Source organism: Anticarsia gemmatalis, chromosome 12 (assembly GCF_050436995.1).
Source record: "Anticarsia gemmatalis isolate Benzon Research Colony breed Stoneville strain chromosome 12, ilAntGemm2 primary, whole genome shotgun sequence".
In the NCBI taxonomy this organism is placed as follows: Eukaryota; Metazoa; Arthropoda; class Insecta; order Lepidoptera; family Erebidae; genus Anticarsia; species Anticarsia gemmatalis.
Genome location: NC_134756.1, coordinates 6,406,496 through 6,528,391, shown reverse-complemented (window position 1 = coordinate 6,528,391; position 121,896 = coordinate 6,406,496). Strand labels below are relative to the sequence as shown.

The window sequence follows — 121,896 nt, the reverse complement described above, 5'->3', positions numbered from 1 at the left end:
TTACTAAACAAGGATCTATTTCAAACACCTTTGGGTATACACGTGGTAAACAAGTCATGTTACAAATAAGAATACAGTCATTAATACAATTTACCAAATTCATGCAACGAAATGAAAACACATTTTGACTACAGCGTAGCTTCAGTAAAAATCGAATCCGATAATGCGGGTCAAGGAAATTTTAGCGCTAATGTATTTTGTCCTTGGCGAATAACGAATTGTGTAACTAGCATAGCGAAGCCGTATTATTACAGATCATTGAAGTTTATATTATCGGCATATAAAACGGGTTACATACAATTTTTGTTTCGCATGATCATCTGTAGTTTGGAAGATAGGCAAACAACGGCTACATATTGATGGAAGTTTATTACATTATTTTTATGCTTTCCGGCCTTTAAAGCTTTAAACTTAGTATCACCAGTCAATATGAATGCAAAAATGTATAATTTAGAGAAGTATAAATTGAGTTTTGTTGTCTACCAATGTAGTGTAGGTACATACAGAATGGAACAAATTTTCATGGTATGGTATTTTTTATGCGACCTTTACGTTGATATTGGCAGATATGCCTAACAAAATTAAGGATTGCTTGAATTAAGACTAAGTGTAAACGGTAGGCTTTTTTTTCATATAACTGTCATGATTACGTGGGTATAATTTGTAAAATGAGTTTTAGGAAAATAGGTTATTTTCTAAGTCTGTTTCAATCAAAACACATGAAATATGTACAGTTGATAAGTATTTTAATAATGCGAAACAATATAAACAAACATTATTATAAACAAAATATTCAGGTATTTGTTCAAACGATATTGCGTATTGCGACATCATAGGAAGAGAATATCACAGTAAACATAATTTTATATATTTGATAGCCCTGTAGGTTTAAAAGTAAAGCCATTTAAGGCAACTTTGAACGGCTACGGTTAAAGTTTACATTTTAATTTAAATAAAACTTCAGTTAAGACCATTGAAAGTTACCTAAAGTGACAGTTTGAATTAACAACATTAAAACACGTTAAGTTAGTAGGTTAAACAAAGGGTCAAATTTATTTTGTCCATCTATACGACTAAGCGTAAGGTACATTTTTACTAATAACGATAACTCCAGAATATTTATTGTTATTATCAATTTCAGAAATGTAATAAATTGTTGCTTTAATTAACTTTGTTTAAATTTTCTTTTTCTTGCAGGTTCATTCATGAAATATTTTATTCATTGACTTTGGTTGCTGACTGTACCCACTAACAACAATATTGCAATTTTGACAGACGCAGTTCAATAATGGTAAAAGGGCTTTTATGAACCATACACCTCAATTTGCATTTTTCTTTCCAATCTTACGAAAATATTCTTTCTATAGGTACCCTTGAATTTTTGTAGTCATAAACTTTAAAATATAATAACATGCATTAAATGTCACGACCCACAGGATCAAAAGTATATTGCTTAGGTGTCAAGACGTTGCCTTGACACCTAAGCAATATACTTTTGATGCTTTTTTCTTCAATAAAGCTAGCACACGCGTGTCTTGTTTCCAAATACGTGTTTGGGTAACACGCAAGAACCCTAGATTATTCAGTCAATGAAATTTATATCTGGAATTGAATCGTGGGCGTCGAATAAGACATAATTGTAACCTTGGTAGTTAAAACAAACCGTGTCGCGGCAATAAATAACTAGGGGTGCGTGCGTGATCGCTCTCGGTGGGGTGTCACTACCATCACGCACCAACAATATATAACCTTTTTAGTGCACGGATGGCTGTTTATCACGAGAATGCTTTGTCAAATGTTTTACATACGTTGATATATCGCTTTTAAGAATACAGGCAGCTTTGTATACGACTTTTGCGTGTTGTTTATCGGTTCATTGAAATCTACATTTATTAGACACTTTTTAAACTTCGCTGCTGACTAAAATTGCGATATTTTTGTTGTTCATTTCGTTTAAATCTTCATGTTTATGTTATACCGTTCTAAGCAAAAATGTACCTTTGACGTAGTCGTATTATAAAACCAGTACAAGTAACTATTTAATAAGTATAAGGAACTATTTTATTTACACATCTGAACAACTGTAATGGAAAAATACACTACTATGTTATATCGGAACAACATGTAAAAATAATATTTGGAACATTATGTTCTTAATTTTATAAACTCCATATTATGATGTGATCCCAATAATAGTATTGCTACATTGTCATAAAGCACATTTCTATAAAAAAGTAAGTGATAGTAATCGAGACTAAACACAAAGAGTTGTGTTCTAAAAACATCAGTCTCTTTTTAAAGTCTGGCAAGACTTAAGACAGTCGCTCTCAGAACACTTATAGGTTTAGCAACACTGGCAACTTTTTGTTGCTCACTGATTGCTCGATTGATCTTTCAACACATAGCCAACTTCAGAATTCGATACCCCCTGTAGCACGAAGGTATTATTGAAATTCGGTGACTTTAATTCGCTAATTGGAAATTACAATAGCATAAAACTCTCTAATGGTTATCAGAACTAAATCTGCTAATGTGAAAAGATACAATCTTACAATCTCTGCAACTAAAAGCACAGTAGTAAGAAAACAATTGTGCATCAGTCAACTTTATTTCATCTTGAATCCGTCTGCATATCACATTGAGGTCTATTATCGAATGGCAATAAATATATAAAGCAGACGTTTTGTGTGGGATAAGAGGCACAAAGTGACTTTCTTACAACTGCTGTGTATTGAGCTTCACCTAACTGATAACATTTATAAGCGTGTTCTATAAGTTGGTATAAAATGGAACACATCTCTTTATGGAATATTTTTCTTAAATACTCTACGTAATTTGCTACTACACCATATCACATAAAACTACAAAAATGCATAGTTTTATGCAAATTTTTAAATATTCGAAATAACCACAAACGTATTTATATACCAATGTTTATATAATAATTTATGCGCAAGAATCTACGGCAAGTTTAAACTTGTATGATAAATCTTAATTTATATATTGTCAATAAGACAATTCGTCCATTTGCTTGTGCAAGGCAGACACAGTACAATTTTATTAATTTAAATTTTAAATAAGAAGTACAGTAAGCGGTCAGAACCATTTAAATTATTCAGGTTCTGGAAATTTAATATTTTTGTTTTGCACTATTCATTTCCTTAAAACCTGCCAAATTCGAGTCAAATAAAATAATTTAGAAATAACCAAACACAAGACCACACGAATATCGCTGACCATAAAGGTAGCTGCCAAGAATATGTATTACTAAAACATCTGGTTAAATTGGAAGCCGCAAATCTATGATAAAATTGTGACATACGCCTTTATACCCATCGCATATCGATACAATTTACTACTCCACAGAAAATAGCTAAACTTAGTTAGTTTTAGAAACTATGCAAGACATTTTTTTATTAAACGTAACGGCAAAATATGTGTAAAGATGTGACACAACAGTAACAATACTAACTCTACACAGCAAGATTGCTTAATTTGATATGATTAATGATTATCACCATTACCTGCCTGGTTAATACTAAGCCATTCCACTAAAATAAATGTATTATTCACTACAAAAATACTTTAAAATTTATCACTTTGCCATAAAAAATCAAATCAAATCCATCTCCATAACATAAGATTGCATTTCATGAAATTATAAATATAAAAAAGGAAGCAGAAAATTGCTTTGAAGGGGTGCAAATAATTAGTTAATGTTTACTTCAACGACAATACAAAACTTAATAAGGCCGGTTCTAACATCGCAACAAATAAACTGTACTAAACATTAATGAATTAGCCTACATAGAAATAACAATAAAAAATAATGTACACATTTTAATATCTCCACTAATTTTACCTAAACACGGAACGTGTAGCTTAGCCCTAATATCAAACTTAACAATCGTTTAATATTGCTTCATTATGTTTATTAGAAGCCTGATATTTACATAAGACAGATAACTACCGAGTGAACACACATTTCAGCACTTAAAAAGCTACTTAACACATCAATCTGGCATATCTATACTCGTAATAGGCACTACTGGCTTCATAGTTTCATTTTTCTTTTGATTTTTCTGTGATTTCTTGCTTTCTTTAACTTTTTTGTGTGTCTCTTCGTCTCTGTATGGTTCCTGGTTGACGGGCTGCTCGTTCGGTATCACATTTGAGCCTCTGTTTACATTGTTATTGTATGCGATGTTTGCATACTCTTGTAATAGCGGGAACACTGATAAAAGGAATTGGCAAAAATCTTTCCTTATACCAAACCACCCTGAAAATAAAAAAATATTTTTAATTCTTATCTTCAACTGTGTCAATATCTTATTTTGGTCGGAATTAAAAAAAAGTAATTATTTCTACTATGTACTGATACGGTTTTCATTAAGTCCTGCTTAATACTTGAAATTGATGTTGAACCGGTGAGTTTATTAACAACTAGAAGCCGTCCGCGACTTCGTCCGCGCGGAAACCCTTCCGTGTAAATCCCGATCACTCGGGAACTCTGGGATAAAAAGCCTAGCCTTTGTGTTATTCTGGGTCTTCAGCTACCTACATACCAAATTTCATCGTATTCGGTTCAGTAGTATTTGCGTGAAAGAGATACATCCATACTCACAAACTTTTACATTTATAATATTAGCAGGATACTAGGATGATCATGTAGTTGTAAGTATTAAGTACTTACACTTATTGCCACCTTTAGAACTGAACGACATGATGATGAGAGTCGCATAGCTGACGAACAACGGGCTCACGACCACTGTGTATGAGAGCGGCAGTCCATCATCTAATCTGTTTGTTAGTAGCACCTGGAGAAAAAAACAATATTGTAAAACAATTTATCGACTTGCTTTTTTAGGACTTTACCTTCCTGGAAACTTCGGGTCATACCCTGATGGTAAGGTATTGAATTGGAACCAAACATAATTTATAAACCCTGCTATTAATGATATAGATACGATGATAGTAATGTTTAACGGATTGAATATTTTTTTAAGTCTCATTCTCTAAATAAGTACGCTGAATTGCAGATATTAATCTATGTCGCTGTTTAATGATACTCAAGTAATCGTTGTAAATGAATTGAATAGTTGTTTGCTATCGATTAATTAAATACATTATGTACATAAATCGGCATATAGTTAAATCCAATCTGCATCGTCTGTGCTATGACTACTACACCAAAAGGTAATTTAAATTATATCCGCATGTTTTTACATGCCTCACTTAAAGGTCTGCTTATGCATAATACATAAGCCAGTTTGTTATCAAATAATATTGTATTACAAAGTTTATGTTTATTATTGTATGAATAATAAGTATAGTTATCGCGAGACTAATTCAGATAAACCTTTTTAAAATACATTCTTTACTTTACTGTTTTTAAAAACAAAGTCACGGCGAGCTATAGGATGATAGGATATATAGTCGTCATATAGCATTGTACAAAGTGAACATATACTTATAGCGATATTATTCAATTCGTCACATTGAATACGATAAAGTAACAAGCGAGAATATTACGCAGTCAAATTAGAATGGTGAAGGAAAACGCATGCACATTGATTGCTATAAATAAATGTGACGTAAACATATAATGCTCGACACACGTGAGATCTTGCAGCAATTTCAATGATCGATCAATTTAGATAAATTTCTGTATTTAGTTCTTTAATGGTCGCTAATTGACGATAAGAGACCTTTAAGGCTTTGATAGTTAGTTAAAAAAAGTAAAGCCAAAGATGGGTTACCAAATTGTTGATATTAATTAATTCAGGGCCTTATCTTCAGAATCAATTGGGCAACAATATCATGGATATTGAAACACAAATATTGTTTCATAGTAAGTGGTAGTAAGGTATTCTAATATCTCAGAATAATATTGAAAAATACAAGTATAATTAATAAATATAATAAAAAAATTTGTGTATAGTACCTGAAACACCAATATAGGTATAACTGTGAAGGTGTAAGCTAATGCTGAGTTGAAACTAGTTCGGCGCTGTTGTACGTTGACCTCGGGCGTTCGTAGCAGGATCCCCGCAAATATTATACTGTATAGGACCCCTGGGAAATACAACGTAATGGTTAAGTAATAACTAACATACAAATCGCTATTATGGGGTTCAATTACATTATGGAGGCTTATACAGCTATAAATAGTGGTATTGACTGGCTCTGTACAAAATATGTATGTAGGTATATTGCTTATAGAAGATCCATATTATATGGCTGAAATACAGAATAATTTTGTAATTTCCGATCTGTATATTTATATACAGAGCCGAAATTATTTGTTTATGACCAATAAATAGCAAAAAATACCTGCATAATGTTAGTTTTTTTTTATTATTTATGAAACATCTTTTTCGACAATATTTTAAGTTTTGCCTTGAACATTTGGATCTGCTCTAGTGACCCTACTAAGTGATATCAGATAAGCATGATACCTATTGCAAAATATCTACTATTATATGTCCGTATTTATGCAAAATGGAACCACACGACAATTTTTCAATTTTTATTTTTTAGCGGAATACTAATATAGAAATGGTCTAAAACCTTATACAAAAAAGAACGACGTAATTTTCGCCTCAGAAATAGGGTTTATTAAAAGCAGAACAGAACCAACTACAACTGATAGACCTGCACATGTTTTTGTAAAACCTTTGATATCTCAAAAGTACGTATTTGCTGTGTGGTTCCTTTTTGCATAAATATGGACATATCTAGGTTATTATGTCAATTCTTAAAACTGTTGAACAAAGGCAATTTAAGTTACTTTTATTTCTATTTTACAAATATAAATAGCTTTAATTTAAATAAATACTCAATAATTTTTCTACATAATAATTAGGCAATAAAGTATTTAACCCTGGTTTACTTTTTTATTAATGAATTATATTATATGCATAGAAAAGCCAGATAGGTACATAATTATAGAACAAAAGAAGTATGAGTATATATAATTATGTAATCAGATACAAGGACAATCTATAGTCTGTCCCTACCCATGGGACCATTCAAGACAAATGACAATGTTTATAGTCTCTACTTCCCTCACCCCCAGTTTCTGAGGTACATTTAGCTGTAGTTTATCTATTCAATAGTGTTGAAACTCATACAAAAAAACGCTTTAGAAACCGGGTTAAGGGAGCTAATTGACATATAAAGTTAATAATGTAAAGAAATACATACACTCACCTACTAAACTGAGGCACATCAATATCCAAAGAGGAACAAACACAACCTCCCAGCTCCAACTAATAAAACCATCCAGTTTCAATGCCAGGAATATGAACTGGAGTATATTTACAGCACAAAATAATTCCAACTGAAATTAAAGAAAATTCAATATTAATTTAAATGCCATTGAATACTTTATTTGTTGTTAAAGAACTTATGAATCTGTTTATTTGAAAATCTATAATATAATTATTTGAAAGATTTTGCATTGTTGCATAATTACAATTTTACCTTTTCAACTCAAACTGGTTGTATTAATTTCACTCTTTTAGGAGCAAACTCTGCCAGAAATGATTATTAATTTTCACATTTCACTATTATCTTCATGAGCCAGTAATCACTGTGCAAATGATGCTACTATGAGATTCTAGTAAATGTGTTGGCATGACAACCAGACTAATGATCTAACAACCTATGAGCCAGGGTGGGGTTTAATATACCATAAACTTATTTTATGGCTTTATTTGTTAGGTAAAATTTAGACAGAGGCTACATCATTTTTTGGTCCTAAGTATGAAAAGTAAAAAATAGGATTTAATTAGTACTTGCAGTACCTATTTAATATATTTATGAGATAAAGTTACATTAATTGTCAACTCAGAAAAAAAATACTACATAGACTTAGCATTTTTAGGAATTAAATAAGGTTTTATTCTACTTTTAAGGCTTTCAATTAAAATAATAATCTCTATAAAAGGAATACATACCTCATAGCTGCGATCATGTTTCACCGACCATATACAGATGGCAATAGAAACTATGCTTATAAAAATAAGTGGTATAAACACCAGTATCCATACATGGCGCCGTGTTGTGAGCTGGTCACACACCAACAACTCAAACATGAGAAGAATAAGATGTATGGCAAGACTTATCAACATAGCTTTGTAATGGATGTATGCTTCACCCTCCAACCTGCAATGAATAAAAAAACATACATAGATACCTTCATACTTAAAATCATGCCTGATCCCATAGAGGTAGGCGGAGACCAGAGAACAGTAATAAATAAAAAAAAAACATTAAAAACTTCAATTAAAATCTAAAAATATAAAGTATTAATTAGTATGTATTGTTAGTAAGTCAAGGTAAAATAAATATTAAATTTAAGGAGTAGGCATTCAAAACGTTTGAATAGAGAAACTAGTAGAAGGTGACTTCCAAGTTCCAAATGCTTTTTTTACAAACTTTCATATATGGTTTACAGGTTGTTGTCATTTTCATTGCAATTCAAGGGGTTGACAGACTGAAGGTCAGTGAAATTCTTTAAAATATACATGTGAAAAGGTAAGAGAGGTAAGATAGAGATAGCAATGGAAAGTTGAGTTCAAAGGAAAGTTAATGCACTTACCTGAAGTGAGGGTACTGCCACCAAACATATGTGCCAACTGTGGCACCAATAACTACAAGGAACTTCCACACCCATATTGGTGTAAAAACTGCCCAGTACGACCATGTTATGGAGTTATCTAACTTTAAAGCTAATAATGCCGTAAAAATTAGCAAACAACTGTGCACGACAAATTTGCTGTAAATAACAAAAACAATATATCAATCATCATCACCTACGAAGTAGCTCAAAACATTTACCGAAATAATTACCTAGGATTAAAATCCTGAAATAAAGTTTGTAAATTCATTTCCATACACATTCGTCTGGTAATATGGTCTTAACATTTCACTTTAAAATCTAGTCTTGAAGACTTTTCTTATCTAAATTTATAGATAATCTCACAAATCACAACACAAGATCCATTCCATAACAGCTGCAAAGCTACAGATAAATATTTTATTTTTTATGTCAAACTCAAAACTATGCCCTGCTTTATGGATTTGGAGTGATCTTGTGCTTGGGCAACTTTATTCTGGAACATGCCTGGTTATTTTTTGGATTCCAGCATATTAATTATGGGATTTATTTTCTAGATAAATAAGTTTGAATGTAGTTTTTAACGATAAAATACTATACGGGGTCAAAGTAAATTTAAAGATATAGTTTATTTTGTGTCGGACAAACTTAGTGTGTTAGCTAGCCTTCAGTCAGTGAAAAATCGTGAGTGTATTATAATTAGGGCATTTATTTCAAAAAAATATTGGTTTTATTACACATTATTTTTTTTCAACCTGATCAAGGACTAAGCATGAAACGGAATATTCTCATTGATCAATGTCAGTTACCTACTTTACTGGTTGTCATTTTTGTCGCTCTTGTCAAATGTCAGCTTGATAAATGTCAATGCGATGAAAACGGTCTATTTAGGTTTTCATACTTTAATTGAAAATATTGATCGTATACAATACGATTCTTCGTGAATAAGTGGCGTGTTTAATAAGATAATAAAAATACTTCAATAAACTCTCTATTATGGCATCACCCTCACCAAAATCTCCAGAACAAAGCGAAAAGACAAAGCAGTATGACCGGCAACTTCGTCTGTGGGGAGATCATGGTCAATCGGCTTTGGAACATGGACATATATGTCTTATTAACGCTACTGCTTTAGGCACTGAAGTCCTCAAGTCTATAGTACTTCCTGGAGTTGGGACTATTACCATCGTCGATGATAAAATTGTAAGTGATGAAGATATTGGTAGCAACTTTTTCTTGGAGTGTTCAAGCAAAGGATTGAATAGAGGATCTGAAGCTTTGAGATTATTATTAGAGTTGAATCCAGCTGTGCAAGGACATTCAGTTCAAGAACCTCCAGATCAAATTCTTAAGGAAAATCCTGATTTTTTCAAATCTTTCAGTGTTGTTATAGCTACTAGTCTTGGTGAAAAAACGATTCAAGATTTGGCTCAGCACTTGTGGGATGTAAATGTTCCATTAATTTTATGCCGTTCAGTTGGATTTTTAGGATCATTCAGAATTCAAATGAAGGAACATGCTGTAATTGAAACTCATCCTGATAATGAACAAACTGATTTACGCTTGGATGTTCCATTTCAAGCTTTGTCTGACTACTTAGATAGTTTTAACATTGATGCAATTGATTTGAAAGATCATGGTCACATTCCATGGATTGTTATTATTTACAAAGCTGTACAAAAGTGGCAAACTAACAATGGTAGTAGCTGGCCTATGAGCAGGAAGGAGAAAAATGAGATCAAAAGTATTATCCAAGAATTTATCAGAAAGGATGAGAATGATATTCCTATTAATGAGGAAAACTTTGAGGAAGCTATTAGAGCAGTGAATACTGCCTTGGTTCCAACTTACTTACCTGTTAAAATAGAGGAACTTTTATATTGTTCTGCTGCAACTAATTTGACAAAAGACAGTGCTCTATTTTGGATTATGTGTGCTGCACTTAGAGGATTTGTTGAAGGCGAAGGCAAAGGGAAGCTGCCTGTTAAAGGTGTGCTGCCAGATATGACTGCCTCAACAGACCATTACATCAAATTGCAAAATTTGTACAGAACTCAAGCTGCTATGGATGCAGAAATAGTATACAGAAAAGTGCAACAGATTGTTGCACAGTTGCACTGTGATAGTATTAGTGAATCTGATGTTAAACTGTTTTGTAGACATGCTCATGATTTGCATTTGATTAGTGGATCGAGTATAGTTAATGAATACCAACTTAGTAGTTCTGTGGCTTCCTACATAGCTAGACATTTAGAAGAGCCAGATGTAATGATGGTACATTATGTTCTGTTAAGAGCTGCAGAGATGTTCCAATCAGAACACTGCAGGGCCCCAGGTGATTGGGAACCTGAAGGCGATATAAGTAAGTTGAAAGTATGTGTTACCAAGCTTCTTAGTGATGTGTCATGTTCACCATTTCCTAAAGATGATCATATCCATGAAATGTGTCGTTATGGAGGTGCCGAAATTCATAGTGTTTCAGCTTTTCTTGGTGGTTGTGTGGCACATGAAGCAATCAAAATTGTCACCAAGCAATACAAACCAGTGAACAACACATTCATATATGATGCTGCCTCAACCAACACTGCTACTTTCACATTTTGAGTATGCTTGATTGATACTTTAATAAATTATTAGAAAACAATGTTGATTTTCTTTGGTTTCCTAAGATTCCTAAATATAAATTTTAACATTGGATTCAATATTCCTCCTTAATCAAAACTTTTCATTTACAAAAGCCAGCAGTTTATTGCAATACATATTGTTATAGATGAGATAATATATAATATCTATAAATATAATAAATAAATAATAAGACAGGGATATAAAAAAATAAAATCTAAGTATTTCTATTAAATACTTTACTATGAATTCAAGGATTTCATAAAGTTGTTTATTTTAACAGTACATAAAAATCAAGTAGATACAAATGTCTACTTTGTCAAGTTAGTAAGAAAAAGGTATAATGAGGTTTATTTAATGTGATAATAATCAACATTTCATCAGGGTGACAATTATAAATAAATAAACAGTGACTACAGTATAATTCTTCAAAGTTGTGTATTTAGTTTGGATATTTAACCACTTAAAATCTTACAGTCAAAATATAAAAGAATTGGCGAAAATATTTTCATTAACAATTTTTAACACATAAATTAGATAAACATATTATCACATGACTAAAAATAATTGAAACAAACTATACATTTGGCTAAATCCTCATGGATGGCAATAGAAGGTTACACCATATTAACAACAGTTATCCACTTGTAAATACACTTGAGACAGCATAGCCTCCAGAAGTATGAAACACAACGTTGAGAATTTCTCTTTAGATACCTACATATTTCACCTAAGCCATAACTTCAATCGCAATGCATCTACACCATTAAGGTAATATCGAAATAAGCGTTTATCCCGCACAAAGCCCAGGTTTTCATATAGCTTCAGTGCTGGTTTATTTGTGATTTCAGTTTCTAACACTACTTCATCAGCATTATCATTAATCATTGCCTGAAACAGAGATACATTTATGTTAGAATATAAAAGGAACTAGTTAGAATCAAATATGGAAATACAAGTTAGTTACACTATCATTGCAAACATGCTATAGCTAACTGGGTCAAATCCATGTATGTAGTGAAATTATCTATTTACGACTTTGGGATGGAATTATTTTATATTCTATCATAAGATTTAAAACATTTTAAAGATAAACAGTATATCCTAATCACCCTGAACACCCTCCGCTACACTCCAACCTAGCTGGTTAATATACTATACTATTTGATTCTGATAAGTAGTATGAAGTACTAAATTAATTAATAAAAAGTACCTGTATTGCTTTCCGAACCAGCCTAGAACCAATCCCTTTCTTCCTATATTTCTCATCAACAGCTAACATAGCAATGTAGCCACGTTTCACCACATTCCGATGCATATCTAACTTACAAACGATGGCACCAATGTACTTCCCTTCATAGGTTGCCAAGAAGCAAAGCTTAGGCCAGTTGTGTATAAAATATCTATAAGTATAGATGGAGTAGGGTTCAGACAAATCTTTTTGAATAAGTCTCATGATCTCTGGCATCTGAAGCTCAGATTCGTACGAAATAATTTCTGCATCTTGAGGTTCTTGCTCCTCGTTGCTTTTAGTAATCTCGAGGTTTTGTAAAGCATCGTCTAAGATACACCGGTCAGTATGCTGGTCAGACTTCTCTTTACATTCTCGTTTACTTGTTGCATCACTACACTGTACACTATTTACATCTTTCGCGACCTCGCTCGGAGTGTCATCTTGTGCTCCCGATTTATCCTTCAAACCTTCGAGACTCCCGTTTGAATGATCGCTAGTCCCATTCGTTAAATTGCTATTGATGTTATTTATATGAAGAGTATTAGCTAACGTCTCGCTTAAATTCTCCTGATTAGATATACTTATTTCATCCGGATTTTCAGAGGAATCTTTGGCCTTTTTACTTTTGTTTCTTACATTCGTGCTTATCGGACTGCACTTGATATTCTGAACATTGTCGTCCGATAGTTGATTCATTTTGACGATATTCTAGCTATAATTATTTACACATTCAAACGATTATAAGCTCATATAAATTCCACATAAGCTTTTATGACGATACATACATCTTTTTCTTGTCAAAATTGTAGAAGAGTATCACCGACATCTTGGTAAGTATAAAAAGCAACAGTTTCCAAAAAAATCTTGACCTGACAGTATCGTGTGCGTTCTTTGATTATATTAGATATATATTATTAAAATAATGAGATAGTAAATAAGAATTCTGAAAATACTTCTTCAAATTGATGGAAATTTGTAATATAAGTCCAATGCCTTCCTCAATCACATTGCAAAAAAAAATATTTGTGGCGTTGCAGCACCTCACTTTGGTAAAAGGTTATAAAGATGTCGTTTGACTAATCTTATCAGAAAACTATAGGAAAAAACAAAGACAGAGCTAACGTTATGCTAAAAATGTCTAAAATTTTTTCTGAACTTTGAACAATGTTACCATCGCGAACGAGGATTGAAATTTAATGTTGTCATCTACAAAATAGCACAAAACAACGTTTCATTATACATAATGTGTGCTTTCAATATTATTGAAAAAAGCCAGAAGAGTGAGTTATTATTGTAAGATAAATTCTTTAATTTATTTCCCAGAAAAGGGGCTATTTTGGAAACAAGAATAAAGATTCTAGCTACATTTCAAATTTTATGTCGCTTCCGCGCAGTACAGCCGTGGGTTTTATGTGCAATAATAATATGTTTGATATACCAAATCAATCGCTAATATGAGTTATGAGTAAATAGTATCAAATTTGTAGGAGGTATTGAGCACCGGTTAAAGAATACATATAAATTAAATACCGAGCTCTGCGGTACACAATACACATCGGACAGTTTACGCACCTACATTTAATAAAAACCTTCTGCTTGTAACGTTTAGCCTTAATCCCAGGAAACAGCATTACAGTTTAGTTGCACTATGATTATTTATTTATTTTGTTATTTGAATACGATGTTATACACTTCCAGGCGTAGACCGCTCTCATTTTATTCTATTTGATTGTACTCTTGTCGAAGAATATGTCTAGGTATTCTATATTTTTTTAATTTCCTAAATATATGAGCCTCTATACCTACGAAGTCAATACTCGTAGGTACTTCTCTGAAGGAACTGAAGTCTGTTGTCGATGTATTTGGATAAAACAGGATCGTCATTTTAATAATTATGTGTACCTACACTTCTGTCGTATTACGTTATACATAAAAAATACATATGCGTGAAGTCTGTACTTATATTATGTAGTGGGATTTAGCAGCGAGCGCCTTGTTGACGTCATGAAGAGAATCAACATGGCTGGCAGGCAGGCGACTGAAAGCGCGCGCGTGTACCGCCGCGGTAGGTGGTGTGCTTCGTTCTACGAGTACTCGACTCGATCGACTCGAGTTCAGTACCCGGTTGACAGCCGGTGAGGCGGCGGCGTGACGTGGTGCTCCGAGCGTACAATACGCGCACGCCGCCTCTGCGCGATTTTCTAACGTTGTAAATAAATTTTATACACAAAATATCTAACGTGCTAATTAGGAACCTGAACTAATATAGTGTGTGCTTGAGCTGTTTTTAAAACAATCTGAAATGTTAACGATTGTGTTGTTTATTTATACGGAACACGTAATATAGGTAGTGTCTTTATACGTTACACTAAACGAGGGAGTAACAAATCGCGTACTATTCGCAATCAAAACATAATACAATAATTATTGAATGACGTATATAAAGGATTTTACATGCGTTAATGTTGTGTGCTTGTTAACTTGCTCTAATTAAATGTGCGTTAATGACTGTCTCCGATGGATATAAACAAAAGAGTGTTACGGATGATTATGTATAAATCCTCGAGTTACATAGTGTTTGAAAGTCCAATTGGAATTTAATATAATCAACAATGGCGGACCGTGAACGTCCTGCGAAAACCCCCATTAGGGTGGGATTTTATGACATCGAGAGGACCATTGGCAAGGGAAATTTTGCCGTCGTTAAGTTAGCACGACATCGAATAACGAAGACTGAGGTAAGGGATAACGCAATCAATAATATGAATATTATAAACTAAGCATTTCAGGATGGTCTCTCCTTTTAAGTATTTGATAGGAAGAAACACTTTGAATCTTCATTACACTGAGAACTTACCTACTACCTACTACTAGCTATCATAATTTCTTCGGGGTAACCCTGATAATTCAACAAGCATCATTAATGAATGAGCAATAAGTACAATCGCGTACACTGATACTGGTAATTAAGTAGTAATATAGGTCAATTAATAAATTGTTATTTTTATGTGGTCAGTGGTAGGTCGTTACAGCCGTTCAAAGGTTTATCGGACTTAAGAATGTTTCATAATGGATGTATGATCGAGATTGATAGTATTTATAACTGAGCGTAGTATACGTGCAATACCAACGATCCTTGTCTCTAACTATAGTCACTAGTACTTATATGAAAAATCCTTCTGCAAATCCGTCATTTTGTATTAATTAAACAAATGCTCACTATTGACACAGGGCAACTTAATAACAAACCGCATTTATATATATTTCTAACATAACATTATGTTACACAAAACGATTACACATTAATCATAAAGTACGAGAATTGTATACTTTGTAATTATCCTGTATGCAATAGTTGGCTGGTTAGTTTCGTTGCAATTAACTTTTTAGTACGTGATTATCATGCGTAACTGGCGAAAGGAGAAATTACACTACCTACACCTAATCGTATGCACTAGTAATACAGCTTATCACATGACCAAAATTATCATAATTACAGGCAGTGATGTCTTAAGTCGAAAAACATTAATTGCTGATTAAACTACGAATTTTTATGTAGGAAAAGTAGAGAAAAAATGTCTACTGGGTTTTAAGGTAGGACAAAGAATGAAGCATCAATTGAAATAACCGTACACATTTTGTAAAGCTGATATTTTGTACCTACACTAAAGCAAAAATATTGACTCTGCATGGTGGTAGAGTCATCATGTTTCAAGGTATGCAACTTTACAGGGATGCAGCAAGGTATTATAATTATCACCATCAGTAGTATGTCACCGTGATCAAAAGATACTTAATTAAAGGGTTAACCTGAAAAAAGGCCATCCTTGATTGCTGCACACGTTACTCAGGTCAAGGCGAGTTTAACGACGGAATAAAGATCTGGCACCTGGCAAAAAACTTAACCAAAATCCTGCATTTACTACTGATTAATTCTTACCATCGATGAAGTCACATGATGTTCATTCATAAAGTAATACTTATATCTAACCTGAAACATTCGAATTAGCTGTAATACAATAATAACATTGCAAAAACTTTTAAATGAATATTCATTAAAAGCTCCCCACAGGAAGGGTTGTTTGAACAAAGTTAAAAAAGGACATACCAACAACGTATATATGACGTATTTTGTATACCTTTTTCCCCTCTCCTGTTACTCGGTTTACGTCACGATACCTCGGGACTTGTGGTCCGGTGCTAATTAAATCTCTTTACGTGATTTCCTAATTCAGTACTAACGCATAATGAAGTCTGATTGATAAATAACTGTTAAACATAAGTATCTTATCTCAAAGAAACAAAATTATACGTTGTAAGTTTCTTACACGAATTTACGTGAAGTACCCATACATATATGTGTCACGTTATAATAGCATAAATATGAGTAGGTATATAGTGTTTACACGAGACTGTATTTTGTTGGTCAAAACTGTTATTAATAAGCAGTGAAGCTTGCAAGGGACTATTGTTTTAGTTTTGAAGCGGAATTGAAACTGACTAACTTTAGTTTCAAGTACGAAGTTAAGATCCATGTGACCATTTCATGTGGGGTTTCCCGTCAGGAATAGAAACTCACAAAGTTTTCCCGTGAGTGTGCAAGTTCGTGAATAAAGGCATTTTCTCGAAACAGACCCGGTTCGTGATTGTACGAAGCTTACGTAATAATTCTTCTGTTATAGTACCTATATTTATATTTTATTTTAACTTAATACATTACATTGAGGTAGAATATACAGATTAAGATTAAAAGATCTTCTGATAACATCTTCCTACAGAAAATGTATAAACCAATTATTAGCAGAAAGGTTTGCACTGTATTAATTATTTTAGATCAGAATTATTCAATTGAAGTCTATTTGATCTAGATTGCACACACAGAACGTGACTTATGAAAAAGCATTACTAGAAAAAGTCCCTTGGTTGTTATGTGAAGTCAAACAGAGCTCTACATCAAAACCGTAAATAAATTTATAGTGACAACAAATGTATTACTTACTCTTAAAAATGTTCCTACATTACATATTTTTGCAAACCGATATGTAAACATAAAGACACTTTACATGTTTAAAGAGCCTAATGTATTTATTATAATCATATTTAATTAACAAGGTATGCGGAAAAAACAGAGTCGAGACAAACAGGTATTTGTGCAAAAACCATTGCGAAATATTAACTTTATATTTAAAGAAGCAATGCAACTCGAAAAGTAATTTTGTTCAAGAGCGATAGGAGCAAAATGTCGTTGCAAAGGTCATTTTCTATTTGTACACTTCAACCTGAAGTATATTTGCAGCAGATACGGTGAACACAGATTGCATTTTACATGTACACTTATTGAGTTGAGGCACTCTCTCGGATACAAATGTATTTATTAAGTTACGTAATAAAATGTGCTTTCTTCAAAATATAAATAAGGCTACTAATATATTAAACTTGTCAGATTTTATCGACAGTAATTAATGATACGTCATAATAACACGTCACAAAAAACGTGCAACATATTATATGTACTTATGTAGTACGTTATCTTTTTGTAATAATATCTTTTTATTTACTTATTCAAGCACGTGCTCATTAATATGAATAAAACGATGTCTAAGACAAGAGGGAAACAGATGGCACCAAGTGTTAAGAAAAATAAAATTCTTAAGAAATGCAATAAGGAGACTTGCTTGTAGTAAAATGCAATCAGAAAAGATAAAATACTGTAGAGCAGAAACCACTCAAGTCTCAATATCTCATTTAATCTGAGGAAATTACTTTTTCAATAGCTACCTGGTATAAAAGGCTGGTTCAATCATTTAATGTAGTGCGAGTCTATGGCACCGAAGTGGGTCATTGGCCGAATACTGTACATCGTGAATGACTCACGTCGCGCGTTTGTACGAACGACTTTTTAACAGGCGATTACATCAATTTCAGGGTTTCTGCTAATATAACACTGAATACACAAAGAGTTTTGTTTAGAATTCTTGATGAAGATGACGCATCACAGAAAGTGACTTACGAGGACGCGACGTTGAATGAATGCACCGAAATAACAGAACGGACGCCCTCGGCCTTCGCTACTGTTTTATTGTGTCTGTGTGTGTGTTTTTGATACGTAGTACTTCTTTACCAGTCTAATAAACACAAATCCGGTTTAATTTTTTACACAAACTAAGGCTCCTGTTAAGATTTATCGCATTAATTCTGGTAGAGATTTTGTGTTACTAGGTAGAGCTGTAAACATTATGGAAATTTCATTGATTAGTTAAACATTTTTTTACGCATCCTGCGGTCACCTTTTGACCACAAGTTGAATTCTTCAATGCTAATATTGGACCATCATTGTGTCAGTAAGTCAGTACCTACCTAGTTACTGCCTATTTGAAACCGTGACGGCTTTAGAAAATAAATTGTATTTTAATATTTCTTCTATTTTCAGCCACTTGATAAAACTAACATAGACGTAAATATAAACAAACGAAAAAAAGAAACTAAAATGTTGGCGAAATATTTCGTTTCGTGGAACGTAGCTATCAATCAGTGATTCAGCGTAGTCGGTTGGATGAGGTCGAAACGAGCGCCGGCGGCGAGCTGCCGCGTCCAGAAATACCACGGCATCGACCTTGCCTCTGGTGCACGCATCGCGTTGTTTTTATTATTTTACTTTTTTCACGCTGAGCCGTTAACACCAAGGTGACGGCCAGTCGTTCTACGCACTAAGCGTGCACTCAATTTTCGGTTCACATGAGAAACGCTTCATTTAGATAACGTCGCGATTAGAGGAACTGATATAGTTTGACCTTAACACACCCCAATCGCCTTTGTAAATCATCTAGTGTGAACAGATACTTATATACATCATGTATGTAAAGCCTCTGACGTCGTTACGACATGACTGTAGTTAACGCAAATGCCACACAAACAATCCATCGTAGAGTAAAATTGATAAACGATGTGCCTAGACAGTTTGAATCATTGCGTTGCGCTTGGTAAAATAAAGAAAGCGTGATCAGGTAGGAGATGCGTGATCGGCACATGTAAGTCTGGCAAATATTTTGCCAGGAAATCATATAGTATGGCACGCGCTCCGTTTACACTGCTTGAAAAATGTGCGCTTGACGCAAATGCGTTATCTATTTTCGAGCTCTGCGTCACTAGCTGGTTGTTATCTACATTTTGCAGTCTGGCGGTCACCCTCAACTTCTTCTCCGTCTTAGTTTGGAAACTTTCTCTTACTACTACTATACTCGGCATTAAAAATAAATTCAATTCAAATCATACAGCTGGAAGTACTAGCAACTAGGATGCGTTTATCTAGAGATAATTCAACCTGATAACATCGAGACACGCGTGTTTGTTTGCTCCCGATAAGTACTTATCTCCTGTCATGACGTCAATTGTTCATTTGGAATTGAAATTGGTTGTAATCAAATTTTATGTAACTTTACGAATCTTAGAAATAATTATTATGTATTGTATTGTAGAGCGTTATCAAACATAACCTTCGTTAGTGCTGTTTTTAAACTTTTCGGATATAGCTGATATGTAACAAACCACTGAAAACTGTATTTTAAATACTGTAAAGGACTTTTTGTAACGCATTCTTCACTAAATGCATCTTTTTTTTTTTATTATTTTCTAACCTCTTTCTTAAGAAAAAAATAAACGGCGGACGTTGTGCAAAAGCAACAAGACAGCTACAAAAGCTGACAAATTGAATGCTTCGTGTGATGTGTCCCGTTTTTATCCTTGAAAAAGTTGTCTGTAGTGTTCCAGACGAGGCATGATGGAAGGGGGGCACTAGAATGGAGGGTACTACGACGACGCTTCCCCGACGTCGCTTCGTACTACATTTACTAGAAGTTGCCTACTCTTGCATGTCTATTGTTTTTAAATGCGTAGGAGAACAAAGCTTTAAGGGAACAGCTTTTCTGCTCTAAATGTATTGATGTACCTACGTATAGGTGCACAGCAACACAATGGGTCCATGTTACGTAATAGCACAATGTAGGGTGCAAAATCAAGATATAAGGCAAATACATAGGACTAAATAGTCTTACTAACACTGTGTCAATTACCAACTACGGTTTACCTAATTTAATTAAGTACCTAGCAGAATTTCCGTTTCAATTTTATGTGATTGAATTTATTAGTAAAAAACCACGACACATATTCCAATTAAAAGCTCTGAAAAATCTGGGGACCTCCCGTCAGATCGTCAAAGGATACTTATTACACAGCAGTTTCTGTAAATTTCCCCACCCCCAAGGATTGCAAAAGAGAAAAATGAATATACATCTATCTTCTTCTCATGTATGCCATCTCGCTTTCGCGAGTATATTGATCGTCGTCTAGACTTGTTGATTGTGGCTGAAGGGCTTAACGTCCCTGAATTCGGTCGTAGCTTGAGCGTCTAGTTTCGGAAACTGTAAAATTTGGTTTTTATATAAGTAGTTAACGGAATTATATACGTATTTTTATCACATGACTCACATGATTATTCCTGTACCGGAAAAAATCCGGGAACAGGCTTTGTTCTATGGAAGGTTATTACTTTCAGAATTTTTTAATTCAGTACTTACTCTAAATACAAACTGCTTTTAGATAAATTTAGAATGAATACCGATAAAACTATTTTAAACATTTTCGAGGAAAAATAATTTAAAATCGAAAAGCTGATCAAGAATTGCGTAAATATAAGCTGATTGCCAAAGATATCATCTAATAGTGTACTTTGAACTTGATTTTTTGTATCGCACAATCTAATTAGTTACAGTAACAGCTATCAAATGCATCAAAGTCATATCTACTGTCGTCATAAGCCTTTGTTAATAGGTTGGCGTTATTCAGCGTGGAATATGGCCAATTATGACGGTAAACTAGATTTCCATTGTGAAAATTATCATCACAAAGCGATAAAAAAATCATTTTGTCATGATAAATCATTGCAAAACAAATGGTTATTACACGAATAATAAATTACTTAAATGATTAATTCTGTCATTGATTAAAATGCATTGTTCTGATTACCTATTAATAAAACATTTCGTTCCCAAGGAATGTTGGTTTTCCTTTATAAATAACTTTTACCCTTTTAGACAAAATTAGGTCGGTTATAAATTGACCGAGCGCGTGTCGGAAGTTCATTATTGGAAATTTTTGACTTATTTTTATGCTCATTCAATACTGGGTTCTTTGTCAAGAAGTTTCCTTCTAAAATACCCAAGATTTTACGTTATATATTAAATAATACATATTTATTACATTTGAAAAACTTACAATGAAGGGGAATACCGATGTTAGATACACGAATATATAAATCATTAGAATACGATATTTTAAAACTTTTAAGGGGCTGTTGATTGACACTATAAAGTAAGTAATTGACCCGTGAGGCAACAAAAATACTATACTGAGCATTTTGAATAGTATGCGAATTGTAAATGTTAGTTCACGGTATTTGATATTGATTAGTTTCATTTGTGTATTGATCGACGTAGATGGAGTGCTCCATTACTTGTCTAAAGACCACTGAACACACGATACCATCGTGTTAGTTTTGTTACGTCTTTGTCCTTAATGGAGTGAATGAGATGACTCCATACAATGAGCGCTCGTCCGACAATAACATCTGAACAAACATTGAATGTCATAATATTATAAAGTTTTAAGAGTTATACATATTTTAATAATAAACATTAGGTAGCAATTCCTATTGAATTTCATGTAAATGGAGATTCATGAGAGTCGCGACAACCGGACAGCCGTGTTACTTATACTTATACCTACTAGATCTTAGGTAGTTAGCAACACTGTGTGAATCATACGAGCCGTTTTCTCACCTTATTAGAATACTGGTGATAATTTATCATTGGTCCACTAATTACATTTATTAACTTCGGAGTTGTCGCGAAGGCAAACCGACGTCATGCAAACATTGTGACTTGTAAAGTTAATCAGAAAGCAAATAAACGACTCCTATGAGGACATGATGTTCTCTGTAACAAATCGTTACATCATGAGAGCGAAGGTACAACATATTTATTTGAAAAGGAAAATTTTAACTTTGAAAATAAGTACTTAGATAAACAGCTGCTCTGGTTGCAATATAAATAAGGTGGGGGACTATAAATCTTACCGTGTTCAGTAGAATTGCAAGTAAAAGTGGAATAGTAAAACAAAATAAATTTTTATTTCGTCTGCTATGAGTTGTTACTCTACCGAAGAATTCTACGTTTTCAATATGAAACAAAATAGGTTAGTCAGTCTCGACTACAAATATTAGGCTCTTCAATATGTGGTCATGCAATAATTCTGCGTTTTATATCTATGCTTTTATGGAAATAACACAACAGGAAAGTATCCACAGAAGGAAAAATGATTATTGATAACGCAATCATCAGATGATACCATCACATAGGTACATAGGGATAATTTTGTTGATGTTAACAAAATGTTTACATTCGTTAAATACAAGACTGACAAAAGCTCTTTCTTTTTCTATTAGCATTCACTTTTATTTTATACTTCGTTGGACCTTTCATAATCTTGGATAGTAGTCTGATCAGTATACAAGGCCCTCTATAAAAAGGTGATAAGTCTCAAACGCCCGCTCCATAAAGTTGAACAGCTTGGAAATGGAGATGCTGTAGGTAATTCTGTTCTAAACGATCCTTCGTTTGGATTTTATTTGCTTGCTAGATAATCTCGTAAAACAAAGCCTCCTCTATTTTTGTTTTAAGAATGATAACGTATTCTAAATGAAAAAGTACTCACTTTTCAAGTGCTGGAAATGTTTTGCGGATTACGAATCATGTTACTTAAATAATAAAACAATAGAACTCATATTTAACACATTTGTCAACCGCAAACATAACACGTATGATAATGCTATTTAGAATATTTATGACAGCAATAAATTACTACCAAATCGCGGTTTAACTATTAAATTGGTACAACAATACACAAAGCATTTTCAAAATGACTTATGGGAATATTTCTTGCAGCCAATGTTCGAAGTTAAGTGGCCAGAACCAGAGCTTAGTTAAGACAATAGGGTGAGCGATCAATGACCCCAGGTTTCCCAACCATAAAGGTTATGTCGGCGTCATGGATGAAGGTTTGAAGTGTTACTGTATCCGTCATCCGTATTGTAATACCACATCCGGGCCGCGTCCTCGGTTCATTTCGTTAGAAAAGTCTTTCCGCGTTGTGCAATCGAGATTCCGCGGCGGCCACTTACCTCTACCCACAAGCAGCCGTTGGCGTTGCTGGACATACTTCACTTCATATAGGAATCTCGATTTTTTTACAATTATAATCCGTTTGTATGATTGCCTCCATACGAGTGACATTCGATGTTTAGAATATGAATCATGAATCATGCGATGTAGTCGTGATCCGATTTATTATATGTTTAAGATTTTTCCGACTTAACGGAAAAAATGCTATATTTAACTATGGATACATTTATGCACATAGAGTAAAATCAAATTCAATATTTGTTTTAGTGATTCAATACTACTGATATTATGCTTTTACAACTAATAGCAATATTAGGTAATATTTTTTATTTTGTACATATAAACATTACAATATTGTTTATTTCAAGTAAACTCGCCAAACTTTTACGTTTGATTACGTTTTAATATATTATTATTACTTCGATACAGAGTAAAATGAATTATTTACGTCTCGGTATGTAATCGATAACATTCTAAATAGGTAGAACTGAGAAGGCTTTCCATGACGAGGGGTCTATTTATAAAATTAATCTTGGAGGAGAGGGTGTTTCCAATCTCGTGACGTAACAGCGTCGTGTGCGCAATGCTGTTATCTGGACAATGAGGTCAATGTCGGAGCAGCTGACCGCTAGTTCAGCTTCTATTGCTGCAATTACAATCATAACTGTCCCTGTGTCCCGGTCTAATATCAATAACAAACTATGTTCGTATCTCAGTTTAAATTTTGTTTCCGCGATCGAACCGAGTTTTATTGCTTAATCTTAGACCACAATGTTTGTCTTCGGATTTTCCATAAATGTATATTTGAACAATATTTCATAGTTATTGCGAGTTTCAATAGAAAGACGCAAGATTTAGATAACATTGAAAAGAACAGCTACATATTTGCGTAGTAATTGACACTGTTTTTCAAGTAGATATGATAGTTGCCATTGAGTTTTATCAGCAGATTTTGCAAGACACCTGGTTATATCTTTTGTGACGTGCAAAGCGGATAGATTCAGAATTTGATACTAAAAGACCGAGCATATCTTGTACTTACTCAATGTATTAAGATTAATCGGAATAATCGGGGCTACTTAAAATGATAATACGTCTAGAGAGTTGCAAATAGGTACCTAGTATAAAAACCCATGTGTCTGGGAATGCTTTCAGTGTTTACAACAATGACATTGTTTGTTCAATATAAAATGACACGGCGCTTTCTTTTCCTTTGCGGTCTTTTTGCGGTTCACGTTGTAACCCCGCTGCGGTGGACGGAACCGTTGGCGCAATCACGTCAATTGGTCCAATCGTTTAGAAATGACGCTCGTCTTGACGTCATCGCCCCTTTGTGACTGGAAACACACGAGGCAATAACGGTACTGTTCCGTTACGGCCCCTGAAAAACTTTATTAAAATGGCGACTGGGTAATCTAACTCTAGGTGTTAATATCGTTTAGCACTGTATTGTAAATTTAAACCCTTGCCATGCAGGATTAAGACTAATCTAATATTTTGTATTAAGATCTGTATAGATCCGTTTTCTTTCCATGACATATTCTTCAGTAATTCAGTTTGTGTCAATGAAATCTGTGTTTGTTGTACACCTTTTATATCTTTTTGTTTCTGTTGTTGCAGGTAGCAATTAAGATAATAGATAAATCGCAATTAGACGCCAGCAATCTTCAAAAAGTCTACAGAGAGGTGGACATCATGAAGAGGCTGGACCATCCTCATATAATTAAGCTTTACCAGGTGAGTTATTATATGTAATAAGTACTTTTATTTTAAATACTTTGACCTATGACAAATGCATGACCACATCCATGGAATTATACTATTACCAAGTTAATAAATGTCTGTAAAAATAAGTCACTTGCGCTAACAAGAATATTTGAAATAAACTTTCCTGCTTTGAGACATTTAAAGGACGGTTGGCAAATTGGTCCCTACTTAGACGTTATTGACCGTAGAAATGATTGATGTTCGAGTTCTTCAATGTGCGATGACCAAGCAAACCCAACGGCTCTACATGAGACGGCTTACGACTCGCACTTGACATCAATATCTGGTATATGTAAAAACACAGAAAGGCACTGTTATTGGGATCAGTATAGGTCAGTAGCGGTTGGAAAAGAGAAACTCCCGCGGTCACCGTTACCCAGTGGAACAAATTCATATGAATTAGCAGACTTACTGAATCGATGGAGCGTCTACTGGATATGCCAATTACCTTTTGCACATGACTCGCTCCGAATAATACGACAGTAATGCTATTAGCCTGACAAAATGAGGTAGCTGTACGACATGCCGTTAGTAGTTGCGACGCGTGACATTACTACGTTGGAAGCTAACGTTAGTGGAATGAGACGGTTTAGTGTACCTACTCATATGATTACTTTTAAGGTCATGTTTTGCTCATTTGGAATACTCAGCGACAAAAACGACTTGCAAACGTCGTTATGTGCCGTTTATGATAAGAAATGTTGAGTTTCTAAACGACTGTACAAAATACTTGTTGCCGCACAATCTAGTATACTTTGTCTTTCAAATGTTCTTTACGTCAGAAACTTAGTCAATGTGAATCGCTTTTACGTATGAGGCAATTTACGTCAGTAATCGCATGTTGAGTTCTCATATTTCATGAAAATTTGGTAACCTTTACATGTATCGTTAGGTTTTTTGAGTGGCTGAAAATAGGTGAACGCGTACATTTCTTATTGTGAGTAACCTCAAACTGAAATGAGGTGTTAGGCGTGAGTTTTACATCATTAAAATCATTACAAGTTAATTAGAGGCGCTATTTATGATTTATTGACCAATTACGGTGATAGGGTTATTTTATTACGTCAAGGTCTTTTTCCTACGTTAAACATTACTCACACAGTCACTGTATAGAGAGTACATGGATAATCACTACATAGTATAAAACAAAGTCGCCCATTTTGTCTGTAGTCCCTTCGTATGCATAAAACTTTAAAACTACGCAACGGATTTTGATGCGGTTTTCACTAATAGAAAGAGTATTTTCTCCGACAGGTTTTTATATATAATTGAAATACATTGAAACTATATTAGCTGAGTTATAGCGATTTATGTCCAAGAAGTCAGAAAAAAAATCTAATTGAAGATTGCATTTGTGCGTGCGCCGCTTATACCGTTGGATACAAGTAAGAACAATGTATAGCAAAAACATTGGTCTTTATTAGTTCTACAAAAAAGTCCGCGATGACATATATCCAGCTTTTTTATTTAAGTCACAAAAACTACTTTTCTGTATTAAAAAAACATTTAATTCGTTGGGTGATGTTTAACTGGTGATATAACCAATAATACATATATCCTTATCAAAATAAGTAAGTTCATCATCACGAGCATTTAATTTAGATTATTTTTGCAGTTTACAGTGTGTTATTTAGACATATAGTTTAGGAGATATCACGATATTAGTATTGCGGCACGGTACGGGCCGGCCGCGGCGGCGGGGGCAGCGTCCCTATAAGGTACTACGACTTTGATCTATACATATAAAACAAAAAAAAATCTGTACATTACTTAAATATTTTTTCCAAAAACTGATAGGGGGGGCGATCAAAGAAGAGTCACAGAAACCAAAAAACATTTTAATATTTTAAACGCGGTTAAGGGAAAGAGAAGTTATTGTGAATTGAAAATTAGTATCCAATATGTGTTGGTGCGTTGACTGTATTTGTCGAAGTAGCGGGATACACGCAAACGAAGTTGCGCGGGTCAGCTAGTATCAAATATAATAATGTAAGTATGTGGTGAGTTGATAAATATCGCTGTGGGAAATATGTTTCGTCATTGAGCCGTCAGTAACGGATGACGGTGGGTAGTGTAAGTACAGTCCGACCTCGTATAAACCCCGTCAACCTAATCGATTAGACATCCATATCTCTCATTGCTAACAAACACTTGAACGCCCCGAAATTACGGCAACTTATCTATCTGGGAACATAGCCATAAATGTAATGTAAACGTACTTAATATGCAAAAATAAGAAAAACTTAATGCAAAAAATACAGGTTTTATAAAGTAAATTCTATGCATATTGACGGTTTGATGGTACTTATGCTGCAGGATGCATTCTAAAGATTAATTAATTAAAATAAATCTATACCTATTTGATGATTTCATAACTAAAGTACAGACGTGTGTTACTTCCTGTACAATAATTTATTTAGTTTTTCCGGTAATGATTTCGTAACTTCGATTAGGTAGAGTATGTTGGTAATCCGGCATGGAAAATTTTATACAACGAATTGAACTAAATAAAGCGAAGGACATCTACGCCTACATAAGGTAGCACATTCGAAATAGAGGCGAATTGCTTATTTAAGAGAAAATATGAGTGACCTACATATAGCCCTGTAACATTAATGATGACGAGCAGCAGAAATGTTAGACTATTAATAATCTACTCGTTACATGGAGTCTCATTTTGGTATATCCGGTCTTACATAGTCATAATAATATTCGTCACGAAAGTTCACGTGGGTAGATCAGGTGATCTTATATGAGAGAAAAGTGCTTTCAAACGTGGGATGTAACATTTACTGTTATATTTTAGGAGAGAAAGCTTACGAAATCAAAATTATCTGAGTATTCATAAACGATTATGCTGACGTAATTGATAAAAGAGTAATCAATAGTACTTAATAATCATTTGAAATGATTATCGAACAATCATTGACATTGAAAGAAAAGTTACAAAAACATAAAGTGATTTCACAAAGATATTTCAAATGAATGATCTCACTAAGCCTTTGTTTATTTCTTAGAAGTCGTTACAATAAGAAATATGTAAGTAAAACATAGAGTTCAAACAATACTTTCATAGTTATAAATACCAGTGTTATTAATTACGTCATTTAATTGGATTGTTTTGTTTCTTTCTTTATATTATGTTTGTATTATTCGGTACCGGTATCTATCATTCCGTCGTGTACACTCATCGCACACGGCGCGAGTCCTCCAGATGAAACTATGCAGGCAAATAGGTTACAGCACAATACCAATTCCTGCAATTGGAACAATGCATGTTACGCAATCTAATTTCGTAGCACGTACCACATTATGAATGGATCTGATACTATTAAAAGCTTGAATGGTGTACCAGGAGGTTCCTTGTGTACAAACAATGACATCTCGAATGGCATTAACTGTTTATGCCGTGACCCTTAATCACAGGAAGAGAACATTTCCGTTTACTGAGATGTTATCGTTACACGATCAAACATTCATATCCGTTGTTTCACGTTCGTTCAAACAATTATGTAAGTATTTTGTTTATTTATAGACAATAGCGGGCGCCGATTCCATTCATTTTCATGGCATAGCGATGACTCCTGAACAGCTGTAAGTCGTTTTAAAAAGAACAGAAATAGTGATTCATGTGCGTATTTATAGTGATAACTATGAATTTAAGGCCGAGGTCACGGGCGCGGTTAATCTCGAAAATCTGTTTTATTAATAGTGGGTTGAATTTGCTCGGGGACCCTTAAGTGGTGCTGCCTTGATAAACTCAATTTATTAATACGTAGATAGATTACCTTGTATCGTGGGATTAGCACTTCAATTTGCGCCACATTTTTCATGATAACAATTGATATTGATAATGTAAACAAAATTTTAAGATATCGACTGTTATATGAAAATAAACACAAGGTTCTTTAAGTAGGTAGGTAACTATACGACGTAACAATTAAGTTAAATTAGAGCGGAACATAATGTAATATATGAATAAAAAATAATATAATACCAAAATTAGCAAAGTTTGTTGCGGAATACTAGACGGTAGTAGAGTCAGTATAATAAAACCAACATCTGCTACTAAAGCTCATGCAACAGAAGTTTTGTGGCATTGTATTGAATTCCAAGTAAGATTCAAGCAAACTTCAGAGAAAATCCGATGTTAACTGACTCTTATTGGTATTTTTCCCAAACCTAAAAAGGCAAAGAGGAAAACAGTGATTGTAACAGGAGTAATAAAATTACCGTTTATAACAGTTACTTTCTGACAAAGAATCCATTTATAGAAACTTTGGGAGTTTGGATTGGGCCTCTTTAAAAATTTCTTATTTGAAGAAAGTTAGCCGGATTTATAAACGGCTCTTACTGAATGTCGAGATACGAAGTTTTGCTTCAAAATTAATAAGTGGCGTTAAGGACGGCATTTCAAAGAAAGATTGACTTTGCTGAAATTGTGCTGAACAAATCCATTTGATGGATTAATGTTTAACAAAAACGTTTTTGTACTCATAAAATTCCAATTGAGTACATTTAATTTAAATTTTTAATTGTGTTTGCACTGCTCTACATAGCAAAACGGTCATTACTTTGGTTTTGTAATATTTCAAAATATTAACTTTTTTTTGTAATACTTGTTAGTTGGCAAACCGAATTACGAATATTAATGTAAATTATATAAATACCATAATAGGAATATCACAATTGGAGTCGTCCTAATATGGTCACTTTGAAGTTGTTTTTATACTTAGTAGGTACCTGTTTTAATTTAAAGCAAAAAGAACACAATTAAAAGGTTATCTACCCTAAGTATACTAATATGTATTAATTAACTTTGATTTCACTTTGTTTACTCTAGCCTGGCAGGCAATAAACTATTGAAACATGGGTGTTATACCTAAATGTAAATAATATACATACTAAGGCATTCTCCTTATAAATACGTAGGTACTTAAACAATTCACATGGAATAAAATTTAATTAAACCTTTAATATTATGTGGGTACATTAGGTTATATTTAGCTTTGCCGACTGAAATAATACCGAGCATTGTTAATTAGCAAACCCTTTGCGATTTTAATGAGTCATAGAGTACCTACTTGAATTAAGCGCCGTAAACTGAAAGAGACTTTACATTAGGTCCGTTACGTTTCAGATTGGTGGACCTGAAAAGTAATTATTTCAGTTTATTGAGCTTTACATATATACTATAGGTTTTAAAAACATAATATTATTGATTTATTTATCTTAAACATGACATACAATGATTTCGTCTAGAGATACGCTGGTAGAGCAAAGGCTTAAATTGTTTTGTTATAAAGGTATAATAAGTTTATTATAATGCATTTTCAGGATTGGTACAAAACTAAATAGTAAGTACGGAAATCGTGTAAACTGGTTTAGGAATACGAAAATACAATGGTTACATAATACTCAAGAAAAATCATCATTATAAATTTGCACGTTTATGAGTGAAGGTAATTTGCCCGCGGTTCGCGTTATGCTAATCTTATTCACAGAGTGTCATTAACGTGGTCTTCATTTCATTAACTGACACTCGGAAAGCCGGAACAGGGATCTGCACTTTTGAATCTAATTTGAAATCGTTCCTGGAAATTGCTGAGAGTTTTCTTCCTTCCATGATTAGAATTGAAGACTTAAAGTAACGAAATCGGTCATTCAAACTTTTTAGTGTAGGTTTGTTCATATATTATGTTTTTAATTAAGACTTTGTGTTACCTTACATAACTTTATTTTTCCTTTTGACGTGTCTTGCGAAATACCTACGTAACTAAAACGATATAATTCATGCAGTTAAATGAGTGAGAGACAACATCATAAATGAAATCGTTTTGTATTATAGCTTCATTTTTATTCGTGCACGTAAAATTGTACTGAAGCATGACGTACAACACGTTATACCGCACATTCGTTGTGGCGAACCCTAAATACATAACGAATGTACTTGCAAAGCCTGCAATAAAGTTACGTGGTCACGCCTACACACATGAATAAATAAAAACCCATTTCCATACACGCAAACTTATACCAAAATAGGCTTCATTTAGTAAAATTACGTCAAATAGTTTCGGTACTTAAAGTTTTGCGTCATAAGGCAAGCCCGACTGCCCAAAACTAAAATTTCCATTGAAAGCTGAAATTCATGTGTGAAATACTCGGTAATATCGACGTTTGAAAGGAAGATTGGTGTTGCTTATATGCCTAATGTATTTGTGTAAATGAGAACTTTAAGATAAAACCGCAGATATAACTTAAAGAAACGGTATATAATTACACAAACTAAGGCTACTATGTACATACCTATATCACATTTACAGAATATTTTCTCTCTTGTTCTAGGTCATGGAGACGAAAAACATGATCTACATAGTATCCGAATACGCAAGTAAAGGAGAAATTTTTGGTAAGTTATTTCTTTACATACTAACTTATTATTTTACTACACTCTTTCGACATTGCTTTATGACGACATTATTAAGTCGAAGATAAAATAATCTTAAAACTATTAATTAGTCTCCGCGTGTGAATAATTTTCACGATAACAAAACTAATTGTATATTATCAATCTTTGCTATCTCATTATTTTTCATACAATTACAATTAAGAATATAACAAATGGCAAGTTTACATAATAATCGGAACATTTATCTACGTTTTAATGAAACCACAAGTCGTCACTGTAGAGTGCGATACCAACATGTTAACTAAAAAGTAAACACTTTTAATCCGGATCTTGATAAGTGATGTTTACTACTGAACTGTGAATTAACCTCAGGGCACCTTTGTATATTTTCGATGCATATAAACGAAATATTTGTCTGTGACTATGAATTTATGAGCAAAACTAAAATATTCACATTTATTCATTGAAACTACTGAATTTCGTTACGAAGTACAACCAAAAATATAACGTAGTAAATAACCTCCAAATCGATTAAGGGTGTTCGGTTCGTAAGTTCGTGGCCGCTTTGTCTATGACGTAAGCAGGCCTGGCGTGACGTCATGGACAGGGTGTCGTTGACGTCGGTAGGGGTTTCGGAGGGGGAGGGAAGCAATTTCGCGCACAGCTGACTACGTTCCCCCGAAATCCTACTGTGATATCAGAGTTTCGAAGCCCAGTTCTTTTGCATGAATTTCATTAAATATGAAACTCATCAGAGATTATGATTCATATCAAAGGAGTTCTCGGCAAAAGAATACAGTGACTTCGAACTAGTTTATAATAAAATATTATATCAGAATTTCTGAACTATTGGCTAATTTGTTCTAGACGAAAACCCACGAGAGCTAAACTGTGTTATACGTTGTTTAGCCTACTTACTAATTTCATTGAATATTTCAGTGTCTGGGAAAAGTGTGCATTATTTAGAAGATCGATTGCCACCAGTTTTTAATTAAATAGGATGATATGAGAATATATATTAACATTTCGTTATTAGGCACTATTTTTGCGGACGCAATCGACTCCTTTGTAAAGGGCCATTTATTAATTTCATAGATAATAAAAGAGGGAAATGAACACTAACAAACAACTGTAGGCACAAGCCTCTACCCGTTTACAAAGTGGCTCTGTTTTTCATTTCCGTTCTTTTGTGTACAACGCTTATACAACGGCTCTACATTTTTAAAAGAATGCCAATGAGTTTAATGAAATCATTTGGAAAAACCTGTCCCGTTTACCTTTGCTTTTATATTACGCAAGCACATAATGTATACAACACTAAAGGGTTCATGGGTACAACAAAGTATATTATTTAAATTCACGTCTATATTCATAACATACTTAATGCAGTACAGTTATTAGTCAGAATGTAGGTACACGTTGTTTGACATTCTGCGTCAGGCACCTGCGTCAGGTGTTTTCATTCCAAAGCGGATGAATTCACTATTCCTGTTTCGTACACACATGCAGGTTTTATTATAAATACTCAAGGTTCGACAGTTGGAGTGTGCGATAAACTCTGACCCATTTTAATAATAAACTGAGTCGGGTTCCCTGTAGTCTCTGGACCGACGAGAACGCGAGCCGGCCCACGTTATTGTGTCAAAGAAATATCCTTATCGTTATTACGTAAATATTTCGAATACATACGCATAACACAACGTCTAATGTACTCGCAACTATGAACAGTTCACTTTCAAATACATTATATTCAAAGAAATTACTCCATTATGGAATAGTGACCTTATTTATCGCGTCTGCGAGTATAAAATGAATGTAAAACAATATCAGTATTCATATAAGACACTGTTCATGAACAGTTTCAAGAGTAGGTACATCTTACGACGTCTCCAAAGGAAAATTGTGAATTCCATGTATGTAGAAAATAAGGAATATGAGTGAACTGCGCAGTTTCCGAAATAAACAAGTAATGATTGTATTGTTCATCAATATTATCTTTGAAATGGTTTATTTTGTATACATTCGAAGATAAAAGAAGTGAGAACATAGTTTGCACTGAATATGTCCTCAGTACTAAAGTTGTAGGTATCATCGTGTTACACACACTGTCTTATTCAAACGTTCAGCATCAACTTACGAATTGCCGAATGAAAGTCTCATAGATTTATTCTCAGAAATAACAGCAGACAGATATTGTTTATCTCTTTATTTATATTCGCCCGTGATATATCACAACAATCAGATTCCGCGGGCAATTTTATGACGTACATAGCTCTAGTACTTCTACCTACTAACTTGCTCTTGGCTTTTATCTGGCAGCTCTTTCTTTACATTATTGTATCTTTGTGTTTCAATGTTCAGAAGTTCTCAATCCTTTTGTTATAATATTCTAACAATTTATACTTAATGTTGCAAATTACGAAAATGATAAAGTAGAGTCATCATGTTGCTCATTTAGGTTTTCCCAGGAACGAAAACTTCGAGAATGAGCATTTTGAGGAATTATTTATGACACCAAATAAGTTAGTAACCGGTGGATTTTTACCCTTGCAGCCCTAAACTTCTGTTGCCCGTCTGATCGTGAGTCATTTAAGGAACTTTTAGGTTCAGTTTAAATGTTTTTTGTTGTCTACAGACTACATAGCACGATATGGCCGCATGGCTGAGCAGGCAGCGCGTCGTAAGTTCTGGCAGATCCTCTCCGCCGTGGAGTACTGTCACGAGAGGCGCATCGTTCACAGAGATCTCAAGGTACGTCTCAATCACGCTAAAGGAAGGAAACTTAAATATAAACCACCTGACATACAAGCCACTTGTTTGCTTACTACGCAAAACCGTGTCAACGAATGCTAATTAATGATTAAGTTTATTTATAACTGGGAGTACATCTTTTTTCTTTTTATAATTTTTAGGTTTCCAACTAATGGTGTATCATATTATATTCTCAAAAACAATCTCATGGTATTTAAATATTCCATAAGATAGAGTAAGATTTATGTGGCCTCTAATTAAGCAACGCGTGCATTCTTTATGTGATACCTCGGAATATGTGCGTGGGCGTACCCAGAAGATACGTTAACCAGGGTCATATCCATCTAAGTTTCTGATATTGACCTCCACAGATGTTATGAGTCGACAATAGACAGATAAACTAACTGCGTTCATCAGAAACTTACAGCAGATATTGTTTTAAGAAATAGTCTCAATATATTTTTATCGTTGTCTCTATCTGTTTGAAGAATAGGCTCACTATATTGTAGAGAGTTTAAGCTCCACAATAACTTAACTGTTCTGACAGAAATTAACGAATTTAATCTCAAGTAAAACGAACGCCAACGCACTTGTCAAAATACAAAATGTTTTAGTTGCCTCCTATTTACCATTAGGAAAGTCAACATTAAAGTGAACGTTGTTTGTTATCAGCAACTTAATAGCTGTAAATTATTGCGGGACAAGTTAAGCTCGAAACCTTGGGCTCTAAGTACTAACCCATTTAGATACACAGCATTTATTGTGCCTCGCTGCGAAGAGCTTAATTAAAAAACAAAATATAATTTTAAGGCTCGGAGACGGCGTAGATTTTAATTTCACGAGAGACTTAAACCCTTGCCTATCATGAAAAATACATTACCGTCCGTGGGTGAATTTAGTTAGTGGTTAACTAAACAAAGTTGGCAACTAGACTAAAATAACAGTTTGGTTAAGCATTTTGCATAAATCTATTCCCAACTTCGCTCCGGCAGTTAGCAGAGTAGTTTGCGAGCACGCGTTTTCGCGAAGTGTTAAAATGTTGTTAGAGAGCTTTTTAGTGTCCTTCCAAAACTATATTGAAACATTTCAAGTTATCCATTTACTATTTTAATTATTGGCCGCTTTAGATACACTTTATTTCATTATCGCTATTCCGAGAAATTAATCCGGAGTTTCTTCGAAGCGCAAAGTTTTAATGTCTGTTTTAAATTACGACATTTAGGTATTCAAAGACAATGGACAATAATGTATTGCACTTTTTGTAACATTCTATTAATATAAAACAAGAAACACTTTAAAATTTTATAGCCCTCGTTCATGTCGCAATTATTAGTATTTATGATATGATAATTCATATTATAATAAATTAAAGCTGATATAACTATTATACTTATGGAAATAGGACATTAAGATCTAATAGCGGTAAAACCTTGATGCCGCAAAATGCTCTTTTCATCCCATAAAGGTAAAGATAACGCCACAATTAAGTAGGCACAGTGTTTAATTTCCTCTTCCTCAAATGAGGTCATATGTATATAAAACGATACCTGCTAATATGCAGTTAATTTTGGCGTAGGATGTCAATCTTGTGAAGTTACATGGTGTGCTTAAATGAAGTTTTCCTCGCAGGCGGAAAATTTGTTATTGGACGCGAATATGAATATCAAGATAGCAGACTTTGGATTCAGCAACTACTATGCGACTGGGGAACTGCTCGCGACTTGGTGCGGCTCTCCACCATATGCTGCCCCTGAAGTCTTTGAAGGGAAGAGATACACGGGCCCTGAAATTGACATTTGGGTAAGATAACATTCATTAAGTCCATGTTAATGGTTCGAACTATAAAATAATTTAACGACTTTTAGCCACAAAAGCTAGAAGGCGACTTGATACAATTTGATTTATCGCTAGACATTTGTAGCTACGTTAATGAAAAAATCTTTGATCTTTTATGTTTAATAGTAAGATTACTTTTAAGTTATAATTAGATGAGGTGAGACTCAATCGATTTTTTTAAGTAGGTTACGTATGCCGGTCACATGAACTTCGACTGCCTATTTATCAGTCACAGCCAACACACTAGTAATAAATTTGCCTTGTGACGTCATGGAACCAATTTACACATTTATGATTTGTGATACTATAAAAGTGTCGTTTGGAATTATGAAAAGTTTTATTAAAGCCTGGTTTAGAACTAAAATATTTTTTTCCTGTCTAATTTTGTTTTTCGAGATTATAATATGTATTTGGATTGATTATATTCGGATTGATGTGTAGCATGATTAAAACATCAATGAATATAATATGACTTTGCGCTAGCTATTCGAGACTGATATAAAATATTACTGAGGTATTTTCCTTTATCACATCACGGTCAGGCTAGCGAGTTGGCAGACAGGATTTTCTTGGGACTAATGATAATATATTTTGTTCACAGAGTCTCGGTGTAGTGTTATACGTCCTCGTGTGTGGGGCTTTGCCTTTCGACGGCTCCACTCTGCAGTCATTAAGGGACAGAGTGCTCTCCGGCAGATTTAGGATACCATATTTTATGAGCGAAGGTAAGCGACAAGAACCTCATTATGATTCCATTTTAAACTTATCTAGCGTACTATAATGTAATCATGACATGCATTAGACCGTGTCGACATAACATCCGACTATATTTAACGCTGTACATAGTTGTGAATTATAGCCTGTGTATAGAAAGAGAAAATATTGCTTCATAGTTTTACGATTCGTTATTGAGCCTCGACATTGCTTTCTTTATTGAAGAGTGTTCAAGGTTAGAAAGACTACGTCACGGCATTGTCCGACTATCGTACCGAAACTGTAAACTAAATTACCCTTGACGCTCTACAAATGGATGACGTATGTGCTTAGCGTCGTACCTGCTAATCGTTATGAGTCTGGCTAAACGTTTGTTTACGATGTTTCGCTAACATTTTGAGTTTCTACTCACGTCTGCATTCATTTAGAATACCTTTGCTGGCTAGAAATTTTGCTTGACTTTTAAGGGCGACGCAGGCGAAAACTCATTTGCTCAAAAAGGTATACAAGTAGGTAACAATGACACTTGCCTACGTTGAGTTTGAAAAGAAAACAGTTTCTGTATGAGCAAGTTCTTAAGTGTTACTGGGAGATTAAGTAGGATTCAGACGGACTGACTCGTTTCGACAAACTTTGCCAATTTTCTTTCTAATTAAGAAGATTCTTTGTTGTAAGGCTGGTTGTCTTAATGGTTCGAATGATGTAATGCCTGTTTTATGCGAAAAGCTGTGCATTACTAGTAATATTGATTAACTTTTAGTGGTCAGTTTCACATTTTAAGCCAAGTCGTCAGATCTTTACCTGCGTTGGGATTTTTTACCTAGGTATTAAAGTATCCAAGTATAACCTGTTTCTTGTGTTGCTATATCTACCTGCTCTTAAAATTGCTTCCTTAGATAAATGAGAATGTGTAGTTTTATATCGATACCTAACAATATTCAGGTACTTTACATAGACGTCACAAATTAAATTCAGTACTATTATAGAGCCCCATATACCATCTGTCAATTACGGAAAAAGAACATTCGATAAATAATATTTATGTGCAACACATTGAATTGTAAAAAACTAGCAACATCTGTATAAATATGAGGTTTTCAGTGGGTCAAATCTGCGTTGTGTATTTTTTTTAATTTCTGTTAATGGAATTAAAAAAATAACGTAACGCATAAAATCTGTTAATCGAAAAACTGGAATAAAAAACATAAACCAAATAATAGGTTACTCAAAAACATTTTACTGTCACAATATAAGCATCGAAAATCCCGGTGAAAGAATCCTTTGAGCGTATTACGTTAACAACTCCCTACTTCCCGATAAATAACGCAATGGAAACGGATTTCTGTGAAAAGAATTCTTGCACCGAAATAGCAGAGCAGTTTAGTTTAGCATTTTTCCTCAAACTCAACGAGGAAAAGGGAAAAAGAAGACTATTTACAAATAGAATACATTTTAGGAGATACTGTTTATAGCCATGTTAAGACCGGCCTTAAATAAAAACATGTTTAGGTACGTCTGAAATGAAACCGATTAACTGTAATAAGTCATTGTTAATGAATCATACACACTAGCCGAGAAACTATTGTGGACGTTGAAGATAAAAAATAATGAAATCGATAAGCGGCCTAGCACTTGCGTCATCGCTATGTTCAATCATGCATCCCGTGGACGCGCGGACGAGCGGACGGCGCGCGAACACTGACCAATAAATTATGACTGTTCAACAAACGTATTCTTGAAATAAGAAATTACTTAAATCCGTGAGACTCGTCTTTATTTTCAGATTTGTTGAAAACAATATTAGCTTTACTTATCCCACTTTTGAAGTTCTATTGAAATGTAAATCGCTTTGCAAAATATTTTTGTTTAATTTAGAAAGTTTGCAAGTGGGCCGTCTAAGTTGTATGTCTTCTAGTAGAAAGTGAAATGTCTTAAAATAATTTGCTAAAATTGGCTGAAGAAAATCTTTTATATAATTAGTTATAATTACTACTGTAACGATCTGAATATCAGTTTAGATTACAATGTTACAATGGATTAATGGAATCAATAAATCATTTATTGTTGTGAACAATAAAGTTTCCACAGTTTCCCACAAAAAAAACATCAACCTAAATGAGGATTAGGTATCAAAATAGTTGGATTAGATTGCTATGTTGTTATTATAATTTGTTACTTAAATTGACTACTCGGTGACTTTTTTGGTACTAACGTATTTAACAACTATTGCTAAGGTAATTACATTGAAAGTTGATTAACCGCTAATGTAATTATAACGATTTCTGAATACAAAGTTATAAATACTTAAGCCTTTAAAAATATTTTAAATTGTCTTTGTAGATACGCGTAGGACAGTGGAGACCTAATGAAACGCTATCAAATGTTATTTTATAACCTCAGATGCTGTCTGGATGACGAATCAAAGTCACCCTCTAATGTACTTAAAAAGGGCAACGTCTTTCGCAGCTTGTACGTCCTTTTTGGTTAATTCAATAAGCACCTTGATGCTGATGACGGGCACGATCCAGAAATAGTGAGTGCTGACGTTAGATATAGTACGTCGATACATTTCTCAGTGAAGGTTTGACGTAAGAAATGTTAATGACTTTTGATAAACACACGATATAAATTAGAAGATATTAAAATTCTTGAGAAACTTGCTTTTATCCTTTGTTATTTAATAGCTGCTTCGTGGAAAAATTTCAGAATTTTCAAGCGTCACAACTATACCGATGTGCGAAATACAAAAATGAGCAAAACTGGTACCTACTTATTTTGGACATGTATGTGACAGCTACTACATGCCCAAAGTTATTTTGCCAAAATTAGATACTATTCAGAAAAAGGGAACACGATTTAGAACTTCATCTCCTTATATTGCAAAAACGTAAATAATAGTTATTTCTTCATTTATAGTTTCGCCAGTAACTACACTTATTTTATTCAAGAGATTATTGCCGACCGCCAGGGATTCGGTCTTGTTCAGGTAATAGCTGGTAGAGGATGTTACGTGAGGCGCGTACGAATTGTTAACAGACGCATTAGACCTTATTCTACGAAGGGCAAAAAGCGAAAACGTTTGTATTGTTCAAGCCTATCGTATTTCACACATTCATATTCATTTATGAAACGGCATCCTTTCTTTCAGGGCACCTACCCACTTGCGCAAAAAATGGGTCAGTTGTCCGTAAATTTTTAATCAGTCCAGTTTGTAGTGCTTTTAAAGGACGAGTGTGGTTCCAAATGTCCTCTAGACCGTTGTCAGTCGGCTGTGGCCCTTATTACAAGCGTTGTACGCCCCTCGCCCACGAAGCACCTTGTCTGCGTCCTCATCATGAGCAGTGCTTGTAACTCTGCCGCCGGGGACGAACGTGCCCATTTCGACAAATTAAAAAAACGCAGCTCGTTCGCTTCCTCGCTATAGCACTAACGAAGGGATTATTTCCTTTTCTATGGCGCAAGGATTGAGGTCGCCTGAAGGATGTTACTTAACTTTCTCTTTAATCATCGCTTTAAACGCTACTTTTTTAATAGGTACGCTTTTATATTTAACGACTTCGCCCTCGGTTAAAAACTTTTCACCTAAATGAGGCCGTATTATATTATTTGGGTTACGAACAAGGCTCTTTATGAATAATTCAGATTTGTAATAGAAACTTCATGTGGAGGTCTTGTCTTAGGAAGTTTACGAGTTTCGATGAATTGAGAAAATCCTTTCTGAATTAAGTAGGCGACTAGTAGGTAACTCAAACAAGTTTGGTTAAATCAATTCTCAACTTGCCAGATTGGGTGACCGTAGATTTCTTACAGAAAAGTAACAGTGAAACATTTTCTACATTCCTTTCGAGTACAATGTAGGTACATATATGTCTAGAGAAAATTGAACACGAAAGTAATTGCTACACTTAATATTATATTTATGTTTTTTTTTCTTATGTTTAATTACGTAAGTATATTATAGTTAATGATGAAAATACAACAAGATTATAAGAAAAATATTAAAAATACAATGGAAAACATAACCTTTTATTCAGAGAAGAATGAAGTTTTTGAAAACAATTACTCATGCTTAGCTCTACCCAGATGTCTATCACACGTGAACATTTGAATTTGGCTCTTACGTTTCTTAATATATTATGATGTTCCATTTTGTTACCGGCTTACGACGGATCATCGATTCATGACAAATGATTTATCGTCGTTTTTGTAAAAAAATTCCTTTACATTTACATACCTTAGATATATTACCTTGTCTAGTTTTTTAATTTATCGACATTTTTTGTTTCCTCGGAAACGTGTAGTTTAAAACATTTAAGGTATCTTAAACGTTGGCAATTGTAATAATTAACTATTGCTGTTGAGTTTCTTCTTAAAAATCGATATATCTTTATTAGGAATTTGTTTGTAATAATCAAGTAAAGTAAACATAATATGAACTTATGATTTCTTAACAGTAAACCGATTTAATTAATTTATTAAACCTTCTATGTCTACACTTTGCGCCGGTGAATCCCCAAATACGTTATTAAAAGTGGCTTATTATGCGATAAAGCAATAAAAGACATTTAATATCACATTCCGGATATCACAAGCGCATTCGGTTAGCGTTCGACACGCGACTAACTGGCAGTAATGTCTCACTTTTTATACTTAATACAAAAGGCATTGCGTGTTGGTATTAACGCCTCAAATAAACTATGTGTGTTTGAGGTGCGTATAATTTACTTTTTCCCTACATGTTCGCATACGCTGACGATTTCCTTTCCGTTGCGAAATTAATCACCACTGTTGCATGTTCGTAATGTTCCATATTCACCCACTGTGTGCATTGTACTGCGCCCATAAAGATTGCGGATTGAGATTACAAAACCGGTAATCATCATATACCGCACCTAATTACTATGTGAAACCAAAAGCATTATATTTTTAATTACTTTAATGTTAGCATTTTTAATTTATTTTTTTTGATGATTCGACATCCATTCGATTTACAAAGTAAATGAGTAGGTACGTTAAAGTTTCGTAATGAAATATCGTGGTAAAAAATATAATGTTGACTTAAGCTTTTTAAAATTTGCCCATACTTTTTTTATACCCAGGTCTTGAACTTGGTAAATATCAGTCCCATATGCGAAGTTAAAAAAATCATAAGTTAAACGCATGGCCACCGAAAAAGGCATTATTACGCATGAACTGTCGTCACGTCGCTCATAACGGAGGACATTATGAAAAATGTATTTTCTTTCAGGGGCAATCGCTAGCCTCTGACGTCACCGCGCCGTAGAAGTATGTGTATGAAGTGTTTCGTGTAAATTCAACACATGCTTTACCTATAAACTGATATTTTTCTTTCTATTGCGAAATGTAGGCGAAAAATAAAACGCGTTCGTAAGGCTAACACAATTTTAACACTCATTCTCCATGCTCTGATACTTTTTGCGTGGTTTAATTCGATAAATGTGGAATATCGTCTTTGTATGAAATTGGTTTTGTTAACATTGCTACAGAATAAAGAGTAGAAACATTGCGATTATTGCGATGTTGCAAAAGTTGGCAATTTAGAAAATGTTCACGCAATTTCGGTTTGAAAAAGATGCTTTGTCGTTAGTATCATAACTAAACCAGCCTACTCAGAATTAAATTAAATGATCAACACTGAACATGATAATAGTGAATTAACGATGATGAAAACATATAATCGAATGACTCACTTATCAAGTTCTAATAAAATTATAATAATGTAGACAACTTCCGTTTGTCCTAGAATGGTTGACAGGAAGGAAGATTTGCATCGGAACTAGAGGAAATATGGCATTAATTTTTAAGCCTAGATAATGTTATGTGAGAACGTCGCGACACTGAGAACACGTGATTGCTTGACATGTTTCATCATCATAATATTAAGTTGTTGCTACCTAATTTAATCTAGACAATGTCGTTGTTAAGTAAACCAATCTTGGTAATTCCATTCTCGCGTAAGCAAACGTGGTCTGTTTTTGTTAAATGCGGACTGGCAGACTGGTTAATATTATGAGGTTTTTCCTTTAAACATTATTATTTATATTATCTAAATAAGTACTACATTGCAGCTGTTCTACAGGAAAATTGCTAAAAAGCAAATACAACTTGGCTGGTCAAGATAAATAACTATAAAAAGTTGGTCCAAAGTCAAATTAAATGACAAACATTTAAATACATATTACATTGTAGTAAAAGAAAAATATTTTGGCTCAAGTCGCGTGAAGTGTTGAAGTTTTTATATTGTTGTCGTAGTGTGCAACACAGTTGGATGTACGTCAGCTGGCTTATGGTTATGTTTACATGTGCTTTATGGGTTGTAATTGCCGGCATTAGTGGCGGGCGACGGGCCATTGGCAGCGCGAGGCGGCTCGACGCGGCTCGACGCTATGGCGGCGAGGGCTGCGGTGACGCGAGAGACTGGCGGCCGCGCGGCCCCGCGGCGTGATCGTAAAATCGCACAAGTTCACGGAGCACCAACACTCCCGTCTTCGGGGCGTCCACCCGACTTTCCACCGATTCATTAAATAACACCCGCACATTTTTCACCCGATTGCGTCAATGGTCAAGAGAAGCACGCGATATTTGCGTCTTAGCGATTATTAATAGAACCGCCTGGCAAAAAGTCGACCACTCATCGACTTTATTTTAGAAAGCAGTGAAGGAAGGTAAATAAAATAGTATCTTCGAAATTACTCTTAGTTGATGCGTGGCGTGTTTTGTTAGCGCGGATTTGGACGCGTGCGGGCTATTTTCGTCGTACGATAGCGGTTAAACGAATATTTATAATCGTATTCGTCACTCGAATCGAATCTATGTTTTGTTAATGCTAAGTAAAGAGCAAGTACGGCGAATGATATATTTACACAAGATTATTTTCGGTATTGGATTTATTTATTTCTCCACAGGCGTCATTCTCTTTCGGCACATGAAAGCAATTATTCGTATTTTCGATGGAATGACGCATGACCTGAATGTTTTTGATATATGACAATTTCTAAATATCTTTTAGTATATCTCGATGGAAATAGATTAAATAAAGTTTCATTGAAAGGTACTTACATAAAGAGAATCAACATAACGAAAATGTTACAAACGAGAAAACTTTGGCTCTACCTTTATTTAGGCTTAACCACAATAGACTGCATCGATCTATTATAGAAATAAGCTGGAAAATACGTTACTAGGTTGATTAAATAACATGAGACAAGTTGGTACAACAAATACACTTAAAATCACGTTAAAGTTTTGTGCGTGAACTCTAGGTTATATCATAAGAATCACATAAATGGTCCACGTGTCATACCTTGCGGCACTCCATTTTGAAGACTGCTATGAACCTCGGCACTTTAAGCCTCATCATTATGACCCTCGTAGACATAAAATCTACGTTCAAAGATTCAGAGAAACAGCACCTTTTCCAATTTAATTTGCTAAGCTTCACTCTTGTTAAACGTATTTCGGGAAATTCAAATTGAGTTCTTGATTGACGCGATACCGTAAACTGAGGTTAATTCGTATTGACGGATAAAACAGACGATAAATGGAAATACATTAAATACGAAAAACACTTTTTACGAGATAAAAAAGACGGCTTGATTTTAGAACAAATTCTATTAAGTTTATGTACCTACTTACTAATGGTAAAATAAGTAAAATTGTATTATTATTTTCTATATTTTTGTTGTGCTTGAGGAATGTGACAGTATGATTGATCCAAATGGCCATGGAAATGTGAATCATGTTTATGTTTATATTAATTATACGCTTAAAGTTCAGAAAACAAGCATTAGGTATGTCTCAGAATCATGCCTACAAAATAATACTTACTAGCTTTAGGTATTTACCTAGAGCATATGTTATTGAAACAGATTTATTACTCTAAATGCGACGAAATTACAATTGCTAAAGTACTCTTCATTGGATTTACCGAAACCCATTTTTCCCAGATATAAAGATACTTAGGTACATAAAGATTCGATTTCCGTTACATCAATACACCGGTATTTCCTACATCATTGATAATTATTATATCGCGGCGTTGACATCGGCTAACTGTGATCCGGCTTACTTTGATCCTGTAGCTGATGTCATTACTCCGAGTGACGCAAACTAAAGCCTTTGTAACTGAATTAACAATGTACGTACATTTGTAAAAAAGCTAATCAATCGTTGAACCATAATTAAATGTTTTGTACCACAAAAAATGTGAACTCTTGAACGTGGCTGTTACATTTTACGACACCTAGTTAGGATGTGTAGCACCTAATAATGTTATCACGCGTCTCTGACTGAGACGAAATTACCTTGGCAGTTGATGTGTGGGCCTGGCGTTAAGGAGCGTAGAACATGTTCGTCGGTGTCGGAGGTTCGAACATTTTGCAACGGATGTGACCGTCATTTGGCGCAACGACCGTATTTGCTCGGCTCGACAGACCTATGACGTCATTTTCGTTACCAAGCCACCCGCCTTGTGACCTTTCTGTGTTTTCCGAGCACCTTGCCATGCCTGCCACTTAGAGTAAAGGATGAATACATACGGTTTTATATTTCGTTATATTATATTTGCGATATGACTTCATTGTAGCTACCTGACAAGCTTTGAAAAGCTTTTAGAACGTTTAAGTAGGCAAACGGACGTTTCAAGTGCGCATAAATTGAGAATACCGAGATTTGTAGCTCTTATTATATGCACAAGAACTCATTAACAGCAAACAAATATTTTGACACATTAATACCTGTTTACACATGTAAAATCTCAACAAAGACACGTTAATCGTAGGTATTTGGTTATAATCACGTGTCCCATTATGTCTCACAATATTCTGATTGCGTGTTATTCAGGTTAATGACCGGTGCAGATAAAAACTTGAACTCTGCAGTGAGTTAATTGATGAACAACCAAACATACTAAGTGTTTTGTTACCTACCGTCTACCTCTTTACTCCGCACCTCTACGTCAAGTGATCTAATTATACGGTTTTGTACGTCACTTGATGATTACCCTTCTGTAACAAAGAGGAAAGATTTGTGACGCACATCTTTTGCTGATGGAATCATAGATCCTACGATAAAATATTAAATGTAGGTTCATATTGTAATTGACTAGCCAAAGAAATCTGACTGGCTAGGTCGGTCGTAATTACAATGCTATTTTTCTTTAGCAGGTTATAATGAATATTAAAAGAAAAACTTTATATTTAATACTCGTCTTGTGGCCGAAAGTCAGGGTATAAGACAATATGCAGACTTTGGAGTCGGTGATAACAACGTAACTTACGATAGAAATAAAAAGTGTTGCGCCATGTTAATCTACTCAAACCACAACTATTAAAAACATAATTAAGTTGTTTTTACCCAATTATATTTTCACTGTCGAATGAAATAATACGATTAATTTTGAGTCCCTAATTAACTATTATCTTTCACTGCGTTTTGTACAAACATCTTTAGGAAAAAAGAAATGAGACTAGCGTAACTTTGGTTTCAGATTGTGAGTCCCTTATCCGCAAGATGCTGGTCCTGGAGCCAATGAAGAGGTATACCATAGAGCAGATAAAGAAACACAGGTGGATGGCTGCCGAGCCTTATACCGTGCCTGTAGTGAGTGCAGACCCAGCGAGGAGTCCTGCCCACGCTCCTTCACACCAAGAACCCAATGAACAGGTGTTAAGGCTCATGCAGAGCTTGGGTATTGATCCTGTTAAAACAAAAGAGGTAACTATCGAAAATATTCACATTTATTCGCTATCGATTACAATAAATCTTTCTTGAAGATTTCAGTTTCGAAGCTATTGCTCCACGTCTGTTACATTTCTGTGTTTTGTTTTAAATACCTGTAACTATTCTATATTTACATTAGTTTAAACACTGCCATGTCTTTCGTTTACAGAGCCTTAGATCCAACAGCTACGACCATCACGCGGCAATATACCTTCTTCTGCTAGAGCGGTTACGGGCGCGAGCAGCAAGTGGTGCAAGTGTGTCAAACGTAGAAGCGCGCACCAGACCCTCGCGTCGACCCTCCTCTGTAGCTGATCAAGCTCTCGCTAAGGAAGCTCACGATGCGAGGCGAGAACATCATAATAGGTAAGTTAAGATTGTTCTTAGATCAACAAGTCTTGTGCTATGATTTGGAGAAAGACATACTTAAGCATTCCTATTTTGTGTCGCTGACCATCGCATCTTGTTTTAAATGAGTGCCTTGACGTAATTTTGACGTCTACCAGTAAAAATCAAACATTATTTAAAAAGATATTATGTACTTAATTGCAGATTACTACATGCTGGTGATTCTCAATCACGAGAGTACAGCAGAGCCACTCCGACAATATCGACTGCGCCAGCTGACGCCTCGACTGCCGAAACGCAGCGACTGTTGTCACTTGCGGGCGTCAACATGACTGAACAACGACTGCTCCAGCGAAACTCCGACCCCTCGGATACGCACCGGAGCTTTCTAGTTGGCAATCTTGATGTTATATCGAGCAGGAGCCATGAATCAGAATCCACTAGGCTTCTTTCTATGAGAAACATTGATGTCTCCCAATCTAATCAAAGGTTAGGTACCAAAGTGACTGAGCCCCCTGTACCCACTCATAGACTCCTTACATCCACTTATGAGCAACAACAAAACATTCTAAAACAATCGAGCGAAGACTGCCGACGGCTGTTGCAACAGTCGACTACCGTGGGACCTGAGACAAGCAAAAGTACCATTGATGGTACACGATTACTAACATCATCCAGCTTTGACTCCAAATGTGCTATTGATGGTGGAAGAAGTTCATCTGCAACTGAACACAACGCCATAGCAAATTTTCTCCAAAATTCGGCATCAGCGACGAATTTCAATGTCGATAACATGAAAATACCTAATTCTACAACATTCACTATGTGTTCTGAAGCGGCGAAACTTATGAATACTTTACAACAGTCCCCATTGCCTTTGAAAGGGACCGTAAATTTGAGCACTAGTCCTATTCCTCCGCAGCTTGGAGATTCTAAACTGACTAGTGTTTTGGAGCAACCAAAGCCGCTCGAGTCTACTAGACTTGTATCACAAGCGCAGCAACAAGATCTCAATCGTCTTCAAACTAGCACACCGCCTTTTAAAGATTACATGAATCATCATCTTCCTGCTTATTCGTATTTGCAAAACTCTGTCTTGCCGCCTATGTCGAGTGCTGGAGATTCGAACTTTTCTACAACCACAGCTACCAGTGATTTATTTCCGAGTACGTTGTATCGACCAGATAGTAAATTTTCTCTAAACAGATATACTACTGGTCAAACATATTCACAGAATATTCAAGGTAGCAACACAACCGAGGCGACAAAATTTCAACAGCAATATTCGTCTTCGACAGACGAAGGATGCGAGACAGACATGGAAGACGTCGCAAGTGCGCCAAGCGGAGTGCAAAACAGATTAAGTTCATATGCAAGTTCCAGTTCCAGTAGTGGTGTGGTCACGTTTTTTAACAACAAAAGTCTTAGCCAAAATCTTAGCTGTGATTCATCACAAAGTAATTTTTCTACGTTTGAAAGTCTCGACTACCAATTGTCCGATTGTTCTAGCGAGTTAGCTAGCAGTCTCCCTAGTTGTACGTCCAATGAGGATAAATTGGCCTATGAGAATAGTTCACTCGTAAATACGAGCCCAATGCACCCATGCGTTTACATATCTTCGTACAACAATAAAACTCCTGGCGTGGGGTTTATCGCAAGACATAATCCGTTGAACTATCAGTCGGCGAATAAAAATTGTACTCGAGCAATTACGCGGAGTCCAGTTGACTTCCGAGAAGGTCGTCGCGCAAGCGACGGGCTTGTAGCGCAACAAGCTGCTCAGTCTAACGATTCACAAAAGAACAGTTTGGCTTTTAACAGCCAACGCTTAAATGAAAACTGTAAAGCCAAAGGGGTGCTAGAATTGCATTTGGTGCAAAAAGAAGCCCAGAAACTTACAACTCAGTATCAATCGACAATACCAGCCGAAGAAATGACCCAAAGGCAAATTCAACACAATCAATTTGCAGCAAGTTTCAGTCCGCATTTTTTGGATACAAAGAATCCCACACCCAAACGTATCAGTCTTCCGGAAACATTCAATTACTCCAGTACTTCTCCTCCGATGCCTGCGAGTCCCAAAATGGTGGCTCAATTACAGGATCAATCGGATTTGCCACATGGGGCTTCCGTGTCACAGGTCAGCAAGCCACCTTTACAGCAGCAGCTAATGCAACACAGACTGTTTCAACAGAAACGACAGTTATTGCAGAAACAAATGACCCCGCCAAATATTCCTGCTCACGAAATGAGTATGCACACTTTGCAAGTAGGATTGAGCAGACGACAAATGTTACGACAACAAAGTTACAAGATAGCGCAGCAACAGCAAATTCTGCCTCCCTTGCCGCTGACTGAAACCGAGAATAGAGATTTGCTCGCTTTCCAGGCAATAGTGGAAGGTCCTAATAGAACACAAAAACTTAAACCGGAGGACGGTCAGGAGGACGTCTCAAAGTTTGCATATCAAGGCTCGATGGAGATTAGTATAATGAATAAGGATAGATTAGGTAACGAGAACTGGTCGAACTTACCGTCGAGCCTGCAGAGCGCTTGCCAGATATCGGAGCTGGCCGGGCGGCGCGACACCAGGGAGACGCGGGAGGCGGAGGGCGAGGGCGCGAGCCTCGCGGCCGTGGACGCGCCGCTGTGGCCGGGACAGTGGAACGCCAGCCTCTTCCAGCCGCAACCTTGCTTCCAGGTATTCCAACAGATCAATTAAGTAGAACCACGTAAAGTGTAGACTCGTAGATTTGGTAGTGCGGACATACGCAGAGTGGCAGCCGAGCTATCGGTGTCAAGTGTCCATGCATGTAAAGTGCGCTAGATGAAAGAATGGTCTCATTATGCTATGTATAAGCATTGTACTGTGAGTTTATTATTGAAACGTAGACAGTTGTAATTTCACAAAATATGAATTTACGTACCTAATTAGAGTGCATGACAATAACTAGTGCTTTAAAATATATATTACACCAATAGGTCAGTGTTTCACTACAATATAATCCAAACTGCCGTTAAGTACCTTACTATAAATTTTATAAACACAGATAATAAGTCGTGTATTGTTAGCATAATACCGGTTTTACTGATATATTATAAAATATAATTAATGCACTCAATATTTGATATATGGAAATAATTTTACTCAATTATACAAGACCTTGTTACAAAGTATTCATTCCTGTTGTTCATTACATAACATAATATATAAACAAATAATATTATCATCCTTCTAGTAATGTATAAGTTATACATATAAAGTAGCTATTCCATTTTTAAATTTTACTTGCCAAGTATTGTATTAATTTGATAGAAGTTGTATCGTAATGATTTGCATTTTGCCCACTTACTGCAACATCACAAGAATGTTCCTACATATTTATTCGTTAATTTTCTACATAGTACATTACTTTTATAGATATAAGTATCTATTTATTATAGATATTATAAGTTAAAACTATAAGTCTGTACTTTTTCTTTGTGAAAGTCTGTATAGTTTTTGTTATTATTTGCTAATAATAAATAATTTATGTAAGATGTGATAGCTTTACTTAGAGGCAAGTTTTATTTAAAATACAAGTTATTGTAAATTTATAATGATAGTTTTATTTTATCACCTTATTATTTTTTGGCAAATAGCTTTTTCGTAGATGACACAGTCGCAATGCACGTTTGCTATAGATGCGTACTATGTATTTATTTTGAGAGCTTACGTATAAGTTATTTATTATGTCTGTCATGTGTCATACCAAAAGGCTAGTTCTTTGCAAATTGCCCAGTATTATTGAGATGATCTTCAGAAGCACGCGCCACTGCTGAAAAGCAAAGTGCTGTGAAAATATGGCTAATGGTACCTAGTGCCTACAGGTCACTACTATGTTACTACGTCCCTAAATTTTTGGGTTTGTTATGACCATCTTTTTGGCAGTGGCTTCATTACCCTAATTAAAGAAGTCACGATAAAATGCATCCTATAATTATTTTATAGGAGAGAATCTGGTGAGTATGGCAAGACTAATAATCACAAAAATGAGTAAGTATTGATTGAGAACTAAAAATGTTACCACACCTTTTTACCGCTAACGGCTGATATATTATAAGCGATATATCATATGTAAGCGAAATTAGAAATCGTTATTTCTGCTTCGTCGCGTTTATTCTCCGCTGTTTGTTTCCAGTCCAACTGGCAGGGCCATAGTCTGCCGCCGACAGCGGGCATGTTACCACTCAGCGAGAGCCCCATATTGGAACTCACTGAGCAAATGGAATCCATATAGAGAAGAGGACTGTACGTTCGTTGTTATTAATTACACCGATAGCCGAATTGTGTCAGTTAATGAGGATATTGATGTATCTTATGTTAAGTTACATAATCCAGGGTTTACCGAGTTCGTTTACCTTGTTTATGAAAGAGATGAATGACAAAATTACTCAATTAGATGTTAACTTTACACACAAAAACTAACCTTTGACTCAATATGGTAAAGAACTGTAAAAAACATCCAATTTATTTTAACGTAGGTATATATGTGGGTAACAAAAACTCTTGGGTTTGTCCCAAAGCTTATGGACTCATGGGTTTGTCCTCATCAATGACACAATACGACTGTTATTCGATACGCTTGACAACATTACGATAGTATAGTCATTAATATTACGCGATTATTGTAGAACGTACCTGTACACGTGAACGTTTATAAATGTTAGTAGATATAATATGCACTATGTATTAAGTCAATAAATTGGCAAAATTTTAATCAGCGTCGTAACAATAAGCAACTGCTGTTGTAATTCATACAATTGTGGTCAGGTGTCAATGACTGGAGCGCAACAATAACAGATACCTAGATTATTCAAGGCTTTTGTATTAATATAATATGCATAGACATTTATTATTAAGTAATCACTCACTTGTGTAGAAAGTGTACTACACTACAATTCTGAATTCCTGATTCGCGGTACTAACGTAAAATCAAGGGTCTCAATTGAGAATTTTAAAATGTTGGCTGAAATCAATGTTAGTATTTTTTTTATAGTGACAGTACATTTACTAGTTGTTCCCCATTACAGGCCTCTCTTTCCATATTTTCCTGGTTGGAGTATCGCCATAGCGCGTACACAATAATAGAAATACCAACGACCTCTTGGTGTATTGTTACGTCACTGATTATAATGAATATTAAATTAATTTAGTGATAAATAACGCGACAATATCTAAATAGGTTAAGTTGTTACATGAATGCGTTTTAATTTTCTAAGCAACTTTAGAATTCTCTATCTTATGATATTCACTTAAACTTTCTTTATGATTGCTTGGACAATAAAATGCGCGTACCTACTTATGGACTCTATTTTTCAAAAGAATTTACTTTTGTATCTCTTAGATGTACTTTCTATGCAACCGAATTAAAGGGCTTAAAGGGAACTTTCTAATTGAAAAGACTCTATGGGCTGTAATACCAGTTTTGGTAAAACTGTTTTTTAAAGTTTCTCTAGAAACTTTTCTTCAATTGCTATCGTACTAGCAACTACTTTCTTACTTAATAGTTAATGTTATGTTATCGTGGCACTTATGATTGTGGTTTACGTATGAAAGTAAGCCAGGAGCAATGAAAAGACACTGTTTTACAGTAGTTGAATTAAGCGTAAATAAAATGAGTCAATAATTAGAAAACACTAATCATTTTAGTGTTGTTAGAAATATTTACACTTGTGTACTTGCATTTAACGTTAAATAATTGATAGTTTTACTTTTAAGTGTGTTTGTTTGATTTGTTCCGGTTGACAATTACATTTAGATAACAATATTCCTTGTAAATAAACTACCTCTAATTATCTTCGAATACAAGACTGAATTCAGTGTCAATTCAGACCAATGATTGTCACACGATACCATCCGAAAGTCGAAGGTTTAAGTATTTTATTTGTTAATGAAGCAATGGCAATTTAATTCAAGTAGCATGACGAGTAAGTTATTTTTATCAGTAATTCGTGTTTGTGACGAGTTTTGAAGTTAGGACATATCACAGTATGGTTAGTAGAAGTATACGTCACAGCACGTTTATATTATAGCATAATTTAGACAACGGTATTGAAAATTACATAGATACAACCGTTTTTAACGTGAATAGTACGCTAAAATGATGGTAACCGTCGCATATAAAAGCTCTAATGGTTCAATTGAATAAAACAATCTAAGCAAATGCATGTGGCAGCGTTTTTGGAAAGGTTCGTTAGAGGAGCTTAACGGTAAAATATACAATCGTATCCGAATATCTTAGATTCATGGAAATGCTGAACACGCCGCGGCGTCGGATCATTAATGAGGGAAACATGCGCAGCTGATTGCGCAGCTTGGGGGGCCACTGAAAATATCGTGTTAAGCTCTACGTTCTACCCTACCCCTCCAAAACGTGACCTATGATATCTCGAGCTTTTAACATAATGCATTGCTCTACCGACACGGCATGAATGATCCAAATGATAAAAACTGCAATGTAACCATGAATTACATCTTGCAAGGCTTGAAAGTATTCATTACTAATCATTGTCCATTTACCATCTACTAAGTAGATGAAAATTATGAAATCGTCATCAATATCATGTAATGATCAGTGCCACACTGATCACTATGAAGCTTTACCGAACCGTAACAATAACTTACATACGTAAGAATTATTTAAATATTACATTGGAACTAGTTTCAATAAGTCATTACTAAAGTAGAGAATAGTAGAATAGGTGTTTGGAGGCTTTTACACGATTAGAAAATATTGCCACTTGTATTATATTCTGACATTATCGAGCAGATTTCATGTTACTCGCAATTAAATTATTAATTAGGTTATTAGATAAGTAGACAATTTTATATAAACGAGGGTGAAGTAGACGGAAGTAGGAAACAGCAATATGTTGACCGTATTACAACACAACATGTTATGGCTTAACAGCTTCATCTAAAGAATTTTGTAGTGACGTTAACTATATATACATTTTTTTGTTGATTGTACATTTTGGGTTGTGATAACGTATTTGGCTGATTGTTAATCAATGTATAGAAGCAGTCATAATACAATAATTAATTTAAATGTGTTTTATTTCCTTAATACCTTTTATCCTTATATTTTTATTGCATCCGTTAAGTTAGGTACCTATATAAATACCGATTCAAAATAATTACACGATGTTAACCTGTACCTAGTGGTAGAGCAGTATTTTTACTAAGGTATTTTTCATGGCCTTTGAGATTTGGTCGAGTTTTACTTATTGTGAACTGTAGGTAACTACTTGCGAAATATGAATTTCAAAAGTAAGTTTAAATTTCTGAAGAACACCTGCCAACTATGGAATTTATATAATATGAAAGTAGAGTCAATTAACTTTAAAGCTGCACGTCGATCTATCAGGTACCATTTCTTTACAAGTTAAACAAGTACCTAATTATACATATAAATAAATCTTATGTATATTTAATCAATTACTACTAATCTAATCTACATTAACGTGCATTTTTAAAGTGAACGGACATTCTCTTCCTACACACCTACTTAGCAAGTTTGCACCTTCCTTAATCATACATCTGTAATAAAAATAAATACTAAAAGATATATCGAAGTAACATTGTGCAGAAATATCCGTTGTCGACCTAGTAACACCTATTTTAACACGGCCATCTATTGTACAGAAGCAATACCGCTTATCGACACTATCTCACAAGGTCAGTGCCGTCATTCACTTGTCAGTGTATGTTTTATTTACCTACTTACGAGTTGTGTATTCCTCTGATCAAATTTGTTGTAAAATGACAAAAGTAACTGAATTAATTAAATCTAAAAGACAGTTAACTTATTCATTCGAAGTGACTCCCGGTGTGACCGAAGAAGAGATAGACAAGATACAAATAGATCCTCTGTTTTACTCAGTAACATGGCATGCGAAATCTCACCGGTGTAAAGATTTGAACATAGATCCTTTACGGACAGCCAGCCTTCTGGTGGAGAAACAAAAACATGTGTTACTGCACATGTCCTGTGATATGTTGAGGGTGGAATATTTGAAGCAAATTCTGGATACGTTACAAGAAAAAAACATTTGCAACCTATTTTTAGTTTTAGGAGGTAAGTTTATGTCTATCTTCAAGTCAATCTTGTAATGTATATTCATTAGGAGATGCAGAGTAATGTAATAAAGGGACCAACCGAAATAAAGAATAAAGCGCATAAACTTTTTTAGATACAGGTGTTAAGTAATCGTAGATGTATCTTATGTTCATTTTTTTAGTCAAAGATAGATAGAAATCTTCAGGTACTGACCGAATTGAGCTGGTGAGTCAGTGAGTGATACCTTATCCTTTTACGCAAATCTTATAAATAATAATATGTACTATCGAACCAACTGAATCATGACCCATTTTGCCGATAATTCGCTTGACACCGTCAAAACAGTAAGAATTTCGTCTCTATCGTCAAAGTTGCACTTAGGACATTTTAAACATGCATACGACTGTGTTATGATGTATCTACGACTACATACAACTTTGACCTTTGTTATTACAGTGCGTAGATACGTTTTCGATAAATCACTCTTAATTTGAATGTAGAATGTAAATAGTCTAAACTCTTTTCACTACGAAAAAACCAATTTGTGTCAAATATCAAATAGCACGTCATTTAGAAATCTGTGAAACGATTAGAGTAACCATTACAGTCATTGCCCATTATACAGTGGTTGCCAATGTTAAGGAATAATACTTTTATTTTAATTTCTAAAGTAACCAGTTCAAATTAATTGCGATATATGTAATTTTTAGAATATTGGTAACATTTTTAATTTATAGAACTCATGTCCGACGTTTGTGCGACAGGCGTGTAGTTCGAAAAGAAAAAGTAAAAGTTTGTTGCAATATTTGTTAAGGACTTTTGAATTAACAGTATTATGCTAGTATTTATGGTTTTTAAGTGTTTTATATTGAATTAGTATAAAGTTATTGAAACAAAGGACTGATGTTCTTTTAGAAAGAATATTTAAGTTGCGTTTATAATAGAGTTTATGTCAATGTTTTACTAAATAAAGACACTATTGACCAAAATTGTGTATCAATTCCTTAACCGGGTAATAACTATGCTGGTTACCCTATATTATTTAATTTTTATAGTTACATTATTTCCTATAATGGCCGAATAAACCATGACCTGAGTGGGTATCGAACCCACTCCTGACGCGTCGCAGTCGTAACATCAACCCACTACGCCACGGAGCCTGTTGAAAACGGTAGCAAAGTATTATTGTATTGGCGCACAAAGATTTGTCGCAATAATGACAGATAACAAATTCATTACCAAGGAAACGAAAGGTTCAAGCCAATTTCGACCTACGCGTATATAGACGCGTTTTAGAAAATGAGCACATGGTGGGTCATGATTCAGTTTGTTCGATAGTACATACCTACCTACTAACTTACGTCATTGGCCATCAAATCAATTAAGTATGGAAGTAGAGATGATAGCTTAGGAGGTCGAAAAAGCCTCTTAACTCGATAACATTTAAAAGTACACACTTAAGTGCATCGCGTATACTGCCCAGTGTCATTTATTCCCAAAACATCTTTCAGCAAATGTCAGAACTCTAATGACGACAGTTTAATGATTTAATAACAATGTTAATTGCCAATAATTAATTATTTTCAGAGAGCTACGACCCCAAGACGTCTGATTTCACAAATACATCTCAATTAATTAAGTTCATTAGGGAGCAAACTGGGGATTACTTCTGTATTGGTATCGCCGGTTTTCCTGGATGCACAGACGAGAAATTATTGCATACTAAAGAAAAAGTCGAAAGCGGAGCGGACTTCATTATTACACAAGCATTTTTCGATATAAACACGTTCACGACATTTTCAGAACGCTGCAGAAAATTTGATATCTCTGTGCCCATTATACCTGGGGTGTTCCCCTTTGAGTCTTATAAACAATTAACCGGATTTGTCAATCTTTGTAAGATAAAAGTATCAAGCGATTTGCTGGACTCAGTAAAAAATAACGAAGACTTGAATAAACCATGCTTAGATGTAGTCAGATCGTTGATTGAAGAGTTATATAAGGAGCATCACACCACACATTTCCATTTCTATACTTTAAATAAACTGGAAAGGGTAAATACCTTTATTCAAACATTGTTAGGTAGCGACAAAAACATTTGAAAATAAAGTTGTATTTCACAATTAGTGTTTTGTCCTTATTTATTATAATGCCTTACATAATACCTAAAATACAAACAAAAAGTAGCGTACAGAAAAGGCCTATATACTCAACAGTGGGTAGATTGGGCCGAATAGATGATAAATAAATAGTGGTGAATAATAAAGCAAAGTCATAAAAACGGGTAACATATTGAACTGAATTTAGCTATTTTTGAGTTATATAATTAGTGCAGCTGCAGTCGATTACTGCGATTATTTTTGCAGTGAAAATACTATAGTACTATAATACTATATCATCAAAGCCATGTTTATAAATACCAAAAGCACAACTATGGTGATTTTTCCGTCATTATTTAAGTAAGGTAGGTAGTGTACCTATACGAAAATGCTCTATACGATTTCCTTGCAATTCAAAAACGAAATAAGAGAGGCTTTGATGGTAGTAAAGTAAGTTTAAGCAATTAATTAGTGTGGTAAAAATTTTTTTGTTCGTATTTAAATTATTTTATAATATGGCAATCAAAAACAAGTAATGTCAGAATCAACCGTCATCTGTCACAAATGTCAGTGTCAAGTTTATTATCTGTCAAAGTCGATTCGGTTCGAGAATTCCGAGAGTGAGGTTATATTGATCAAAATCAACTTTATCTTCATCAATTAAATATTGTGGTAAATACTAATTACTACGGATAATCATTACAAGTAATCATTTCTGGAGTACTCAAGCGTGAGTTACCTTATTTATCAACAACATATAAATATTGTTTACAACATGCCGCACCTATTTTATTGAGATAATGATTACATTTTAGGTTGAAAGATGTCCTTTCCTGATAGACAGCAGCGAAAATTATGTTGGGACTCCAGAGATCGTTACTGGGAATGTCTAGATAATGAAAATATTAAAGACAGTTCGATAAAGCCCAAAGCATGCGCTGAGTTGAGGAAGTTGTTTGAAACATCCTGCCCCACTCAGTGGGTCTCACATTTTGACCGCAAGCGAGACTTTAACGTGTTCAAAGAAAAAATGCAGAAAGAAGGATTCGAACCTATTAAAGATCAATAATATTGTTATAATAGATTGTTATTGTACATATAGAATGTAGTAAATTATTTTTAAAGCCATACACAGCTCTTTTATTTGTTTATCCATTACAATCAATTATAATTCCTACAGTTTATTTATATCAAAACAGAAATTTGTTATTATGTTCGATACCTCAAGTACACATGTAGGTACACTTACTTATTGAATTGCCTGGCCCTTAAATCTGGTAAATATAACAAACAATCTCATCGTTTAATTTCAGGAACGTCATAATGGAGAGAGCACAAAAAGTTTTAAGTGAAGTGGACGTTCCAACAAATGATTTAAAAGTGGAGACTATACAGGTACAGTTTACTCATATAATATTTTAATACTACTAATACTAATATGGTATTTAAAGCTTGCTAATACTGCTTATTTATACATCCAAAGATTTGCAAGCTAGCAGGTACAGTTTACTCATATAATATTTTAATACTACTAATACTAATATGGTATTTAAAGCTTGCTGATACTGCTTATTTATACATCCAAAGGTTTGCAAGCTAGATAGAGACAGGATGCCATGAAATAAGTCTGCAACCATAACTTTACTAAGATCTATGTCCTGTCTTGATCATGCTTGTAAACTGTTTCATAGGCATTACCTAAAGTCATGTAATGGTCTCATGTCTTGGCGTCCTGTCTCAGTTAACATGTAAAGCTCCAGCTCAATATTGTTATATAACTGCTAACCTTCAGCTTTAATATCCAAATTATTGCATATACAGAAGTGTAGTATTTGAAAACATTTATTAATATTTTCAGGAAATATTGGTGCTAGTGAAAGAAGACTCCAAATTCAAACTCAGCAAAGAGTTTTGGAACAAAGCAGCTGCAATACTGTGGAAACATTTAAAGGAGTGTCTTGAGAAATTGGATGACCAACTGTTATGTGCTACCTGTTTTTATTGTGTACTTCTAATGGGAGATCAACAGGATAATTACTTAGATGAATTACTTAATATTGTGGGCCCTGAACCAAATTCTGCTTCACAAGCTATAAGAAATAGTACACCAGGCTCTAAAAGATTGCCTTGGAAGACACATAATGACACAGAACATAAAAATAAAATTGTAAAATCAAACAGCAGCGAGAAAGAACAATCAACAAACACTTATCAAGTTGTCTCTTCGATGTACGGAATGTTTCAATCATCATTTCTCATACAAAAACAAATGAACAATGTTCCCAAAATAGCTGCAGTAATAAAAGAAATGTTTGATCTACTCATTCTAATGGGATATGAATACTCGCAATATACATTCCTTGCCTTCAAAATATTAAAATCTTGTAAAAAGGTATGTGGAGGACCTTTAGAAAGCTATATTTTTAATAAAGATAATCAAGAGAAACTATTGGGATTGGTAAATAATAATTGGGAGAATCCTATCACAGGAGTCAGAGATATGAACAGGTCTTTATTTCAGATAGTTGTTACAACAATAGACAGTATAACATATGAAAAGATATTAAAAGAAATTGATGGTTTCTACTGGAACAAGGCAAAGTTTTTAATGCTTTCAGAAATCATTGAGAGTTATAAAGGAGACCTTAAATCATTGGTAACAAGCAAATGGATTGATGGTCTTATTTACAGTTTACATAAACCTGGACTTGTGTCAGCTGGAGCTGATATGTATTATGCACTGCTAAAAAAGATCAATTCACAAGACTATTGGTGTGAACTATTCCTGCCTAATATTTTAAATATCCTTAGGAGTACCAACACTAAAGCTATTGAGAATTTTAGCAACTATTGGTGCATAACTACTATGAAGAAATTTGGAACAATAACAAATGTATTTATTGATGAATTAGATAGAGATGATTTAGAACAAGTTTTGTTTAGCAAATTGTTTATACTGAAGCAAGCTAATAAACTGGGTTTAGTTGATAAAAACTGGAATTCAACTGAAGAGAATACTACCATTCAAAAAGCAGTATTGACTGGAATAGAGCACTGTGATTGTCACACAAGAATGTTAGCTTTTGATATTGTCTGTGTATCTCAAGGAAAATCTATACCAAGCCTTATAGAATATGATATTATAATGAACTACTTACACAATAATGTTAACTCCGATAGCACAGTACTTAGATTAAGCATGTTCTCCAGTTTCAACTATTTCTTAACACAATTACATTTTACATTTATAAACTTCATAATTAAAAACGACCATAAAGAAGCTTTGGAAAACTTAATAGATTTTTGTAGAAGGCTGCAGGAATTTGTATTAAAGAACTTGAAATTGAATGGCAACTATCAAAGAAAGATTACAAGTGTAAAACTGTGTAACTTCATACTTACAAGTTTGAGTGAAATTCCGAAGAAGAGAAAAGACCAAACTCGCCAGGGAGCTTTAACCTTGATAAGCCTTTTAAAACAAAATAATCATTGGATATTATCGAGTGAGGAATTTATAAATCTACTAATTAGTTTTTTGAAAGACCCTGCGGACGATATAAGAGACACTGTGGTAAAGATCTTGCTAAGTCATTACAAAGAGGAGTTGCAGGACTCTTTATTAACACATATTATAAACGACGCTAAAAAGAGCATGAGTAGTAAATTTTTCTACGAAATTAGTTGCGGTCAAAGTATGTTCAAATTGATCACGAATTTACTAATAAATAAGAAAATGTTGACTAAAACAGAGTACAAAAGTGTCGAAGATATATTTGAGTTTGCATACAATGAGTTGACTACTGAACATGCAGCTAAAACAAATGTAATGAAGTCCATTGAAACAGGAAAGCAGTTACATTCCTTTATGAGTATCTTGCTAGTTGTGCTAGAGGAATGTATTGTCAATTCACACAAAATAGACATTCATAGTAAAGTAGCCAACCTGCTTGAGGTTGTAGAAGGTATATCCAATCAGTTTGCATGGGAGGAAGAAGGGAGTTCAGATTTCTCAAAGATGAATGACATGGTACAGAATATTATAGTAAGCTCTGGTTACAATCTTGCTGATGTAGGTGACCACACAAAAATATCTGGACTACAACAAATTGTATTGAACTGTCTTTGGCTAAATGTGAAGGTACCTACATGATCTGCTGTTGTAATTGCATTATACAAGGCTATATCACAAAAGCGCGAACTACGTCATATCAAAATAGTCATAAGAATGTGACTATGTGTAAGTGCGACTTACCCCCGGTTTCTGAATAGTTTTAACGGTAGTTTATCTATTCAGTAGCGTTTTTTATATGAGTTTAAACACTATTTAATAAATAAACTACTGCTAAATGTACGTCAGAAACCGAGGGTGAGTCTAATAAAATTACATTACGTATTTCGCACGTTTGTAATGAGCCGAGTAGTGTTGCCTATAGTATTTCTTTTTATAATAATATTTAACTTGTATTTTTTTATAGGCATCTTGTGACTTGGCATCAATACTAATACAGTACAGTGAGAATGATGTTAGCATGTGTGAGAAATGTTTAAATATAATAACACATGTTTTGGAGACATCTCGACATAAAGGCGCTATCGAAGCTGCAGGAGCTGCACTTGGTAGATATTATTATATTTTTGTATTCTTATTCTGCTAGATTTAAAAATGATTTTACTTTAGGTGTTTTTCAGAACCATCAGTCTATGTTGTTCAGTTTTTAAGAAGATATATTGTAGTTATAACATAATATCCAATAGTTACGAATTATGTTTTGTTTTAGGAAAGGGCATCCAATATTTAACTTCATTACCAGAAACAGCCACAAATGATGTCTCAAAAGTGCCATTTACATTACTCAAAAATAAGCTGAATGACTTAATATCTGAGACAAATAAGATGTCGTCCATCACAAGAAGGGGAGCAGGACTTTCTATAATGGTTCATAGGATAGTATCAAGTGATATGAAAAAGGGCAAGGTAAGGTGTCAGTAAATGTCTTCAAACAAATGATTGTACAATCCCGAAATAGGATTCAGGCGCGAAATAAATCTATACCTACTAATCTATACTATCTATACTAATATTATAAAGCTGAAGAGTTTGTTTGTTTGTTTGAACGCGCTAATCGCAGGAACTACGGGTCCGATTTGAACAATTCTTTCAGTGTTAGATAGCCCATTTATCGAGAAAGACTATAGGCTATATCATCACGCTAAAACCAATAGGAGCAGAGTAACAGTAAAAAAATCACAAAAACTGGGAAAATTATGATCCATTCTCTCTTATGTGACGCAAGCGAAGTCGCTCATGAGCTAGTAATTAATACACAATAGAATCTAAAAGTGTCGTGAAGCGCATGGTGCTTGTGCTTGCCGCTGTTGACAGTCCGCTAAGAAATTCTCCCTAAAAAGGTCCATTAATTTAATACGCTTAATGTTTTTTGCAGCCTCTATTCCACTATTTCATAAAGACACTCTTACAAATATGTAATACGAAGCAGGCTCCAGAAGTAAACTGTCAATCTAATGTTATTGATGACAGTGTCGAGAACCAAGTGGATTTACCTAAAGCTATCTATATACATTTTATGACACGGATTGTGACTGATAGCAGCCTAGCGACAGACATGATGTATTACTCTGTGGAATTGGCTGAACTTGCATTTGGCAATCTTACGAGTCCACATTGGCAAATCAGGTAACAGTCAAAAAGTATTTGTTTTTTGTCATAGCATAATGAATTTAAATGTTTGATATTATACTCTTAACCCGTGGTCCTGTACGACAAGATATATGGCTGTGAATGAGGCTAGGGAAGTTTGTAAGGATCGTACCAAGTGGCGGTTTTTGGTCTCTGCCTACCCCTATGGATAAAAAGGCGAGCTATTAAAATTAAAAGTATAAAGATTACCTATTTTTTTAATATTTTCAGAAATGCTGCTCTTCAACTATATGGTGCATTGATTCCTAGATTGATAGGTCAGAAAAAGGCTTCTGGTACGGACGAAGAAACAATCGCGACCGTTGCTTGTGACGAAATGCGAAACCATCTGCCGAAACTATGGAAATATATCACAAAGCAGTTGAAACAAATTTCTGGACAAGATCTAATACAAACTCATTCAAACCTCGTTCCCATATTAAACATGTTAGCAAGTAGCGCAAAACGATACAACTTTTCCATGCATTTAACAGAACAAGACGAATTTTGTGATCTATTTAATAACTTGATTTCTCTACTAAATAGTCCAATCTATACTGTAAGACGTTTAACTGCGAAAACTATATTTAACATTTACGAATTTGAATTTATTAGTGATGGGATATTAAAACAAGATAATATCACTGAAAACCAATTGCATGGATTGTTACTTTTATTGAATTTATGTTACAAATATTATACTAGAGATTCAATACCTGATAATTCTTATACAAGCCTTCAAGACAAATTTCGCAAACTATTTGAGAGTAAGAAACACTCATATCTGTGTAAGAAACTGTATGAAGATATATATGCCAATGATTTGGAGTACAAATATGTAGAAAACACAATACTGGAGATGAAGGGTAACTTGAGCCCTGGAGTACAGATTTGGGCAGAGTCTAGATTAAAAAAATACATTCATAAATGTTCATGGCATGACATTCCAAGTTTACTGCAAATAATTTTGCATCAATGTGATTATGAAAAATATTGTGAAATGATTCTTACTAAAATGGAACCAGAAAGTATTATTCCCACTGAAATCTTAATTAAAATGGCAGATACATTAAGTTACCATGAAAAAAGGTTTAACAGTAGTATTATTTGGAGTATTCTCTACGAAATATCTCTAAGAACAAGTTTGAGTATAAATATAAAAGAATTGTTGAAAGCTTTAGAAGGAGGTGTTTCATACAATTTGAGATACATGGTTCCATTGATTGCAAAAAAATTAGAGACTGCTACTATTGAGAATAAATCAAGAATAATTAATATCATAAACAACTTATGTGATTTCGAAAATTCTGATGTAGATATGAGACACATAACAGCTATTGCCAACAATGAAATTGCACACAAATTAAGTGTGTTGCCAGATTCATTAAAAGTTATATCAATTAAATGTGCAGTCTTGCTTTTACAAGATGAGGATGAAGATGTAAGGAATTTATCTGTTCAATATTATTCTAGTTTATGTAAAGAAAAAGGGCTACTTCAGCCATACATCTGTCTTAATAAAATACTAGAAGATGATTTCCTCACTACCATATTTGATGAATCTAAAAGTTCAATTGAGGATTTAAAGACACAATTATTTGATATGTCACAGTCAAATCATACAGTTGATGAATACAATCCATTTGCAAATGACTCTAAAAATATTTATTTTGAACCAGATGTACTGAAACAAGCATTGGAGAAATTAAATTTTTAATTTATTGTTGGTAAACTTATAGCTTTTATGTTTTCTAATTATAATAAAGTATTTTTTTAACTCTTTTGGTATGTTTCATTTACCTAAGTATCCAATTATTCATCTTTTAAAATTGGCTGTTAGAACCTGAACACATTACACTGATTGTTGACTGTAAATCTGAAAATGTTCTGTACACTAAATGAGCTATTAAAAAAATAACTAAGTACATCTATTATTTAAATAATGTAATGACTGAAGAAGAATTATGTACAAACTGGTATATAATAATACTACATATAACAAAGTCACTCATCATAGTAGAACTTCTGTGGAGGTGTTGTATCGTCTAACTGGATGGAGACAATGTGACGGCCGGGCACTATCACTAGACCCAACACTCTGGGCTCTTCTCCCTCATTTTCACTGCCTTTGAGATATTCTGAACATGCACCTGGAAGTACAATAAATATTATTTACAAAAATTAGCAGAGTTGAGCCTGTGTATTACATTTCATAATATATTTATAACTTCATGCACAACTTTGCTTGCGTCACATAAGGGAGAATGGGTCATAATTTTGCCCATTTTTGTAACATTTTTTACTGGTACTCTGCTCCTATTGGTCATAGCTATTATAGTGTGATGATTATATATCATCATGCTAAGACCAATAGCCTTCTTCGATACTTGGATTATCTAACACTGAAATATTTTTTCAGATCAGACCAGTAGTTTCTGAGATTAGTGCAATCAAACAAACAAAAAATCTCTTTAGCTGTATCATATTTGTATAGATGTTAGTTCCCTGTAATAGAGAGTCTATTGATGATGCTAGTTCACTGTAGTAGAGAGTCTATTGCAATAAATTGAATACCTATGTTTCCAGACTCCAAATAGGTGTAGAGCTGACATTTCATTAGAAAAGTTATGTTTAAGAATAAAGTGTACAAGATTAAAAGTATACTTTATCTACTACGTTTAAGATTATGACCTAAGTATGAATATATGGATTAAATTTTACCCAATATAACATTCGCATCGCGGTCAGTACACAGGAACACTCCAATTAGAACTCTGCCATCAGTCATTTCTATCCTGAAGTTTGTATTGAGCCATTTACTCAGTTTTGTTTTTCCATCTTCAACATTCTAAAAATATAACAAATACCTTAGTATTTCACTGGATAACTTACTAATCTAATATGCAGCTACTAATAAAAAGGGCAAAATTTGTATACCCACCTTAATTGAATCTGCATTTTTTTCTGATCCAGTAATACCACTCATGTTTTCGTCTCTCTCTATGTATTTAATTGAGAAGTTTCCGAGATATGCAGAATACTAAATGTTTTATGTTATTGTTATAATATTTATATGTTTAGGTTAAGGGTATTAAGATTCATGACGCTTTTTTGGAATCGACTGTCATTTTCCATCTGTCACATTTGTTTCTGTGTTCCGTGCATGCGATGTTTTGCACTACACTACCAGGTGCTTATTAATTTAATTAAGCATATCTAGCATTTATTTCCTGTATGTTGGAATAATATTTTTTTTATAAAAGATATGATATTACAATTTTCTGTTTTTAATATCACAATAAATATGTTTGTATAATTGGAAAGTATATGGAGTGAAAAGTAAAGGAACGTAAGGAGTAAATCAGCTGGCTGGTTGTCACTTGTCTGTCAGTCTCAGTTAACGTGATAAACAATCACAAACACGAAGTAACAAGTACTTATTTCTATTTTGATGTGTGAAAATAATGGAAGAGGATGCTAATGCGACTAGTAAAGAGGACGCGTTTATGAAACGATTTAAATATTATAAATCTAATAAACCCAAGCCGTCTTTAGAAGAAGTAATATCAGTAGAAAAACATTGCGATGATAAGGTTAGTTTTTTATTATCTTGCGAAGATAATAATATAATAACGTCGTTGATCCAAATAAATGCATAATTATATCAATTAAACTTTCAGATTACTGGCTGTCCTCCGCTTGATATAACAGACGATCCACGAACAGATCTACTGGGCCTAAGAAGTTTAAAAGAATGGCAATTATATTCATTTAAAGGACATCCAGGCTTACTTTTTATTAAAAACCCATTTACCGATTCGGGACAAAGATACTGGATAAGAAAATGTTTGGAAGAATATCCTAGAAAACCCAACAGGCTAAACATAGATATAGAAAGTAATTTACAAGATTGGTGGGCAGAGTGCTTTAGAAATAACACATGTGACAAGCAACTTTTGAAGAAACTTCGCTGGACAACATTAGGATACCATCACAACTGGGACACAAAAGTAAAATGTTATTATTACATCTTTAAGTGTGACACATTCAATTTTATACATGTGATTGTTTCATTTTAAATCTCAGTGTTGTTTCACTCTAGCTAATACTTTACTGATACTGTCAACTTATAATTTAATAGTAGTGCAACTGCAGCAGTTTTCAAATAACACTTAATTTTAGTTCAATTTCAACATTAATTGTTTCAATTAAGTTCTCATGTGTCTTTGTGATTCACCAGTGTAAAAAGAAACTTGATTCTTAGAAAAACAACATTATCCTACTGTTCTAGCTCATTCTTTTCATTTTGTCTTTCATTTTTCCAGGTGTACAGTGAAGATAATAGGACTCCATTTCCTAATGACCTTGCAGAACTATCAGATGTGTTTGCTAAATACTTAAATTACAAACATTTTAGAGCCGAGGCAGCCATTGTGAATTATTACCACATGAACTCAACCTTATCAGCTCATACAGACCATTCTGAAGTCAATTTGGAGGCACCCTTGTTTTCTTTTAGGTAAAACTATTTGATGCATTTGTATAATCAAAACAATTTAATATCTCAATTATAAGTTGGGGAGCACTTGTTGACTGTGCCACTTTTACAAATCACATTAAAATTAGAATTAAATAAATAATCCAAAAACTTGGTAGAAAGCTTTGGCAGGCATGATTTGTCTAGAGTATAATTAATTACTCCATGCAAATGAAAAATGAAAGACCACTGTGCAATTATCTTTCATGGAAATTTTTATTTAATATAGCTTTCATTGTAAAATTTTGTGTAATTTCATCATGTTGCATGCAATTCATTAATTATTTTTTTTCTATTTTGCAGTTTTGGTCAGTCAGCAATATTTATGATTGGTGGCAAAGATAAATCTGTAGAACCATCAGCTATTCTCATCAACAGTGGTGATGTTGTGATAATGTCTAAAGAAGCCCGCCTGTGTTACCATGCTGTGCCTAAAATTCTACCATCAACAGACTCTCCTTGGGAGAAACCTGAAATATGCAAGATGAATGATATGAATATTGACATATCCAATTTGAAATATTTAACTGAACCAGAGAAAATAATATCTGTGATGAAACAAAATGTAGATAATCAAGAATGGGACAGGTTCAGAAACTATATTCAGGAATCAAGAATCAATATGAATGTGAGACAGGTGCTAAATGAAAAACAGAGTAGTTTACAGTGATTTAAAATATATTTCAACAATAGATATTTATTGTGTTACGATTTTAATAAGGACAAATTATTTATTAAAACTATTTTTCCATGATGCGTTAGTATTCATTTATTGACGCTTTAATTTCTAATGGCAAAGTTCTGAAGAAGGCGGGAATTTTTAAATGGATATTGTTGCGCTCTTGGCTGTTCTGTTATGACTGCAACACAAAAAATGATAAAGTACTTTACGATACGAGAGCAATCACATACCCACAACGGCCACATCGCCCACCAGGTTTATATCTAACAAGCAAACAAGAAACCATCTACATTAGATTAGTTTCAAGAAATCAAGTCTGACAAAAATGGGCCGATTTTGCAAATGACAATGACGAATCTTTTATTTATCCGTAGGATGGTAAACAATGTAAACATAAACCAGTTCATTTTCTGTTTAAATAGAATGCATAATTTGGGCGCATGTAAAAACTCGATGATTTCAAATGTGGGTTGGTTTCTGTTAGCGTGTTAGCATAAGTAGGTCCCATTGTTATTCATCTTATATAGTCGTACATACCTACCTTGTTTAATTTTACTGGGAATCAAATTATCGTCACTTTTGTGTAGATCACATAGCCCCCAGAAACATTTGACGTAGCTTTCGGCGTAACACTCATATTCGTCTTTCGCTGCAAATAAAGCTAAACGCCTAGCTACGGGCTTGATACAGCCTTCGCACTTAAGACGAGGTTTCACAATCATAATTTTGGATTTTAAGTAATTATCGTTAATAATAAGATACTAAAAATTTTGTTACAAATCTTTCTGACAAGCTAAAAAATGATGATGAATGAAAAGGTATAAAAGACAAAATTTTGTTTTTGTATAATGAACAAAAAAGGTCTTAAATCATTATGCGTTAGCTACACCTTCTATTTTTGCTAGTAGCAGTAATTTTCAAACTGTAGTCTGTAGTTCTTAAAAATAAAATGAAATACGCAAGATAGGAACGAGAATTCGTATTTTGTTCCGACACTATTGACTCGCTACTCGAGTAAGCTTCAATATTCCGATCAGTTCTTTGTATCGGGTGTAGGTATTCATTCGTCGCTGCGATCGGCAGTTAGCTGCTCCATACGATATCGAATCCAGCCCTTTCAATCCGTAGCGAATGGCTGACGACAAAGCGGCACGGCTCTACCATTTGCTCAATGGAAATGCCATTTGGCGTTTCGATTCAAAAAAGATGATTATCCTCAAGATACTTTCTCCGTCAGTGAGATTTTACTTAAAAAGCTCTACCTGCGACTCCCTTATGTCTAAAACGGTGATTTTGAACCAGATATTATTATGCAAATCGAATCCATAACTTCCGCACAAAATTAAAACTTAGTAGGTACCTACACATCTTGTACATTTTATTAAGCATTGGTATATCAATCAAGTAAAGCACATCACTCCATTTTCAACGTATGTATAGCTTGACAAAAGCTAACCGCATGCGGTATCTATCAGCCACCCTCTACTGAAGCGATTAAGTAGGTGGTGTTCACTACAATAGGCAAATTGAGTTAGGTAGGTACAGTCTCGTAAACAAACGGTGCAATTTGCGATCGTGTCGACATGACTCTCTCGTCAACCGATTAGACTTCAACAAGTATACTGTCATACGCAACCGGGGTCTCAATCCGACTTCGACGATTTAATGGAACCTGAGTGATGCCTTGTATGACTGCAAATGTTTGCCTATGTCAGCATGTATGTAGCTGCCTATCTACTCACGTACTTTGATGTAATTAAATCTGAAGACACTATATCTGTAGATATACCAACAGGCTAGGTCGGATACACCAACGTATCTGTGCAATACACGTATAGATTCGGATGTAATTACAATACGCTTTGTATGGACGTGCAAATATTGACGTAGGTTACCGCCAGGATGATGATATTATGCTGTAACATAATTTTCCAACTAAATTGATTCCTAAATAATGTATGACTATGTTTAAGGTTTGCCCCTTTAAGAGTCCTACAATTAACGTCTTAACGGAATGCAAAGAGCTCAGGGTCCGTCTTTCCTAACTATAATCATTGACACATCACCTTTGTATGTAAAATGAGCTCGGTGACATTTTAGCGGGCCGCGAGCAAAAAGCGCGAGCTTGCGTCTTCTCTTTTATTGACATTAAATGGCCGATATAAATTCCGTTGGCGGATTACGAAATTTATTGGCTTCAAAATTAAAGGAGACCGATTTCAATGGCGATGGCTGACAGCGTTCGTTTATGGGTGAACGAAGTGGATGAAAAAAGAAGGTCTTGCTAAAACCCTCATTGAAAAACTTATCGTTTTAATGGAGCGTTATTGTGGGCTAGTAGGCTTGAGCTGTAGGCTGACGTAGAGCTTATTCAATCGATTAACTTTCTTACGGTTCCTATTGCAAGTGGATGTAAGAATAATAAAAACAGGCAGAGCCTTTGAATCTTACAAAGATTTATTGGACTTTTAATGTCACTAGTAAACGGGATTGGGATAGCCTACGGGTATCGTGGCTTTTTTCTTTATTATCTGAAAAAAATATACACGAGTAAAGTAATAACACGCCTCCTATTCACTTTTGCGATTGGTAACACATCAGTTAATACTCGTATGTTCTACTTATGAATATGATTTTACTGCATGTGTAATTGCAATCGTTTACATACCTTAGGTATCTATCTAAGGTAATTAGCTTCACACATACACTCTTGAATCTCAATACGACGATTAGAAATACGTTGTACTTATATCTACAGATAACCAGATTTTAATTAAGGTACCACCATTGTACTGAACTGCAAATTGAACTTAAATACATAAAAGATAACGATATGAATGAGAGGCGGTGCCGTCGTTACTATGCTTTCATGCAATTGCACTCACAGGATCCATAAACAAAATCATCCAATTTCAACTTTACGGCTTTGGAATAGCGAATGATATTAATTTAATGAGAATTTAATGCTGTGTCAACTTCAATTGACTTGCATGAAGGTGTATTTTTTGTGAGTGCCTATAAAATAAAAGTACGGGAATCTGCCTTAATAAGGCAAGGCGTAGTGGGAGTCATGTCATTAACGATCGGATTAAAGAGCTTTGTGTGACGGACCTCGTGGCAGATGACGACAAATATGGGTTTGTTTGAAAAACCCTGACATTGATTCCGCCGCGCCATCCTTTTAATACGGCTTACATAATTAATTCGACCTTTCTCATTGTTAGGGTTGCTTACTAGTCGACTTGCAGAAGGTTAGTCTCTTCGGTATTATTTTGTGAAATACTTTGGTGAGTCATAAGACTTACTAGTTAATATTACCATACTTTTGTATTTATGTCTTAAATAACTCAACTAGCAAGCTCGTCTGCATGAAATTGACGATTTATTTTATGTAATTTGTCTGTGCCGCGTTGTTGTAAACATTATGCGTCTATAGGCTGAATGTCACTCAGTCCAGAAGGGTTTACCCTGTCTCAAGTGGCACTCAATATTGAATCAACAAACTGATTGGCATAGAATTTATTATTATGCCTTTAGAAAAAGGGGCAGCTTCCAAAGCTTCAGCTTCTAAAACCTGCTTAGTTAATTTATTAATCTATCTTATCTATTTAGTACGTTAGTTATCTACTTTCATAAACCTATATATTCATAGTATTTGTTGAAAACACCTAGGTAGGTACTCGAAACTATACTCTTTAAACTTTGTACGAGTAAAACACTGTTAAAAGTGAATAGTATAAAACGAAGTCCATACAAAAAGCTTTTCGACAGCGCCTATACAAAATCTACGTTTTCAATAGGCACTGTCGAAAAATCACTACAACTTCACAACGCTACGTATCGACATAGCTTCAATATCACCTTTGTTCTCGGCTCAGCACTCAGGACGATTGCTCTGCAACCTAATAAAACTCTTCAAATATTCAATTCTGCGTCATCTTGTAATTGCAAAGTTTGCTCGCGTCGTCTAAACACTCTCGCAGAACAATAACAAGCGAAATACAATAAATAATAAGTCCGAACTATTTACTTAGTGAGGACGTTTATATGTATCGTATAACACAGTATAGTGAACGTTTCGTGCGCTGCACAATAACGAGTTAATTAAGAAAGTTCGGCCGGCCGACACTCGGCGGTCTCATTCACCCAATCAATTCTCCACTATGCGCGCTCAAACATTATTGCGTTTAATTACCCTTAAATATATTGCTGCTTTTACCGAAACGTGATGTTGCTATTCGACACTCATTATTTGCAGATTCCTTTGTGTGTGAGTAAATAAGTTTCGTATTGTTTATTCATCTTGAGTTTCTTCGAGGTATTATTATTTGATTGGATTAATAATTCAGAAAGTAAAAAGATCAAATAAGCAACCTTATTTAGAATAAGAAAAAACCATCAGTGAATTATTGACTGATTTAAATATCGATATAAAATTCATATGAAATAATATTGGTTTATCGTAAAGTTACAAAGCGCCTACAGACCTTTAGATCAAGGTGCAAAGAATGTTAGACTCTATTATCTAGTAACTAGAAAATTGTTTTAAAGCTTATAGGCACATAAAAGCACAACAATACAACATATTTAGCTAATACGATATGCTATTCGGAATGCTGTACATAGATGTAATCGAGTAAGTGAAGCGTAGATGTGAGCCTATATTAATTGCAAAATTTCCAGACAGTGGATGGCACACAATAGTGCAATAATGGGACAGAGGCTTGTTTGCCAGCCAACCACAAAGTACAAAGCGTGTTTGTAAACAGCCTTATTGGTCTCAAAGCGATATTAATGTACGTATTCAGGTAGGTGTGTAGGCTGGCTGCATGCTTCTATCGCCCGCAACGGATTGAGATCGATTACCTGTCCTTAACTGAAGGTGCATGAATATTGCAGCGTTTAATGAATGCAATTAAGGGTAGATACGTGATAGTGCTTCGTAAGACAACGTTATGTGGATGTACTATCATGTTTATTTAAAACCTAAAGACTAAAGGACAAAGGCCATTAAAGATATAGACTTAATCAACCAATAAAAAGGCTGTATTTCTTTGTTCATCTTTTACGAAGTAGAGTTATCATAATTAGTGATTGTTTTATACATTTCAATTATTTTAACTTATTATTTTATTACCAATTTTGTTCGACTCGACGCATATACATTCTTCAAACATAAATCCAACCCTATATTGAGCAGATTCCCATCAAACATCTACAGATTTCTATCAAAATTTTCCGCAGATTCAGATTAAGTTGGGATGTTCAGATGGATGACCCTATCCAACGGCCGTCCATTTTGTTACTCTCCACGGAGCGCGCTGACTGACGTCTACTGTCCTAATTAGAACGCGATTTCATAAATCATTATAATGACGGTTATTTGAATTTGGGGCTTTAAAAGAGAATTAAGAGCTAGAACCTTAATTTTATCAATGAAATAATGAGTAAAGCTTAATTTATTTTTTGTTATTTATTTCCGAAAATCATATTTTGTTTATTATGATATATTCCATGTCGGTAAATAGGTTATGTATACAGAACAGTATATTTTTGAAACAATAATAACGTTGTTTGTCTGATTATTGTCGTGTTCTGATGTTTTCGGAAAGCCTTAGAGGCTTTGTTATTTATTTTGCCTTTTTCTCTACAAAAATACTTCATATTGCTCCTAGGCTTTTCACTCTATTACTTACTATATACATATAAATAGAGTTGACCTAGCTGATTTATTGACATAACTCTAAAAGACTAAAGCGAGAAAAAATATTGAGCTATTTTCGTACTTCTTCAACTATTTATCCTTTGAAATTCTTGAGTACATAGCACTTAGATAAATAAAACACAGGTACAGTACGTTGGTCGATAGCCAAATTGGTGTAAAGGTTTGAAGGATAGCGAAGAGGTTTTCTAGCCCAAGTTAGTTGTTATTGCGGTTATGGGCATGTTTTCAGTGCTCGCGCCTACCGAACCGGGTGCACCGCCACTCAAACCGTACGAATTTTAATTGGAACCAATTTTGAGTGATCCACGTCTACATTTCGGGTGAAAATATAAATATGTTTGGGTGTAACGTTTATTTGCATAAAATATTATTTACTCGTAGCAACAAACTTTTTAGGCAATTAAAGTAATAAATAAATATCCATCGAAAGGGGTTAATGAACTTATGGAAGTTTCAGGCATTTATTTACTTGATTTATCTTTCTTTAACAGGATTTGGCCGTTTACTTTTGAATTAGGAGTACAAAAAAGTATCTTAAACTTCTAATACACTGTTTTATCACAGCTATCCTTCAATACCAACATAAGTCTCTATACCCACTGCATCAACTTATAAGTTACTCCTGAAGGATGAATACAAGTTGAACATAGGGAAGTATTAACTCACTTAGCGATGTATTCTATATCGCATTGTACTAGTTATATTCTAACTCAGTGTTAAGGAAGTTACCGACACGAGGTGCGTAGAGCCGTAGAGTTACGACGTGGAAACACAATTTATAGTACACTCCTTCTAAATTAAGGATGAGTAAATATGTTAATCTCATGAGATAAATAGAAAAGGGTCTAAGCTTGTTGTGTATAAACAGTAGGCACGTATAACTCACTATTGATACACTCGCTAAAATAGTGCTTTATATGTAAGTACATTCGAAAGTGTGAATAGTTTATTGTTGAAGACCATGCTGTGTAGGGAAAGAAATCTTGTGGTAAAAGAGTATCAAGGTTTCTCCATAATTATATCATTACATTTTCAGGGCATAGTTTTATAAATATAAATTACAGTAGCTTGGTTTGTAAAGCATTTAGCATTTTTTGCAATCAATGACATCATATTGTCTAGTGTAGGTATAGGGGAGGATGTCGGTACGTATCGCAATTGTCTCCATTATCACGGTGTATTGCGAACAGCAGCGAGTTCGACGAACACGTTCACAGCGAATGATTTTGTATTAGACGCATATGCGTTTAGTGAACGTGTGATGTGTTCGGATTTCCGAATAAACACGAAGCGTAACAATGTTATTCGCATGCAGATCCCATTAACGAACATTGAACCTCGGAAATACAATTTCTATAGAACTTATTAGTTCGTTTTAGATTTCCAGGCTAGTCGGAGTTTGTTCGAGTTCTCTTTGCTTTTCGTCCGACATACGATTCAAATATTCGTGACCGATGTTCGGACTCACATTGTGTGTTTTCGAACGTGCGTACACGACTTTACGTTTTATTTGAACAGAACGGCTCTCGCCCGACTATTTCTGTATTGTTAAGCTAACTGATCTTCTGAATAGAGTGTCCGTAGTAGTAAAATCTCGTTGACTTTCCGCGAAGCTTGGAAAAACGCTTCGACGAGTTCTCAAAGCAAGGTAAGCTCTCGATCCCTATTACGCTTAAACAGATATCTTCCAAGTTTGTTACTTTGTCATCAAGTTAGGTAAGGGATTTAGAACCCTCTCAGATTTACCTAGTTTATAATACGGATCGTGAGAGGTAGATAAATTAGTTGTGAATTTCCTAACTCGACGTACTCAAGGTGTTTAGTTGTAGTCTGAAACTGTATTCGTCGTGTATGAATATGGAGAGCCGCGGTTGCCGGTTGTCGCCGCTACAACCTTAATATGCATGAACTGCTAACTTATTAATTCACTACACAACTATGTCGTAGGCACGGGTATTAGGATATTCTCTCATACGGCGATCAGTTGGCGCTGAAGGTCTGCTGTTCACTGAATCGTAAACTGTTGGCTAAGAGGTATATCCCCAGTAGTTCCCCGGGATAAGAATATTGACCACTGGGAACTTTCTTACCAGTTATTGCTGGGTGGCAAAATATACCATTTTGAAGATGTTTATTAATGCTGGAATATCTCATTTTAGTTAGCAGTTCGTGTAGTACAGCCAAAGCCTTCATTTAAGTTATTAATATACGTTAATATTCAATATAAGCCTTCACTGGTGATCATAGAACTTAAGTCTTAAAACAATTACAACAGGTATCGCTGTTAACATTTCATGAAAGGAAACAGGGGTTTCAAAGAACACTAGCAAAGTCCAGAACATGTACTCGTTTAATTAAAACAGTATCAGAGCGACACAGTAAAGTTAACAGTAGCGAGTTGCGACTAATTCGTACAAGCCCTTAGCTTACTGCGTCGCGTACAGATGCCTGTGACACTGTGACGACAAGTGGGACGACTGTGCCGATGTACATATTGAGTTAAGCTAGTTCAGATAGGCACGAGATGTAACGTGATTGTGCGAGATAATTGATTTACGAGCAACACTAGTTTACTTCCTGAAAGAATATAGGAAAGTCTCTAATTCGGGTTTATAAAACATGAAAATATACAAGTATTACTAGCTAGACTTACATCATAGAAAACTTTTTCTACTTACAATACTAACGTAAAACAAATAGCTAAAGTTACCGTCGACTCAGGTGTTCCGCCGTGAACCGTAATACAGTCGGACTATGATAATATTTTTCTAAGAAGTTAACAATTGCAGAAAGAGCTGTCAACGGCGGGTGCTGTCACGAAGTTTAAATGAAATCTCGGGGCTATGTCTGTGTAATTACAAACAACTCGGCGTCGTAAGGTCGGCGTCTACCCCGTCAGCCGTGTAATGGACTTTTCAAGTATTCCTAACGTGAAAACTTTCACTTCAGCCGACTTAAACGCCTCCGACAATGTGCTTAACGATGTTTTTAACTACTTCACTCCATTCCTCGACTATTGCAGGTTAAATTAATTATTCGTCTGTCATTCTATCGTGTTTGGGTCTGAATTATTCGCGATGCAGCGTGACGGTTAAACACGCGCCTGAGATGCTTGTCTTGTTAACATGCGAGTGAACTGCGTTTATAATTACGTGATAACCATTACGCTGCCGGCTCCGAAGGGATTCCTAAAGACGGTTACGGATGCGTATGTACATAGTAAATGCAATTAGCGTATGTAGGAGCTAGGTATATTAAATTATGTTTGTATTATTGGGTGTGGATAGTGTTCTTGATTAAAAAAATTCTGCTGGACTTCAGGATCAGTGGGCTATTAGGGTCCCACTGATCTTAAAAAGCCAACTCATTGTTTAACGTATTACCTATATTATAAACTACCTCATGATTATGTTATTACTTTTCTCATATTTCGAGTCTACAAAATAATGTGTAGGAAGTTAGACAATTTGATAACATGCAAAATATTTCAGTACGAATCTCTGTAGACTTATAAATAATGTTTATTACCAAAGCAATCATACATTTCCGTGATCAAAAACCGATACAGAACTGTAGTGTTCGTAAACTTATAGAGTTGATATAAAACAGGACATTGGCAGTAGCCGATAGCCGCTTGGGACACATTAGTATGCGTGAAGCAAGTATTTGTGCCGAACCTCGTGTTTGTGACTGTTATCTTTGGCAACGATACACACGATATGCACGTTTAGAGTCGTTAAACACTGATATCGTGTGAGCAAAAGTACCATTTCATGTATTTACTGTACCATTTAACAGGTACCTGTTTATGTTTGAGCATACATTTCACAGAATTTCTACCCAGTCTGTTGACTAGGCCAGTAGTTCAGTTGAATTTTACATAGCCTGTTATATAGGTCAAAGGTCTGCTATTTTTAATCAACCTTAGAAATGCTACAAATTGCAATTTGCAGCATTCCACGTTGTTCAAAGCGATCGAAAGCAATTCACACTTTTGAAGTTTCGGTGCAATATTGAGCCATCACAATTTGCCTTTTGTGTCGGATGGATCGATTTCCTCATTAAAACACCAGTCAAACTTTCGGGGTATTCGAATCTAGATTGCAGTACTTATTTGGAAGTATACCTACCTTCTTACTTAGGTACTCTGTTTTCACAATTGATTCCTGTATGTGAATATTAAAATATTCAAATGTAAGGATGATCGCGATTGCAGACACGTTTTTGGAGAGTCGGAGCGACATCGCGTTATCACAATTACCCTCAGCCAAAAGTCCCCGGCACGTCGCCGTCGAATAAAACGCGCTGATTGCACAAAGCTCCTTCCGATCCCCTCTCATTCGTTATCGTTGCAATTGTCCTCTTCTGTATACACTTCTTAATAACAGAACACAGAAAATGATCAAATGCTCGAATGCAATTCCGAGCGCATTGTGGCGCGCCACAAAGACAACCACAACGAACGCTCCGCTGAAATAAAAACCCTCCTAATTAGCGAAATAATACTTTATATTCGCATTTTTATTTCAAAAACACGCGGTAATTTTCTTTAGACGCGTTTCCTGTATTACATTTAGGCAGCCGGGGTCGTTGAAATAAGTAATTATATTTTCCAAAAGGGTTTCTAATTAATATCGCTGTATTTTAATTAGCAACGAACAGTTTGTGCATTGCAGAGTTAATTAAAAAGAAATCATTATAATTATATGTGGGTGTATGAAAGTGTAGGGTTATATTTAGGGTTTCTTGTGTATTGATCAATTATGATAATTACAAAGTGGTGTAGAATTTAATACCGTACGAGATATTCTGAGAAAATTCTACTTATGTTATACTAGCTGACCCGCGCAGAATTTTCCATGTTTTTGTAACAATTTTTACCGTTACCTACTCTGCTCTTATTGGTCGTAGCGTGATGATATAAAATATGCTTTTTTTTCACGAAAAATATTCTCAAAATTATTTATATCTCTTAGTATAACGAAGTCGCGCTAAGGCATATCCGCCATTAAAACAGTTGCCATGGCAACGGAATTTTGTTAATTCAATGTCATTATTATATTGATTTTTCGCGACTTCGTTGAATTTTCTGAATTTTCCCGGGAAATGCGTCATTTTCCCGGGGTAAAAAGTAGCCTATGTCCTTTCTCGGGTATCAAAATATCTCCATACCAAATTTCATGCAAATTGGTTCAGTAGTTTAGACGTGATTGAGTAGCAGACAGACAGACAGACAGAGTTACTTTCGCATTTATAATATTAGTATGGATTTGGAAGTAATCAGTAATCCTATATACTGATCATAAGTTATCATTAGGTATATTTTAACAAGCTTAGATATAAGCAGTAATTATAAAATTTCACACATATAAGACTAGTTAATAACTATTTTTTTCCTGACTATTGATTTACGATACATGAAAACTAATTATTATAATATAAGTTCCTATGAAAACAGTGTAGGTAACTGATACTGCATATTATTTATTAAATTTTAGCTCAACTAGAACTCACGACTTATCGCAAATGAAAGTTATATGATTTTTAAACAAAATAATACGGTATAAGAATAACTAACAAAACAAAACGAAAAAGAATAGTGTTCTCAAAATAGATTCAAGTAAACTAAGGTAGTCCTTTCATACGTAAGTAATATCACCGGATGTGGACGTAAAAAAGAAAAAATCGGAATGAGGTTCATTTCCTCGTCATATCCGGCCAGTTAGTTATAAGGACCACAGTTTTACGGAACTTCGTGATATGATCTTTCATATCTGAGCCTTCAGAGTGAGTAATCTACTCATATATTCAGTTCATCGTGCCGGGAAGTATGGGCTAGTTCATTTTGTTTTATCTATTTATGAACCATTTTCTTTAGTGATTGTTCCACGAAGTAGAATTTATAAATGAGAGCACTATTTGTTACTAGAAATTTATAGTTTTTATTTTATCTTATATTGGAGCGGATTTATAGATGGCTGATTGTATTGGTAGACTATCTCATCTACTATGTTGATTAAACCTGATAATAAAAACGTAATGATGATGATGCAGTCTAAGCTTAATTTGATAGTCTCTTCAGAAAGTTTACCGTCGCTTACTGGACCTGTATGAAATGCATGAAAATTTGTAAAGCATTTCGTACTCTGTGTGTACTCTCATTTGGACAGTAACGTAAAGAGCTCATCTATGCGAACTCACCCTCATATCTTTGTGAATTCATAATCTTGTATCACAACGAATCAACACAGCTCATCACTACCCTGAGTATCTACTTTTCCTTTTACTATTTTTCATAAGAGAACAGGAACAAAACACAGGCGAGACTACTCTTTAAATAAATAAGCGTTTGACACTCTCATTCCTGAGCTTCTCTGCATCATGCCATTAGTAATGGAGCCACCGACACGAGTGCATGTTAGTGCATGTTACGGCTTATTACGAACACAAGTCACATGCACAAAATATCTCTGGCACACGAAAACCAACAGCTGCTGGACATATTTTGTTCCGACGGAATAGAAATGGAAAAATAATGAGACTACGCCGTATTGAATTTTACAGCGGTTTTTTTACACTGTCCTATGATGTGAGTTACAATAAAAATATAATAATGTGTACATAGTTTTAAATTAATTACACTTTTTTTTTTAAATTGTTAGATTTAATATTAAACGACTTAATTTTCACCAAAACATATAGTAAACGTGCAGAATTTCATATAAATAGGCAACAATAGCTTGTTAGCTAGCTAAAACAAAAAATCTGAGTACCTACCTAATATATAGCGGACATAAAATATATCTACTCAAGAAAGTTATAGAACGAAAGTTACCTTCATCTATTGTTACCAGTCAGCAGAGAAATAACGATACTCTCTACAAATAACGTAGGATGATCGCAACAGTTTGTGGGCAGAATTGCAAATGTATGAGGCATGGGGTGTTTCGGAGGCACACGTCATCAGACCAACTAACGAAGTGGGGTGTAGTACGTGACGATAATTCCGTCCCGCGGGACCCCTTTGTGCAATCAGTGCGGTTTCTTGGACCTCTAACATCACACTTTTATTTTGGTTAGTTATCTGAAAAAAGTCGTGGACATTCAGAGACAATTTATTAGATCCCTTACTCTATCCACACTATTTTTACTTAAGAAAATAGAGTACAAAACTTGTTTGTGAATGGTACATGAATGTTGTCTGAAGTAAACTAAAGCTACATAAGCACCTAAGTAGCCAGTAAATTGTTAGCAAAGTTGACTAGATCTACGTTCGGCATCGCATTGGTTCCCGAGCTAATATTTCAGTAGTACCGTATTGTCCTGCCTCGGACTCCGTCACATCTCGACTTTCTGAGCCTTTTTCGAAATAATAAGCCGTGTAATTGGGATTTATGTCCCTTTTACGATGATTAAATGGCGTACTCTCTCATTAAAGCTTCCCACGGCAATATAGATACATCTCTGATGAGGTTTGCAATCAAACATTAATTTTACATAAAGTCGTTTAGTTTCAAGTCAACTAATTGCTTGTCAGTGATTTTTCCTTTCCTCTGCACGTCTCAATGTACTTGAAGCCGGAGAACATGAAAAGAATTAAGTAATGTTATTCCACAATATTTCTCAGGAAGGACGCACTAAATAAGAACCATCTCATTAGCTAGCGTGGTGATTTAGGCAACAAGGTTAAGTGAGGCGAATGTGGAAATATATAACTTTCTTACCGAGGATTTTTGGGAGTAGCCGCATAAACTACTGCGAGAATATTTAATACGCCTTTTGGTCTAAGAGCTTTTACATATCTCGTGTGTTATATAAACTACACTCGTTTTTAGGATATAATGCTCACTCATATGTGCCGTAACGTACCTAGGACTGCAAAAGAAGCTTTATTTTTGGTTTAGGTGAAATAATATAAAACCGTGGCATCTCGTTAAAATGATACCTAAAACCGCAGTGATAAATTGTGGATGCACCCCTTTTCGGTACACCCTTTTCGCGCTATAGGTATATGGAGTTTAGGCGAAAATTAAAAAAAAAACGACCTAGTGTTTTTTTGGTAGGTATTCATTTTTATTATCAAATTGCATAAAGAAGACAAAATACTTAAATATTCTTACAGCTATTTTACCATGGGGCTTAAATAATATTTCGCACTGAAAAAGATCTCAGTCTCACCTGACCTTTGAGAACCGTCTTACAATCGTAACTTACGATTTCTCAGGCAACTTTCCACTACGAACTCGATAGTTAAGTTAGAACAAAGAGCGTAACATTACTTACAACACTTTTTCCAAATGAGGTAAGTGAATCAGGTCTGCAAGTCTGGCCCGGGCGGGGTGGCCGGGACTTCGTAGCCGTCAATTAGACACATGGGAGATTTATATGGCTATCTATCTTGTTCCTTGTACAGCAACCCAGACCCAAGCGGGCCAACGGAAATTGTTTTTCAAAGGATCGTTTTGAGCGCGAAGCTTTAAAAATAGACTTTGGCAAGGTAAAGCAAAATAAATGGCGTGTTTTCACAAAACAAATAACGATACAGGATGTAATGTTGTTCGTGATTTATGTCTGTGATTGTACTTTGACAACGAGTTTTCTTCTGTATTTCCGAGATTTATGAAAATTGACAATAACAAGTTACAGTGTATGTAATCTTTTAGAAGTTATCACGTAGCGTTATGTCACATATTGTTCCTGTGAGAGTAAACATATACTAAAATGGTATAAGGCACTATATTACGGCAGAATGTGTTATTGTGTTGTCAAATGTCTTGCGTTAAGGTAATTATATCAATGAAAGTTTAAATAAGTCAGAAAATGCTCCAAAATGAAATATAAGCACTTTATCGAATCGAAAAAAAATAAACCACACCTGTCTCGAATATTCTGATCAGATATTTACGTATTCGTACTTATTAAATAAAACAACCCCAAACCGGATTAATTAGGCTTAACCATATTAAAAACAGGACAAAATTAAATAGAAAGACAAAAATGTAAGCGATCAACGAAACGATTTAGTTAATGTGTAAATATAATCCTCTCGCGTTCCGTGAGGGGAATTAATAAGAAGTCGGGAGTCCCGGGAGTGTGTGCTATAGCTTGTACTAGTGTAGGCTTTAACATTGATGTCGGTTTGAAGGGGCTGCTTTGTTATTTTGAAACAAGACATAAAATGTTTAATTGCAGTTTTGGCATTGAAAAACTCAATGTTATGCACATACAATGTGTATTATACTACTGAAAATTGAACCCTGAATCTCGCGTTTCGCAGTGGTCTTACGCTGTTGTTTGGGCGATGACAACATTCACCGCCCTTGGTAGTTATTCTGATCCTTTTTCATCGAGAATAAAAGTGTTAATCGATTTAAAATAAACATTTTATGCGTATGTTAGCACCTCAATTATTTATTTAGTACGTTTATTTTACGATACGCTTAGATGTGTACTTTATACATATTCATGTACGCAACAGTAAAATTTACGATCTAAATGTTTCATCTTTCACGACTTCACATAAAGGAGAGTGACCTACGGGATGAATAAAATAGCTCGTTACAGAGCCCGTCTTAGTGATAGTGAGGCAATTTTGTAACAAATCAAGCAACTACGAGGTGTAACCTTTAGTGGAGTCGGGCGCGAACTACTTTCGTTACGTTTTATTAACGGCAATAAACTCGGCTTCATTAGATTTTTTTTATTTTCTGCGTAGTAAAACGGAGCTCTCCGCACGTACGGAGTTCATACTTCATTCAGCTCGTAAAAGGCAGGTCGGGAATTGCTCGAATTTATTCACGAACTCGCCGCGCGGCGCCGCGTGCTCGGCGTGCGAGTGTGAACTAACCTTTATGAGATGAGTCAGACGGTTTCCCTCTGAAATATTTCTACATGCAGGGCCTTCGTAAATTAAATTCACCGTAGTGGAAATGTTCGTTATAAAGTAAACGGTTTGATTATATTCGGGTAACGAATAATTTCAATACGAGTTTGTTGCACAAGCTTATTTAATTGGTATAATGGGAATTGTTTAACCTACTATTCAGTTCGATATGATGTTCTATTAACCCTTGAGTCGAAAATTTGTAGCTCAAAGCTGATATTACCAGAAAGCAAAATGTATCTATGCGTAGGCGGTAAGGAGGTGAAATGTAATAAATAAGCAATCTGTCACAATTTTATATTTTCGCTGGTTGCAAACATCGTTACGGGCTACATCGCGTCGTGCTTAATATTGCCTAACACGAAATATCGACCACATGTGAAAAAGCTGTTTAATGGAACACGAAGTTATTTATTTATAAATAGAATCCGGAGAATCTTCGCTTTTTACGTGAAAATTATAGAGATTTGCCTGGGGTTTGATGCCTTGTGTATAATCAGATCGATATGTACTGACATATCATATCTATTACCGAGAATGCACATTGATGCAATGAATAAAAAGATGGTAAATTTCGGTTAAAACTGAACTTGCCTTCTTTATTATATAATCGCGCTGTAAACGGATTTGGGTAAAATGAATAGGTTTAGTATATAGCGGCCATTGTTCATTATTGATAAATTGCTCCCAAGGGGTGTGAACCAAACCGTATTTAAAGCACAGGTAAAAACTAGCTCTAAACCTATAAATAAAAAAAATACGTAAAGGCTTCATGTTATAAGGCTAAAAGACTTTGTGAGTTTTGCATCTGCACAATTTTCGATTCTGTAAAAATACTTCTATATAGTTAAAAAGGTTTTTCAAAAACCCAACGCGGCTTTTTTTAAATAAGTTTAGCGCTTCATATTTTTATACTGGCCGGACTCTACCTCAGTATTTTTGTTGTGGACATAAAATTGTGAATAATATTACAAAAAAGCGTTGGCGATACGTTCATCTAATAAATAAAAGTGTAGCGCGATTCGACAGCTAGCGCCGGGCTGCAAATAACATCAGGGATGGCACATTGCAGGGCCGCTATCTACGCGCCATCGCGTTCCCGCGCCACATATCTACGGGTACTATTATCAAACTTACTAGATATACCTGTATCTTATATTAAAAAAGAAGAAATAGACAATTACTTATTTTGTTTTGTTAAATGAAAAAAATAGCCAATAATTTGTACCTATTGTTTTTCATCATCCTTTTTTTATTGAAAAGTAGGTATTCCAGGGCTAAAATTATCTAACTTTACAGGGGCTGTCTCCTGTAAAGTCTTGGCCACTCATGTAATAAAGCCTTTAAAGCTCTTTAAAAACTCACTATTTAGTATTAAACTACTTTATGCCGAGATAGTAATCTGTCTTCTCCATCACCGATCAAATGGTGGAGACTAAGAATTTTGTATCGCAATATTTGAATATAAAATTCTGATCGAATATTTCTATCGACTACCATATTAGAGCACTTGTTGGAGTGGGCCAAAGGAAATGCAGCGCGACGCCGTCTCACCAATTGAAGTAGGCGATGCGTTTTATATTGGCAACCCTTTCTTTACGATTTTTTCTATTTTACATACGAATGTCTGTGATTATGTTGTATCATTTTTTTGACATCCAACTTAATCTGGGGGCACGGAAGTGCCCCCGCAAGTCGAGCAAAAAAAAGCGGCACGGCCGTACCATCCTTTTCTCGAAGCAATTCGGGCTATTTTCGACCCCCCTATAATGTCGTTGTGGATGAAACAAGAAGCCTGAATTTTCAGCAACTAATTTTTCATTGTATAAACACGGTATATTTCAAATTTCAGTCAATTTGAACCAGTAGTTTAAAAATGACAACTTGTTAAAATTTTGAATTTTGTCACTCACTGATTCACTGACTCACTGACTCACCGATCATCAAAAGTCTAAGGTACTTCTAGCAGACTTAGAAGCTTAAAATTTAGAATACAAATAGGGTTTAGTGTCTTAATCATGGGAAAAATTCAATATTTTCTAATTTCGGTCCAGTTTTCTAAATACACCAACTGCAACATTAACTTTGTAATCCCATATAAATGTATAAGATTACAAGATTACATTTGCAGTTAAGAATCATTATTACTGTAGAAAATAATAAATAATAGGTGTAGATAGGTACATACTATATGAGGCATAACGGGAGGGGATATAAGGTGGGTAAGAGTGTTTAGCCCATGAAACTGAAAAACATTCCCATGGGAAAATATGTTGAATTATAAGAAAAAACGTCTTTCCATACAAATTGGACTTATGTTCGTTCTACAAAAAGAAGTGAGATGCCACCAAAAACATTCTGTAAAAACCTCAAGTCTCGCAGCTCAGTCTTTCTGGCGTAAAAAGGGGTGAGATCTATATAATACCAAGTCGATAAATCTATTCCGTCTCTACTAAAAGGACCTTCTGTCTTAAGTTATTACATAAGTTATTATCATGCCAGTATTAAAAATATTTTACGTTTAAAACAAATAGATCGACTTGGTCATCGCATGAAAACACAAATTCGCCATTAAAATTTCAGGAGCATTAACTTCTCGTCGTGCTGTGCGATGGCCAGGTCGGTCTATTTGTTTTAAACGTAAAATATTTTTAATATTGGCATGATAATAACTTATGTAATAACTTAAGACAGAAGGTCCTTTTAGTAGAGACGGAATAGATTTATCGACTTGGTATTATATAGATCTCACCCCTTTTTACGCCAGAAAGACTGAGCTGCGAGACTTGAGGTTTTTACAGAATGTTTTTGGTGGCATTAAACTTTCTTCAACCATTATTATACAAAACTTTCAACAAGCTTCAATATTATGTTTCCAAGTGCCATGAAAACGCATGTAACTTCTGAAAGGAAATCTATTGCGATCATCCTTATGATATAAAAATCCGGTAAGCAAGATAAAAACGATAAAAACAAAGAATATTCAAAGACGGAAAAACGTTTCCTTACACGTCAATATTACTGCAGGAAACATAAATATATTGTTACTCCTCTTTGATCATAATCCAATCGTCGTGTAATGAATCTATGTCTTCTTTGAACGCGCTTTATTCCTAAATACGGTTTTATTTGTGATATTTTATTGAGGGGCGATTCCGAAGAGCGCTCTTACAATATTCAAACTCGGCTTTGCTTACGATTTGCGACTTTCCTCCAACAATAGGCATCTGATTTATCGTTCGTCGATGTAACATCGCTCCTTTTTAGGAAAACGCCTACACGGGATCGATTCGATATTGAACAGCAACATATTGTCACGTAACCGAAGAAAAGTATTGTTGTCAATAAATTATACGAGTGCTTGATTGTGTTCGTGAATATGTATGAGCGCCATTGTGTTCCGCTGTGTTTTTTGGGGAGAATAGAATTGTCGTTTGTCAATGTTCGTTGTTTTTAGAATTGTCCCAGACTAGGGTACGTTTGGGGTGATATAATTTTATACAGGTGTAGCTTTGTAAAACGAATGGGTAGAAATAGTAACAAACATTTGTAGGCTGTTGTGAATCACACTACAAATGCATCAATTTGTTAACAAGGACAGAGATATGTCAAATAGAAAAATCAAAGCAGGATCAATTGAGTTATTGTTGAATATTTATGTTAGTACTTCTTCTTTATCACAATAAACTTATGCAAAAATGATGTTTGAATCTTCAAGTAGACTTTACTTTTCATTTAGTTTTTCTTATGACACACCAGTAGCATTCCAAGAAGTTTAACTTTGCATTTTATTCAAAACTGCAGCCAACACTCACACATTCTGCGCACTTTTATTAGCCGCAATAGTAGCACTATGTTCCACAAAAATGTTTGTAAGAAACATTAAAAGTCTTGCAGACAAGTGCATGCAAGTACCTCAGCATGAATAATTTAGCGGAGACGCCTCTTTATTCGTCGCGAGCAAATCTTTGAATTATAAAGCGGAGTGAGGTGGGACATTTGGGGAGCTCGATGCCATCTGGCGGCGCCTTCAGTTAACAAGTTACATTCATACATATTAACTTAGCGCCGATGTTACTCCATATTCATGCGAGAATTGCGAAACGCTTCTAAATGGAAAATTTGCGGATGATTAATGTGTTTAATATCAGAATTAGAAGCATATGAACTGCAGTTTCGTGGTCCGTGGTGTTTGTTATTCTCGTGGTAGGTTTGTCTTATTTAATTGAATTTTCCGAACATCATTTCTCTTCTAGTTACTATCATCTCGTCCTATGCCGATTTCCGACTTCAAACTGTTTCATAATGATACAATACAATATGCATTTTTTTATGTATAGATTAGGTATATTTCGTAGTATTAACATGTATGAGCTTTACAAAATCCTCAACTGCTCGTCGGTTGACATGTTAGCAAACAAAATTGGATTTTCCATAAATTATTGTTCTTTACTTCAGCAGCGGTAGCCCCATCGGAACATCAACACCCAACTCACCCGATACAAAACATGGGTACCCAATCAAAATTAATTGTTATTGGTGCTCTCAAATCAAAATATAAATAACAAATGACGACAAGTTACCGAAGGACGTAGAATAACACCTTTGAGCGGCGTTTTTTCTCGTAACAGAATAACAGAAGCTATCAATATTTAATTCCTTTGTTCAACAATGTAAACTTCATCTTAAATTCATATCAAATCTTTATCGACGAACTTGTCTTATTCATGCCACTTCTTATAGGTAGCAGTAAAGATTGAGGAGAGGTATAACATAAAATATAATGTGGCCAGATATAAAATATTTTATATCTCTTTATTTGTTTTTACATGATAGGCTATTTGGAATACTTTTATACCCTTTTCTGGTCAGCTTTGTAAAGTACAATGTATAAGTGCGTAATCTCGAAACAGAATCACAACACTGTAGAGTCATTCGGGTCAAGTGTGCGCACTTTCACCTTTGGGACCACATTATGAATTAGAACAGTGTAATCAGTAAAATAAAAGTAACATATCAAAATAAACATTTATTAGACTACAATTTGGAAGACAAACTAAATCTGTAAGTATATTAGTTTTCATTCAAACAGGCAAAAACAACTGAAAGTCGGAATGCGAACACTTGACCCGTGTTGTGGGTAAGTGTGCGCACAGCTATGGGGTAAATAGACGCACTTGGGGCAAGTGAACGCATTGGTTAATTTGACTGAAATTAATTATATTAATTTAATTATTTCACCAAAATTATCTAGCCTTTGAAGTAAATTTAATGAAAATTAACCAGAACCAAACACCTCCTTTTCAGAAAATCCAAACACAAAACCAACAAAACTACTTGAACATTCTAGGTATAAATATAAAAAAATAAATAATCAAATTAAATAATTTGTACTGTTTCTGGCTTAAACCGACCTATTGAAGATGCAGCTACGTTTAATTTAAGTCTTTTGCGAAGACATGACTCGCTTATACCAATTGCTTTACTTTTACCCTGTTCAATTAGAGCTTTTGCTTTAGCGATTTGTTGTAACAGTCGCAAGTTCAGGTTTTTTCTAATATAATTTCGAAACATACACTAAAACAAATAAGTAAATAAGAGTTTATTTGGTACTAAAATTATATAAATTTATTATTATCTTTATGAATCCGGGCAAGTGTGCGCGTGCGCCCACTTACCCGCGCACACTTTCCCGCAGACCCCAAAATTGAATATAAGAACCGCTGAGTCCAAAGTAATGAATATAACTTTATATCACGCTTAAAATTTTCAACAACAATAACCATTTAATTAAAAAATCATGACTTTCCTGGTGTTGCTTTACAATCTTGCGTGTCAGAATGTTTTCCAAACAATAAGAAAGACACAATCAAATGGCCTAAAACAGTTTTTTGCAAATAAATAAACAACAAAGTGTAGTGCGGCGCACTGACATGTCGGGACTAGTTCGCGGCGCTTGCAGCTATGATTGACCAAAACAGTCACCCCCGCCCCCTCACCCCGATCAGAGATATAGGCCCTGCGCTCACTTACCCACTGCGAACAGTTACCCCGAATGACTCTACTGGAATTAGCAAAATCTTAAGTTAAGATATTTATAAAGTCAAACGATTTCGTAAAAACTTTATATCCTCTCGGGACGTGGACGTTTTCATTGATACGCAATCTTTACACGGAATCTCTGTGTCACCGAAATCCTTATTTCGAGGCTTCGTGCTCCGTTCAGGCGGGCTTTATGTCTCGTTTCTTCACAAATCCGAAGATAACGGCCCGGCCCATGTTGGCAGCGACACTAGGCAACTGTAAAAGTCTGGACCGAAGAATGCTTTTGAAAGAAATCTTTTAAGGTATTTGTGTTCGCTCACTGTGAAATTGTATAGATCCCAATCATTGCGAATTACCTCACCCAATCAAAAAGTTTGTAAATTTCTTTAAATTATATTGGACTTGAACGAGGTAATTCTGTGGCCAATGACGCTGCGGTGAAAAGAAATTGCAGTGAGCCAATAATGTTTAACTTAGAGGGTAATTTCTTGAGAAATAAGTTGGGTAGCGCTTGCAGAGGTATTGCTGCGAAATAGTATAATAAGAATAAGTCTGAAGATAGAAGATTATTTCTAAAACATTTTATATCAGCAACAAAGTTGCACGGTCTGCAAAAACAATTCATTACGATAAAACTAAAGTGTCAATACCGTGTAGCCCTTACTCAAAGACAATAAAGATTGTTCAAGCATCGCTAACACGAAACGACTAGGAAATACGTTAGTCGATGGTGTGAATAACCTTTCATTTGTCTCTTAGACATTGTGCTGAAGATAAGGAGTGCAATTTCCTAGTCAATATGTAAGTTACGAATACTTTTATCTCTATCAACTTGCTCGATGGCTTTTAGAGGGTGAACGACACTGAACTGCCTGTGCACTGTTGTGCTTCAGAACACAGATTGAAAATCAATTACGAATGCCAGGATCGAATCTTATGAACGTAAAAAATCTATTAGGTATGAAAGCAACTTTAAAAAGAATAGTAGTTTACGTATACTAAAAAATTGTATTTTGTGATTGGCCAATTATTTTGACTAGAAACTATAAAAAGTAAAAAAAAACTTATTCACTAAGAATAAGAACGCAGAGATAAAATTAACCAACGGCTATATTTAGCAAACAAATCACATGGTTGCTTTTTTGGAACTTTCTTTTCAGTCAGATTTCGGACCATACATGTGGAAAGTCCTTACAGATTTTCTTTATTGTGTAATTAGCAGCAACATATAATTTCGACGTATGTCAAGTTAGATTAAGACACAGTTTAGAGTCGGTAGTGAGACGCTGACAAAGTTTTGTTGTTGTAGCACACTGCAATTTTAGTGGACGCGCTGGTTGCCTGCCAGTCCTGAGTGCTTTTATCCAGCCGTGGCGCGCCTCAAGTTATAAGTTGATGGCGACACTTGAACCAAGATATTAATTTCCTAGGTTATTCTCCTGGTTTGTTAAATATATTTTTATTATTTTACGGATTAGTATTTTTGAAGTTTAATAAATAATTTGAATTTTTTTATTTATTATTATGTAGGTACCTACCAGTGGCGAAGGGTGAGTTTTGTTAAAAGGCAAGCCGGAGCTAAAACTGCTTAAGCTAAGGTTAAGCAACTCTTAGTGCGGTCATTCCATAGGTGGGTGACCGACGCGATGGCGGCTTGAACAAATTTGACACTAGGTCGACCACTAACCATACGTAAACAGAATAAATCGTTGTATTGCGATCCGATCTACCGAATTACTTTCATAATAGGTAAGAACTAAGTACCTATGAACGAAATTATTGATGAGGAATCGGAGAAATAATAAAAACACTACAGCTAGGTACCGATAAGCCATTGATAAATTTATAAAGTTATATCGTAGAGAATAACTTATGGGAATGTTTAAAATACTTATCATGTCCTTTGCATTCTGTATTATTTATTTTGGTAGATAGGTAGGTACATGTTGGCACTAGGAGCATTTTGAAAACAATGTCTACACTCTACAACATTAATTTACTGATTAATAACTAATTTAACAATATTTATTGCTTCTACTTCTACCTACTTGTTGTCCATGATCGCAATACACAAACAATAACAATGAAAGTAATACTTACAAATACACGTTAGATACCTACGACCAGTACATTCACACAAACACCACGATTTTACACTAAATAATAACATTCATTGATAATTTAACACAATTTAACTCATCCAAATATAATAAACATAATAATCCAAAATAACCTAAAATAGGCGCGCAAAATGAAAACAAAACTAAATCTAAAATCATAAATGTCATCACAAAAATTGCATTCATTGTCTCCCTCTCATTAAATATCATTGCATCTCACTCACGCATTCGCTAGTTGCCGCGCCGCTCGCGCCGCTGCGCCTGTTGTACCTACTAGTCGCCCAATAAGCCGATGAATTCCGGGTTACCTCGCCGGTAAAACGCGCCATAGAAAAGTACGTCCGCGTGACGTCATCGACATCTTTTTCCCTTTACGCGATTCCTGCGCGCGCCGTCGAGTTGTTTGACGGCAATTTTCGGTAATGCAATGCAATGCTTTTGCTTTGACAAATAGAACAGGCGTTTATTCATTTATTTATTTTAAATTAGTCGTATTGAAAATATTGATGAATGTCGTAATGAATATAGAATTAAATTTAAATAAACGATCTTTTTTTGAGAATAATACACATTTATGTGATGCATTTTTAGGAGTGTTCCAAAGGTAAAGCCGGTAGGAATCGGGTTATATGGAGCCTTCGCCACTGGTACCTACTGTGTCATAAATTCTTTGATTATATTAAGTCAAAAAATATAAAAGTGTAAACGATTATATCGATATGTTATGTGCTAATGCGGTAAATAATTTCAATATCTAAACCGTTTACGAGTTACGAATGTTACGATGCACTATTCTGAATATAATGTTAACTACATTTAATAGGATAGGCACTATTAAAACAACCGTTTCACCTCATTGAAAGTTTATATGTAATTTGCAATATGCCAAGAAACTTCTGTAAAACCGCTTAAGTTTCTGTAAAATTACCCGGCCAAGTGTAGTCGTAAATGTAAAGTTTCATTGTGAAGTTAGATCATAACTTGCACCACACAACAGTTCAAGCTGTTAAGCCGATGTTACAACAGATTTGCCGCTTTCATCCAACGCGCGATGCGCAGGGACAGCGCACCAAAACCTCCCACCAAATTGCACTGATAACAAATGTGCGAATCGAACTGGATTCCCTTTAAAATCTATCAGTTTAAAAAACTGCACTGACCCGGTTTTGAAACCCTGTACATATATTTGTATAAACGGCCACGCATTTTAACGCATTTATTTGAAACATCGCATACAGCGCATCGGAGATTGATTTTGATAACTGTTTGTTTTCATAAAAGGTTTTGCAATAACGAGAGCTGGATTAGTTTCCGCACTTTTAAATTCCATCAACGTAGATACGGCCCGACCACATCTAGCGAGATTACAAAAGCTACGAAGATGTCTGAAATATTATTTGGACAAGACGGATAGTGACAGTAACAAAATGCACTCGGAAGCAGCAAGAAGTAAATAAGACATATAAAACCTGGACAAAATGCGACCCAGAGGTGTCGTTCAAGCGCGGTGCAAGAATGAGTAACAAACTTCCCGCAAACTTCTGGTTTTATATTCGTTTGTGGTAATAAGAAAGGCAGTCAAAGTTACTGTTGGAGACATAACTGATAATAAAACGGGAATAGCCATTTATGATTCCCAATACGAACTTTCGGAATGTAATCAAGGAAGTGTGTTATAGGAATAAGAATATATTTCGGAGAATCTATGAAAACGGTTTGTCAAGTATGTCGCAAATGGTGTTCTCAGGTGAAGTGAGTGCGACAGGCGCCCTGAGTCTTGCGTTTACACTACAGAACTTGTGCCCAACTGTTTTATTTAACTCGGAAAAAGTCTCCTATCTTAAGAAAATAAATCTCAATTAGCTTAAAAATTAAAATACGTATACAGGAAAATAGCAGGACAAAACAAAAAGGAATTCTTCTTTCTAAAATACCCTCAATTCCCAGTAAGCACCTAATCCTATGGACAATGATTTCGCGAGGCGGGATCAACTAAGAGTTTTTTCTCATAACTCAAAATGAGATCATAACGTCGCAAATCTCGGGAGGCCTTAAAGAATAACAAAAGGAAAAAGCTCAAAATTACGTTGGCCGAGTAATTTTCGGGGCGAGCCACACAGAATGGTTCCTACGGGACCCTCCATTGGGGACCCTTCGCGATTATGTTGCGGTTTTATAAGCTTGTTATGTTTTACGACCAAAATATAATGTTTACGAATATACCTTTCTGGCTCACTGTCGAAATGAGTGAGCGAGACAATTTGTTAAAATTTTCTCAATATAAATATTAACGGCCGGTACCTTACGACGGGTGGTCTTAATATCTGCCAACAACGTATTTGCTGTAAACATCGCAGACTTGTTGGAAATATTTACTGTTAAAATGTATGAAATTAATTTCTGCACTGCTTAAGCTATTTACTTTGGATACTGTGTTATAAAGCAATATGAAAATAAAAAAGATGGAATTTTCCGACTATTTATTCAGCTTAAATTAAACTGCATCTTGTTTAAAATTAGATTCTTAAGACGAGGTTGAAAAAAGCAGTTCCAAAGTTTTTAGTTTAGTTGTTCTGACCTACATCTGCGAAGACGCTCGTTGTTTAAATGAATGTTGCTGTAGCAATGCAGCAACGGTGTTGAATGACCTCAAGATTTATCTGTTGAGATAAAACCCAAGTTTACTTTGCAAAGTAACAGTTGTTACAGACCAATCAGTTGGAGAGCTTTTTAAAATTAAAAAGTGTGGCATTTGTGGGTTTCTTTCAGGGCAGCACGTCCAGGCGGGGGCACTAACTTGTTATTTACGTGAGTGCTTTCGTATTAACCACTCGAGGTAATTTCTTTGAAACTCTCTTAACTAAGCTCGTCTTGGCATATTTGTGTGTTAGAATAGTTAACGCGAGCTCTATTATATCCTTAGTAAGTACTGCAAATTATTGGACACAAGCAGTGGACAGTTATTACCTTATTATTTTCGCACTTATTAGTGTCATGCTATGCATGCATGTATGGATAGTCAATTTAGTAACTTAATTGTACTTTATACCCCACAGAGATTCCGAAGTTTAGAAAAATCATATTTTGTTTCCGGGTTAAAATATATCGGGCAAGGAGAAACACACAACTTTTTTAATATACCAAATGATATCACATCGATTACTGCCGACAACAACTGTCAATTTATTTGGCATTTTTCCAATAGGACAGTTCTTTCAGTGACTTGTTTCTTCGCAATTGTTTTGTTTCTACCTTGATAAATTGGCATTTTTGTTTCTGATTTTACGTTTTTCTATGAGCTGACGTTATTGCGGGAAAAGAGATTTTCTTTTACATCGTGACTCTGAATCGTTAAATCATACGCACCATAAACTGTTTCAGCGCTTTTATATCCTTTTATGAATATATTATGAACATATAAAAAATGTTGTAAAAACATTATTGTTACGTGTGCATGGTTTGCTCGTGTAATGAAAATTCACGACGAAATTGTTATTCGTTAAGGAAATTTTGACATAACTCCAAGTTATAGGTACATTATAAAAATATGGGTTGAAAAGTTTCGAGTAAACAATTTTCAGTTTTAAATAATAAATTACAATTTAGTTGTGTATGGGGTTTGATACAGCAAAGAATGAGTTTAAAACCTCTTTTCAAACCAAACAGAAAAATCGATAAGGTTCAAAATGACCGTCATTTTTTCAACCGGAGTCTGGTATATAGAGCCTAACTGAACGCACAAAGTACAGCCTGCCCTGTATCGTATTCAGGGATGCAACGCGAAAATTTGGCATGGGCGCACTGTGCTAGGGGCGCACAGGCAAATAAACAGTGTTCCTGTCGCATAAACTCGCCAGTTGCGATGTGTTTGAAGCTTCGGTGGTCACTCTCTGTGTGAGACCAGACTTGCGAGTGGGAATTAGAATGCTACGTACGAAAGACGATGTAAAGCAAAGCCATATAATATTCTGAAAGTAGTTAAATTTAGTCAATGTTTTAAGTGTGTTGCTTTTATTTATTAAAAGAACTCTCATTTAATGATTTATTTAAGGACTCTCGTTTATCTCTACAGTCTGATCGGATATTCTAACGTATTAAGTATATAGCTTTAGTTTGAAATTGTTTGTTACGATTACTTTATTAAATATTTATGTAGGTGTACTTCTCTACCATTACTGTATAAACATCCCAACTTTCTCAAAACTTTTTATGAATAAAGAAATTGAAATAAATTGTCAGATACATTTTATTTATTACTTTAGTTTCGTGAACAAAAATTTGCACCTTTGTATAAGTAAATAAATCACTAAAAGTAAGATTTATAACCGTCATTTATAAAGTTTATGAAATATGAGATACCTATGTCTATTTATTTTGAATATGAAAAATAAGAAGTAATGGATTTATGTTCATCGTTTTCTTTAGACAGATTTATAAATATGGCTATCAGCAAACCAAAGGATTCTTCCTATTAAACTTACACATTAGTTTCATAAATATAACAACAGAGTTTACATAAATGTAGACCCTAATTTATTAACTAAGTAGTGTATTTTGATTCATCACGTAAAAAAAACACAAATTAATTAAGTATATGATAAAGAGTTCAGACAAGTTATTGAGCCTGCATTACCCGCATAGCTACTAAATACATAATATGCATTTGTGGTTTCAAATATATAAAATCTCTGTTGCACAAAGGAAAATAAAATAAAGGCAGAAATCGAGACTATAAAGTTAGTTGTTGAGTTTATATTGGACTAAGTGCCTACTATAATTTTTAACTTTAACTCCAGTTCCTTCCTAGTAGGGTAAAGCCGACGGAAAAGTTATGTTACTTCTTTGTTTCTAAGGTGCTTTTAAGCATCGTAAGTTTCCATTTTGTTCAGAACAAGTCGACCGCGGAATTGCTAGTTAGGACCAATAAAGTAAAAAGTATATTTGCCATACACAGAAAATGAAGGAAAGTTTTGTCTAGACATTTCGATTTCTTTTAATTTTTTTCGAAAAACAAAGAGTTGCATAAGACGTTTTCCAGTTGTTTACTACAACTTAGATAAACTACAAAGATACTTTACTTTTATGATATATTTCATTTTGTCCACTAACCAACCAACTACCACTTGTGGGCAAAGATCTCCTCCAAATTGAGGAAGGGATTAGGCCGCGAAGGGAGTCGACAATGCTGGCCGTTGAGACTTCACTATAACTTACATATTATAATGAAATAACGTATTATTAAACAAATATTATTACGAAACTATTTACACAAATATGTTGTAACTTTAGCGACACACGAAAACATCTTAACTGCAAAATGTACGCCTAGATTTTGTACGTGCTCCGACTTTGGAACTAGGAACAACATTAATGCAACACATTTTACCAAATACCAGCTTTTGGTAGCGACGGTACTACGTATCGTTTGGTTTGATACACAATACGTAGCAGGAATAAACGGTGGCACCTTTGAATTGGTTGGCGTTTCGACCAGGTTTCATTGGATGTGGTCGCAGCCTGACTGGTGCAGCGATATCACGTTTTTGTTACCGAGCTTGATGATTCTATATCCATCTGTATATTCGTTTTCTATTGTACGAGTAGAGTATTTCAGTAAGCTTTAATTTTAATTTGTATTTGACTAGTATTTTACGTTTACGATTGGCGAGGTGAAATTAATCATGTTGCTGAAAATCTTTGGTTTGTGTCTGCATTCTTTGATAGGATAACGCAAGCGGATGTAGGTTAGTGTAGATGAGCGTAATAGGCTAGTGAGCTTTCATTGAAAATTTCCCGACAAAAAACCCATTACACTGCCATCGGTCGAAACAGAATCAGTAGTGTGAGCAATTCTTTTATGAGATTATTCATTCGAACATGCTAGGTAACCCTTTGGCAATATTCTCAGTTACAAACTTCAAACCAATAACATATAGTGTCAAATTGTCGTTTAAATCAATTATTCGATACCAGGAACATCTGTACCAGGCTTGAATAACTCGTCAGGAGGTAAGCTTGAACGTCTTGTTGTCATCGGGTGCCTAAACTAGTTGACCCGTTTGCTCTGTAGGTGAGCCGTGTTGACAGTTGACACGCTGTTGAGTCAACTGCTGGGACTTCCGTCTATTTGAAGACTAGGTTCATTGACGAGTTCTGTTCTGTTAATTGGTGGCGTAATTACAAGGTGAGTCGCTTGAGAATTTGGTAATGTTTGGATTTAGGGACGAGTTTACTTGTCTTGTGATTCGTGGTAATGTTAGAAGTGGGATGTTTTAAGGCTGATATGGAAATATAAGTCCGGTTTATTAATTACTTGAGCCGTAGGCGGAATCTTCATGAAACTGACTGTTTATTCTGATCTCTATAGTTCTTTACTATGGTCCAACGACTTAATAGAAACCCTTGTACCTACTAAAGGTTCACTGGCGAGAATGTACAAAATGTTGTATTTAGACCACCAGTGTTTTGGTGGATAATGCCTGTTTAACAAAGCTACTTTATTTTGAAAATACATAGAACTGTTTATTATAATCTAGATTAAATATGCATGCCATGGCTCTTTACTTACTTGTCAAACTACACAGTGATAAATCTGATGATATCTTATCCCACCAAAACTTACAACAAGCTATATTCAAACGCGTTTGTTAGCAACATCGATGACTAACGTCACATAAATCTAAAGATTCACTCAGTATTATTAGTTCACAGACCATCTTCAGCGACAGTGCAACTAGTTTGCGGGCGGTAATAGCGAGTCTCCGTATAAACTGGAGTCAGCTGACATATGTCAAGTTGTGGCCCGGGTAACGAGTAGAGAATGCTGCTACAACAAAACACTTGAGTGGAAGACGTTTACTGTGCGCTCGCCCTGTGCCGCGATTAGATACAACAAGTGAATGTTTCGTGTTTCCTTTGAATGGAATTTATAGGATCCAGATACCAAATTTTGGTATTTCAGACTATAATATTTAGCATAAAAGGCATTATAAACTAAAAAATACTACCACATTTAAGCGGTGCACAATGTCAGCCATTTATGTAATCCCATCTAAAGATCACACATTATAAAAAACTAAGTTATTAATATTATTCGTCAGTTCTATAGCTAAATCACATCTAAAAATATACAACACTTATTTTTCTAAATCCACATCCCTATAACGCTTAGTAACGTTAAAAGTAAGGAACATTTTAACCCGCTCACATAATGATACTGTATTTGGCACTATAAGAACTAAGGAAACATTCTACTCGTACATTACGAATTCAATTCAAAGGTTACCAATGTTTGCACGAAATGTGACCCACATAGAATACAAATGAAATGAGGTTGGCGCACCAGTTTTCGTCCGATATTACAAATAACACGTTGCACCACGTATGCGACTTGCTTGAAATACCAACACGCGCATACCAGTTATGAAATTAACAAATTAAAATTCCCGTTCTTATTAAACTCGGGTTTTATTGAAAACTTCAGTCATATTGAAATAGCTTTCGCGTTTTATTTCTGAATATACGAATCCTTTAAAAGGTACCAGTTTTTGGTATATTCAATTCTGCGTATTTCAGCTTCCAATCCGTGTCTACATCAAAAGACTTTTGTTCCAAAATAAACAGTGCTTATATAACCTTAGTATACATTATATAAGTTTTTTTACAAGTGGTGTAAAAAGGGGCTTGCATTGGGATATGGATAAAGTAACGGTAAAACCGTTGAGTATTTAGGGGAGCACCGTGATAGCTGGTATACATATTAATAGATAAATAATAGAAAAGTTTTACATTATCAACGAACCGTACTAGAAGAGCTTAAAATGTATAATAGATATTTCTTTCTTCAAAATCAACAGCCTTCAAATCGTATTAAAAAGAAAAACACCAAAAGAAAAACCGGCTCCCGACAGTCGCGTTCCAAACACTCACAAAGGCAAAGCTGCCAAAGAAACAGCCCCGATTCATTACAAATTAGGACCGAAATTCTAAAGTTTCACCCATTCAAGTCCGTTTAGGTAGAAGCTAGTGGCAGGCGGAATTCACGGCGAGTGGAGAGGTGACACCCGAAATGGGTCAAGAGGCCGCATTCACTCACTGTTGCACCACAGTAATTTGTACACCTCGGTGTCCTGTCTCACCACAATCGTCATACATTTTAATGTGAACGTGCGCTCTCCTATGACGCGCTATCCTATATAACATTTATTTTATGAGTCATATTCTTGAAGTATTTATTTTATATTTTCCTGAATTCGTATGCATTCAACTGTAAATAACTCAAGTTTGGAGTATTCGCTTCAGGCATCGATTTTAAGGCACCGGAACAAAATTTTGTGGGTAACATTGAATGGCATCCTGCCAAGACCCCACTTAATTGAATTTGATTTTGAGACGAATTTTTATAGTGAAATTCGAAAACATGAGAATAGAAATGATACATATTAGAATAAAGAATGGATTTTGTGGAATCGTAAAATAGATAAAATGATTTATGCGTTTCGATTCCCCTTACCAAAATATTATAACGCAAATGCTATTTTGTCGATTTCCATTGGAATTTCCATCTCCCTGTCAAAGATACGGCTTTATATTCGGCCGGGAGTTGGAGAATGCATTTTCTCGTAGGGTAAGAGGTCAATAAGCGTTAGGGGAGGAAAGTTTCCGCGAACCCCTTACAACTGTCAACGCGAGTTATTCACCCCACGTCAACTGGGGTTAAAAAGTTATCGCCACGGCTCAATAGGAGAAAGTAATAGACGTCTACAGACTTATAGCTAAAGTTAAAAGTTTTACTATACAAAAAATGTTTGTTAGTTTGGTCAGAGTCGTGATATCCTCGAGGACGAGTGGGGTAAATCTCTGACGTCAATATGGATAGCTCTTTACCATCTGTTGGGGAAATACTATTTGTTGTTCAAACGTTGTTTAGAATTGACTGGCTAAAATATTTGCTAACAACATATACATATGCTATATTTGATAGTCACGGGTGGTTAAACTGACGTATTCTATCCCGGTTTAAAGTTAGTTGTAGTTCAATCCATACACATAATATCTTAAATAAGAATAGGTATTGTTTCTATCAACACTTTCAAATATTTGTCACAGTGGGACTTATCACCATTTTGTCTCGTTAAAAACTTAACTCGTAAAAAACGAAACATAAGGGCGGTTCCTTCTGACTCACATTCATACTCCTTAACAATTCAAAGCTGCTCTAGATCTTAGTACAAAAGAGGATATAAGAAATAGTGCAACAGCCCATCACTTATGAAGACAGTAATATCCAATTCCTTTTCATTAAAAGCTTGTAAGCGTCCACTCTACTACGAACATTAGCCTGCTCTCCAAGCTCATTAGTGTTAATAATTAAACGTACCAGTAAGTAGTACGTTTAGACTAGTACTGACTCTTATGTAAGGGATTTTCATACGAGTAAATTGTAGAGATGTAAGTCGTACGTTTGCTGAATAATTTTCTTTGAAATGTGTTTAAAACAAGTTATTACAATTGTCACTATCGCTTTTCTTCTCACTAGATCCTGAATATGATGCCATGCAGGTAATTCCTTCCCAGTAATATTCTCGAGAGACAAATGTTTGCACGATTTTTTAATACTTAATTATCATATGATAATTTCATAACAGGTTAATGTAATTCAACCTATGTTAAAGTGACGACCTTTTCTTCGCATTATATTTATTTGTCATGTCGTAGTATCGTGGTACTTAAATTTTAACCACTACAAATAAGTTTACAACCTACAAACAGACCATTCGTGAAAGAAGGGTTGCTAATATATTATAGCGGGTAGGCGCAGTTCGTAAACGAAAAACACGTCTGTTAAAATAATAACAACGTAACACGGTACACAATATACAGGGTTTCATTACATTTCATGATATTACTCACGAAGCATGTAAAAGTTAATATGGGTATCCGTTTCCGCGCTCGTAAACTGTTTGCGATAAAACGCTAAAAGGATTATTAAACAGTTGCTAATTACAGATCCGTGTAAAAACAATATTGTCGTATAAATAAAGTATGTGTATAAAAGTTACAATGTTGAAGCCACATCTTATAGTAATTTTATTTTCATAGAAATGCACCAGCATAGTGATTGATTCCTCTCACTTCCTATCACACATGACCGCGGCTATTTATTGAAAAATGTTGTATTAAAAACGTGCCCCTAGCGGGTATCGCGGGAACTAATGATTTTTAGATACATTTTGCCCTCTGTTGAAAAACGTGCTACTGTTTTTATAGTAAGCGCTGCTCATGTGACCATTGATATTGGTTGTCTTGTTATAGGTATAAGGAACGAGCCAAAATGTTGAAATTTATGATATGAAGGTGTGTGAAATTAATATTGTATTAAGATAAAATTACTACGTAATTCGTACATCGTCGTTGCTCTATCAAGATCGTACTGTAATTATGTAGAATCCACTGATATTTAGGTATTGTAATGAGAGATTCATGTTTGATAGCAAGCTATTATGGGCTGCTGATTGATTGATTGATATTCTAATAGACACTGCGTCATCTTGAATGGTGGTCCTCAGTGGATTCAGATTGTCTCGTTATCTAGATTCTGTTACATCGTACCGTATTTCCTATTAATACACCTACTATCTGTATTACTATTGAACCTCGTGTAAGCTTTGATTAGTTACACAGTGTTTTGTCTTATTCACTCATATACAATTTCATAATTGATTAAAAGCGACGAAACGCTTTATAATAATTCGAAACTTGAATGACGTAATTTGTGAAACATTTAGTACATAAATATGTTGATGAAAATTCGTTATCGCAAAAAAATGTAAAGATAAAGTAATAAGTCATTGTGTAATTCTTATGTAGAGCGGAAATGAGATAATGTCCAATAAGTTGTAACTGAAATCTTTTGCAAAGTAATTCTGTTAAATGAAAACGTTCCTAGCTCTATATTGTCAAAACTTTCTGGGATACATAGATACATACATAACAGCTACCTTTCCGTAACCGTGTTCAATTTATAAAACAGTCACCTACTCAGTTCTGTCTACCCGAACGCTACACGAGTCTCAATAAAATATATTTTAACTTTTCAGGTTATTACTTCTCTACCTAACACTTGCTCAAGAATAAATAGCTCAGTACAGTTAGTTAAATCAAGAATAAATATAGCTTAGGAGTCGTAGTTAGTCGAATGTATAACGAAACTCGACAATAAAGCATTGTCATCCAAACGTGCAACCTTCGTGCAGCTACGTCCATTGCGGTGATACGGAGGCCGGGGCTACTCTCTGTAATCTACCGGCATTAGACCACTATTGTTGCCTTCGCCCTACATTAAATTATGTATAAGTCTAACTGCTATGCAATAACTTGCCAAGGTGTCTTGTTACAAGCTATTAATATCTTTGGAACTGGCTACAAGATATTTTGAAGTGGAATTATTCACTAAGCTTGAGCTTGTTAGATATTTTTAATTGTAATACAAGGCCTGTAAATTGTAGTTCTATGTTATATTTAAGTTGATGTATACCACATTTTTAGCAGATTAAGCTCGGTTTCTGCCCGTAGCTTCGTCCTCGTGGTAAAATTTCCCGGAATATAAATAATCCCCCATGCTTATCCAGATTATAAACTATCTTGTTTGCAAAATTTCATAAAATCCATTAAGTAGTTTTTGCGTGAAAGATTAACAAACATCTATACATTTATCTTTTTCAAAACAGTTTCGTATCTATAATGTTAATACGATATCGCCCTGCAAAGAATTTGTTGAATACGTCACTATTTCGATAAGATTCCTGTACTTATTTTGGGTTGTGCAATGTTTTTTAAAATAAACACGCGCGGTTGTCAGAGAATTGTCTTGTCATTGAATACTCGATCAAAGTTTAATCAATAAATTAAGCCCATTATCAAGCTATTGACTAGTAAACGCGTAATCATGATTTATTGACATTCCAATTTGAACAATTGTAATTGCACTGTTATATTAGCATTCGTTCTATTTAGTGGGACTAACCGAATCAGCTGATAAATCATCAATAACGAACAAAAGCAGTTAATACAATCGTGCGGACAATTATGTGGATCAAGTACCGGCCCATTTCTAGAATACTGATGAGCCTTATATGCTATGCGATTTAGACAGTTACACAGAATTCCCAATGACATGAAGTACACGGTCATTGTATATAAAGTCTTCATAGCAAGGTTTCTACGACAATCTTTCTTATATTACTATCGTCAATTGTGTACTAGAATTCTGTGCCTATGGGACTGGCTGATGTGGAGGATCACGGTGATAAATAACGTAATAGATCCCGGTTTAATAAATACAATGACTCATATTATATTATGTGACATATATGTCATAAGTATTTTTTCGGCTGCACCTAAAACATCATGCAAACAACCACTGCAGATGTGCTTTAGAACACAAGGAACTTCAAGAACACAATGTGTATTATGAATCGGTATTCTAAACGACACATATTTTCACTTACTCGCTTTCATTTATGTAGTACCGTTCAACATTTCAGTACGCACAAACCTATAAAAAGATTTATTGATACGTAAAGATAATCAATTATCCTTATTTTGTTTTGTAAAATCAGTTTTAACTAGAATTATGCGGTTTTTTCATTATATCATTATATGACGCATTAGGCTTATTGATTAAAGATAGTTTTCGTTTTTTATCTATTCCGGAATTTAAAATGTTATTATGATATTGGCATATGGGCAGTGCAAAATAAATAGGAGGATATAGGCACTTCGAATAATTATTAAATTTCATTTAAAAATTGCATAATGATATATGTTTTCGTACGTTGTCGACTTTTTAGCTAAAAAGTATTTAGTTTTGCTCTTAAAATCTTTTCTTCGTCTTAATTTTGTTACCTAACTCTAAATATATTTGAGTAAAGACAGATTGGAAAAGTGAAGTACTTAATAGATTTATTCATGTTAATTTATTTTTAAATTGCTATAATGGTCAATAGTAAATGTGTTTTGTGAGTAAAATAATATCTACGACCATGGATGGATGTATAGTATAGTCAAGACAATCGTAGAGCGTCGCTAATTATTGGCGCGAACCGATAGGCCGAGCAAGCGATCCCGAGGTCCGCAGCTAGTTAATTGTAGAACACAGGCTATAGCCGCTCCATAAATCTCCGTCGACTTAACGTCGGCACTGTGAAATATTAACCACACGCCCGTTTTGACGCCCGCCGCACACTACACTAAATAAATAATATAAAATATCGCTGGAAGGGCGCTGTAAATATTTTTATACGCCCGCCTGATTAACAAACTCATTGTTTTTGTATCGCTGCACATTCATTTTATCTCTGTGTATTCGCCGCGATTCAATACCTATAGATATAAATACAAACAATGACGCCGAGAAAAAATGAGCGCCTTAACTTTAATTAGTTCCACATATTTGATTTAAGACGTTGAAGTAAGAGGCTTTATTGAAATAAAACTGTCTTCAGCTTGACTTCGAATGAGTTCTTTCTTCTTATCTTTGTTTTATTTTGTTGAGCGAGCTTTGTAACGAACGATGAGTTTCTTTATTTAGGATATTTTACTTATTGATTTCTTGTAATACGTACTTATTTCTTGAGCCAAGAAACAAAATGTTAAGACTTTGTTTGTTCATGATTTCACAGTATACAAGTACGATGTTTTCATTGATAGTAAGTATACTGAAACGCGAACAAATTTTTACATTTATTAATAAATTAACATATCCAAAATTTCATAAAAAAATACTACCGTTTCTAGCATTACGCATTAACATCTACGAACAGAAATTATGACTTTACTATGCATACTGCGCGACGTGGGAGGGGTGGTTAGCATCAATCAAGGAATTAGGCGGCTAATCTCATTTGTCCGTTTATACTGCTCGCCCCTCACCTATGCGTGAGCAATAGTGAACATTTGCAATGATAATCAACAGATACGCATCATGAATAAGCCATTCCGTTGATAAGATTTTAACTTTTACGAGTACGTCTAATTACTCACGTCAACCACGATTAACTTGCGATTTTGGTCAAAGTCTTACGTCATTACAATCATATTCTATTCTAGATTGTTCGTAGTAACTCAAGAATAATTTACAAGGGTTGAATATGTCCGCAAAATTAAATTGGCTGAAGGATTGTAAATATTACATGTGTGGAATATTGATCGCGTAACCATTCATATCAATTTCAGTTAACACATTGTGCATACGAGTCGTATAAAAACCAGTGACAGTTCGCTTGTTCGATCACTATTGTCGTTCTAACGGCTAGTTGCCCCGAATTTATTTAGCAAACATTTTTGTGCGACGCACGCTTCAGGCTATAAGTTAGGCCGATCCTATAAAAGTGACGAGTGGACGAGTGATATATGGGAGAGGCTACGAAGCGAGCCGTATGTACAGTTTTTACAACGCGTCCAACCAATGATGGATGGCAATGACATTGACCCGAATCGATTACATCTACCTACTGAATTTGGTAGTACTTTTCGTGAATTATCATTGAAATGCGTTAAATCTCAATAGATAATTATCGTAAATAATAAATGATATGTGTAATCTTCATTTTATATTTCCGTATGCACATTCTTAAACCAGTTTGTAAAATATAAAAGGGATTTATAAACATCATGCTTATTGTTTCAAATAAAAATTGTTATTTGTTAGATCATTCTAATCACGCGTGATTTTTTCTAATAAATCCTTTTATCAACATTGGTATGTTAATCTAAATGATTTAGTGTAGATTGTTGGTCATGTTAGTCTATTCTCTTTATCCTGGTCGTAAATTTACGATAAAATCTATTAATTCTTGAATGATTCATATCAATTAATTCTCAACATGGACTTTGTTTGATTAATATTAGATAGGTTTAATCCAATCTAAATCAAACAATAAACGTAAGCTACTAGAATTTTAAGAAATAATTTTTAATCACTGATCGAGTGTAGTCAAATAACAAAACAAGATACTGAAATAACATCACGTTACCAATACAAAGCATCGACTAGATAATCCAACAATTTATCTTGCATAAACAACTGCATTTTGTGTTCACTTTGAACAAATAAAACTTTAAAATCTGCTCCAATTCCACCAAAAATGTATCCAGCGCTGACAACTAGCACAAACTGAGCACCGCTGAAGATTTGCGCGATTGTTATTTGAGTTTGCTGTAACTGTTGAGTTAACAGTTGCCGTAAGCACCAAGTTTATTCATCTCTCCCCGACCATGAAACAATAAACTTCGGGCCTTTTCTCTGACGTCATAAATATCACATTACTATAAGTGAGACTAATAAAATTTAACGATATTACCGTATAATGTCAGGGATTTGGCTAGAAGTGTAGCGCGTTACTCGAGTTATTACGCTAGTGGTAATTAAGCGTCGTGTTGTTGCCTCCAATTTAGTGTATTTTGTTCTAGAGTATGTGATTACGAGTGTATACGAACGTGTACGAATGTTTCTGAATGTATATGCTACAGAGTACGTTATGTTATGTTGTTGCTGAATTTATTTAGCCGAGTTCGTGTTTATTATCAAGACCGTTTAGTTTAATGATTGTTGTTCGAAATTAGATACGACAAGTTAGATTTGAATGTTAACTAGAAGAAATGTTTTTAAATAAAAATCTATACTTCTGAATGTCTATAAAGATAAACTTATAAGACAAGTTTTGTAGGAAGCACTCTTACTATTTACAGAAAAAAAACTTTATCGATAAAATTCGTAGGCATTGCTCCTTTTGGTAAAGGCGTCGAGTCCCTTGGTCTTATCTTTTTGAAAGCACTTATGTAATGAAAAAGAGCGAAGCAGTTTGAGAAAACGTCGTAGTTTAGAGATCTTAGGCTTTCAGCACAATCATGATTGGATTCGCTTTTACTGATTTAATCGTTGATATAGATTTTATTATACCAACTATTATGGTTTTCGTTACTTGAATACGTTTGAGAGATCTAATAAAAAAGATCTAATAAAAAAGCGAATGAAAATAACAATGAATTTTCCTTCATAACATTCACAAAAGCGTATCACAAACGTTAAGCGCTTCCGTTCCCCCTGTTGAATGTGCAACATCCGAATAATTTCTGACATACAAGCACATGTACATACTACATTCTAACCTAATCCTCACACATGTATCCATGCTCCATCAGTAACAATGTACAACTCAGTTTAATATAAAGCCAATATAACCTCAGCTACAACTCTGCACTGACCACGAAATTTAACAGCACTAAGCCTTGCCACAGGGATTACAAACTTATTATCTAAGCCGTAAGTTCGTAAGTACATCGCGACCGCGCTCGAAGGAAACTTCAGAACTTCATTAAGACGCTACGGTTTGCCTGCACCGGTCAAAGTTAGGCTCTCAGACATGCTCGAGCACCTTTAGATGCCGGTCTTAATGTTGCTAACTAAAGATGTAGCTATCTTCGGCCACTTTCGTTATTTTATCCGAGGAGCTTAGTGAGTTACGACAGTCACACTTTCATGTTACTTGCTTAATATTGGCACACTTTGCCACAACTTAGTTTATGTTAGAACACATGTAAGAGGTTAGCTTTTATACGTACCAAAACCAGGTTTATTTTGTTCTGAAAAAGTTTGTATTTCAGGGACCCGTTAACAATAAACAAAGAAAATGTAAAACAATGAAAAATTTCTCGTTACCCTTATCTCGTTATAATGAATACCTTCGGAGGATTCTTTTCGCATAGTTCTGATAAAGAGGAGCGTCGAAACTTCAAATTAAGATTCTTGGAGTTCCTCGCGCAGGGAATAAGATTAATGAAGGATGGCACCTGGGGGTCGCCCGCCCCACTAACGATAGGCACCGGGTCAGAGGGGAAATAACTGTTAAAAATAATAAGCGGAAAAATTCTCCTACAGATATATAAGTAGAGACGACGCTGCGCTGTTGATTTGATATAGATTGCGAAGACCGTCTAAAAAGCATTGAGTGGAAACAATTTCGAAGACAGGTAATAGAGTTTGCAGTGTGATTTTACCAGATAAGCGAAGGAACATTTTGATTGATTTAGCACCCGTATTTTGGAAATTCTTTTAACAATAACTATAATAGTATTGCAAACAAACAACACTGGTGAAACAATATCATTTGAAGCAACAAAGCCATTAATATAAAGTTTGACATTCATTAGTATTTCGCCAACATTGCACACCTGAATTGCACTATAGTTCTAACAAACACGTACTAGTTTTCTATTCAGCGCTATTCTGACGCATTAGAGCGTGCTTTAATAAGACAATATGTATGTATGTGTCTCAAACAATGAGAATAATAACAGCGCATAATGGCGAATGAGAAAATTGCTCGTTGACTGCCACTAGCCTGAATATCACAATGAGACGAGACAACAATGGCCCAGGACCTATATTCTCGAGACTAGAGTAGCGAACTTAATGAAACAAAAACCGCTTTGGAAGTCGAACAGAGGGTGTACGTAAATTAAAGGCGAACTTGCTGTATAAAGCGTGGATATTGTAACGTTACGTTCTTTGTCACAGTGCAATTTTATTTCAACTGAAATGTGTTTAGAATAGTCGCTCTTTGTCGGGAACTGAACGGGAGTTTAAAGAATTGTAATTTGTTGAAACAAACTAAAATAGCGAAGCGACTTCTTTTGTATTGTATTTAGAAAAATATAGCCTTTTATAGACGGAATTTTAGTTTTCTTCAAAAGTAGAATTTTTCAGAACGTGACTTGCAACGATAAACAAATTGGTAATACTATTTACTATTTCATACTAATGTATGCCTCCAAAATACTTTCGTTTGACAAAGGTATCTTATCTATACTAATATTATAAAGCTGAAGAGTTTGTTTGTTTGTTTGAACGCGCTTATCTCAGGAACTACTGGTCCGATTTGAAAAATTCTTTCAGCGTTAGATAGTCCATTTATCGAAAAAGGCTATAGGCTATATATAATCACGCTACGACTAACAGGAGCAGAGTAGCAATAAAAAATGTTGCTAAAACGGGGAAAATTTTGACCCATCCTCTCTTATGTGGCGCAAGTGAAGTTGCGCGGGTCAGCTAGTCTTATATATGTTGTTTGTCTAGAATACAGTCATTAATTTACAATACAATATATAGTATCAATATTATCGTAAAGTTCTGGTCTCTGCCCTCCTTTGCGAAAAAGATGTGATATGTATGTATGTGAATGCAAAACGATAAAATCCAAACTTAGCAATTGCATGCGCTACCGTAATCTTATCTCTTACTTACTGCATACTGTTCATTAATGACGATTGTGTAATTTGCTATAAAATACACGTAATTAAATATGTATGGGCTGTTGTTATAGAGAACTGAGTAGAGTGTATGAATGTGTCCTAGTGAGTATGGTACTTTAAAGTGCACTAAAGTGTTGCGCAGACGGATTTTTATTACTTTTTGCATGTCAACCGTGAAGTTTATGGACGCAATTATTGTTGAAACACGTCGTAAGATTTATAGCAACAATCACGGTGACGCTACGATACTGTTACACAGAATGTTTGATCATCATTAAAATATTGCGAAATGGTTGGAAACTAACGAAGGAATAGTCTGATGAAGATAACTAATAAACAATATTAAATTTGCAAGACATTACTTAACATGATGATAACCTTTAAAATCTACTTATATTTTTCTGAAACGAAAATGTAAAATTCATATCAAATGTCGTGCGAATGTAACTACTTTATCGAAGACAAAACATTAAACCCGACACAGAAGCTGTTAGCACTCTCATACGTCTAAATACAAAATACATGTGAGGGAAAGTTCACCAACTTCAAGGAATCTTGAAAGCCGCTAAGAACCCAACATCTCATTTCGCGGGAAAAACAAGACAATGCTTTTAACCGATTCTAATGTAGGAGGGTCCACAGCTCATATATTTACATTTTCCGTAAAGAGTTTTTCCAAAGTTTTCCAGATTATATCATAAATATGCACCCCCCCACAAGGAATTGCTTCGGTTTTATTAGATTCAAGTTTTTATCATTAACTGAAAATTGCAAACCCCAATTAATAAGAATTTGATTAAACATGGCAGGATTAGATAAAATTTGATGGATCAATAATTAATTGTAATTTTGTACTTAATATGTACCTATTCTGTGGGGCATTTGTGTATAGTTTTACTACTTTATAATTACATTTTACTTACTTCTCTTGAATAGTCAGAAAAAGTTACAGATACGTTCAAGACACTTTCCAAGTTGAGATCGCATGATAAACAATTCCTGCTCATAAAAAGCACCTCGCACTGTGCGGGGTGTTCGCCGAACCAGTTTGTTCATAATAAATGCATGATATCGCAATTATTCGGCGATGGAATCGATCGCAAATTTTTCACCTTATCAATTTGCATGTTTATAGAAATTCTTGTAGGTCCTATGTAAATTCACACGTCGGGCTCAAATGATTTATTCAGTAATGAACATCATGAATCACTAGGCGTCGTGACTGCTCGTAATTGCTTTGCCAATCGAATTAATCCCTTCGCTTAGTATTTTATGGTACAGTTTTTGTAATTGATTCCACTGGGTTATCAATAAGTTTAACTTGTGTTTATAGTGGCCATATTTTCGTATATTTATTGAACAATGTTATGTTATATCGTATGAGGGTTCGCAATAACAGGCCGCGTATTTCATTGTGTGCAGATGTGGTGAATCGGTCTTTGATAAAAGTTGGTATTTTATATGATGTTGGGAGAATATTCTGTATTGTTGCATAGGTTTTGGCAGTTATCGGCGAGTTAGTATGAATGTAGAGGAATTATAGCTCGCATATTGATTTTCTAAGTTATATAAAAACTTACGACGAAGGATGTTTCCTGATTTCTTACTTTTTATAAAAATATTAAATACTTTGTTTTCGTTTTATACGTAATCAAACTATTATGGATAGATATTGCGTTGAAAAGTCGCATGGCGGTGGTACATTTTCCCTAAATCAGAAGCCTACTAAGTACTTAGACACTTTTTAAAATTTCTGTTTATTATTTTTCGATTATTTAAATAATGAACTAATTTGAATTTCCCTTTTGTTTTGTCAGTAATCAATACATTGTATGTGACAATTATTCAGTATCTGTGCACTATTTAATATGTATAATTGGGTTTGATGAATGCAGGTGTTATTCAATTGTGTCTATTTGTGCAATTGTAGCGTGAAGACAAATGAACGGTTATCGGATTAGTATTGGGATTGCCCGACTAGAAATCCAATTGTAGCCGCGGCCCGGACTGAAATATTTTGTAGCCATTTATATTTGAAACTGGTTCATACTCTCCCCGACTAAGTTCTGGCAATTTAATGTGTCAAATGTGACATGAAGAGTTATTGCTCGCTGCAAATTAGCTGCAGAAATCACGACTCCCATAATTTTAATGTAGTACATGTTAGGAAACATATTACCAGTGTCGTAGTGAGTGTAGAGTATTCTCAATCACAACTACTACTAACTACTATTCGGAAAACGCTATGTTGTAACGAGACTTTGAAGCAAGATATATAACATTAACTGAGATTAGTCATATAAAATAAAATGAAAACGATGATGACAGACATCATATAAAACCAGTAAAATTTTTACAAGCATTGTTTACTCTGAAATATTTTCCACTAGGTACAGACGAATCATTTGTGTTAAGGCGACCCAAGGTATTCACTTTTATTACGACAATTTCTTATATTTATTCGTCAAAAAAGCAAACTCGTGTACCTTTGCTGTAATAAAAGGTAATGGTGGTAGGCGAAGCGAGGTATCGTTTTGTCGGAAGATGGCTGAATCTCGGAGGGAGCGTAATTCCGACGCGGATTATGGCTCCATCCCCGAATAAGCATTAAAACATGAAGCTGGTCATTGTCCGGACTATAGTCGCCGGTTATTACATGTTTATTAACTAAGGGTTGTGTCCTATTTATTTGGGGGAAGCTATTACTTTAACTAATGTGAATGTTGCACGTTACGTGATGAAACCACTCTCTGAATTACTTTCTACTCACCATTCTAGAGCTTTACTTCTACTTTATAAGCTACTAGGAAAATGTATTTACATCTATACTTACTAATATTATAAAGCTGAATAGTTTGTTTGTTTGTTTGTTTGTTTGTTTGTTTGTTTGTTTGTTTGAACGCGCTAATCTCAGGAACTACTGGTCCGATTTGAAAAATTCTTTCAGTGTTAGATAGCCCATTTATCGAGGAAGGCTATAGGCTATATATCATCACGCTACGACCAATAGGAGCAGAGTAGCAATAAGAAATGTTACAAAAACGGGGAAAATTTTGACCCATTCTCTCTTATGTGACGCAAGCGAAGTTGCGCGGGTCAGCTAGTATTTTATAAACAGTAATACCGTGAATTATATTATGTAAAAGGAGTTTTACACAGAGATATTTTTTTAATGTGACATACCCCATGTACCTACTACTATTTGTATACGGCGAAGGATCATAATATTCCTATCAGCTTTTCTCGATAGAAGAGCATACGTATCTAGCTGGTATCTATTGTATCATTTGTAATACACACACTATTTGACACTGATGGAGATTTTATCATAAAATAAAACAATTTGTTGATATTGATATGACGGTTAGTGTCATTACTTTTTATGGTAACTACCGCATTCGCGCGAACCCCCGCTCTCAATAACAATAGTATAAAATATACTAGTTTATCGATATTGTGCACGGGATACGTATAAAAACATTGTGTTTCAAAGCAACTATGCATGTTGGGCAAATATTTTCATAATTCTTTGACTAACTGGTTTTTCTATGAATACATATGCGGTGTAGTTATGTTTTTAATTGACAATCAATGGACTTCTAGGTTTTTTTAAAGGTAAAAACTGTGCATCAGTTTAATATTGTTATGGTTACCTGTACGAGCATAGTTTATATAAATAAAGGCATGAGGTATTAATATGACTAAATTATTAGTAAATTATGCGATAGTAAAATAAAAACTAAATTTTAGTTTCATGTGTATCATTTAATGTATTCAAAACTTTGCAAAAATTGAAAAGCTGTGTGCGTTTATTTTTGCTTTGGGAGGCTGATGTTTTGTACTTTTTTTTATTATTTTCGAATGAAGTTTGCCTTTCCGCGCGACATCGTCGACAAGGGATCGCGCCATGTGTACGCTTGCGATCCGCTTTTTCACGCTCCCATAACTGAATTACTGATATGCAAACTTTTTCACGTGTTTTTATGTGCCCCTTTCTGTTTCAGAATAAGGTTGAAAGCGGGAAAACAAGATTGTACGTAAAATTGTCTGCATCGGGAAACTCGAACGTCCCATGGGCCAGTCCGGCCGGCAGTGCGCAAAACATTGGATTCTCTTCAAATATTAATTGTTTGACGCGCATTCACAAGACTTCAGCTTTTAAGATGCGTAATCACTGGAATAACATAATATCTTTTTGTCAGGAATTGTTATTTTTGTATAAGCTACAGCACAGTAAAAAGATTGACAAAGAATTTCACTGGCCGCATTAAAATTTTTCTTCTAGCAGCCATGCTGAACTTTTTACTACCATTGTTATTTTTGAAGTACACTTGACGTTACAAATTTCTAATAATTTTATTGAATTTCTAAATACAGTTTACTTTGATATCAGTAAATAAATATGAGTGAAGAGGGTGACAGGCTTTGTAATCTCGAGTGTGTAGCGGGGCCGAAAGTACGGGAGTTTGTAGGGCCGGTGAAGATAATCTTGGTGGAGCCCACGCCCGCGGACTATTCGCGAAGAGTTTGGGCTACAGCATTCATAGCTCTAGCAAACCTCCTTTTAGCTTGCACTGTTATTACAGTACTGTACGCCACCCTAATTTTCCAGTTGCCTTTCATTAATAATGTACATATCGCGCTGTCTGTGACTGCGGTAAGTTTTCATTTGTAGTCCATTTTTAACGCCTGGTCTCTACATCTTGACTTCTCACATCATGCACGTAGATTAAGTATCAATTTTGCAAACTTTTGAAGATAAGAAATCAAACAACTTCTGATCTGGTAGTAAAGTTTCGATCACGACCACAACGAAATCCTCTTAGTAAAGTTCGCTAAGTTAAAATAGTAAAAAAAATGCTTGTTTTGCAGTTTCAACTGTGGTTGCCTAGCGGTATAATGATGTTGAACCCTTTATTCGGTGGTGCGGCTGTTTTAAGGCCCTCCCACCGCAGAAGTCAGCACATCTTCTTACAAATCGCGAGCCTCATAGCTGGGAATATTGGGGCTGCATGCCTATTCAATGATCTCAAGATGAGTATGCATTCGTTATCAGGTGCGTATTCAAAGCAGCTGGGTTTAGGGTACTTGAAAGACTTTATAAAGTAGTAAAACTGCATATTCGATTTTGGACTCGACGTGAAGCCGTGACGTAGTAACTACGTATTTTTAAACCTAATATTATTTATGGCTGAAGTTTATGTTGCTCAATACAATGACCTCAAGATTAAACTAAATTGCGGTGCATTACATTGCATGGTTGTTAAGTATTGTTTATACTTTAATGACAGCTTATTTACTTTTTGTTACAGGAACCCTCTCAATTTTAGGTGCAAGTACGACCGGAGCATTTGGTTTGATAGCTTTCTGCTTCCCTTGCTCCGATCTTGCTGAGAGATTTGGAAATTTCCACAGATTGCTCGGCATGACTACATTTGTAATGTCATCAGTGTGCCTCATTTCGGGTATATTAACGCCTAACTTCGCTATGTTGTGTGGTCTTCTAAGACTAAGAGAATTACCGTACGTATTGATCGTATTCTGTTTGGCGTACACAATTATTCTGATTATGTCTCTCTATTGGAAAGAAAGGTCAGATTAAAAAATAAATATAAAATTTTAAAATGTCGTTTTATTTTAACGAGTAAGATTTCAACAGCATGGTGGACTTGACTCCATCGTGCCGGTCCCTTAGTTCGGAGAAATTTACAGTGGAGCAGTTACGTAATTAGAATTTATTTGTTTCTTGCCCTGTAACACGAATGTTTCTTATCATTACTAATAATAATAATGTCCTCCTAGCCGATACGGCTACGGCGGTCAGTTTCATTGAAACTGGCCATCTGTGCAGGACTTTGTTTATAGTGTTCAAGTGTGTGCACAATACACAGGTACACTCTCTATTCCATCACTCTCATAGTCTGGTGGGACGAATAACCGACACAATCAGTGAGAGGTCAGGCGCAGGACCGACGGCTTTACGTGCTCTCCGAGGCACGGAGGTCTTCGACCTCAACTTCCCAACTCCGGGCAATATCTAAGAACTTTCTTAACAGAAAATCTCAGAAAAGACTTTTTGGCCCGACCCAGGATTCGAACCCGAGACCTCACGCACGGCAGCCGCATATACTACCGACCGCACCGCAGAGGCAGTACTAAAGTGATTACATAAACACTTTTATATCGTGATTAACTACGAGTATGTAGGAAATACACAATACTGGATCTACGCATCTTGTTTTTAGGACTTTTCTAACTGCATAAGTTCAATATTTCATTTTCGAATCGCCTGATAACAGAACGTAATACAGTAATGCAATTCAAGTTGAAGGTTTTATCTAAAATATTTATCTCGACGTCGAATCTTATCAAAGAGATTATAGCTGCTGCAGTACTAACAAATATTCTGAGTGGTATCGGGAACTTTCTATATCCTATAGCTATTAGGCAACAATAAAGTATACAACTCTACGTGACGTGATAACGTTGATACGAGTTTACGTGATGATCTTCATAATGATTGTTGTCCTTTAATATGATTATCGAACAAGATATCAGATTTTATAGTAGCTTTTACATTTTGTATGAGGTCATAAATATTAAGCGTATTTTTATTACACGTAATTTTGTATGAATACCTATATATGACACACCCGCGTATCGCACGTGTGCCGATGCATGTAACCAGTAGAAATTAGTTCGGCTTATAGCTCGAAAACCCATTTTGTCCTTGTGTCCATTTAAATAAGGAAACTTTAATGAAAAGAACGTCCTGAATTTTTTTTGTCAATGTACTTGCTTACATGGTTATCACAATATCTTGTTTGTATGCACTTAAAATACCGCAAAAACATGCGCATTTGTTTAAAGAAATATCGTGGGTGCGATGTGATTGTCATGTTTTTTGTGATTTGGCGTATCAGATACAAAGCCAATCATTACATTAACTAATTATGATCATAACGTATGGACGTGAATGAGCAAGGGAAGTTTGTAAGGATACAACAAGTAGCGTTCTTTGGTCTCTGACGACCCCTATGAGAAAAAGGCGTGATATTATGTATGTATTATGTACGGAACACAGGAAGATGTACTCTGGAATGGAAGTTGCTGTTGCTACTAAAGGAGTAATATTTGTCTCTGCACTTCGTCTCTATATCGGCTCTTGTCAATTGCTTTTAGATAAATTTGACGTTTGGACTTTATGTCGAGCAATGTGAGGTTATAAAATGTATGAAATTTGTAAAATATCCTAATAAAAAATAATTATAGGGGGGATTTTACTTAACGCGTTTAACAATGGTTCAGCCTATCCACAAAGGAAAAGAAATAAAATGGAGTTAACGAAAAATTCTTCAAGGAGCCATTTAAAATTTGCTCCTATAAAATTAATAGTTATTGAAAGTCGAGGAGAATATTGGCGAACAGTGATTTTTGCAGTTTTTGTAGGTATATCTCATGTAATGATTGGGGCCACAGTAATGGCATCTTGTATGTACGCTCTACGTGCGAAAGATATCCATGTCTGTCTATGTACTTTGGCGGTAAGTTATCATTTTTAACATGAAGAAACGGAAAAAGCAAGGGAAATGCTCAAAGATTAACAGTATGACACCCATCCCAAATGATAGCATAATGGTCCACAATTACATGGTGCTGGGATCCTAGTCATATGATAGGAAATGTTTTTATGGGTTTATGTGATGAAATTTAAATTAAGATGTTCTGTATAGATATAATGTATATTTGCTTTTTTTACACTGCAGGGATCAAAAGCAACTTTTTCTTAATATCATTTAATATTCAATTTACCAATTTCAGTATCAATTCTTCTCGGCACAAGCGATACTAAGCCTCAGTTACATGAACGGTTGGTCGGCACCGTTTCGTCTCACTCATAGAAAGTGCACTCACATAGTACTGCAGCTGTGCGGCGTCACTTGCGCAGGCATCGGCATGGCTGCTATATTTGCATCGAGAGGATTGACTTTAAGTATTCATAGTACAACAGGTAATTATCTTTGTATCCATAATGATGTAATAGTAGGTTGTGCTGACTAACTCAATATTACATGTAAGGTGGGTACATGTAAGGCTCAAATAAAGCCTATTCCGTACCAAAAAAAATACGAAAATGACACGTTTATTGTACGGAGAACCGCGTTTTTTTATTTTAATATGTATAATTGTTATAGCGGTAACGGAAATACAACATTTGTGAAAATTTCAGCTTCCTGGCTATTACGGTTTATGAGATACAGCCTGGTGACAGACGGACAGACAGCGGAGGCTCAATTAAAGGGTACAGTTTTTGCCCTTTGGGTACGGAACCCTGAGAATCATCAACTCCGCAATACTTAAAGCTTTTATAACCATTTTCCTCTTTTCAGGTTTCATCACAGTTGCTCTTACGTTAATATGCGTAATTACGGGCCCGCTTGGTCTTCAGCAAGCCGGCAAAATTAAAATACTCCACATGAGCTTTGGTCTTCCAACTTTTATCACGTCCTCTATCTGTCTGTGTTTCGGTTTCTTCACCGAAGAGTTCAAAGAATGGGCTGATCAACCATTCGTGTATATTTTAACAGGTTTCGTAATTTGTTATACATTGTGCATTTTTATAACAACACTGATGAAATGCGTGTTGAGACTAAAGTTCTAAGGTCTAAACCAAACTGCAAGTGTGTTTCTATTATATGCTATGGCACAGTTTGCGAGTTTAATTTTTCGGATAGAATATAGCAGAGGTTTTTGTTGCTTGTATTAGGTTATGCAGCAATCAAATTGTTATTTGATTGTAGTATGGCTTGACGCGCTTTGACGCTGCACTATCAAAGCAGATGTTGGCATGTGCGTTCTTAACGCAATTACGTGTAAACGATGCAATTTTTAAATCACAATCGAACGCTACACGTTACATAAAACTCAATGCAGCATGTAGTTGCAAAACATCAATCTGCTGAACTATAAAAGTACCGTGTTAGCAATCCCCATATACATTCCCATTCCGTGAAAGTGTCACAAGATTATGTCGCTTTGTTTGTTAGACATCGAAGCAAGAATGCATGGACGTAAATCAACGGGTTACTACACTTACTACTACAACTACACAGTATTGTGTCCTTCGTAAGACCACAACAATATTATACCAACAATAATGTAGTGCATTTAAGCAATTTGCATACAATGCAATCAACAAGTCGTTTGCCGTACAATAATTACGGCTACGTTTATTTATCTGCACTAGTTACAGGTTACCTCTCTAATAAACTCTACATTCTAATAGTTGCATATGATTATCTAATATTTTATAAATAGTTCGTCCTTAAACCTTACAATAATATTGCGCAATAAATTTCCAAAAATAAATTGATCGTCACTGTGCATTTAAAGCTGTCAAAAGTGTTGCACAATTTAAGCCCTAAACAAAAGTAAATATTATTATTGTGCAATATGTACGGCAATATTATTTATCGACTTAACATCGTGTCAATGAAGTGTGTATGTAGCCCTAGTGTGTATAAGAACTGTGTGATTTAAAAGTTTTCCAGGTTTTTAAGAATAATTGGATATAAGACAGGTATTGACTGATAAACAATTTCAAGAAACATACGTTTCACACAATCAGTTTCAGATTAGCGCTCCGCACCCAACCAGGATGCAAAAAAGAATATCGTAATGATATAACTCATTAATAAATGAAATATTTTGCAGCTGTATTTAATGTACCTACGACACCAAAATATACGGAAATATTGAATGTAAAATCGTATGCTGATATATTATTGACGAGTTCCGAAATCAGGTAATTAGGTGATTGGTATTATGAGATTATATCTACCTGATAACTTAGTTTTAAAAACACAAGACTTATCGCAAAAATAAAGTATTATATAATAATAGCAAGGACAACATATTTGTTTCAGAGTTTTGTACATAATTGTTAAGTTTTTCCCATGATTGTACTAGCACTTTTAGTGAAGTGCATTCTCCGAAAGACATCATTTTTATCGTTTAAGCTGTAAGCAAATACGATAGACATTTTAATCTGATAAGGGCAAAGGGTTTTATTATTACGATAAGCGGTTGATTGACCGGCCGCGACGTAATGTAAACAATCACTATGACAACTGTATGAAAATGCATTAGAAAGCAACAGCACATAAAAAGCAGCTTTAAAAATTGTAAAAGAAAAACATTTAAGGTACCTTCTGATGTTGATCCATATTTGAGGACAGAAATTTAAAATTCATTAATTTCAATTGCACAGAATTAAAAATATAGACGCGTCCTTTGGTTTCTTTTTATTAAACTTCAACAATGAAAATAAGCCCTAGTGATTTATGCTAAATAAGAACGTTAGATGTATTTGGCATCATAAACAACCCAGTATGGTATACAATGTAATTGCAGTATTGTAAATAAACATAAAAAGTGAATACTCGTTCGATTCTTATTCACTAATAATTTATAATCGCTTCTGCATCAGCGTAAGCGTATATGCAGATACAATAGAAAACTAGTTTCTGTTTTGCAAAATAGTTTCATTATATTCTTTGAATAAAGTCTTCGAATATCACCGAGCAGCAAGGAACGTGGACACGACTGGAAAAAACTCATAACTAGTTATTTTAAAATTACACGCTGTTTCTTAGACAAACTTTTACCGCATTTAACTGCATTGCAGGGTCTTACACGACCAACCAAGTAAATATAACGTTGATTTTCAGGGAAACATTATTTGGTCGCAGTTATATGTCACGAGCCTCCGTTATCTTCGATCTCTATTTCTTACGCAAGATTTGTCCAAAGTAATACATTGCATATCGAGCGTAGGTAACAGAGGCCGACGATAAATTCTCTATAGAGTGTTAGCACTTAATCTTGTTAGTGTCATGAGAGCGTTTGATAATGTAATATCGGCATACGTCATGTCGCACCGTTTGTGGATCCGTGAAACCGCCGATAGAATACGAATAATGTCGCAGTGGGCCGCCGGTCAAAGGTCCGCACACTCCTGCACATAGTGTCGCATTTATCAAAAGATATGGTCGTACATCTCGAACATTAGCAATGGCAACAATACTCTATTCCAGAATGTGCGTATCGAAGGCCATTAGTCTTCTCCGAGTTTCCTTTATATGTTTAGATGCCATAAAGATAGTTGGTAGCGCACCGACTAGTTATCCGCGGTGATCGCTTACCTACCTGTCCCAATCGAATTTAACGATATCGCTTTTTGTTTTTCTTAAGCCTCCTTTATTTATAATGAATTTATATTGTTGCGATACATTTTTAAGTGTTTGCGTGTGCAAAAATGTGCGAATGAAAGATAAAACGATGGTAGTGTATAAAATTTTAAGTTTTATGATTTATTCATATCGTAATACTGTAATCAATCATCATTCAAATTA

At 34.8% G+C, this 121,896-nt stretch overlaps 9 protein-coding genes and 1 long non-coding RNA gene across 11 annotated transcripts; 6 read left to right on the top strand and 4 right to left on the bottom strand.

Moving 5' to 3' along the window:
* Positions 1–725: 725 nt before the first annotated feature.
* On the bottom strand, positions 726–9,033 carry LOC142977065 (transmembrane protein 185B). 2 transcript variants are annotated; one of them, XM_076120753.1, is made up of 7 exons: positions 8,857–9,033; positions 8,606–8,782; positions 7,962–8,169; positions 7,207–7,342; positions 5,945–6,075; positions 4,694–4,817; positions 726–4,279 (listed from the first exon to the last, which is right to left on the bottom strand). In XM_076120753.1, the coding sequence occupies exons 1-7, from the start codon at positions 8,904–8,906 to the stop codon at positions 4,014–4,016; spliced, it is 1,092 nt and encodes a 363-aa protein (XP_075976868.1). In that variant the 5' UTR covers positions 8,907–9,033; the 3' UTR covers positions 726–4,013. The 2 variants fall into 2 exon arrangements, with proteins under 2 accessions (XP_075976868.1, XP_075976869.1); XM_076120754.1 differs by having other exon boundaries at positions 7,213–7,342.
* A 430-nt stretch (positions 9,034–9,463) lies between these two features.
* Positions 9,464–11,261, top strand: APP-BP1 (Nedd8-activating enzyme E1 regulatory subunit APP-BP1). The gene has a single exon (XM_076120968.1). It carries the CDS (start codon positions 9,620–9,622, stop codon positions 11,225–11,227), a length of 1,608 nt encoding a protein of 535 aa, XP_075977083.1. The 5' UTR covers positions 9,464–9,619; the 3' UTR covers positions 11,228–11,261.
* A 208-nt stretch (positions 11,262–11,469) lies between these two features.
* Positions 11,470–13,546, bottom strand: LOC142977333 (uncharacterized). Its single transcript, XM_076121185.1, has 2 exons — positions 12,459–13,546; positions 11,470–12,136 (listed from the first exon to the last, which is right to left on the bottom strand). The coding sequence occupies exons 1-2, from the start codon at positions 13,173–13,175 to the stop codon at positions 11,972–11,974; spliced, it is 882 nt and encodes a 293-aa protein (XP_075977300.1). The 5' UTR covers positions 13,176–13,546; the 3' UTR covers positions 11,470–11,971.
* Positions 13,547–14,516: 970 nt separating this feature from the next.
* Positions 14,517–50,873, top strand: Sik2 (Salt-inducible kinase 2). Its single transcript, XM_076121184.1, has 9 exons — positions 14,517–15,217; positions 25,334–25,450; positions 31,826–31,889; positions 34,525–34,640; positions 36,270–36,440; positions 37,078–37,201; positions 46,699–46,925; positions 47,101–47,297; positions 47,484–50,873. Exons 1-9 carry the CDS (start codon positions 15,092–15,094, stop codon positions 49,999–50,001), a joined length of 3,660 nt encoding a protein of 1,219 aa, XP_075977299.1. The 5' UTR covers positions 14,517–15,091; the 3' UTR covers positions 50,002–50,873.
* A 4,145-nt stretch (positions 50,874–55,018) lies between these two features.
* LOC142977002 (methylenetetrahydrofolate reductase (NADPH)) lies at positions 55,019–57,518 on the top strand. The gene is made up of 2 exons (XM_076120663.1): positions 55,019–55,399; positions 56,969–57,518. Exons 1-2 carry the CDS (start codon positions 55,084–55,086, stop codon positions 57,481–57,483), a joined length of 831 nt encoding a protein of 276 aa, XP_075976778.1. The 5' UTR covers positions 55,019–55,083; the 3' UTR covers positions 57,484–57,518.
* A 542-nt stretch (positions 57,519–58,060) lies between these two features.
* Positions 58,061–58,610, top strand: LOC142977004 (cytochrome c oxidase assembly factor 6 homolog). Its single transcript, XM_076120665.1, has 2 exons — positions 58,061–58,210; positions 58,296–58,610. The coding sequence occupies exon 2, from the start codon at positions 58,304–58,306 to the stop codon at positions 58,547–58,549; it is 246 nt and encodes an 81-aa protein (XP_075976780.1). The 5' UTR covers positions 58,061–58,210; positions 58,296–58,303; the 3' UTR covers positions 58,550–58,610.
* On the top strand, positions 58,077–65,064 carry LOC142977001 (uncharacterized). Its single transcript, XM_076120662.1, has 7 exons — positions 58,077–58,152; positions 58,794–58,875; positions 59,339–61,618; positions 61,956–62,097; positions 62,259–62,455; positions 62,925–63,175; positions 63,410–65,064. Exons 2-7 carry the CDS (start codon positions 58,804–58,806, stop codon positions 64,893–64,895), a joined length of 4,428 nt encoding a protein of 1,475 aa, XP_075976777.1. The 5' UTR covers positions 58,077–58,152; positions 58,794–58,803; the 3' UTR covers positions 64,896–65,064.
* A 43-nt stretch (positions 65,065–65,107) lies between these two features.
* Sbat (LSMD1 domain-containing protein Sbat) lies at positions 65,108–66,310 on the bottom strand. The gene is made up of 3 exons (XM_076120664.1): positions 66,120–66,310; positions 65,900–66,026; positions 65,108–65,328 (listed from the first exon to the last, which is right to left on the bottom strand). The coding sequence occupies exons 1-3, from the start codon at positions 66,162–66,164 to the stop codon at positions 65,183–65,185; spliced, it is 318 nt and encodes a 105-aa protein (XP_075976779.1). The 5' UTR covers positions 66,165–66,310; the 3' UTR covers positions 65,108–65,182.
* Positions 66,311–66,572: 262 nt separating this feature from the next.
* AlkB (alpha-ketoglutarate-dependent dioxygenase AlkB) lies at positions 66,573–68,385 on the top strand. Its single transcript, XM_076120682.1, has 4 exons — positions 66,573–66,771; positions 66,859–67,188; positions 67,504–67,697; positions 68,019–68,385. Exons 1-4 carry the CDS (start codon positions 66,643–66,645, stop codon positions 68,383–68,385), a joined length of 1,020 nt encoding a protein of 339 aa, XP_075976797.1. The 5' UTR covers positions 66,573–66,642.
* LOC142977016 (uncharacterized) lies at positions 68,373–69,203 on the bottom strand. The gene is made up of 2 exons (XR_012959685.1): positions 68,939–69,203; positions 68,373–68,575 (listed from the first exon to the last, which is right to left on the bottom strand). It is a non-coding gene; the product is annotated as an uncharacterized LOC142977016 (long non-coding RNA).
* Positions 69,204–121,896: the final 52,693 nt, after the last annotated feature.

Coding starts and splice junctions, on each gene's coding strand:
- APP-BP1 (XM_076120968.1), top strand. CDS start 9,620: ATGGCATCACCCTCACCAAAATCTCCAGAACAAAGCGAAAAGACAAAG.
- LOC142977333 (XM_076121185.1), bottom strand. CDS start 13,175: ATGAATCAACTATCGGACGACAATGTTCAGAATATCAAGTGCAGTCCG. Junction 12,137..12,458: donor TGGTTCGGAAAGCAATACAG/GTACTTTTTATT, acceptor TCTCTGTTTCAG/GCAATGATTAATGATAATGC.
- AlkB (XM_076120682.1), top strand. CDS start 66,643: ATGGAAGAGGATGCTAATGCGACTAGTAAAGAGGACGCGTTTATGAAA. Junction 67,189..67,503: donor ATCACAACTGGGACACAAAA/GTAAAATGTTAT, acceptor TCATTTTTCCAG/GTGTACAGTGAAGATAATAG. Junction 67,698..68,018: donor GCACCCTTGTTTTCTTTTAG/GTAAAACTATTT, acceptor TCTATTTTGCAG/TTTTGGTCAGTCAGCAATAT.
- LOC142977001 (XM_076120662.1), top strand. CDS start 58,804: ATGGAGAGAGCACAAAAAGTTTTAAGTGAAGTGGACGTTCCAACAAAT. Junction 62,098..62,258: donor AGCTGCAGGAGCTGCACTTG/GTAGATATTATT, acceptor GTTTTGTTTTAG/GAAAGGGCATCCAATATTTA. Junction 63,176..63,409: donor AGTCCACATTGGCAAATCAG/GTAACAGTCAAA, acceptor TAATATTTTCAG/AAATGCTGCTCTTCAACTAT.
- LOC142977002 (XM_076120663.1), top strand. CDS start 55,084: ATGACAAAAGTAACTGAATTAATTAAATCTAAAAGACAGTTAACTTAT. Junction 55,400..56,968: donor CCTATTTTTAGTTTTAGGAG/GTAAGTTTATGT, acceptor AATTATTTTCAG/AGAGCTACGACCCCAAGACG.
- LOC142977004 (XM_076120665.1), top strand. CDS start 58,304: ATGTCCTTTCCTGATAGACAGCAGCGAAAATTATGTTGGGACTCCAGA.
- Sbat (XM_076120664.1), bottom strand. CDS start 66,164: ATGAGTGGTATTACTGGATCAGAAAAAAATGCAGATTCAATTAAG. Junction 66,027..66,119: donor AAAATGCAGATTCAATTAAG/GTGGGTATACAA, acceptor TTATATTTTTAG/AATGTTGAAGATGGAAAAAC. Junction 65,329..65,899: donor CGATGCGAATGTTATATTGG/GTAAAATTTAAT, acceptor TTGTACTTCCAG/GTGCATGTTCAGAATATCTC.
- Sik2 (XM_076121184.1), top strand. CDS start 15,092: ATGGCGGACCGTGAACGTCCTGCGAAAACCCCCATTAGGGTGGGATTT. Junction 31,890..34,524: donor AAGTAAAGGAGAAATTTTTG/GTAAGTTATTTC, acceptor TGTTGTCTACAG/ACTACATAGCACGATATGGC. Junction 37,202..46,698: donor ACCATATTTTATGAGCGAAG/GTAAGCGACAAG, acceptor CTTTGGTTTCAG/ATTGTGAGTCCCTTATCCGC.
- LOC142977065 (XM_076120753.1), bottom strand. CDS start 8,906: ATGTGTATGGAAATGAATTTACAAACTTTATTTCAGGATTTTAATCCT. Junction 8,783..8,856: donor TTTCAGGATTTTAATCCTAG/GTAATTATTTCG, acceptor TGTTATTTACAG/CAAATTTGTCGTGCACAGTT. Junction 4,280..4,693: donor TTCTAAAGGTGGCAATAAGT/GTAAGTACTTAA, acceptor TTTTATTTTCAG/GGTGGTTTGGTATAAGGAAA.